At 34.6% G+C, this 144,179-nt stretch overlaps 12 protein-coding genes across 33 annotated transcripts in view; 6 read left to right on the top strand and 6 right to left on the bottom strand.

Moving 5' to 3' along the window:
- The first annotated feature begins 575 nt into the window (after positions 1 to 575).
- On the top strand, positions 576 to 24,907 carry LOC100259817 (protein FLOWERING LOCUS D). 13 transcript variants are annotated; one of them, XM_059742233.1, is made up of 9 exons: positions 576 to 2,493; positions 2,942 to 3,691; positions 3,792 to 3,834; positions 3,906 to 4,442; positions 4,935 to 4,991; positions 9,941 to 10,015; positions 10,079 to 10,280; positions 10,501 to 10,583; positions 24,068 to 24,907. In XM_059742233.1, exons 1-4 carry the CDS (start codon positions 657 to 659, stop codon positions 4,354 to 4,356), a joined length of 3,081 nt encoding a protein of 1,026 aa, XP_059598216.1. In that variant the 5' UTR covers positions 576 to 656; the 3' UTR covers positions 4,357 to 4,442; positions 4,935 to 4,991; positions 9,941 to 10,015; positions 10,079 to 10,280; positions 10,501 to 10,583; positions 24,068 to 24,907. The 13 variants fall into 13 exon arrangements, with proteins under 13 accessions (XP_059598216.1, XP_059598215.1, XP_010658356.1 ...); XM_059742232.1 differs by having other exon boundaries at positions 9,941 to 10,280; positions 23,035 to 24,907; XM_010660054.3 differs by having other exon boundaries at positions 9,941 to 10,280.
- Positions 18,441 to 19,199, bottom strand: LOC109123653 (uncharacterized mitochondrial protein AtMg00810-like). The gene has a single exon (XM_019224049.1). It carries the CDS (start codon positions 19,197 to 19,199, stop codon positions 18,441 to 18,443), a length of 759 nt encoding a protein of 252 aa, XP_019079594.1.
- Positions 24,908 to 25,584: 677 nt separating the features above from the next.
- On the bottom strand, positions 25,585 to 32,274 carry LOC100258145 (uncharacterized). 9 transcript variants are annotated; one of them, XM_059742238.1, is made up of 3 exons: positions 32,110 to 32,274; positions 27,953 to 28,193; positions 25,585 to 26,604 (listed from the first exon to the last, which is right to left on the bottom strand). In XM_059742238.1, the coding sequence occupies exon 3, from the start codon at positions 26,575 to 26,577 to the stop codon at positions 25,768 to 25,770; it is 810 nt and encodes a 269-aa protein (XP_059598221.1). In that variant the 5' UTR covers positions 26,578 to 26,604; positions 27,953 to 28,193; positions 32,110 to 32,274; the 3' UTR covers positions 25,585 to 25,767. The 9 variants fall into 9 exon arrangements, 7 of the variants coding, with proteins under 7 accessions (XP_059598221.1, XP_010658353.1, XP_010658352.1 ...); XM_010660051.3 differs by having other exon boundaries at positions 27,953 to 28,155; positions 32,110 to 32,228; XM_010660050.3 differs by having other exon boundaries at positions 27,932 to 28,155; positions 32,110 to 32,228.
- A 6,321-nt stretch (positions 32,275 to 38,595) lies between these two features.
- LOC100263280 (uncharacterized) lies at positions 38,596 to 51,765 on the top strand. The gene is made up of 8 exons (XM_002269186.4): positions 38,596 to 38,958; positions 47,292 to 47,365; positions 47,820 to 47,861; positions 48,518 to 48,559; positions 49,195 to 49,278; positions 50,893 to 50,980; positions 51,298 to 51,395; positions 51,484 to 51,765. Exons 1-8 carry the CDS (start codon positions 38,787 to 38,789, stop codon positions 51,502 to 51,504), a joined length of 621 nt encoding a protein of 206 aa, XP_002269222.1. The 5' UTR covers positions 38,596 to 38,786; the 3' UTR covers positions 51,505 to 51,765.
- Positions 51,766 to 57,218: 5,453 nt separating this feature from the next.
- LOC100263249 (uncharacterized) lies at positions 57,219 to 58,487 on the bottom strand. Its single transcript, XM_010660049.3, has 2 exons — positions 58,284 to 58,487; positions 57,219 to 58,154 (listed from the first exon to the last, which is right to left on the bottom strand). Exons 1-2 carry the CDS (start codon positions 58,479 to 58,481, stop codon positions 57,474 to 57,476), a joined length of 879 nt encoding a protein of 292 aa, XP_010658351.2. The 5' UTR covers positions 58,482 to 58,487; the 3' UTR covers positions 57,219 to 57,473.
- Positions 58,488 to 74,873: 16,386 nt separating this feature from the next.
- LOC100853548 (uncharacterized) lies at positions 74,874 to 76,297 on the top strand. Its single transcript, XM_059741526.1, has 3 exons — positions 74,874 to 75,497; positions 75,590 to 75,662; positions 76,215 to 76,297. The coding sequence occupies exons 1-3, from the start codon at positions 74,976 to 74,978 to the stop codon at positions 76,295 to 76,297; spliced, it is 678 nt and encodes a 225-aa protein (XP_059597509.1). The 5' UTR covers positions 74,874 to 74,975.
- Positions 76,298 to 81,021: 4,724 nt separating this feature from the next.
- LOC100246085 (SHUGOSHIN 2) lies at positions 81,022 to 83,806 on the bottom strand. The gene is made up of 10 exons (XM_002272786.5): positions 83,550 to 83,806; positions 83,019 to 83,191; positions 82,878 to 82,915; positions 82,620 to 82,728; positions 82,468 to 82,491; positions 82,314 to 82,382; positions 82,176 to 82,217; positions 81,971 to 82,070; positions 81,817 to 81,877; positions 81,022 to 81,672 (listed from the first exon to the last, which is right to left on the bottom strand). The coding sequence occupies exons 1-10, from the start codon at positions 83,584 to 83,586 to the stop codon at positions 81,372 to 81,374; spliced, it is 954 nt and encodes a 317-aa protein (XP_002272822.2). The 5' UTR covers positions 83,587 to 83,806; the 3' UTR covers positions 81,022 to 81,371.
- Positions 83,807 to 91,749: 7,943 nt separating this feature from the next.
- LOC100251231 (probable pectate lyase 13-like) lies at positions 91,750 to 93,663 on the top strand. Its single transcript, NM_001281070.1, is given in 4 exon segments — positions 91,750 to 91,877; positions 91,955 to 92,798; positions 92,890 to 93,095; positions 93,199 to 93,663. Coding segments are annotated over 4 exon segments (1,632 nt in total). The 5' UTR covers positions 91,750 to 91,755; the 3' UTR covers positions 93,659 to 93,663.
- An 8,819-nt stretch (positions 93,664 to 102,482) lies between these two features.
- On the top strand, positions 102,483 to 106,875 carry LOC100246124 (probable pectate lyase 12-like). The gene is given in 4 exon segments (NM_001281088.1): positions 102,483 to 102,623; positions 102,975 to 103,878; positions 104,350 to 104,555; positions 106,629 to 106,875. Coding segments are annotated over 4 exon segments (1,491 nt in total). The 5' UTR covers positions 102,483 to 102,486; the 3' UTR covers positions 106,873 to 106,875.
- A 671-nt stretch (positions 106,876 to 107,546) lies between these two features.
- LOC100241019 (serine/threonine protein phosphatase 2A 57 kDa regulatory subunit B' alpha isoform) lies at positions 107,547 to 120,601 on the bottom strand. Its single transcript, XM_002268690.5, has 3 exons — positions 120,300 to 120,601; positions 118,910 to 120,130; positions 107,547 to 108,148 (listed from the first exon to the last, which is right to left on the bottom strand). The coding sequence occupies exons 2-3, from the start codon at positions 120,089 to 120,091 to the stop codon at positions 107,822 to 107,824; spliced, it is 1,509 nt and encodes a 502-aa protein (XP_002268726.1). The 5' UTR covers positions 120,092 to 120,130; positions 120,300 to 120,601; the 3' UTR covers positions 107,547 to 107,821.
- Positions 120,602 to 122,024: 1,423 nt separating this feature from the next.
- On the top strand, positions 122,025 to 124,707 carry LOC100251266 (54S ribosomal protein L10, mitochondrial). The gene is made up of 4 exons (NM_001379271.1): positions 122,025 to 122,477; positions 123,212 to 123,295; positions 123,387 to 123,476; positions 124,240 to 124,707. Exons 1-4 carry the CDS (start codon positions 122,064 to 122,066, stop codon positions 124,501 to 124,503), a joined length of 852 nt encoding a protein of 283 aa, NP_001366200.1. The 5' UTR covers positions 122,025 to 122,063; the 3' UTR covers positions 124,504 to 124,707.
- A 5,751-nt stretch (positions 124,708 to 130,458) lies between these two features.
- The window catches only part of LOC100256388 (protein RNA-directed DNA methylation 3), a 27,359-nt gene continuing 13,638 nt past the window's right edge, over positions 130,459 to 144,179 (bottom strand). For both annotated transcript variants that reach the window (XM_010660046.3, XM_059742223.1), the window contains exons 6-18: positions 141,889 to 141,956; positions 141,475 to 141,810; positions 141,333 to 141,384; positions 141,043 to 141,198; positions 140,780 to 140,923; positions 140,583 to 140,685; positions 140,343 to 140,492; positions 140,206 to 140,260; positions 139,956 to 140,020; positions 139,566 to 139,635; positions 134,042 to 134,078; positions 133,835 to 133,895; positions 130,459 to 133,739 (exon numbers count right to left, since the gene is read on the bottom strand). In XM_010660046.3, the coding sequence (XP_010658348.1) occupies positions 130,723 to 133,739; positions 133,835 to 133,895; positions 134,042 to 134,078; positions 139,566 to 139,635; positions 139,956 to 140,020; positions 140,206 to 140,260; positions 140,343 to 140,492; positions 140,583 to 140,685; positions 140,780 to 140,923; positions 141,043 to 141,198; positions 141,333 to 141,384; positions 141,475 to 141,810; positions 141,889 to 141,956 (4,314 nt within the window). In that variant the 3' untranslated portion in view covers positions 130,459 to 130,722. The remainder of the gene's footprint in view (positions 133,740 to 133,834; positions 133,896 to 134,041; positions 134,079 to 139,565; positions 139,636 to 139,955; positions 140,021 to 140,205; positions 140,261 to 140,342; positions 140,493 to 140,582; positions 140,686 to 140,779; positions 140,924 to 141,042; positions 141,199 to 141,332; positions 141,385 to 141,474; positions 141,811 to 141,888; positions 141,957 to 144,179) is intronic.

Below are 144,179 nucleotides of genomic sequence, written 5' to 3' on the forward strand. Positions count from 1 at the left end.
GGGAGTTGTTATAAGGTTAAAAAGTACACATGGATGTTTGTTTGATTGACTACATTTCCGAGTAATGTCTAAAAACTCCCATTTTCAATATTTAACTGAAGGAACAAAGATAAAATTAAAAAAAAAAAAAATGGTGCAATGGATTGGTAAAATAAAAAATATAAAAAAAAAAATCTTGAAAAAAAAATAATGATATGAATGAACTTGTAATGGATTTTGGGCAATTGGCGTTGATTAAGTTGTGTTTGGTTCCTAAAAATTTAAGGAAAATGCAAAGAAAATAAAATAAAGAGAAAAAAAAATTTAAAATATAAATTTATAACTAGTGTTGATTATATTTAATTTGAAAATAATTTTTCTAAATATTCTTTTTTTCTTTCTGTTTTTTTAGGAATTAAACATGACTTAAAGGTAGAAGTATTTTATTTTATTTTATTATATCAAATTTGAGTTTAAATATAAAGTTTGTCCAAAAAAAAAAAACGATGAAGCCACGGTGGCATGCGCTTTGTGACTGTGCCAAGTCTTAACAGTGAGAAACACGCCACGTCGGAGCCAAGTATTTAGCCAGCACATATCAAACTGTCACAGCAACCAAACCGCAATTTTCCTTCTTCTTTTGCCTCGCCTCAGCGAAAGTAGAAGAACAGAGAAGTATGGACCCATCGAATCAAATCTCCGAATTCTCTTCATTCCCTCCTCTTCCTCTGGATCCCCTCCAATACACCATTTTTGTACCTCACTCAAACCCTAATCCTAATAACAACCCTCACCCTAGCTCCAACACCAATTCGAACCCAATTTCAAACCCTAACCCTAATCCTAATCCTGACCCTGTCCCTAACTCTAACCATAACCCTTATCCGGACCACTTTCTTTCGCTTTCCATCCCTAGGAAGAGAAGACGAGGGAGACCTCGCAGCGCCGCGACGTTTACTCCATCACAGAATCAGGTGTTTCAAATTCCTCACACTTCCAACGGTACAATTAACGGTAACAATTATCTTGCTGGTGCTTCTTCTTCTTCAACTTCTTTTTCCAAACTTAGTATAGAAAACCCTACTTCTTCAACCGCCGCTGTTCCTGATATATCTGATGAAATCATTGTTATCAACAAAGAAGCCACATCTGAGGCCTTGATTGCACTTTCGGCTGGTTTTCCGGCTGATTCCCTCACCGAGGAGGAAATTGATGCTGGGGTTCTTTCTATAATTGGTGGAATCGAGCAAGTTAATTATATTCTCATCCGAAACCACATTCTAGCGAAATGGCGGGAGAATGTGTCAAGTTGGGTTGCAAAAGAGATGTTTCTTGGTTCAGTACCATCACATTGTCACATTCTTCTGGACTCAGCTTATAATTTTTTGGTTACACATGGATATGTTAATTTCGGGGTTGCACATGCAATCAAAGAAAAAATTCCAACTGAACCCAGTAAGCAGAATGTGGTTGTGATAGGGGCAGGGCTTGCAGGATTGGCTGCAGCCCGACAATTAATGCGGTTTGGGTATAAGGTAACTGTTTTGGAGGGTAGGAAACGAGCAGGTGGAAGGGTTTATACAAAGAAAATGGAGGGAGGGAATAGGACTGCGGCTGCGGATTTGGGGGGTAGTGTGTTAACTGGTACACATGGAAACCCGCTTGGGATTGTGGCCCGGCAATTGGGCTATCACCTTCATAAGGTGAGAGACAAGTGCCCGCTTTATAGTGTGGATGGAAAACCTGTTGACCCGGACATGGATTTGAAGGTGGAAGCCGATTTTAATCGCCTTTTGGATAAGGCAAGCAAGTTAAGACAGCTAATGGGGGAGGTTTCAGTGGATGTCTCACTTGGGGCAGCACTGGAGACTTTTAGACAGGTGTGTGGGGATGCTGTAAATGCTGAGGAGATAAACCTGTTTAATTGGCATCTTGCAAATTTGGAATATGCAAATGCAGGTTTGCTTTCAAAGCTTTCACTTGCATTCTGGGACCAAGATGATCCATATGATATGGGAGGGGACCATTGCTTCTTGCCTGGGGGGAATGGGAGGCTAGTTCAGGTTTTGTCTGAGAATGTGCCCATCCTTTATGAAAAAACTGTGCACACGATAAGGTATGGTAGTGATGGAGTACAGGTGATTGCTGGGAACCAGGTATTTGAGGGTGACATGGCACTATGTACAGTTCCACTTGGGGTTCTGAAGAGTGGATCTATCAAATTTATTCCAGAGTTGCCTCAAAGAAAGCTTGATGGGATCAAGAGGCTGGGATTTGGTTTATTAAATAAGGTTGCAATGCTTTTTCCTCATGTGTTCTGGGGCACAGATCTTGACACATTTGGTCATCTGTCTGATGATCCAAGTCGCCGGGGAGAGTTTTTCCTGTTCTACAGCTATGCAACTGTTGCTGGTGGTCCTCTCTTGATTGCTTTAGTAGCAGGAGAAGCTGCACATAAGTTTGAGAGCATGCCACCTACTGATGCTGTGACTTGGGTTATTCAAATTCTCAGGGGTATCCATATTTACTTCCTTTCATGTCCTTGTTTTAAATCCGTATTGTCAAGTGATATCCATATGGGAGAGTTTTTAAGAATTTTTGAAATCTAACATGGTAATTGAAATGTCTCAGTAAACACACATTATGTTATTCTTTGCACATAAATACATTATTTACAAGTTCTTTTCCTCTAGTGTTTCTAGTTTTTCCATTATTGACAACTTATATGTTAACTTCATTGTAAGTCTGAGATAGTGGCACTTTATTTTACTTCTTTTGTGGATTGCCTTTTCACCTTCTTAAAATTTCCACGAGTCCTTTTCCTTTTTAATATCATGTTTTTTTTTTTTATTTAATGAATTCTATAGTCTGATTACTGCTAATACTAATAATTCCTAAATTTTGGAAATTTTCAATGAATTACATAACGATTCTTATGAGGCTTTCGGGTAAATTCACACAGGGATTTACGAACCACAAGGAATCAATGTTCCAGAGCCTATCCAAACCGTCTGTACTAGATGGGGTAGTGATCCTTTCAGCCTAGGTTCGTACTCAAATGTTGCTGTGGGGGCATCAGGAGATGACTATGACATCTTAGCGGAAAATGTGGGGGATGGAAGACTTTTCTTTGCAGGAGAGGCTACTACTAGGCGATACCCTGCAACTATGCATGGAGCCTTTCTTAGTGGGCTAAGAGAAGCTGCAAACATGGCTCACTATGCTAATGCTCGAGTCATACGGATAAAGATTGAAAGAAGCCCATCAAAGAATGCACATTCTTGTGCTTCCCTTCTGGCAGATTTATTCAGGGAGCCTGATTTAGAATTTGGGAGCTTTGCTGTTATTTTTGGGAAGAAAAATTCTGATCCCAAGTCAATGGTAATTTTAAGGGTGACATTTACTGGGCCACGAAAAGGTTCAAAACTGGACCAGAATCATTCAAATAAATTGCTTTTTCAGCAGCTTGAGTCACATTTTAATCATCAGCAGCAGCTTCATATTTACACTCTGTTGTCAAGACAACAAGCCCTTGAACTAAGAGAAGTGAGAGGAGGTGATGACATGAGGTTGAATTTCCTCTGTGAAAAGCTTGGAGTGAAACTAGTTGCAAGAAAAGGTTTGGGCCCTTCTGCCGATTCTGTTATTGCTTCAATAAAGGCAGAGAGGGGAAACCGCAAGCCAGCTTCAACATCTTTGGCTCTTAAATCAGGTGAGTGCTTGGAGCTTAGCTGAAGTTTTTACCTTTTTATTTCTGTTATGAGGTGGTTCTTGATGGAAATTGAGATAACATTCTTTTTGTTTTGGAAAAGGAATGAAGCCTAAAGCAGCCGGTTCGAAGCGAAAAGTTGTTAGGTATGAACTAAAGATTTCACTCTACTTCATCTGCTTTATCCATCTCATACATCTTTGTTAATTGATTCCAGGAAGGCTAAAGTTGTGAGCAATGTTGGTGGCTTGATGCCTCGCAATTCAAACATGCGTAATGGTAACAGCTCAATACCTCCTTCCAATTTGATTGTGCGCAATGGCAGTGGCTCAACGCCTCCTCCCAATTTAAACATGGGCAATGGCAGTGGCTTGGTGCCTCGTCCCAATTTAAATATGGGCAATGGCAGTGGCTTGGTGCCTTCTTCTAATTTAAACATGACCAGTGGCTTGTTGCCTCCTTCCAATTTAAGCATAGGCAATGGCAGTGGCTTCACTCCTGCCATTTTAAACATGGGCAACAATGGTAGTTCGGTTCCTCCTGATTTGAACATTGGCAATGGTGGTGGCTCAGAACTTCATCCCCATTTAGGCTTGGGAAATGGCAGTGGCGTTGTACCTCCTCCCAATATAAATGTGGCAGAGAGTAAGCTGATGGGACAAATGTAGGAGCACTTATCGAGGACCTTCTGACGCTTTTTGCTCATGTATGAACAGAGGAACGCATCATGCACCTTCTGACACTTTCTTCTCATGTATGAATGGAGGGTCTAAAATTTACTTTAATTGTTCTATTTATTTAGTTTTGTAAATTTGAATTTTACATATAATCAGATACTTCCATTTTGTTTTCTACTGCATTTGGGCTTGATGCTCTATGTTTCTTAAAGCATTTGAAATGAGTTTACCTTGTTGCATGTCTGGAGTATCAGTTCTAGTTCAATATTTCATAAAATCACCTGGTTTGTATTGCCAATCCAAGAAAAAGAAAATATGGTTTCAATTTTTTTCATTATCATTTATGCCCATGGTGATTATTCCATTTCTTTGGTGCTTCTGTTCTAGAGGAATACGGAATACTACTAGAGTGGATCCATTTGTTGAAATGTTTAAAGGATATATGGAAAACTAAATAGAGTTGATCCATTTTGTTGAACAGTTTAAACTTCCTTTTTTTTTTCTTTTCTCTTTTACTATGTGAAATCACCTATTTTGATTTAACATCAACTTTTTGTTCATTTCTTTAGGGCATTAATCTCTGGACATGGTGAAGTAATGAGCAGACAGCCTCTTTCAGTTGAGAGGTGAGACATGATAAATGTCCTTGATCCTGAAAATGGCTCCTTGGAGTTTTTATTTTTCTTGTTTTACCCTTCTTTCCAGTAAAATAATGCTGGTTGAGATAGTTATAGACTTGTTTTTGGTCAGTTTGATTTGTGGTTAAGGCATAGGAGGGTTCAGGTTCCTGTTAATCACCCAAGGAGTGAACTAGAGAGACTGTAATTTAGCATAGTTGCATATATGTGTGTAATCTATTTGTTGTAAAAGAAATTTTACTTGCAGTCTTCTTGTGATATAATTTCTTTTCTTAGCAGAAATCTCTTTTCTCTGGTCACCAGTTTTATTTATTTGGTAGTAAGAAGTGGGATAAATGTTGTGGCTAGGTAGTTGCATGCTTTTCTACTTCTAGGATAAGACACTTTTCTCCTTCCATATCCTCCCTCGTTCTTTTTGCCTTTTCCCTTTCTCCTACTTTTCTTCTGCTCATACTCAAATGAGAAATTGCTATCAGAGTAGAAATCATATGATCTATGAACCTAGCAAAACAGAATTTGCTGATGTCATCATTCTTACAGATGCTAACATTAGCAGTCCAGGCTCACAAGCATATTTGTCTCTTTATCCTCTATCCATCTTTGAAATCTTGTTTTGATTGGAGATACGGTTTTCACACACTTTTCTTGGTCTCTGCAGAATGTGGGACAATGAATTCTTTTCCTATTTGGGACCATATTTGGGATTTGTATCACTTTGGATTGGATCAGAGAGTTGACAATTGATATGTTAACTTTTCCGTGGAGTTTTTGTTGAAGAGTGTGTGTGTGTGTGTGTTTTGAGATTGACAAGAGCTCAAGGCTTAGGAATGGGTATGAACGGTTGAATTGAATTGCTGGATCCTATTTTTGTTGGAACAGCCACATTATTATTGCTATTTTCTAATAAAAGGCGGATGATTTGATGCTGTTGGAAATTATTTAGAGGCCCTTTATCATTCTGATTGTTTTTATGACTTGGTGGTCTCCTGGATAGTATCATTATTCTTTACTGGGTTTTGTCTTGTATTAAGTTAGCAATTCTTAGTAATTGTGTGTAAGGAAGAAATACATCTTGTTTGTCTCCAAAAATCAGAGCCCTACTTTGCATATTATTACCATGAAGTTGGATGGTGGTAACTACCTTGTACTTATATGAAGATGGGTTACATGACTGGAAAATCAAGGAGCCTGACACTAAAAACTTTTATATTTGCGATGCTTACAACTTGAATATCACTACTTGGTTGCTGCATACAATGTGACTCCTGATTTGTGATAAGTTTACTCGTTACTTTGGGATGTCTTAAGAGTTTGGATGTTGTATCTCAAGACTTTTCTAAGATGGATGGTATTAGACAGATTTTCAGTGAAAAATGATATTCATGAAGCCACTCAAATGATAGGCCTCATGCAGTCTGCATCAATATTTTGTGATAAAAGTGGGAAGAAGTTGACTATTATCTGAAACTGTAATGCATGGAAGGATCTGAAACAGTAACGCATGTTTAAGTTAGTTGACTATGTAAATAAGGAAGTTGTAATTTAGAGGCTTTGTAGGAGGATTTGTTGGAAGAATTTTAGGAGTTGGTCAATCAATTAGTTTTCATTTATTGTACAAGTGTGAAAGACGTATATGCACACAGACACACACACACACACACTAATTTTTCAATGAGAGAATAAGAAGATTCCTTATTTTCCATTAGTGTCTTTGATTGCGTGATTAGGTTTTATCACTTCTTGCTTCTCTTCCTTGTTGGAGTTCTTTTTCTTAAACTCCATTATTTGCTGGATGGGCCACCCAAATCTGAGTATAGATGGGGCTAAGTTGCTTTGTACACCTCCAAAGCACACAAAAGTCCCCTTCAGTGCAAATACATGTAAGGATATCCAAAAAGGAAGCTAATTAAAGCTTTTAGGTTTGGTTGCCTTAGGTTTTTGGCTTCCCCCTGCTTTCTATAGTGTGAGCTTCACCATGGTTAATGCTTCTTAGATCAGATTTTTCACTCACTCTAAGGTGTGATGGCTATATCCGCTTAATCAATATCAAGATATATTCTAGCTGGCTTACGTCTAGTCCTTGGAAGAATCTTCTTTAAAATAGGAACTGTTCCTCTCAAGCTTGTGGATGCTTGCCTTGCCCAAATAGATAATATTTTGCTAGGGAGGGCTATGATGTTAGGTCCTAAACTTGAGATTACCCAGCCAGTAGAAAAGGGGTGGGCTTATGTCACTTGGGGTTTCATTTGCTGCATATCATATCAAGCTCCTTATTGGCACTTTCATACATGGATTTTATTTTTAGTGCTCCAAATGTTACTCAATGTAGCCCCATAAGAGCGCTGTGGTAGGCTATATTGCATGGATCAAGTTTTTTGGCACTACAGGTTAGGTGTTTGATTGTCACATGGTGCTTGAGGATCCCTATTAGTTAATTGTCTCAATGACTTTGGAGATTAGACTATTCTCTTTTCGTGCTTTAATAGGCCTCTTACATTCCTTTGTTTATTTTAGTAGGCAAATAAAAAATATTTTAATAGAATAGAGCCTAACAAAGAGAGGTGCATCCAATGTACACTGATAGCATACAAAAGTCAAAAAGAAGACACAGAAGCTACTAAGCAAGATAACTAACAAAACGACCTATCTAGTCACAATATAGGCTATCTAAAAAAGTTCAACATTGCAGCAATCTCCATCCTCATTGCACCCCAAGATCACTCCAACAAGAATTTCAAAAAAGCCTCAAGTCTTTGATGTGTCATCTCTTTCTCATAGAATATAATTCAATTACGCTATTTCCAAATATACCAAAAGAAACATAAGAGAACCATGCATCAAACCTTTCTTTGCTTTTTCTCCATCCTTGTGACCTTTCACCCTAAGAGAAGGTTCTTCACTGTGTCTGGAAACACCCATATCTGCCAGAAGATTGCTAAAATAAGATTCCACAACTTTTTAGTCCTATTACAATGAACTAGAATATGACTAGTTCTTTCTTCACTGCCTTTGCATATGACTAGTTCTTTCTTCACTGCCTTTGCAAAGGCTACATTTATTTATCATCGTCCACTCTCTTCTCATGAGGATATTTATGGTTAGGATTTTCCCCCCAAACTGCTTCTCATATATATATATGTGTGTGTGTGTGTGTGTGTGTGTGTGTATAAACAGTTTCATAACAGGGCATGAGGCCTCCAAATTTCTTTAGCTGTGAACATCTCTCTACTTCCATCACATAAAGAACTATGGAAGGGCTTTTCACAGAATTTTCCTTTCCTATCTCCTTTCCATTGTAAACTGTCTATCCTTAGTCCTTGCACTCTCACCAAATAAATGAACTTGAAGAATTGAACCATTGCATTCATTTCCCAATTCTCGGTTCGGCTCGCCCTTTCTCATGGAACTTTAATTTCCGTCGTAATCTAACCAATTCTGAGATAGAAGATCTAGAACGCCTCATGCACTCTCTTGATTGTATGAATTTATCCACTTTCGCTTCAGACGCGAGATCTTGGTCCTTATTGTCTTCAGGATTGTTTATAGTCAAGTCTTTCTTTACAGCCTTGTCCCAAATGCCTGATTCATCTCCATTTTTCCCCACTAAGTTTGTATGGAAATCTCAAGTCCCTTTCAAATGGGGATTGTGGGAGGTGCTAGGTTTGAATCCAAATGGGGGCCCAAAAACAAAAACAAAAACAAAGTTAAAAAAAAAAGGAAAGAAAAGCAAAGAAGAGAAATATTTACCAGTGAAAAGAAAATTAAAGTATTTAAGCTAATGTAAAAATAGAATGACTAAAAATGGCGTTATTTTTAACATTTAATATTTTGACATAAATAAGAAATTAAGATGAGTACATTAATTGTGATAATGCTTAAACATTCATTCTCTTGTCTTGAAGACAAGGATCATCATGGGTTCTTCCCTCTTTGGTTAAAGAGACACTCATTGGGTGGCATGGGTCATTCTTGGGTAAAAACTGTAAAAAGTCTTGGCCCCCTTATGTATATTTTAGACTGTTTGAAAGGAAAGGAACTTGCAAGCTTTTGATAATGCAGAACTTTTGGTCCAAAGGATGAAAAACTCTTTTGTTTGTAATTTGTAGTCTTGGTCTACGTTGTCTGCAGATGTGAGCCCTATGTCTCTTTTTAGCTTTATTGATTGGCTAGTTCTAACACCCACCCCCCCCTTTGGTGGCCGTTGTATACTTCCAATATACTTTTGGACGTTTTTTGGTGTTTCTTTTTATATACTCATTTACCTATCAAAGAAATATATTTTGTTTTCTTGTCTTTAAATAGTTAAGATTAAGATTTGTAAACTAGCATACAAGTTGGTGCATGTATTTTGATGTTATATATTACACACTTGTTGTGGATATATTATGAAATATTTGTGCCAAAGTGACAAGATAGTCCCGACATTTGGAAAAATGACATCCATTTATTGAAAGTTGTAAATATAACCTCTATTTGACCTTTTTGCCCCTCAAACTTTTCAAAAAAAAAAAAGCCTAGCTGGGGAAAAATTGAGGGTATTTTTGTCCAAAAAAGTTACATTTCATGTTTTCAACGGGTTCTTCTGAATATATGATTGTTTTATCCCTTTTAATCAAATAATCCTAATTTTTTATTAATGTTTTGACTCCAAATGATGCATTATTTCATGAACCAACATTTCCTAAAGTATCATTTAAAATTTCCAAACTTTGATAATGATTTCTGTTGTTTCTTTCACAAAATGTGTGACATTGCTATCCTGTTGACAATTGATATTTCCTCATTTTCACAGGGTTGATCCATCTATTGATATCAATATTCTGATCCTTGTCATTAAGATATATATGAGATATTTATTATCTTTACCTAGAAAATTGACAAATATTATCATCCCACAACCAAAAGAAAATTAATTTGTTTCCTTTCTACATTTCAAGGGAAGTGAGGAAGTGACTGGTTCCCTTCTATGCCTCTGCTCACCATTAATGGGCATGTTTCTTTATTCACCTGAAGTACAATAAACACAGGAAAGTCAGGGAAGTGTACCTGTCACAGAAAGAAAATAAATTTGACAGGTACACTTCCTTAACTTTTCGGTGCTTGTCATTAATGGGCATAATTCTTTATTCACTTGAAGCACAAGAAGCTCTGGAAAGTCAGGGATGTGAGCTTGCTAAAAGGGGAGGTAGGGGGGAAAAGCGAATTGCCGGTGTGCTTGAAGGAATACTAATACCATCCCTTCACATTATCCTCACCAAGAGACTGCTCTGGAACTAGGTAATTCTATTCTTAACTCATCTCTTATTCTTCCTATCAAAAAAAAAAACTCATCTCTTATTCTTGTTGTTGATAATTCAAACTTTGCCATTGCTATATTTTTTTGTTTCTACTTAAATGCCACTTCTAATTTGGTATTTCACTTGTCTCTCTCTACTTCTTTTGCTTTTGCATCCTGGTTGAGTTGTGTCTTTTGTCTATTCCTCCGGACATACAAAAGCCATGTTGGAGGCTAATTGGAAGGCCACAATGCACAGGGAGATGATTGCCTTAAAGAAGAACGAAACTTGTTCCGAGGTCCAGGTAACATAGTTGATGCTCATCTTGCTACCAGGTCCTGCTTTGATGCTTTCTTTGAACCTTGATTTAATATCTTAGGGGCTTGGTTCTATCATGTTTCTATATCAAGACACAGTCCATTGCTTGGATGAGTTAATTTTGATTACAAATGATGATGGTGCCTGGGAATTTTGTCATGAATAAATCGTATGAAGAAACTATGTATTTGTGTGGCCTAAACCATTTTGTGTAGATCTCTTTGTATAGTGTAGGAGTCTAGTTATATTTTGATAAGTTTTTTGTAGTTCTGAGGAGAACACCTCATCCTTCTCGTGTACTTTTTATTTATAATGAATTCATCTTTATTTCTGATAAAAATAAAATAAAATCATATGAAGAAACATTTCAGAGTTGAAACCATAATATAGATTATACTATAGAAGTACAAATGTGTGCTTTGCTGTGGTATTGCTTAGGTGCCATTATATATATACATTATTTGCCTATCAAATAAACTATAGAAGTGCAAATGTGAAATCATGGTAGAAAATTTAACAGTTTCTGAAAATTTAGAAATGTGCAGACATCTATCTATCCATATGAGATATAAGAGAAAATGTTATAAGAAAATTAGAAGATCACAATTTTAAAAACCAAAACCAAGGTTCTGCTATGTAAATGCAGAAGAATGTCCTTTTTATACTAGAAATAAGTTGCAAAGTATATGAAGCTATGAACAAACTTGATAGAACCTTGGTTTCTGGCGTTTTTTTAATCTAATGGTTCTCTTTGTCTATCAAAAAAAAAATACTTGATAGAATTCAAACACAACACAACTATGTAAATTTTTGATAGGAAAATAAGAGCGAGGGTAAAGGTAGGTAGGAGTGGTGAATGAGAGGGATTGCTTATCAAGGAAAAGTGGTGGTGGTGGGGGCGGGGGGGGTGGAAAGCTATTAGAAATGGCTAGGAGGATTTATGGCCTAGGACAAGTATCTTCATCTGAAATGGTTTCAGTTTAAAATTTATGGTTCGTACATTGTGTGGAGTGGCTTTAAAAGATTGTTTTCCTTCTCTATTTAGAATTGCCTCTAACAAGAATGCAAGAGTCAAGGATCTTTGGATTGAGGAGACAGGGCAAAGTTTTTTTTTTTGATTAGTAAGACAGGGCAAAGTTATTGAAGTCCTTTTTGAGAGATCCTTCATTGATTGGAGATGGATATATTGGGTTGACTTTTGCCACTCATTCAAGTGAATGGTCATTGAGGTGGATGTAGAGGATAATTGTATGGAGTTTGTAGAATGGTATTTTTGTTGTTAAATCTGTATTACTCCTTATTTTTCTGCAAGTTGAAGAATAGGGTTTCACAGGAATAATATTCTTTCATTGAGATTATTCTTTTATAGAGTTTACAACATATACAAATCCTTCAAATTAGGAAACTAAATCACTGATTAAAAGGAAAGAATAACTCCTAACAATTACTTTCCTAAAAATACAAAGATTGACAACTAATAAATGGGAGAGAGAGAGAGAGAGGATGCGAGAGAGAGAGGGGGCGTGAGAGAGAGTGAAAGCGCGTGCGACGGCGACGACGAGGAGACCGGCGAGGCGAGTCGAAAGCGAAGCTTCACGGTTGAATCCAAGACATTCGAGCTTGCCCTGGATGGAAGGAAAGGAAGATATCAGATCCTCATCGTGGAGAAGAAGCGGGGGGTCTCGACATGGGTTCGATTAGGGCTGGAAAGCTTAGGGCTTTTCAAGGAGGGGTTAATCCATTGCATACGAGATGAAAGAGAAGGGAGATGGGAAAAGGAGTGGAGAGAAAGAGGCAGGCAATTCACTCTGTTTAGGGGTTTCAACAGAGCGGGTAGTTTTTTAAGGTTGGGGGTTGTGGATCTGGAATGAAAACACTTTTGCATCTTCTTGCCAAGAGGTAGGAGGGACAAAAGAGGATGGACGACTATGGTGGAGATGATTCGCCAAATGGAAAAGATGGCTGGTAGAAGAATGGAGTTGCAGGAAGCAAGGGCCGGCGGAAAGACTTCTCCGACGAAATCATACGTGAAAGCAGTCATGAGCACAAATCAGAAAGGCGCAACTGTAATCAAGATGAAGGTTTCGAGGGAGGAGATGGCTGGAAACTTACAGAAGTTGAAACACTGTCTCGTCGCGAGCTGGAAGCCCGACAAGAAGGAAGAAGAAGATCTGGAGAGGCTGGGAAGTCTTTGGGCGAGTTCTTGGGGCTTAAAAGGTAAACTGGGGCTGGCCAAGTTGGAACGAGGTAGGGCATTGCTGGAGTTTGAAGATATAAGAGAGGCTTACCGTGTGGTCTCATCGGGGAGCGGAGAGATGGGAGGAGTCCTCTTAGGGTTGGATTTTTGGAACCCAAAGATGGGTTGTTGGGTAGAGAAGGAGATGGTACAGGAAGCATGGGTTAAAATTTTCGGTCTGCCAATTTCGTTATGGAGCCCGACGATTCTGAAGAAAATAGGGGAGGAATGTGGGGGATTTGTTGATATTGATGAGCGGACAAGATCGATGGGGGAGATTCAATGGGCTAGGATACTGGTCAAGATGAGAGGCGACCGAGTATGCTGGAAATTGAGGTAGAGGAGGAGGTTTACACTTTGGCGCTGTGGTGGGAGATCAGGCCGGAGGTGAGACGGATTTCTTCTGTGGCGGAAATCAGAAGGAGAACCGAGTTCAGGGGTGACATGTCCTCACGCGTGGAGAAGCGAGTGGGGAAGGAAGTGATAGAAGCGGGAATCGTGGGACTGCACCTGACAGATGATGGGAGGTTGCTGCAGGAAAATGGGCTGGGCTTAGTGCCCGAGAACCAAATCCATGGTTCAATGCCCCGGGACTGGGTCTACGTGGATGGAAAAAAGGCTGGGTTGCCCTCATATGGCCCAACTATGGGCCGTAAAGAGCAGGAGAAGGATGGTGGGTTGGCTAAGATAGATGGGCCCTTGGGCTGAAAATTAAAAGATAAAATTAAGGAGGCTGGTGAGTCAGAGGCAGGCCCATCGTCTAGTAATTGGGCTGCTTATCTGGGCTGCCATTCTTTAGCCGTGATGGAAGATGTGGTAAGGGATGGCCCAATTGCTAAGAAGGCTGGTTTATTGAGCTGTTCTATCTCCAGAAAAAGATACACTCCAGTGGATCCCTTGAAGTGTTGGGTGCCAGAGGATATTAGAAGGGAACAGAGGGAGGATGGCTTCTCCATGACTGACCGAGCCCTTGAAGATGAAGCTAAGAGGTATGTCCTGCATTCTCATTCTAAAGAAAATCGGGTTATGGGGACATTTCTTTCTCCTTCTTCTAATTCTGATCGGGCTTTAGAGGGGGAGTCTTTCGATTGCCCAGGGGGAACAGAGGAGGAATTATGGGGGGACAAGTCAACTTGGCTAACAGTCTATGAGGGGAATGTTGAGAATGAGAATGGATCCGGGAAGTTGGGAGAGACCAACAAAAACAGAGACAAGGTTAGGGGCAAGGAGGGGAAGGCTGGTGCATCAGGATCTCAAGACACTGAAAACGAGAAGGAGGAAATATGGGAGGAATGTAACTTAGCAAAATTTAGCCAATTTCTGGGTTTCCCTACGGAGGGGCTAGAAAGGGAGATATTGAATTTTCTGACTAAAATCAGAAAGAGGAGGGAAAAGATTCACAGCAAAGAACTCTTGGAGAAGTCCAAATTTGAAAGGGAACTAAAGAGGTTGGAATGCTTTGTCAATTATGAGGGGGGGATAAGCAGAAAGATCCCTCACAGGGCAAAGGGAATCAATTGATAGTTGCCCAATGAAGCTGAAGATTATAAGTTGGAATGTGAGGGGAGCTAATGACAGCTCTAAGAGGAAAATTATTAAGAACTATATAAGGAACCAGAGGGTGGATCTATTATGTATTCAGGAAACCAAGATTCAGGAGATGTCGGAGGGTATTGTGAGAAGCCTGGGCACGGGGAGATTTATAGATTGGAGAGCCCTAAATGCGGAGGGGGCTGCGGGTGGCATTTTGATATGCTGGGATAAGAGGGTCTTGGATATTTTGGATTGGGAGGAGGGTCGCTTCACGTTGTCTTGCAGATTCAAGACTATAGAAAATGGGGCTACTTGGGCTTTTACGGGAGTGTATGGTCCTTTTACTAAAGTGGAAAGGGAGGGAATGTGGGAGGAATTTGGGGCTATAAGAGGCCTTTGGGATGACCCCTGGTGTCTTGGTGGGGATTTCAATATCACTCTGTTTCAACAAGAAAGGAGCAGCCAAAGAAGAATCAGTTCAGCTATGAGGAGATTTGCAGAGATTGTGGATGATTTAGAGTTGGTGGACCTGCCTCTTCAGGGGGGAGAGTTCACTTGGAATGGGGGGCTTAACAATCAGACGTGGGCAAGACTAGACAGATTTTTAGTTTCCCCTAGTTGGTTAGATCTGTTTAGTGGAGTTACTCAGGTCAGGTTGTCTCGTCCAATTTCTGATCATTTCCCAATCGTGTTAGAGGGGGGTGGAATTAGAAGAGACCCAACCCCGTTTAGATTCGAAAATATGTGGCTGAAGGTTGAGGGGTTTCAAGACATGGTGAGAACATGGTGGTAGGGGATTGATGTTAGGGGCAGTGCTAGCTACAAATTGGCTTTTAAAATGAAGGAAATTAAAAAGAAACTGAAAGTTTGGAACAAAGAGGTTTTTGGGAGGCTGGAAACCAATAAAGCTTCAGCCTTAGAACAAGTAGACTTTTGGGATCGGGTGGAAAGTGAGAGAAATTTGACTGTGGAGGAGGCTGATTTAAAAAAGGATGCTAAAGATTCCTTTAAGAAATGGGTCCTGTTGGAGGAAGCCCATTGGAGACAGCACTCAAGGGAGATTTGGTTAAGGGAGGGGGATAGAAACACGGGGTTCTTCCATAGAATGGCAAGTGCTCACCGGAGAAACAACGTTATGGGCAGAATTAAGGTTAATGGGGAGTGGCTGGTAGAGGAGCAGGAGGTGAGAGAAGGAGTTGTGAATTCGTTTCAGCAGATGCTCTCTGAAGATATGGTTTGGCAGACGGATATTGGTAATATTCAGGTGGGTCGTATCAGCCAGCAAGAAGCAGAAAGTCTGGAAATCCCTTTTGTAGAGATTGAGATTCACTTGGCGCTGATGGAGATGAATGGGGATAAAGCCCCTGACCCGGATGGTTTTACTGTAGCCTTCTGGCAAAACACTTGGGATTTTACCAAAGAGGAGATCATGGAGATGTTTAAAGAATTTCATGAGCATAACTCCTTTGTTAGGAGCCTCAACAATACTTTTCTGGTGTTGATACCTAAGAACGGGGCGGAGGATCTGGGAGACTTTAGACCTATCAGTCTGTTGGGGGGTCTCTATAAACATTTGGCTAAAGTCTTAGCTAATAGGCTCAAAAAAGTGATCGGTAAGGTGGTCTCCATTGCTCAAAATGCCTTTGTTATGGGAAGACAAATTCTGGATGCGTCTTTAATAGCTAATGAGGTGATAGATTCGTGGCAAAAGAGAAAAGAAAAGGGCCTTATTTGCAAATTGGATATAGAAAAAGCTTATGACAGCATCAACTGGAACTTCTTAATGAAGGTCCTTCAAAAAATGGGCTTTGGGACCAAGTGGGTGGGATGGATGTGGAGCTGTGTGTCTTCTGCTAAATTCTCTATTCTTGTTAATGGAGTGTCAGCTGGTTTTTTCCCTAACACTAGAGGGCTTCGTCAAGGGGATCATCTTTCCCCTTACCTCTTTGTGATGGGAATGGAGATTCTGGACGTTCTTATCAGGAGAGCGGTGGAGGGAGGATATCTTATAGGGTGCAACATTCGGGGTGGTAGTAGAACCTCATTGAATATCTCCCACCTATTTTTTGCTGATGATACAATTGTGTTTTGTGAGGCGAATAAAGAACAAGTTTCTCATCTAAGCTGGATTCTCTTTTGGTTTGAAGCGGCTTCGGGTCTTCGTATTAATCTAGCCAAAAGCGAAATCATTCCAGTTGGAGAAGTGGAGGAGATTCTTGAGATAGCAGCTGAGCTAGGGTGCAAGGTGGGGTCTCTGCCCTCCCAGTATTTGGGTCTCCCTTTAGGAGTCCCCAATAGGGCTTCTTCTATGTGGGATGGAGTGGAAGAGAAGGTCAGGAGGAGACTCGCGCTTTGGAAAAGACAGTACATCTCTAAAGGGGGGAGGATCACTCTTATTAAGAGTACCTTGGCTAGTATGCCAATCTACCAAATGTCTATCTTCCGTATGCCCAAGTCCGTTGCTAAACGAGTGGAGAAAACCCAAAGAGACTTCCTAAGGGGGGGTGGAAACTTGGAGGGAAAAGTTCACCTAGTTAAATGGGATGTGGTTTGTATAGAAAAATTCAATGGAGGGCTAGGATTAAGGAGAATAGCCACTCTGAATAGAGCCTTACTGGGCAAGTGGATTTGGAGGTTTGCATGTGAAAAGGATAACCTTTGGAAACAAGTGATTTCTACGAAATATGGGCAAGAGGATTATGGTTGGAGGGTTAAGAAGGCTAGTGGGGCGGCTGGTGTAGGGGTCTGGAAGGAGATTATGAAAGAATCTGAATGGTGCTGGGAAAACTTGGCTTTTCTAGTTGGGAAGGGGTCCAAAATTAAATTTTGGAAAGATAGTTGGTGCACTGACACTCCGTTGTCCCAATGTTTCAACCACCTTTTTGTTCTTGCCGTGCATAGAGACGCCACGATTAAGGAGATGTGGGACCAACATTCGGGCCAAGGAGATTGGAATCTTGTTTTTGTGAGGGACTTCAATGACTGGGAAATGGATATGGTTGGTGATTTGCTCCATACTTTGAGGGGTCATAGGCCTTCCATGGAGGATGATTCAGTTATATGGAGGCAAGGAAGAAATGGTCTTTTCAGGGTTAAAGAAGCTTACAGGCTGTTGGACAAGCCTAATGCCACTGAGTTTCCCGCAAGGGGAATATGGGTGGATAGGGTGCCAACTAAAGTCTGCTTCTTTGCTTGGGAGGCTACATGGGGGAAGGTGCTCACTCTGGATAGGCTCCAGATAAGAGGGGTGCAACTCCCAAATTGTTGTTTTTTGTGTGGTTGTGAAGAAGAGAATGTAAATCATATTCTTTTACACTGTATAGTGACTAGAGCCCTATGGGATATTATTTTTGGGTTGATAGATATTAAATGGGTCCTCCCAGAAACTGTAAAGGAGACTTTAATCTCCTGGAGGGGTTCATTTGTAGGGAAGAAAAGGAAAAAGATTTGGAAATCCATTCCGTTGTGTATTTTTTGGACGGTTTGGAAGGAGAGGAATAGGTTAGCTTTTAGGGGGGGGGTGTGGTGAATATTCAGAGGTTAAAGAGTTCTTTTGTTTGTAATTTATGGAATTGGGCCAAAGTGTATTTAGGTGAGGAGTCTTTCTCCCTTATAGGTTTCCTGGAGTGGATAGCTTCCACTTGAGGGGAGGTAGTTTCTTTTTGGTCCTTCGTCTCTTTTTGAGGCTGTAGCCTTCTTGTATACTCCCTGTATGCTTTGTGGCGTTTAGCCTTTTCTAATGCATATCTTGTTTACTTATAAAATAAAAAAAAAAAAAATTACAGCTTTACAAGGTTATTTCTTTCCATATCAGTTTTGGTTTTCCAACACTCCCCCTCAAGCTGGCTTAAAGATATCTTCCATAGCCAGCTTGCCAACTAGAAAATTGAATAGCCTCTTGTGTAGTCCTTTGGTGAAGACATCGGCCACTTGTTCCTCAGTAGGAATATAGGTCATACAGACCAATCCGTTGTCTATCTTCTCTTTAATGAAATGCTTGTCCACTTCCACATGTTTGGTGCGGTCATGGAGAACCGGATTGTGAGCTACTGAAATTGCTACCTTGTTGTCAAATTACAACTTCATAGGAGATGAACCTGTCATCTTTAACTCTTCCAGTAATCTTCTTATCCACATAATCTCACAAATACCATGAGCTACAACTCTAAACTCTGCCTCAGCACTACTTCTAGCAACCACGTTCTGTTTTTTACTTCGCCACGTAACCAAGTTGCCACCTACAAATGAACAGCACCCAGAGATGGACCTTCGATCCACTATACTTCCAGCCCAGTCTGCATCGGTGTAGGTTTCAATTTGTAGGTGTCCTCGTGACTTGAACAAAAGACCTCTACTTGGTGTCCCTTTTAGATACCTTAGAATCCTGTAAACAGCTTCAAAATGCTCTGGTCCAGGCGCATGCATAAACTGACTAACCATACTCACTGAGAATGCTATGTCAGGGTGTGTATGGGATAGGTAAATCAATCTCCCAACAAGTCTCTGATAACGATCCCGGTCCTTCACATTCTTGGCTTTTGTAGGTTGCAGTTTTACATTCAGCTCTATAGGTGTTTCAGCAGGCTTACATCCTAACATACCTGTCTCATCAAGAAGATCAAGAACATACTTCCGTTGATTACCTTCTTTGGACCTAACAAACTCCATCCCAAGAAAGTATTTTAATGCCCCCAGGTCCTTAGTCTCAAATTCCTCAGCAAGTTTCCCTTTCAGCTTCTCTAGTTCATTGCAATCATCCCCAGTTAACACAATATCGTCAACATACACAATTAAGATGGCTACTTTACCTTCATTTGAATGTTTGTAGAACATCGTGTGATCAACTTGACTTTGAGTATATCCATAATGCTTTATTACTTTGTCAAAGTGCTCAAACCAAGCTCTAGGCGACTGCTTAAGTCCGTATAAGGACTTCTTCAATTTGCACACTTTCCCAACTCCAAAACTTTCTTCAAAACCTGGTGGAGGACTCATGAACACTTCCTCCTCTGGGTTTCCATTAAGAAAGCCATTTTTAACATCCAATTGGTGTAAGGGCCAATTGGAATTTACTACAAGGGACAACAAAACTCTAATCAAGTTTATTTTAGCTACAGGGGCGAAAGTCTCTTGGTAGTCTATCCCATAGGTTTGAGTAAAACCCTTTGCCACAAGTCTGGCTTTGTATCTCTCAATACTTCCATCTGTTTTACTCTTTATTGTAAACACCCATTTGCACCCTACAACCTTTTTTTCCCTTGGTAAATCTACAACCTCCCAAGTGCCATTCTTTTTTAAGGCATTCATTTCCTCAAACACTACTAATTTCCAACTCGGTTCATCTAGTGCTTCTTGAATATTTCTAGGTACCACAAGTTTTGAAATATTTGTAGTGAATGCTCTATAGTTGTCAAAAAGGTTACTATAGGAGATATATTTGGCAATGGGATGTTTAGTGCAGGCTCGGGTTCCCTTTCTAAGAGCAATAGGGAGATCAAGGTCAAGGTCCTGTGCAGGAACAATTGGGGCTAATCCTAAACCGGGTTCGAGTGCAGATATTTCTGGCCTTGGACCAAAGTGTGATGGTAAACTTAGATCAGTATCAGAATAAGAAGAAGCATGTATATGAGTAGGAATGGAAGGAGGGTTACCTGAGACATTTAGAAAGCCATTGCTCAGGGCTTTCGATTGACCATGTGCTGGGATGATCGGTTGGACTTTACTTCTTCCAGGGACTTTTTTCCTTGAATAAACCACAGGCTCAAGATTGTTTCTATTTTTTTTCATTTGTAGTATTTCTTCTTCTGATAGACCAATTTCAGATTTGGATTCAGTAGGCTTAGTTTCCTTATTTTTTTTTTCAAGAGAGATATCAAGAATTACACTAGGCAAAGGTTCAACAATTTCCTAAAAATTTGGTTCCACTAATTTCTCCCCTTGAAGTAATTTTTTGGTAAAATATGGGACATTTTCCATAAAGGAAACATCCATAGTTGTGAAAAAAACGTTTTGTAAGGGGATTAAAACATTTGTAACCCTTTTTATTAGGAGTATATCCTACAAAAACACATTTTTCTGCTCTTGGGTCTAACTTAGATCTTGACCTTTTTGGAATGTGTACATATGTAGTGCAACCAAATATTTTCAAGGGTAATTCAGAATTAATTCGAGATTCTGGAAATACCTTTTTCAAGCACTCCAAAGGAGTGGTATATTGCAAAATTTTTGTAGGTATCCTGTTGATTAGATATGAAGCAGTTAGTATGGCATACCCCCATAAGTATTTTGGAATATTCATGTAAAACATCATAGCCCGTGCTACTTCTAACAAGTGTTTATTTTTACGTTTAGCTATTCCATTCTGTTCAGGGGTATTAGAACACGAGGATTGATATAAAATTCATTTTTCGTTTGAAAAGGTTTCCAAAACTTTATTAAAGTACTCGGTCCCATTATCAGATCTCAAAATACTGATTTTTGTTTGAAATTGGTTTTCAATCATTCTGTAAAATTCTTTAAAAATCCTTTCGACTTCAGATTTTTCCCTCATTAAATATACCCAACAAAGACGTGTATGGTCGTCTATAAAGGTCACAAACCATTTTTTTCCTGAAATTGTGGTTATTTTTTAAGGTCCCCAAACATCACTGTGAAAAAAATAAAATGGTTTTGATGCATAGTAGGGTTTTGGAATGTAAGTTTTTCGTTGGCTCTTTGCCAATAAACAACTTTCACATTGAAATGATAAAGGATCAACCTTTTGAAATAACATTGGAAATAAATATTTTAAATAAGAGAAACTAGGATGGCCTAATCTGCAATGCCAAACCATTATTTGATCACGAACAGAAAGAGAACTAATACTACTTAGTCCTTGAGCAATTTTATTACTAGGTAAATTATCCTCGAAATAATAGAGACCATTGATCATCCTAGCACTGCCAATCGTCTTCCCCGAGCTCTGGTCCTGAAAAATACAATGGGATTCATAGAAGATAACACAACAATTAGAATCTCTAGATAATTTGCTAACAGACAAGAGATTACAAGTAAGTTTAGGAACATGGAGAACAGATTTAAGATCTATTCCCTTAGAGATTTTTATTAGACCTTTTCCTGCAATAGGTGAGAAATTACCATCAGCTATCCGAACCTTTTTATCTCCAGGGCACGGTGAATAGGATTCAAACATGTTTGAGGAATTGGTCATGTGGTCGGATGCTCCAGAATTGATTATCCATGGAGTAGATTTAAAACGACAAGATAGAGCATATAATTCATTACTTGTGTGTGCCAAAGAAACACTAGAAGTACCGGATGTCAAGTTGGACTTCAACAGTGCAAGAAGATGCTCCCCTTGTCGTATCTCACCAAGTTTGAGGGTTAATTCAAAGATCCGTGATTGATTCCCTAAATCAGAATACATCTGATTTACATTCTCCCAAAGCTCTTGTGTTGTTGGATAGCACATGTAATTAGAGCTAATGTCTTCTTCCATAGAATTCGCAAGCCATGTCATCACCATGGAATTCTCAGCATCCCATATAGCATAGTTCGGATCATCCACTGTAGGAGCCTTCTTTTCACCCGTCAGGTAGCCCATCTTTCCACGTCCTCGGATGTACATCCGAACTGATTGAGACCATCTCAGAAAGTTGTCACCATTCAAGCGAATTGTGGTGATTTGGACAGAGTGAGATTCCGAGGTGGTAGGACTAATTTTTGAAGAATCAGTGATGATGGGATTGTTCAGAGAAGGTTGAGGAACAGTAGTGGACTCATTTGAAATATCCGACATGGTTTCAGATAACAAGGATTGAAAGAGAGGAAGAAGGAGGATTTCGGCAAGCAAATTGCTAACTCTGATACCAAGTTGAAGAATAGGGTTTCACGGGAATAATATTCTTTCATTGAGATTATTCTTTTATAGAGTTTACAACATATACAAATCCTTCAAATTAGGAAACTAAATCACTAATTAAAAGGAAATAATAACTCCTAACAATTACTTTCTTAAAAATACAAAGATTGACAACTAATAAATAATTTACAGCTTTGCAAAGTTATTTCTTTCCATATCAGTTTCGGTTTTCCAACACTGCAAGATCCATGTGTTTCCTGTTAGAGAGGTGTGGCGCTCAGGGGTTCCCTTTAAGGTGTGTTTTCCTGTTTAGACAAGCTCGTCTTCGTTTGCATCTCTTGCTTTTCTTGTTTGGGTTTAAATGGGTGTTCTAGTGGTTAGCTAAAGAGCTATTATTAGGGCAGTATGGTAGTGGTATCGGCAAGCAGCTTAGGACGGTTTGGAAATTAACGTCTCTTTGCTTGTTCAGTCTATCCAGAGGGAGCGTAATGGAAGATAGTTGAAAAAAGAGTGCTCTAACCAGTTGCTTAAAAGTGGTTTTTCTCAATTTTTTATTTGAATGATTTAGGCTGTTTTTTTGGAAGTACAGATATCTTGCTTTTGGGTTTCATTGAAGGGATTGGTTAGGAGTTAGGGGGTGTAGGCTTTTGTATTCTCTTTTGTTCTTTTGATAAACATTATCTTTTTATTTGGAAAAGATGGAAAAAAACTCAAATCTTCATGATATTCCAATCAACCCAATGTCAGAAACAAACTAATCAAATATAAAAAGAATAAAAACAATCTCACAATGGATTTTTTATGTAGACCTTACAAAGAAATTTATATGAAATGTGATGGGGAAAAGAAAACCAGATTGGATTGAAGAAAAAGTGGCCAAGATCAAAGAATGACAATGAATGAAGATAAGCACAAGGGGAGAGTTGAGGAAGGGAGCTGAAGGTGGTGCAAGGCAGCTGCTAGGGGAGGGAAAAAGGAGGAAATGAGAAAATGAGGGGAAACATGATTGGGATCGATGAATTCCTAGGTTTTCCAATTAATGTTTAGATGATCCAATTTTGTATTAGTTGATTAACAAATTGGCTTTTTTTGTTTCATCCCAACAAAAGAATATGATGCAAATATGTAAATTTTAACCATTTATATATATGTATACACACACACACACACATAACCATAAGGTATTGCCATAATTTTAAGGCATTATTTACCAAGTTATCCATATTTTGGGACTTCGTTCATTTCTTGATCTCATTGTCTCACTAATTGGTTATTCAATATAGATTCTATATATATAGGAAACAAAGCAATTTTGTAGTAGCTTTTAAAGACGGAACCAAAGAACAAAAATCATTTAACTACAAATATCAATATATCAAATATGATAACATTGTAATTCATTGACATATTAAAAAATAAGTTATCAAGATGGCCTTTGGATGTATTTCTCATTTATCCAAAAACCATAAATTTACCTTCTGTTTTTAAAAACTCTTCAAAATTTCAAAAACTTGTGGAAGTGAAATTTTTTTATTTAAATTTAAAAATATTTTCAAGTACACAAAAGATGTAGAATTTCTATATTCTATATAAGACTTTTTTTGTTTTAAAAACAAAATCAAAAAAATATATCCAAACATGCTCTAAACATTATTTCTATATTTTTTGTATTCCTAAAAGGAAAACTAAGTCTTCCTTTTCAACTTCGAAGGGTTAACCTTCAAATTCTGTGAGAAAGTTGAGAAAGTGCCGATGTCAACCATGTGGGACCCATACATGGCATTCATGGTTTTTGGGAGATCACTCAAATTTATGATAAGTTTGTTTGTGACACTTGCAGAAGCAAAAATTTATGTCAGCTGATGGTCGGTCTGACAGTTTGAAGTGATGATCCTACTCGTGTGAGGGGCCAACATGTCTTAGGATTCCCACAGCCACCTATAAGATGTTCAAATAAATCAGAGCTTCTCAAGGCCGCATTCTGTATCATACCTCAGTTGGAGACTCTGAGCCACCTACAAGCCACCAAGCTGAGCACGGAGGAATCTGAGGCCTGATTATCTGGATCCAAGTTACTCTCAATTATTAGAATGAGAGTGTGTGGTCTGATCTTTCCTAGGTCCACCCCTCATCTCAGCCAATATGGAGAACCAACAAATTTCAATGGATTTGTAGGCATGCAGGATTTAACAGTTATATTTGTCTCAACCAATACAGAGAATTGACAAATTTCCTTGGATTTATTTAACTGTATGATTGAACTGTTAGTTCATCACAGAACATTAATGAGAAGACCATCTTTCATCTCAATCCAGCAAAGCTGCTGCATCAATTGTGGAGCATTGCTGCTTATGGGCATCTTTATTTAGCTATTAGGATCTGTGCTTCACTTTGAAGAGTGTTCAGTCCTTTGAGTATGACACAACTTGCACCTCCTGTCTGAAGATTAGATGGATGATTGGAAGCATATGTTTAAAATTGGGCAAATAATTGAAGAGGGGCTAATGTTTAATGGTATTTCTCTTCAGTTAAGCCTAGTATTTATTTACTTTTGGATGGTAATTGTACTATATGTATATTTTCTATTAATAAAAGTTTTTCTCCCTTCAAAGATGAAAATTGTTATTCCTTTATTTGATTTGTAAGCATATTCATTTGCCTCTGCCAAGATCGAAAGTTGTTGAGGTGTAGGCCATATAATTCATGGTGACAGTGAATTGGTTGGGGAGGAGGGGGGTGGTAGACATTCTCCTTTTCACCAAGTGGCAAAATCGCTTAGTTTAGTTTCTGCAACTTTATGATTTGGTTTGAAAGGCTAAAAGTAGCTCAACAATGATTTGATTTTAAATCTTATTGAAGGACATACTTTATGTGTCTGCCTCCTAGATCAGGCTCTGCATGAGAAAATAAACAGGTAAAAAGTTGGAAACAAAAGGAGGAGAATGGATTTCAGGTTGTAGCTTAAGGCAGTGAGCAGAAAGAACTCAGCTATGCATGCAGAATGCTGCTTGTTACAGCTGAACATGAATGGCAGGGTGCCCGTCTCCACTCTCCAGTATGTTATCTCTACTCTCGCTATTAGCATACTTTACCAAAAGCCTCTTTGGAAAACCTTCAAGTGCAGAATGCATTTGGTAAATAGCTCCTCAAATCTCATCACCAAAAGAATGCATTGGGAGATTGATGAGGAAAAAGGAAAAGAAGCATCAATACACCACAAACCACTTCACATTAACTGGTTTTGCTTCTTTGAGATGAATGGCATTGGCATTCCCATTATCCGTTAATATAATCCCAACCCAAAAACACAATTCTTGAGCATGGTTGAGAGATATTGCTTTAAACTGCAGGCTAGCATTCAAGTGAAAACATTTTTATTTTTATTTTTTTCAAGAACAATCAATTTTCCTTAGCCGTTAGCACCACAAATCATCATCTGCAGATAATTATATAATAAACAACATGATTTACAAGCTAAGACTTCTTCAATATCCAAGTCCACTCAAGCTAAAGCTCATTTGTATCATTTCTCGACGGCAGTTATTTGCCATTTGCTTCCCCGAAATTATCTGGATTGTCAACTCCTTCCAACCATTCTTCTAGTTTTGCTGCCCTGTCAGCCCTGAAAACATCATAGTTTTCGGAAGCTGATAATAAATTATGACTTGGCGAGTTCCCATCAAGAGGTGCTGGTTCTCCTGGTAGGTCATCTGCTGTGTGACTTGAGACAGGCAATTCATCAACTTCAGTATCTGGTATAGTTGAACCAGTGCTGGCAGCTACAACTAATGGGGGAACACTGGGAAAGGAATCTTGTTTCTTACCCCTGGTTTGCCCCAATTCTTTTGGATCAAGTTGTGGCCATTTAAAATTGCTGGCCTTCTGTTTTGCTGATTTTATAACAGTTGAAAAATAACCATCGCTCCTTTCACCCTCCTGCTGGGCAAAAACTGAACTACGGCCCCATGTGGCTGGACCCCAAGAACTAGTCCTTCCTGCCTGAAAATTTGAGTAAGGGCTTCGGATTAGCCCTCTTCTTGGTTGTTTCGTTGACATGATAGCTAGAGATTTCTTGATGTCTCTTATCATCTCATCTGCAATCGGTAAGCCACACTCTTTCATTGAATTCACCATGATAATAGAATCCTCCAAATCTTCAGTGTGCAAAGCTGTTTCATGAGACTTTTCCACAACATTGTTCTTGAGATTGATGAGGTTGGGCACTGCATTCTGTGTGTGCTGCTGAACATAGAAAAGTCCTACTGAGGGTTCGTTTGCCAAATACTTTATCATCTCTGCCAAGCCTTCAGTTATCTCCACAAAGCCATCAGCAGTGGAGAACCCATGCATCTTGTTGAGGTGGATGGCAGTTCATCACTGTTTCCATAAAAAATGATGAGAAAGATCAGCATATTTTGGGGGAAAGAGGCAGGAATAACTCAATTTTTATTTCTATAGTATACTAGTAAGTATAACAGTAATAACACAACAAGAACAGCAACAACAACACAGGAAACAATTCTCACTGCACAATCTTCTCCTCCCAATTCATATGCTCTGCATGCATTACCACAAAGTATATGTACCTTCATCTATATTGGTTAACAACGTGGAGTAGGAATCATGGTCTGACTAATTATGAAGTTCAGATACAAAAGAATTAGTACTTTTTTTTGGAAGGGTGCAACCAGAAAAGTTTAAAGACATTAAAATATGAGCACCTCTTACTTTGTAGGGATCAAATGCCATGTCTCTGGGATTTGGTAAGGACTCATTCCTCCACATGGTCATCCATTCTCTAGTTTGTGATAATTGTTAATCACTAGTTTACTATTTAATGTGTTCTACCCTTTCATCACACCACCTTCAATTTAGTGTCTCAGTCACAAATGAAAATTTCCAGGAGCATTACAAGTTGTTGGTGGTGGATTAACACTGGTCACTCAAGCATCAAGATCACAACTATGGAGCTTTACTTGTTCATGCAAACTGTATTACTTAAAAATTGATATTTTTTTAATCACTTCCACTGCTTCATTGGACTCTTTTAAGGATTTGACACTTTTGAATCAGTTTTAATAACAGGCCAAATACTGAAATTTTGCAAGAAGACAAAAGCTCATTATTGTGAGATATTGATGGTTAGAAATGGTTCCAAGTTGTAATATATATCATATAAGATGCTTACAAGATCTATGGTGCTTACATTCACTTCCTGTACAATATAAATTGTTAAATTGGTCATGTTATGAAAATTGATGTTTCACATACTCTTAACCAAATGGCTAGAAATATGCAGAAAATAGGTCTAATAATAGATGTTATCTGCTGATTGCATATTTTGAAGTAACAATACTAGTGTAGGGGCACTGGAAACTAAAGAAGTACTACTAAGCCAGAACTGCAATTTTAATAGATCTAGGATGTAAAGATTGTTGAGTTCAACAGAATTAGGAAACAAAAACCAAATATTAAAATCGGCAGACTATACGGTAAAAGTAACGGTATTCATTATCATGGTCCAAAATTATGAAGAAGATGAAAAAGGATTGCAGTTGACACAAATAGCTGGGATGTGACTTCAATGGGTTGAATTGACTTCATAGACATCAGTGTTGTACAGCCTGTTAACATTTATCATATATACCAACAGAAGCTGATCTGAAACTTTGATTTCATTAAAATATAGAACATTTCAATTGACCTGGTTTAGTAGTTATGCAACCTTCATAGTATTTCATTGTGATATTCAACTAGGCAGGCAGTTGCTCATGCTGACCACAGCCAGTTGGTAGATCTTTTTTAAGTGCAATTCTTTGCTAATTACATCAAGATTGGTTAGCTCTAAAGACCAGCAGAGCCCCATCAGACCATTCTTGCAAATCAGGATCACATATATGCTAAAAAAAGAAGAAGATGATGCTTGGTCTGCAAAAGTTATATGGGAGATACGGTAAGTCATTGAGCTGTGAACAACAGTGAAAACAGGTTAGTCCACCCAAACAGTCCCCTATCCCAACCCAAATACAAGAAAGAAACAAAATAGAGAGAAAGAAAAGAAGACAGAAGAGAAGTGAACCTGGTGGGTACTGGATTGCTGGGGCATTTCACAGTTGAGCTGGGTTTATCACCAACAAGTTTACCAAATTATCCATTTCATGGATGCAAAGGACTCATGGATTGATCACTAATTAGTTTAACAACTTATCCTTTTCATGGATGCAAAGTTAGGCTCATAAGGCTCATATAAAGAATTCCTTCTGGCTCATAAGGCTGAGAGAGAGGGAGAGAGTGAGTCATAAGGCTCATATCAAGAATTCTCTTTGGTGCATAAGGCTCATATAAAAAATATTTGAGACTCATGCCAAGATTTCTCTTTGGCTCGTAAGACTCTAGAGAGAGAGAGAGAGAGAGCCTTACGTGTTTTATACATCCTCATAACCTAAGTGGTGAAGCAGAAGGGAATTGGATTTCAATTAGAAGTGAATAAGTAGTTTCATTCACAAATCCTCACCTCCCTCTAATTTGTTTTGAAATTCTGTGGTATTATTACCAATTTCCAATGTATTTTCTCTATTTCATAATTGTGTTGCACAGGGGAAGGACTTATTAGTGTTATTTACTTATTAATTTACCCAAATAAAGAACAGAATCTCTTAAGAGAGGGCAACCAAGAAAGGAGTTGAGGTTGCAAGAATATTAATGAATCGACTATTCTGAGTAAGAACCTCCTTACTTATTATATATATATATATATATATATATATATATTTTTGATAAGTAAACAAGATATGCATTAAAAAGAGACTAAAAGCCACAAAACATACAGAGAGTATACAAGGCAGCTAAGGCCTTAAAAAAGAGCAACAAGACCAGAAAAGATTCACCTCCCCTTAAGTGGATGCTACCCACTCCAAAAAGCCTATAAGGGAGAGAGACTCCTCCCTTAAATACAATCTGGCCCAGCTCCATAAGTTACAAACAAAAAAATTCTTTAATTTCTGGATATTCAACACCCCCCACCCCACCCCCTAAAAGCTAGTCTATTCCTCTCCTTCCAAACCGTCCAAAAAATACACAACGGTATGAATTTCCAAACCTTTTTCCTTTTCTTCCCCACAAAGGGGCCCTTCCAGGTAGTTAAGACCTCCTTTACAGTTTCTGGAAAGAGCCATTTAACATCTACTAACCCAAGAATAATATCCCACAAAGCTCTAGCCACTATACAGTGTATAAGAATATGATTTACATTTTCTTTTTCACAACCACACAAAAAACAACAATTAGGAAGTTGCACCCCTCTTATTTGGAGCCTATCCAGAGTGAGCACCTTCCCCCACGTTGCCTCCCAAGCGAAAAAAACAACTTTGGTTGGCACCCTATCCACCCAGATGCACCTTGAAGGAAATACTGTGTCATTAGGATTGGCCAACAACCTATAAGCTTCCTTGACCCTGAACTGATCATTTCTTCTTCGCCTCCACATAACTGAATCTTCCTCCAAAGAAGGCCTATGACCCCTCAAGATATAAATCAAATCCCCAACCATATCCAACTCCCAATCATTAAAGTCTCTCAAAAAGTTTAGATTCCAGCCTCCTTGACCAAAATTTTGATCCCACATCTCCTCAATCGTTGCATCCCTATGCGCAGCCATAAAAAAGAGGTGAGTGAAGCAATGGGACAGCGGTGTATCAGTGCACCAAATATCTTTCCAAAATCTGATTTTGGTGCACTTCCCAGCTAGAAACACTAGATTATCCCAGCACCAATCAGATTCTTTCAAAATCTCATTCCAAACCCCTACTCCAACCGCCCCATTAGCCTTCTTTGACCTCCAACCACGATCCTCTTGCCCATACTTCGTTGTGATCACTTGCTTCCAAAGATTATTTTTTTCGCAAGCAAACCTCCAAATCCACTTACCAAGCAAGGATCTGTTCAGCATGACTATTTTCCTTAAGCCTAGCCCACCCTTGTTCTTGTCTGTGCCAACCACATCCCATTTAACTAGATGAATTTTCCCCTCCAAGTTTCCTCCCACCCATAGAAAGTCTCTTTGAACTTTCTCTATTCTTTTAGCAACAGTCTTGGGCATTCGGAAAATAGACATTTGGTATATTGGCATGCTAGCCAAGGTGCTTTTTATGAGAGTGATCCTCCCCCCTTTGGAAATGTACTGCCTTTTTCAAAGCGCAAGTCTCCTCCTTACTCTCTCTTCCACCCCATCCCACATAGAAGGAGCCCTATTAGGAGCCCCTAGTGGGAGTCCCAAATATTGAGAGGGCAAGGATCCCACCCTGCAACCTAACTCAACTGCCAACTCTTGAATCTCCTCCACTTCTCCAACTGGGATGATTTCGCTTTTGGTTAAATTAATTCTTAGGCCTGAAGCCGCTTCAAACCAAAGAAGAATCCAACTTATTATATTCTTTAGAATAATACACTCGAAAATTTAATATTTCTAGAAAAAAAAAAAAAGAAACAAACAAATATTCTTTTCACCATTGCGCTGCATGTTTGGCCTTGTTTGTTAAATAATAGACCAATGTCTTCTGTCAGACTCAATGCTCTTTACTGTCTCTCTCTGGCTCTCTTAGAACCTTCATCTAGTCTTGAACCAAACTCCTCCTCAATACTTCAGTACACACACATGCACACATAAGGATACTATCATCTATCTTATAATTGCTACCATAGTGGTCAATAACAGTCCAAGCTCCTGTTGTTATAATTTTTTTTTTTTGATAGGTATGACATAACAACTGTTAATAATGTTTCTCTAGACCTTGCTGATAACTCAGATTCTTTGTTTTTCATTAACAAAAAACTAATGCCATCTCTTGTACCCAGTCCAAACACTAGGGAAGCCTGAATCCTAACAAGATTTATCCTTTTCTATAATGAATAAACAAACTAAGCCTCTTCCATTAAACCAATGTTTTTTCCTTTTTCTTTTTTTGATCAGAAACAAGAGATGTATCTTCTATCAAACCACTGTTGGTTGGCATAAATCAATTAAATGGCTGTAAATATTAATTCCACATGGATATCTTATTATGTGAAAGTACTAATCCCAATACCACCCAAGGTTCTTCTTATAAAGCTACAAGGGTTTCTTCATCCTTCAAAACAAGTAACCTCATACTGCCCCTGAACTAATTAATACTGCATCTGAACTGATCAAACATTCACCATGATTCTTTACCAAGTGTTTTCAAGTAACATCATACTGCCTCTGATCCTAATCAAACATTCACCATGATGCTTTACCAAATATTTTCAATTCCAAATCCCGGCACATACACAACTAGTCCATCAACCATTGCCATCTCTACATCTTTGAACACAAATTAATTTCATCCAACTTGAACCTGGTCTATGATGGCTATGTTTCTAGTGTCAAACCAACAAGATAAGGTGTATACAAAAATGAATCTTGAGGCTTGAGCTATTACCACCAGCAATCCAGAGACTCCCTTGTGGCCTCAAACGAAACATCTATACATATACATATGATCCTATTGCAAGCAACAGAAAAATGGTGGAAACAGCTACCAACCAATTTTGTCAGCAAGATTTTTTCTTCAATATCGGTACTAAAAACCCAAATTTTAGCTTCTCAAAGCAGGTTCTTGGAAAAAAATGATCACTTCTTCCCCCCAGAAATTTACTCGGAAAATTTTTCAACTACAAATTTTCACAAGAAACAAAAGCAACATAAATCAATACCCACTTACAAAAGTAAAACACCCAATTCTCGAAATATTATCTTCAACTGATTTCTTCCATTTACGGCATCAAAGAGCACACAAGGAATTAAGGGAAAAACTTAAGAAGAAGAAGAAGAACAACAAAAAAAAGTAAGGGAAAATTACTCACAGGAAACCCTAGAAGAGCTGGTGTTCGCGAAGAAACATCTTCATAACTTTATCATTCCAGGCACACTTTTCTAGGTTGCCAAACAGAGTCTAAAGATGATTCTTTTTGGTAACTCGAACAGAAGACAAATACTAACAATTCAGTGGTCCCTACTTTCGACACGTAAGCATGAGAGTACATTGGGACCCACACTCTTGTTGTGGATTTTTATCATATTTAATTGAATTATGTTAAAAAGGAACTGTAGCCGTTCGATTTCATTTCACGATCAAAAACGAACAGAAAATTTTATTGAATCATTAAATGAAAGAGGGAAAAATGTCTTTTTATTACCCTTACATTTTTTGCTTTTAAATAGGATAATAATGATAGAATATATTTGGTTGCTGCAAAATTTAAGGGAAAATAACAAAGAAAAAAAATTGAGAGGAAAAGTAAAATGAAAGAAAAAGAAAAGAAAAATGAAAAATAAATTTAAATTCAATAAATTATTTTTATATATTTTTTTCAAATTCATTTTACTTATTTTTTTCTATTATATCAAGATTAAATAATTTAAAAATATATAAATTTTAAATTATATTTGATTTTTTTTTATATTTTTTTTAGAGTGAAATCAAATATGAAAAAAAAATCATTTTTCTTAATATTTTTTTTTTTACTTTTGTATTTATCTAGCCTATGAAGTTTTATTTTATAAAATATTAAAATGGGGAGAATGACCATTTTAATATATTTATGTTATATTTATAATAATATATTTATTATTATTATTATAATAATAATATTGATAATAATACATGTAAATAATATAATAATTAAATATAAATTATTATTTTATTAATTATTATTTTAAAAATATTATAAATAACTTATCCAAAATAATAATAATAATAATAATAAATAATATAAGAATTTTACAAATTATTGTTTCATTCCAATAATTAAAAATATAAAGTTATTGTATTATTTATTATATAAATTTCATAAATGTTGAAATGTTTAATTTTGCAATATAACTATTAACAATATATTACAATAAAAATATTTGTTTTTATATTTTTATTAAATAAATTTCATAAATTCATTACTAGTTTTACAAATATAACTATTAAAAAAATATTATAATTAAAATTTATTTTATAACTATTAAAAAGTTAAGGCATGGCATATTTCTAATATATTTATGTTATAAGTTCAATACATAAATATTATACCTACAGTTTGTAATAAATTAAGGCATGTTGTCATGTATTGTATTTTTAATTTGTTTATTTTTTAAGTACAATATATAAATATAGGAGTTTAAGCGTTACCAATTCTTCTAAAAACAATTGTTGTCGAGAAAGACGTATTCTTCAACCTTATAGTGCATTCACCTAAACGCCTACAACATTCGAACACAAAGAGAGTTGAGAGCGTCTGAAGTACTACAATAAATTTTGTACTAATATTTTACGACAAATCTAATAGCATCATAAACATTATTTTATTCTAGTATATTACTAAGATCAATGCATTTTCATCATACCTATAACTTGGATATAATATTAATTTATTAAGAATATTAATAATATAAAACTAATATCATCGATGATATTAATGATGTGTTAATAATAATAATAATAATAATAATAATTTAATTAGTCTTAATGTAACATATAAAGCACAAAAAGATAAAAAAATAATTTTTAATAAAATTTACAAGTCTTAAGAATTAAAAAATTGAAATTATCTTCTAGGGTTTCTTTGTAGTAGTATTAATAATAAAAATAATAGATAATGTTAATAAGAATGATATTAATAATAATATGAATAACTTAAAATACTCATATCATAAATAAAAAAATATTAAGAGTAATATTAATATTTAATAATAATAATAATAATGCCTAAAAACGTAGAAAGAGAGAGAGAGAGAGAAAAAAGCAAAGTTAGGTGGTAATAAGAGAAAAGGACAAAAAAAGAAAAAGAAAAAAAAAATAGAATTGGAATTTTGAAAGGGTCAATTTTGTTTATTATTACTTGAGGACTTGGCAAGAATTTGTAAACATGGTAACCTTGAAGGAAATTATCATTCTTGGCTCACCATTTTTGATAATTTTCCCTTTAAATAATAATAATAATAATAATAATAATTCTAGGTTTTAATATTTACATGATGTTCAACCATTCAAGTTCAAGACTTCATGGATTGAGTTTATATATATTGTCATGCCCCCAAGTGTAACACCCCAAAATAAATTTTAGGGGCAAAATTGTAAATTAAAAATTAACTAATTAATTAAACTCATTAAAGGTAAAAGAGTCCTTTTACAATTAAAAATTATAGGTATAAATTAGATTTTCCTCTTATATTCTTTATTTAAAAAACTCTATTAATAAAAAATCAAAGAATTGGAGAACGTAGGACTAAAGGTTTGGAGGTTTAGAATTTGAAGTTCAGATTTTTCCAAGTGAGAAGTAAATTCGTCAAACTAAATATTTCAAGTTTTTGACCGCTTCTTCAAGGTAAGGGAAATTAATGTAGATTTTTATAAAAGAAAATAATTTTTTTTTTATATTGTATTTTGAAATGTGTAAAAATATTATTTTTATCTTTTCGCATTGATCAAATATGTGTTTTGTATGGAAAGTATATTTGAGAATATTCTTTGTTTATGAAAAATGAAAATTTTTGAAGATATGATATTTTGTTTTGCAAGTTTAAATTAATAAAATAAAGTGTTTGACTCTGAATTATACGGCTCTAGTTAACAAGTTATAATAGTTGACTTTATGGTCCTAGTCAACGGGTTATAATTGTTGACATTTGGCTTTATTTACCTTAACTATAACAAGTTTGAAAACTAGCCACTCATTTGTGAAATCCCACCTAATTGGGCACCATTTGTTATTTGATAATCAGAGTAAAGATATTTTAAATGCATTCGATTTGGTTTTGATGAGAAATTGTTTTGAAATGAATATGAAAAAGTTTTGTTGAAAATTTTGAATGTATTAGTATTTTGAACTCAAAAGTTTTTATGAAAATAAGTATATGTTATATCTCCTATTTGCAAGCATGATTGAAAATGTTCGATCTATGAAACTGCGTTGATGTTCCTTATTGAGCTTTAAGCTCATGCCCCTTCGTTTATAATTTTTCAGGTACCCTTAGTTCGAGCGAGAAGTGATGGCTAGGTTAGAGAATTTTTCTTTGTTAGGATTTTGGTTCAAACTTTATTTGGAATATTGTTTAGATGTTAAAATTTAATTTCCATTTAAATTATTTGAATTTGGAGTTATTTGGACAATAATATTCTAGTTGATGTGTTTTTTTTTTTTTTTTTAAGTTGATACTTGGAGATTTTAGAATTTTGTCATACTACTTTGAACATGAATTTAGTAATTGGTAAATTTTTAGTTACAATATGAATGTTTGTGTTGTTTCCACTTTGAGCCTTTAGGCTTGAGGTGTAAAATGACCATCATGCCCTTGGAGTGAGTTTTGGGGTGTGACACTAAGGGCATGAAGTTTTTTCACACCTCAAGCCCAATGACTCAAAGTGAAAACGACACAAATATTCATATTGTAATTAGAAATTTACCAATTACCAAATTTCTGTTCAAAGTAGTAAGACAAAATTCTAAAATCTTCAAGTATTAAACTTTTTTAAAAAAAAACTAATACATTAATCAAAGTGTTATTGTCCAAATAACTCCAAACTCAAAATAATTCAAACGATAATTAAGTTTTAATATCTAAACAATGTCCAAAATAAAGAGAATTTAAACAAATATCCTAATAAAACCAAATTTCCCTCATAACGGTCACTCCTCGCCCAAACTAAGGTTACCTAAAAGATTATTAACAAAGAGGGATGAACTCAAAGCCCAATAAGAAATATTAATACAGTTTCATGAGTCAAATATTTTCAATCATGCTTGCAAATAGGAGATGTAACATATACTTATTTTCATAAAAACTTTTGAGTTCAAAATGCTAATACATTCAAATTTTTTAACAAAATTTTCTCATATCCATTTCAAAACAATTTCTCATCAAAACAAAATCGAATACATTCAAAATATTTTTACTATGGTTATCATATGAAAAATGTTACCCAATTAAGTGGGACTTTACAATTGAGTAACTAGTTTTAAATTTGTTCCATTTAAATTGAATAAAACCAAATGTCAACAATTATAACCCATTGACATAAGGTCAACTATTATAACTCGTTGACTAAGACCATAATGTCAACTATTATAAACCGTTAACTAGGGTCATATAATTTAAAGTCAAATACTTTATTTCATTAATTCAAATTTACAAAACAAAACATCATATCTCCTCAATTTTTCATTTTTCATAAACAAAGAAAATGCTTAAATATATTTTCCATACAAAACATATATTTGATCCATGTATAAAGATAAAAATAATATTTTTACACATTACAAAATACAATATAAAAATAAAATTATTTTATTTTATAAAAATCTACATTAATTTCCCTTGCCTCAAAAAAGCACTCAAAATCTTGAAGAATAATCTCGGAAGAGTCTACTCTTCTCTTAGCATAATATCATATGCAACATTTATTTTTTATTATTTATTTAAAGATATAAATTTGATAATACTAAAAATATTTTATTTAGTATTAGAGATCCTAATTAATTTCCCTTGTTAATATTATCACCATCTAATATTATTTTCAACTTATTAAACAATAATACATTAATTTAGTAAGTTTTCAAATTATTGTAAAATTCATTTTTTTTCCTACTCTTACTCTTACTATTTATTTATTTTATATACTTAAATTAAAATAAAACCCATATAACAAACTATTATTATTATTCCCATAATCACTTAACGAGACGTCCACCCACACCACATTATATAAATATATATTATTATTATTATTATTACCTTTAAAGACCCTGAAACACCACCACTCAAAGTGATCAACTACATATATATATATATATATATTATTATTATTATTATTACTTTTAAATACCTATAACACCACTACTCAAACCCATCAACTACACCCATTATTATTATTATAATAATAACACTACATATATTATATTATTATTACTTTTAAAGACCCTATAACACTACTATTCAAAACCATCAGCTACACCCATTATTATTATTATTATAATAATAACACTTTTTTTTTTTCCTTCTTCTTTTGTTTCTTCCTTCCTGTCCGTCCACTCTCATCCTTATTTTTTTCTCCTTTTAATCCCCATGCTACACACACGTATACATTATTATTTTTATTTTTATTTTTATTATTATTATTTTTTCTTCACTGTTCCAAAAAATCACGTGATTCTTACTTTATTTATTTATTTCTAAATCTACTCATTTGAGTAATCAAAATATATCAATCTCCGTTAATAAATCAAACTATATTTATAAATTTTTAATATTTTTGATCTATAAATTAATTAAATGAACTCTAATTAAAATTGGTATATTAAAAAAAAATCTAAATATTACAAAATAATTAATGAATATAAAATATTAATTTAAGGACTAAAATCTTACTTTTAATCTTTAGACCTTAAACCTCCAAATTTTCAGTCCTATACTCTCTAATTTTTTTGATCTTTATATAAAAGAGTTTTTTTTTTAATAGAAAAAATAGGAAAAATCTAATTTATACCTGAGTTTTAAATACGAAAAGAACTTTTTACCCTTATTAAATTAGTTTAATTAATAAATAATTTATAAATTACGATTCTACCCCTAAATTGGGTTTGAGCATTACATATATATAATTTCTTTTGCATTTTTCATAATTTCTCACTTTAAAATTATTTTTAATTATTCTTAATTGTTTTCCAAATTTTCTTATGGTAAGTTTGTTAAAATTTCTGAAAAGAATAAATCCTAAGGTTATGTTTGGTTCCCATAAATTTTGAAGGAAAATGTAAGGGAAATAAAATACAAAGGAAAAGTAAAAGGAAATAAAAAGTGAAGGAAAATAAAAAAATAGATTAAAAGTTGATAAACTATTTTTTTATTACTTCAAACTCATTTTATTTATTTTAACTCATCAATATAAATATTAAATAATTTAAAAATAAATAAGTTTTTTTTTTAGTTTTAATTATATTTGATTTTCTTTGATATTTTTCATAGGACAATCAAACATGAAAAAATCATTTTTTTTGGTGTTTTTTTTTCTTTCCTTGGTATTTTCCGGAACCCAAACATAACCTAAAGGATATATATATATTTTTAGGGTTTGTTACAAGCATGAAAAAAGTTAAGAAAAAAAGAAGAAGATGAATGAATGTTGTAGGTATATTAGAAATTTGTTGATGGATATATTAATAAGATTGATATTTTTAAGTGGATGTGTAAATAGAGTGAATGTAAAGATAAATTTGATGAATATAAATATAATTTCCTGGAGGATTATTCTCTTTTATTTTTTTATTTCCTCCTAATTTTATTATCTATTTTCTTTACAGTACATTTTCCTTTTTCTTTCCTCAAAATTTTTCCATCTAATTTTTTTTCCCACGCAATTTCCTTCAAATTTTTCCTAACCAAGGTGTAAATTAGTGGATGGGGCCTCACAGTAGCCGATCCCATCCCAATTCTAAGAATTTGGATTTGATAGCAGAAAGATTGAATTGTGGAGGATAAAGCAGAGAGGACAGTCATGCTGATGGCTTCGGCTCTCGTGCCACTTCAAAGCTTGTGCTTTGCCTCCTCTTCAAAGCATTTTCCGTTGAAGATATCTGTAGTTTCACAAATTTCAACATCTTCTTATTCTTCAGCAAAGAATGCTCATCCCTTGAAGCTCCAGCACCCACCAAGAGCATCTTCCGAAGGTGTGCTTTCCCTCATCACTTTCTTCATCTTTTCTATTTCGGTCTTGCATGGATTTTTTGGATAGTGGGTTGCTGTTGGATTGACTATTTAGCTCTTGGCGATGTTGAATTCTGCATTTATGGGCTGTTTCCCAGTTTGGGTTTTGGTTGAATATGATATTGAGTTTTTGTTGCTTGCTTGTTTCATTACGGAATATAATAATTCTGGAAGTTCCTATCTGGAGTGGAATAGGCCAAAAGGGCCTCTACATCGTAGCAATAATGATAGGTAAAATTCATGTTTGATTTTCATTTATTTATTTTTCAATATGCGCTAATGTGAATAACACTAGCAGCAAAATCACAATAGGGACTTCCATTGAAGGATAATGGTTTAGGGTTTTGAAGGCAGGTTGAGAGGCAGAGAGGGGCCTTGATTTTGAAAACAGAAATTAGATTTAAAAGAAGAAATACAGAATTATATTGGAGGTTTGGAGCCCTGGGAGACCCTGTATGATTGCTTTGATATTTAGAGATAGAATGGAATTGCTTGGCCTTTTTGCTGCTTCAAGGTTCTGAATGATAGGTGTTGATTGTTGCAGCAATTAATCTTTAGATAGCCATGTGTACTGAGGAAGTCAGCCGACCTTATTTCCTCTGATTGGTTCAACTGCATGTTGGTTGATGGCTTCTGAAGACTGTTGCATACGGCCAGAGGGTTTGATTCTTTGGGATGTTCATGGATTGCATTTGACAAATCATAAAACTATAATCAATGGAATCAATGATAAGCTCAAGCTGTCATTAATGGCATACTTACCCAGTGTTGGTCAAAACTCTAAACATCTGAGTTTGTGGCATCCATTTCCTGCATTCACCTCATGCTTCCGTGTATGCTAGGTACAATAGCTTAGATCACATACCTCTCAATTAATGGGTATCCTCCAAGCATATACAAAGATCAAACTTAGGATGCTATCTTAATGCAACTGTCTACCTGTGACAAGCAAGCCAGCTATGATAAATTTCTTGAATTAGGCTCCAATGGTTGAATAATTAATTGTTAGGTGACAACACCATTGAATTAACAATTCTCCTAAACGCCTAAGCATATAGGATTTGAGCTCACAATGTATGTTATGCACTTCAACACCTTCCCTCACATGCAGCCTCCTTTGGGCTTACATGTGGGTTTAACAAATTGGGAAAATAAAGTAGTCTTTTTTAAACTTAATAAATTAAGGAAATAAACATGTGGTGAGGTTCAAACATATGACCTTCTTGTCAAATAAGGCTTTGATACCATATTGAACTACCAATTTTCCTAAAAGTTTAAACTTGTAGGATTTGGGCTTACAATGTATATCATGCAATCTAACAACTACATGAGCAATGCTTAGAAGCATATGCAGAAAAACTCTCTCTTTACTACGAAAAGAATGGTAAAGAATTTCTGGGTAAGAGTAAGCTAGAACCAAATCCTAGGATGAAACTTCCCTTATGCAAGTGGAGTTAGAAACTATGCTCTTCATCATTGGATGTGACATTTTTAGAACCATGTTTTTATCTCATGCAAGCTTCATCATGCAAAGGATCTGTAATTTATTAATTTAGTATTGTAACTATTGTTTCTTTTATTTTATCAAAAACAAAAAATTTATTAAAATGAATTAGCAAGTACACTAACTGATGATATATTTGTTCAAAGGATACCAAACTGATAAAAGAGTAGAAGAACAAGTCAAAATACTACAAAATATAAAGGAGATGAGTTGTACAATTGAGGGACAAAAAGGAATATTTACAATACCTAATGTAACGACCCGCATCCAACTGTGTAGATATTGTTTGCTCTCAACCCAAAAGGGTTCTCACGGCTTTAAAACGCGTCTACATAGTTAAGAGAAGTCCATACTTATAGCGTTAAGTACTTTCTCCCCTATCCGATGTGGGATATCACAAATATCCTCCTATACAGACACAACGTCCTTATTGTGTTCTATGGGATTATAGGGTCAAACAAACAAACATCCCTCATGGGGCCAAACAAACCCCCACACTAGAGTTGGGGATTGACTCTGATATTATTTGTAATGACCCACACCCAATTGTGTAGATATTGTCTGCTTTGGACCCAAAGGGACTCTCACAATTTTAAACCGAATCTACTTAGTTAAGAGGAACTCATACTTATATAGTGTCAGGAACTTTCTCCCTCATTCGATGTGGGATATCACACCTAAAATCATCTACACAACTTAGGGAGGCAAAAACAAACCCTTTATAGAAGTAGTTGTTTGGAACTTTGCTTTCTTAAAAATTTGCATTCTGGTTGGCTAAGAGAGCAACCCAAGAACGCATCCCAACTCTTGAGCGATATCAACAATTTGACGAAACCACCCTTCATACTTTCAAAAACCCCTATCCTTATTGGCCATCCATGAGATGACAATAGCGGAATTGCCTTCATCCCAAAGATTAGAGACCCAAGGTCTTGGCTTGCAATAAATTGTCCAAAAGTGCTATCATCTCTGGTCCAATGGCAAAATCTTCTGCAGTAAGTTTCAAAAAATGTTCTCAGGGTGTTATCGGTATGACCTCTAAGCACTCTTCTAATCCCTAGCTGTCCTAGGTTAGCCACAAGCAACTATCAAAGTTTAACTTCTACAAAAGCTATAGGAGACTATCATCACTCAAGATGTATATTCCTAGCTGTCTTCTTGAACTGCAAGTTCCCATCTAGCAACCCACAACTGAAATGTCTATCCTTAAAGACATGAATGATGGAAACCTAAAGGGTAGCAAATAAGTGTGTCAATCCCAAACAGCCTCCAATGTCCTCCATCTTTTCTAGAAAATCTTGATGTTACTTCCTTGCTAGATAATCTATATCAAAGTGAGGCTAGCCACACACCAAATACCCTGCCTTTGAGATGAGCTCCAAAGTCCCTAACCCTAAAAGATTTGGCCATCATATCCATTACACTTTTAGGGGAAATCCAAACCATTCCATCACTCAATTACCAATACTTTTCAATAACCCATGTCATAGCTTTGGCACCATTGGCCAATGTAGAAAAGGGTGATCCATGGATTTGCTAGTCATCAAACACATACCTCAACTATCTAGATTGAGGTTTATGTAAAGCCTCCTTAATTGTAGCATATTGTTAGCATCAACATTCTAATTAGTCAGAAGCCACACAAAGATATAGTTCACTATTCCATTCTATTAGTGTCTAGAGACTTATGTCAAGAATAATCATATGCAAAAAAGAATTATTGCTCCATTTGAAGGAATTCTTTCTTTTTAACAAATGAAAGAAGATTTTGATTAGCCATAAGCTGCTTAAATATTATAGTTTATTATTCCATGCTATTAGTGTCTATAGACTTATGGCTAAGAGAATAATCATCTATAAATATAAAAATATTGCTTCATTAAAAGGAATTTTTCCCTTTTAACAAATAAAGGGAGACTTTACCTAAATTTCACACAATGAAGACATGAAGCATGGACATCAAGGTTTCCTCACCATGGAAGTTCTGCATTTCACTAGTTGTGCCCAAGTGTGACAAGGTAGATGATTTAGTTGTATTGTCTAAGGCATACTATCATTACAATTCTTTGTTTGGCCTTATTTGAAAGATTCCTTTTTTTCACAGGGTTTTCCCATTCGTTTTTGAAAAGTTTTCCAGTTAGAGCTCCGTATTTGTTTTGTTTTCCAATTATTTTGCCTTGAGCATGTTGTGTGCTATCGCTAAAATCTATGATACATAGATATGTTAATTTCAACAAAAATTCCAATGTCAACATAATATGACATGGGTGCAAGTGTGAGATCCATTTTGGATACGCTTATATTGTCTAAGGCATACTATCATTACAATTCTTTGTTTGGCCTTATTTGAAAGATTCCCTTTTTTCACAGGGTTTTCCCATTCGTTTTTGAAAAGTTTTCTAGTTATAGCTTCGTATTTGTTTTGTTTTCCAATTATTTTGCCTTGAGCATGTTGTGTGCTATAACTAAAATCTATGATACATAGATATGTTAATTTCAACAAAAATTCCAATGTCAACATAATATGACATGGGTGCAAGTGTGAGATCCATGTTGGATAGGCTTATATTGCATTGAATATAACTATTTGGCTCATTACTACTTTGTCACTTTCTTTAATTTGTTTTAAATTATACTTAAATTAATTTCTAACTTGTGTAATTGAAGAAGTGCTTCTCTTTCTTAATTTTTTAAAATTATAATAAATAAAATTTAATGATAAATATAATAAGTAATAGCTTAAAAAATCTTAAGATAAATATGTAAGTTAGTATCTTAAAAAATCTAAAGATAAATTATAATAATTAATATAAAAAATCAAAATTTGCATATGAATTTGTTTTAGAAGATTTTTATAATGAAATCAATATGAATTTTTAAAATTCTAGACTAAAAAATTTACTAATAATGTGTTATAATATTTTTTTTAAGGATTTTTATTGCATTCTATTAAAATAAAAGACCTATAATAAATAGTTTTTCATGTACAATTAGCAATAACATCAAAGTAAAATAATACTTAACATCTTATTAAAATAAAAAAGGAATAAAATATATTTTCTAACTACAATAACTATGTAGTATCATAGATAACTTGTACTTATCTTACTATGTTTATGTTTAACATTAATTTATTTTTCATTAATCTCATATTTAAGTAGCGACATCCATAGTTGAAATCTTTTTCAATTGAATCCACGTGCCTTATGATTTTGGGATGCAAAAGATCCAACACCTAGACGTACACTTGACATCCATATGTAAAACCATGTAACATAGGTTAAAATAATGTAGGCATGAGTATTATTTTAGGAAAATCCTAGGGCATGCATAATTGAATTTCTTGGAGAACCCATTTTTTTTTATCTTTTTATCTCTTTGACTAATTTGATGGTTTATTTTCCTTCCAAAAAAAAAAAAAAAAACCATCCTAAGAAAGGCACTTTGTGGGAATTAGGGAAAAAGCAAAACAAAATAGCATATTGCCATTTTGATGGTGCTTACTTGGAAGTTTGTGTTTTGGGAAGCAGGCTTGGTGAAGGGATGAACAAACAAAACTAGACTCTCATGATGTCATGTTAATGTTGTACCTTTTGGTGTTCATGGTTTTTTGAGATCCCACATCATCTTGGGAGAAAAATTCCGGATATTATATATGTAGTAGGTTCCTCCTCTTAACTATGTAGGTGCATTTTAAAACTATGCGATCTTCAACCTAATGCGAAAAATATTTACATGGGAAGGAGTAGTTCGACACAATGGAACATGATGAGGACATTGTGTTTACATAGGGGGAGGGTGGTGGCTATGAGATCCTACATTGACTAGGGAGACAAGTTTTTGACACTATATATGCAATAACCTCTCTTATAGGTTTATTTAAGATTATATTGACAACACCATCATCCTGGGCAATGCTTTATGAATGTAGAAAGATGACTTCTTGATGTGAATAAAGAGTTTAAAATATAGGGAACAAGGGAATTATAGGCATTCATTAGTAGTTTATAGACTAAAAACATGTGTAGAAACACCTTTATTTTTACTTGCACTTGTTCATTGGGGGAGAAACCTTCACCATTCCACATAATACAACATGTTCCTACATGTTGTATGAATTCTTGTATAAGATATTGAATTAGCCACATAAGTAGTTATTGTTTTATATAACTTTTATCTTATTATTCTAAGCTTTTTTTTTTTTTTCTTTTTTTTAAAATTTTTTTATTTGAAGTATTACATATGTAGAAGTTTCATTGAAAACATGTTAATGCAAGAAGAAAAATATAAAACAATCCACACAAAAAGGTACATAAGGTTTTAACGTGATATGATTGACCATGCCCACACCCACAAATGCGGGGGAATTATTCTACTGTACTATAGAGAATATTATCGAGGATAGAAACTAGATATAATTATTAGGTTTCAAAATATCTCATATTTCCCTACTCCTTGTACCTACACCTTGAATCATAGACTTCTTCACTCCACCAAATGTCTCTTATTCTTCCTCACATTTTTATTTGCCATATATAGTTTTTACAAGCCTATCTTCATCTCATAACTTTTTCCTTCATGAATTAGAATATTTATAGAGATGTTTCTAATAGTTTTCCTTATTTCGTAAGGAAATCTAATATTACAATGACATATCAATATAAGAAATATTCTAAACAATATTTTTTAGAAAATGGAAAATTAGGAATTTAATACACTTCTCAACAATCTCTACCTTGATCAAAGTCCATTAAGTCAATCTTCCATCTCTTTATGATACAAGAAACTTTTCTAAACCAAATCCTTACTTCACACCATCGCTTCCTTACGTGCCATACTTTTTCATGTGCCACGATTCCCTTTGTGTACCATGGTCTTGTCATGCGATACGATTCCCTCATGTGCTATGAATTCAAGCCGTTTAGACACTTTAGAGTTTCCACCTTCTAAGGTGAAATAAATATATAGGAGAAGCTACACTTATTATGGATGGCGAAAACATGCTTCTTGTATCACATTCAGATGAGGGAATAATTAATTCTACCTTGAACTAAAAATCCTTTTGTAATTCTCTTATATGCTTAATTCTCTTTAACTTCTCTAAAAATCTTTAACCAAGTTTTTAATACGTTATGCATACAGAAGCTTCAATTCAAACATGTTAATGCAAGATACAAAAACAAAACAATCTACAGAAAAGGTACATGAGGTTTTAACGTTGTTTAACCAACCATGTCTATATCCATGAATGATAGATAATCATTCTACTATACCATAGAGAATACCACAAAGCACAAAAACTAAATAAAACTATTGGCCTCAAAACATATTATGTTTTCCCATTCCTTGTATTTACATCATGAACCATAAACCCTCTTACTTTTTTTTTTTTTTGATAGGTAAATAAGAACTTGTATTAGAAATGCCTAGAAGCGGCGAAAATAGTACACATGAAGTATACTAACATCGCCCAAGAAACTAGGCAAAAAGAAAGACAAAAAACCTTTTCCCTAACTAAACAAACAATCACTCTATAAAATCAATCATAGACAAAGTATGATCTTCTAAATACATCTTAACCCAATTCACATAAGTATACAAAAAAAGAATGTTTTAAAGCTTGGTTGGACTGTTCGATATCATTGAACACTTTTTCATTTCTTTCTTTCCATAAATTTCACATTAAGCATAAAGGGGCAGCCTTCCATGCCTTTTCCCTTTTCTTGCCCACAAAAGCGCCATTCCAACTAAGCAAATTCCTTTTAATCGAGGAATGCAAGACCCATTGCACACCAAAAAGAGAGAAGATCAAACTCCATAACATTGTAGCCTTCTTGCAAAACAAGATTAGATGGTCACTAGTTTCCTCTTTCTCTTTACACAAGTAGCACCTATTCGGCATATTTCATCCCCTCCTTTTGAGCTGATCGATGGTCGAAATTTTGTTCCAAGATGCTTCCTAAGCAAAAAAACTCACCCTCATCGGAGCCCAAGACCTCTAAATAATACTCCAAGGAAAAGGATCACTAGAGGCTCTCATGAAGGAGCAGTAGAGGGATCTAATAGAAACAATGTCATTCCTACTTTTTTTCCAGCTCAAAACATCCTCCACATCTCTTCTCACGACCAAAGGTTGCAGTTTCGGGAACAAGCCCTCGACCTCTTCCATCTCCCAATCGTTCAAATGTCTTGAAAAGCGAGGACTCCAACTACCCAACTCCCCGCCCTCCTCCCAAGCATCTAACACCTACTCATCCTTGTTAACCGCCAACAAGAATAAATTAGGGAAAACTTCTCTCAATGTTTGGTCCTCACACCACAAGTCATTTCAAAACTTGACCTTTCTCCCATTCCCTACAATAAAGCGGGATCTACAACGAATACCTTCCCATTCTTTTCTAATGGCTTTCACACCCCCACACCGTAGCCTCCCCTCACTCCTCTCGAATACACTCCCTTGCTTTACCAAGTGTCTCCTATTCTTCTTTATCTATATCTACCATGTATAATATTTACAAACTTATCTTCATCTTATAACTTTTCTCCCTTTTGACAGAATATTTATAGAAATATTTCTAATATTTTTCTTTATTCCATAAGGAAATCTAATTTTGCAATGGCATATCAACAAAGGGAGGGAAGGGTATTGGTAATGTATTTTTATTATGTTTTAGACAATAGAGATTTAGAGAGGGTGGTTGCTTAGTTATTCTCTTCCTCAATATTCCTATTCTTTAATCATCTCTATGTTGTTTTGTCCATTTATATATTTTTTCTTATGTCATATTACAGGAATTCCTACGGAGTTAATTGAAGATTCAAAGTTTGTTCCTTTGAATTCTGACGATCCTATATATGGTCCACCTGTAAGTTTTGGTTAGTTCCTTGCCAATTGTGACATGTGTTTTCTCTATTCAATGGTTCCTCCTCTTTAGCTATGCAACTGCTTATGGTTTCTGTTGGTTGTAATGAATACATATTTCTCCTACAATCATCAGATGTATCAATACTTCAAAATAAACTTATTCAACTAAAAAACAAAACCCACATTTGTTTTGAGCCTTTTTTTATTTTTATATTTTAACATTTTGAAGCATCAGCCTATTTCAAGTTTCATCAATATAATATTTCCTTAATTTGATGAGAATTTAAAATTACAAATTGGATTCAATTTAGACCTGAACTGGAACTGATACTTGAATCAGATCTCATCTTTTCTTTGAATTGGGAGTAAAGACATAATCTGTTGTTAATAGACAACATCATCTTTATGAATTCAAATGACGTTCAAGATTCAATTTTTTTTTTCTTCATATGTAGGCCTTGTTGCTCTTGGGCTTTGAAGTGGAGGAGGAAGTGAAGGTAATTCCTAATTTTCCTTTCATACCATTATTTTGGATTACATCCTTAATTTGATCAGTAGCAAATAACCCTCTTCAGGCAGCACAAATATTTTGCATTTTCTTGTGAGTTATCTCTTCCCTTCTTTCGGAGCAGATATTTGTACAGGTTACTGCTCTACTTTGTTCAAGGGTTTTATAACAAAGAGTGCCCAACATATAATCTATTTTTTCTGTGTTGACCAAGTTCATGAGAATCTTAAGTCCAACATATAGTGATGTCATGTGGTAAGCTCTGGAAGCTTTTATGATTTTCCATTTATAGATATCAGTCAGCTTATATACTGAAGCGTCACCTAATTGCTGTGCCTTAGTTGCATATGTCATTTGGATATGTGTAGTTCTTTCGATCAAATTGTTTTCACTATTTGTCATACGTTGTCTTAAGTTCATTACTGCAACAGGAAAGAATGTTTTGTAAAATAGGTGTTCTGTGCTTGAGGATCTGTTTTAAGAAAAGTGGTAAGGGTAAAGATATAGTGCTTTTGTTGCGAATACTGAGATGTGCATCTATTCAGTAATTTTTAAAAGGAGATGATTTTTCTTCTTTAGGAATTACTTCAATAATGTTCCCTAGAGCACACGCATTTATTACCCTGAGCTGTCTTCTTAGTGCAGATACGGCAGCTTTTGAAAGAGTTGGATGGTGAATTCCTTCAGGTAACTATTTACTATTAGCCCTTTATGTGTCTTATGAGTTGACAAAAGAGGCCCAGAAGGAAAGTGGAAACTTATACAGAGATGTCCTTTTTTAAGTATAAAATGTTATTTTAACAAGTTTACCCCTTATGCAATTTTCAGAAAATGCATAGTAATAAATCTGAAAAAATTTTGATTTCCGAAATGCAATTCTTAAAAAGTGTAATACTTCTTGATTAGTATTTTCAATTATTGGGGTTTACTGTTGTGTCCATTTGTGCATGTGCTTGTCAGTATTTTCTTCTCTTTTGGATTTTGCATGGAGTGTGTTAAGCAGTTTTTAAGCTAAGAAGTTTAGGTATAGATCAATTCTTCAAAGTACTGTCTGGAAATTGATCAGAAGTTGTTTTGGCCCATTATGTTAGGTGATTTCTAACTTTCAAATAATCATAAACGGAAAGGATTTTTTGATTCTCCCTTCCATCATCTTGTTATTTGCTGGCATTGTTGCTGTAGGTGATCAAAAGGGTTTACCTTACCATGATTAATCCATATTGTAATATATGAGGATGATTATATATAATTATAACAAAGGTCTCTGCTTCGTTTTACCATATTACCTTTTTCTAATTTTAATCCAAATATTCATTATGTAGGTTATTTATTGCACTGAAGACATGATAACTCGTTCGCTTTGGGAAGCAATGAACACAGAACAGTCAAATTTGGAAGCACTGAAGGTTGAGTATTTTAACATCCTGGTTCTTTTTTCTTTCTTGCTAGTTGTCTTTATCATTGTGTTTGTCCACAATCTGCCTATGAATTAGAGATCATTTGTATGCCTGACTTCATCCAAATATTATAGTGAAAAGAAACCAATTGGTGAAAGAAAAGATCTTCTAATCAGTTTTGAAGAACTTATGAACAAATAAAGGGTGTTCATAGTTTTCAGGGGGTCCATTTATTTACAGCTGTTATCAACAAAATGAAAACAAGAAAATGGGAAACAAAATCATTCATATGTTGCTGCAGCTGAAGCATGAACCTCCACATTCTTTTAGGATACCATGAATTGTAAGTGTAAAAATAACCAAATAGCGATACAACTGATGTATTTTACAGTTTGAAGAGAAGACAATAAATTCTGAAAAACCTCGTCTTGATATATGAAACTACCTAGAAAGGGTGAATAGGTAGTCCAAGTGATCATACCCAAAATTAAATTTGTATTTCATTTATTCAATTAATATTTGATATGAATAATGTTCATCAATCCCATTCTCAAAAATTTCAATTGCACAAATAGACATAGGATTTAGCATGGAAATACCGCCTAAAAATCTCTAGGTGTAAAAAACCAAGGTTGGTCTATTGATGGTAAATGATCTACTAATTATGAGAAAAAGGTATACAAACCTAACCAAATGCTCCTACTTCCTAGGGTCTTATATAGTTAGTACCTATACTCTTCTTTTATGTCCCTGACACAACACTCCTTGTGCTCCTTAATGAATCCCTCAAACCCCTTATTGAGGTTTGAAGTGTTGCGAATCCTTGGCCCTTTTGATGGTTGAAAGATTTTTTTCAAGAATGGTCTTGAAAGGTTTGAGAGATGGAGTTTAGGGCTCTAAGAATGACTGTTCTTTTGTTTGCACATTTTTCATCAAAACATACCTTTTTACACTTGAAAAATCCTAGGACTTAATTGTGGAGAGTTTTGCTTTTGTAAACTTACCAAAAAAGAATTTTAGAAATAAAAAGAGAATCAAATTGTGGAAATGGAAGCCCGAATGTTTGAACATCCCAAAGAGGGCATTTGAATGCAGCATGGGATGTTTGAACTTCCTTAGGGATAGATTGAACGCCTAGAGGGATGTTTGAATGCCCTAGGGTATGTTTGAATGTTCTTCCCTATTTTTTCAAGCTCCCCAATTTTCATTTTTCAATCTTTTACCCATAATATGCATCCTTATTTCATGTATTAGCTATTATATTAGCTCTAACATTCCTAAATGCATGCATACCTCAAAAAACATCAACTCTAAAATAGTCTGAAGCTAACTCTGAAGTAGTCCGAAGTTGAATTGACATCAATAAGACCCAAGAAAGTATGTTGCATCCTAATCAATAAAAATATAACAAAATTGTCAACTAATCCTAATACATCAACAAATTCCTTTGTATCCAGATGCAGAAGGAAGAATTATGACCCTAGACTGAAGAATTGCTCTCATAAGATGTCACTAGCTCAATTATGACCCTTCACATATATTCTAGTGAAACCATACTCATTCTTTTTTTCTTTCTCTTTTTCTCTTTTTGATAGGATAATAAATGTATATTCTGTTCTGCAGATTGCAAAAGCACTGCCACGAATTTGCTTCTTATCTGGTCTTAGCGGGGAGGAGATGATGATGTTCATTGATGCCTTTCCAGAAACTGGTATTATGAATATTGAGTTACCGATTTTCCCAAAAGCTTAAACTATTCGGTTTTAGGCCTACAATGTATATCATGCTTAACACCCTCCCCCATGTACCCAACAAATAAGCAGATAGATATAAAGATGAGAGCTTTCATATCGCGTTTGAGTTACGAATTTACTTAAAAGCAAGTGATAAGGATTTAGGCCTACATTTATATCATGTTCTTTGTCTTGATGAATCGAATTTTCATTTAAGATACTTATGCTGCTGGAATATGCATTTTCAAATGCATTATGCAACAGATTTGATACTATTCATCTGGGTTGGATGCAGGATTAGAAGCAGCTGTATTTGCAGCTCTTGTTCCCAACAGTGCTGATAAACCCCTCCAAGAGTTGATAGAAGAGATTATGGGAGATCATGAAATGCTGGTAGGCTGATATTTCCTCACTGTATTTCATATGATTTTCTGCAAAGGAGTTTAATTTTTTTGCTGATAAACCTTCAACTTCCATGCAGTCTGGGAAACAAATGGATTAGACACTGGGAGCTGCAGACTAGAAGATTTTCTTTGACGATTGAAGAATCTAATTTCAGCCCATGCAATGGTTTGTAGTTTTTATTTGGGGTTGTGTCTCAAAGATAATCCTGATTTCATTTCAAACAATCTTTCTTTACCTGTCTGTGTGGGGAAATGGGTAGAGAAGTCTGATTTTCAATACATTTCTTCAACAACTAAAATTTAATCATATATAAATATGTGATCAAATAATTCAAGGCTTTCTTTTTATTGGGTAAAAATCGACAACCCTTTTAAAAATTTAATTTTCTTTGATAGAATTTCAAGTATGTCTAAAATCCCATAAAATTTATTTAAATATTAGAGAATTTTATTAACACTTTATTTTTTAAAGTAACTTGCTACAAAACCCTACATAGATTTAAAAGTTTCCATAATAGTTACACACTCTATTTGAATTTACAAATGCTACCTTGGCTCAAAATCTTTATCACATCTTGCCTACTTATGATTTGTTTGTCAACCCATCTAGTTTTTCTAGATCTTAGGAAAAGGGGGGGAAAAATAAATATGACTACCTCTTGTTGGATCAACCCCACACTCTCATCAAGTGGTGTCAACCTATCTAGGGACAACAAATTCTTTTTCAAAAATAATATGTTACAAATGTCACCATGTGATCACCCAATCAACCAAGGTTTTGCCCATCTAACCATCCACTAGGGACACAAAATTCTTTCTCAAATATAACATGTTACAAGTGCCACCATATGATCACTCATTAAACCATGGTTTTGGCTATTAAACATGGTTTGCTCTTCTTAATTAATCAAATTAAGCAAACTTCCTATGTTAGTATGCTTATTTATTATTTCATTCATTCATGACTAAGTTATGATTAAATGAATAGTAGAATGTTGCTTATGGTATAATGACCAACTATCTTCAAACCCTCCTTATGTAAGTGACAAATGTTTCCTATGAACTCAATTTTGCCATCATTCATAGTTTGTATTTTCATGCAAGTGAAGGACACATGATGCATTGGATTAATATATCAACTTTCGTTATCGGTCTCTGTGTTTCTTCTTACATATTACTAGATAGGGTTAATTTCATTCACATTTTTTGAGGTTTCAGTTAAATATATGTAGTTACCGTTAATTTGAAATTTTATTAAATATCTTACTTTTCCTTTTATTTTATTGTTTTCACTCACCTCGTCTTTAATTTAAAATAAGAAGTATTTGATAAAATTTTAAACTTAGGATAAGTGTATTTATCTCAAACTTTAAGGTAATGTTTGGTTGGTCGGATATAGTACGAGACAAAATAAGAGAAGAGATATTACATCTTATTCTCATGCTTGATTGATAAAATCACTTATCGTATTCATATTCATATGAGATATGTTAATTCCATACTAAGATATGAGATATGCATATCCCATGTATCATAATTTTTTTTTTTTATCATTTTTTTTATATACTCATTTTGTAAAATAATTTTTTTTTATTATTATAAATCAAATTTAACCTTATTAGATGACCTTGGCCAAAGCTTAATGAAAAAATCCACAATAATGTCCGTGTACGGCAATCCAATTGCTTGCAAACACCTCTCTAGCTGGCTGTTTTGGACTTCTTCACAACCCCAGAAAGGAGATACAAACAAAATACAGAAATACAGAAGCCTGTGTTGGCGTTTTTTAGGCTGACCGGACAGCAGGAAGGAACCAGGAAATTATAACTTCTGAAGCTGATTCATTTTTCTCTGTTTTCTTCCGTTTGGACCAGCAGACTGCCTACTTTGTGCCCTTTTTCCGCTTTTGATGGAACTGGCGCTGTCAGCTGGGCTTTCGCCATTCCACACTGCCTTTGTGTTACACATTGGTCGTTAAATTCCACTTGGATATTTATGAAGCAAGGTTGACTATCTCAGCATTGGAAGTGGACAAGAGAAATAAATAAAAAATAAAAAAAAATAAAAAAGGGAAATTTCTTGATAGAGAATATTTGATTAAAAGGATGATTAAAATATAAATTCTAAAAATTACCTTCCTTTCTCGAGAACATAAAATATAATTTTTTTCTAGATAAAAATACCATTTAAAGATTTTTTAATCCCTATCTCACATCAAATTTTGTATAAAAATTAGGATTAATTTTGCTAAATATAAGTATTATTTCATATCTTCCAATAAAATATTTCAAAATTAAAATATAATTTGAAATAAAAAAACTAGAGGAATAACCTTTCAATCAATGGTTATGAAAAAAAAAAAAACTTTAAAATAGTTTTATTATTGTCCGTGGTTGACACGGATCATCAGACATGGTAGGCTATTGTTTCCTATAGAAAGATCATCGTTCTTGACCTTACTACACCTGGGGAAGAAATTTAGTCTTAAAAGGACAACGATTACACGCTTCAGACAATTTTAATAAGTCTTCTTTTTCATATTTTAATCACGATCACCTTCATTGTTGTGATTTTGATATCAACAGCTGCATTCTAAGTAGAGTGATCTTCTAGAAGATCAAAGACTTGTATTGGTTGAGGATAAAGCAAAAGCTTGGCTTCCATGTTTCTCTGGTTGGATGTTTGGTTCATAAGTCAGATATTGTATGCCAAGTGAATATAAAATCCGGATGGAGATCAATTAGTTAACTGAGTCAAGTGACAATCCATAGACCTTAATATTAGCAGTACTTGTCCAGTTCACGCCTTTGATTTTTTCCTTTACTTATCTTTCAGGATTCACCCAATGAAAACATCTCCTAAAGTCCATTGACTTATGATTCTGGAAAGGTCTGGATCAAGCGACGACGACCTGTACGACTTCCACAACCTTTCCGCGTGAAGTGAAGCCTTTTACAATTGTAAAGCTCTCGGTGCCTAACTTTCAAAGCTGTCTGAAAGTTTAACTCCCACCAACGGTGAACCCACTTGTGGGGGAGGTGTCAGGTTCAAACCCATTATTACTCATCACTCATAACATTGAAATGGTTGGTATGGTCGATGTGGGATATCCATGACTCATTGTTTTAGTCAAATTTTAATCATCATTCTCCTTTACTTATCCTACATGCACATCAACCACTACACTCTATCACTTAAGTTGGCATCTTGCATTTTCATATTTTATTTGAGTTGATACGGAAAGGGTGTTGTTCTCCAACCCACCCACAAGCTTATTATTATTATTATTATTATTATTATTTTCTTTTGGAAAATGCTATGGTAGTGGTATATACAAATGAAGGAACCCAAATTGATGCGATAAGATTTAGGTCTTCCCACTACAAAATAAGATTCAAGTTTAAGATTACAATCCGATGAGATCAAGGTATAAATAATAAAACTGAAAAATGTATACATCACATCATCTAATCGAAGATGTCTTTTTTATAGATAGCGAAAAAATATATAGCCAAATCCTTTCCTTTTCGAGGAATGATATTTCAAAAGGAAAATTATCATAATTTATGATATTTGGAGTCATTCATGACAACATCCCATTATATTAAAGTTATGTTCATCATGGTTTATCCATATTCAATAAATGAGTGTGCTTAAAGCTTGACTTCAAAATCTAACTAACCTATACTATACCTATAAGAACATAGCTAGGCAAAAAAACAGGGTGGGGGGGGACCTAAGCATATCTTACATCTCCCAATTGTACACTTACCTTGTTATTTCAATGAAGTAATTATTAGTCTATTTAAGGTGGATTTGTGGGCTTTCTAGTGCAAGAAAATTTTCCTCTGCTCTACAAAATTTCCAAAATCCCACTTATAGGTGATTCTTGAACTACCATTTGGTTGGTATGCACTTTTTCTATATTCTTATTTCATGTAATACATAATCCAAAACACTACGACACAACATCCTATAAAAGCGTTTATGAAAAACAAACTATTAGTAAACGAACCATAACTTAAACATATTTATATTAATGTCATTGTTCAAATACAGAGAGTCTGATTTTTATAAACCCTTTTAATAGTGGTACTTACGATTATCAAATATTAGAAAATGTAAGCTTGGTTTGGCAGTGGGAATCATCTAAAGAGCAGTTGATAGTAAGTTAAAGTAGACAAGAAAGAGAAGAAATATAAAGAGAGCAATTTTTATTTAAATTTTGGCATATTTATGCAAATTGTAAGGGGAGAAAATGTATATAAATTTAGTTGTTAATATTTGAAGTTATTTAGCTATTATATTTATATATGCCAATTTACCTACATCATGTTTTGTGCTCCAAATAATTGTTTTGAAGGTCTAATAACTCTAGTTTTTGCCCTCAATTCAGAATTATTAAATCAGAAAAATACTATCTAAAAAGCAAGGTACAGAAGATGAGAGAAAGAAAGTGAATATGTTTTTTGGCTACTTGTGCCCAGCTTAAAATGATTACCCCTACACCTCCAACTTGAAAGAAACCTCTGACTGCTCCATTATTCAAGAGGGAATGAGGGAATCAGAACTACTGATGCAGATTCATTCTTCTTCTTTTGTTTTTATTTTTTTATGCTTTTCTTCTGGTTTTTTCAGCGTACCAAGTCAAGCAGATTGATTACATTGTCCCTTTTCCCCACTTTGGCAAGAGGGACAGTGTCAGGTAGATGTTCTCAATCTGCAAGCCAAAGTTCTAGATATGATTCACCTAGCTTTCTAACCAGACCTGGTGCCACTGGACTCTGGCCTATTAGCCATCAAGGCTAGGGAACAGGCTCAAATGAGCAGGCAAAAAGGAGTGAAGCCCAGGCTGTTCATTAGTTGGACTGCTCATTTTCCAATTCTTGGCAGTTTCATTAGTTGTTTTCGCCCTACCCCTCAAAGAAAAAGATAGATTTATCTGTCATTAGGTGCAATTGAACTTGGTCTGCACTCTGTTTTTCCCCTTTCAATACTCTTTATTGAATCCCATAACCCAAGTGGCCAAACCCCTTGTGACTGTTTCTGTCATGGATATGGGTTCAAAATTGAGTTCATCATCACACGAAATTGGAAAAAAATTAACAGGGTCAAGTCATTGTAGGGCACGCTATGCATATGCCTTATAGCTGGGAGTTCATCTGCTTGGCAAGGTAACCACAATCAAGTCATGCTATGGCCTATTCAGGAGTCCAAATTCAACAGCAGACCCTGCACGAGCCGGGGGACATGGTGGATCTTCTCCCCATCAGCATGTGTACTGCTTGGAAATGGCTTCGCCGAAAGCAACATCCATAAGTTTTTCCAGGTTCCTAGTTCTCCATTGACTAGAATGTGGAGTTATCAAGCAATGACTCCAACCTTTACATCCCCATCAGCATGTGCAGTGAACCACAATTGTTGAGTTGGTGCCAACTTTTCAAAGCTAGCTGGGCTAAGGGATAGAGGGAGAGTCAGTCAAGGGGTGAACCCTTTTGCGGGTTGTGTTAGTATATGGGGTTTTCTGTACAGAACCTAGTTTTCCATGATGTCTGGTTCAAATCCATTATAATTCATGATAGTGAAATGGCCAACACTCACCATGGATGGTAGGTACACCTCATGTGGGAGGATCTAATAATTACTTCTTCTGGTCTTACTAAGCATCATTACTCTAGTTGTATCATATCTGGGGCATAGGCAATAAGGTAAAGATAACAAGAAGTAGCAACCTTAGACTACTATTTTCAGATTATGGCATGGCTCCCTCATGTACCAACACACATACATACATATTGGAATTTCATACTAATTTGGAGAACTAAAATTCCATTTCAAGAAAATTAGAGTGGTTACAGTTCAAAAAAGAAGTTAAAGCTAAAGCTAAAGTTCTTAGAATAGGGTCAACCTCTCTGCTAGAGAAGTTAGGATCTTACATTTCTGAGGAAAATTATAGTACAAATTAATGCATGACAATCATCCATTTCAATTTCCCTTTTTCATGTCTAACAGTATGAAAAGGATGGACACGCTTGAGAACGATGGGGTGAGGAAACTGGGAGTAGGGTCAATGGTGAACAACCCTTTGATACTTTTTGTTGGGGGAAGACTCGGAGTCTTCATATGGCGCCTGACCTCTCTTCTTGCAGAAGCTAGCATTCACATTGACACATGAGTCTGGGTGTAGGAGGGGAGGGGTAGGAGGAGAAGGGATGGCCACTGGTGGAATCTCAATGGAATCAAGTTGGGGTGGGGGGTGTTGCCACTGAGGGAGAGGCCCGGCCAGGAGTAGTGTCTGGAGGAGAGGCCCTGCTTCCAACACTGCCTGCAAGAGCTTCCCCTTCTCAGGCAGTGGCTTCTCAGCCAGCAACTTGAGGTTTGCTTGGGGTTGAGAAATTGGTTCCTTGCGAGGAGACAAACTGATGTATTCATCAGAATTGGAAGGCGAAAAACCATTGTAGGAGTCACCCCCTCTTTGCTCATCATCACTGCTGCAAGTTCCTGCAGAAAGTGGAGGTGCAGCAGCAGCAGCAGCCTCTTGCTGGTTCTGGAGCATGATCAGCTTCTCCAACATTAGCTTTTGGCACCTGGCTTGGGCTTCATCTCTCTCCTTGATGGTCCTGCTCAGGAGATCATTGATACGAATCACTTCATACTCTCTTCTTCTAATCTCCTCCTGAGCTGATAAAACTGTTGTCTCTAGCTCCAAAGTTGTGCAGAGGAGGGTATGCTTTAGCTCCTCAATGTCCTGCCCATCAAAGATAAAAACAAACACCCATTACTCCAAAATCAAAACACACAACACAGGAAAGAGGAAAAGACCCCAATTCAGCTTTAACAAGAGAGAATAAGCTCCAACTCGATAGCAGTTTCTCACCTCTTCTTGCTGGCAGTAAACCCAGCTAGGAGTGCTGCATTGATCCTCCATGGCAATTGTGTGAATCCTACCACAAGAGAGGGAAGAAGACACAGAGAAAAAGGGGGAGAGGCCTGTATAAGAGGTAGTTTCAATTCTTATAATAAATTGAACTAGTTTGATGTCAAAAATTCCTTGTCGTTTTACTTCATGGGACATGGGGGGTTGGACAAAGGCACAAAAGGCCAAAGGGTATACAAAAGCCAAGAAACCCAAAGTGCTTGATGTCTATATGCTCTTAGATTCTATGCATGCAATGACAAAACTTTCAGATGTATGGATGGGAATGTGAAATGGGTCAAAAGCCCTAAACCCTAAACCCCTTTCATAACTTCATAATAGTCTTCCCATCACAAATTCACACCTGCATGCTAGTGTAAAACCAAGTAATAAAAAATTAAATAAAGACTAAAAAGATGGATTATAATGCATATTTCCTCCATTCTTTTCCAACATTGCCTAATTTACTAACATCTAATATCATTTCAGTCCTTATATATAAAGGCCATATTGACTTGTAAGATTTTTGGGCCAAGTGAAGAAACACAAATTAACCCTCCAACTAAAAATTCTGTTTTTATTATTTTTTTTAATGAAAAATTAATGCCAAGCTTAAAATTCAATGATTGAAATTGATTTTTGAACACTTCAACATGATACTCGCTCTTAAGAAACCATGAACTCTCTATTATTGCAATAAATAAATATAAACATTTATACAGTAAAACTGAAATACTTTTTTGAGAAAATTATGAGATACTGATTTGATATCTATCAAACTAGCGATTTTGATTATTAAAAATATATGATGAAATTTAAGTAATCGGATATACACATAAATAAAATGAAAATACGAAAGAATGAGATCAAGATAAACCAATAGAATAAAACTGTATATATGACATATTATGATTGGTCTTGTTTTCAATAGTTGCAAATTCAATACCTACTTTTTGCTTCTAGGAAACCCTAAGGGAACCGAATTATATCCCATCAATATATTGAAATAGGGTCCACAATAACCCAATTGTGGACACAAAATGAACCTTATAATACAAACAAATTCACCTTCCATTTGACCATTTCAACTCTTAACTCGTAAGTTATTCTCCCTCTTGTCAACAATTTCTCATGCCTTGCGTGTGGATCCCACTTTTTATTCTTCTAATTTCACATTTTTATTTAATTAATCATTCTTTTTAAAATGGGAAAAATATGAAAGTTAATGAGATACTTTAATTTTATTTATTTATTATTTAAGCATGCAATGCCGTATCCGATTTCTAAAGCTCTTTCATCCGCATGCCCTACCATGCATACGTTGTCATCATATTTTGAATATCACTAGAATTCTTCTATCATATGATTGATGTGTTAAAAAAATGTTGTAAACAAAAATTTTGGTTAAATATTATGATGTTTCTTTGCCTTTTATACTCAAAATTTAGCATTTGCCTCTCAAAATGATTATTTTTACTTATAAAGATAAGAAAAAAAAATTACAGATCTATTTGAGAGCTGCTTTTGAAAACAATTTTCTATTTTTCAAAACAGAAAATATAGAAAACACTTTTGATAACCAAAAACTTTTTTTTTATATTCTTAAGAACTAAAAACTTGATGCTTTCACTTGTTTTTTTAGAGTTATTTTAAAAAATAATTATATAAATATGTAGAATCATTAAAAATAAAACAGTAGATATAAAAATTATTTTTAAAACATATTTAAAAAATATATTAAAAACATTTTAGGTTTTTAAATATGTTTTTGTTTTAAAAAATGAAAGAACAGTTTTCAAAAACTATTTTTTAGAATTGTTTTAAAAAAAAGTTAACAAACAGGCTCTACAATTCTCTCATATTTTGAATTTTAACTTCTTTTAGTGACTATTATCCACTTCTTTCTTTCTTTCTTTTCCCACAATTCGCATAAAAAAAGTATGAACCAATATTGTGTAAGCAAATTCGAAAGGAAATTATTAAATTTTGAATACAAAAGAAGAAAGTGACAAAAAAGGAAACCTAAAGCTAAGGACAAAGTGTATTTAATTCATAAAAAAAGAAAAAAAAAGGTGATACAATGAATATGAATTTTAGTATACTATATATGACATGATATAATAATAGTAATGCTTTAGAATCTATTGATTGAAAAATGTGATGTGTCTAATAGCTTTGATGTTTGATTTTAGTGGGGTTTTTTTTTTCAAAGTTTGATAAATTGTGATTGCAAATATAGAAATAAAGCAGAGATGATGTAGTGTTGGTTTTGTGACGGTAGAAAAAGTAATTGAGTCCCTTTTTCAACTGTAAAAAGAGGGACCGAAAGAATCATTTTAACGTACCTTTCACCAACATACTCTTAGAATTTTTAAAGTCCAAGTATATGAAACATTGTAGTCCTTAACTGCAGCATAATTCCCGTTGGTCCCCTCACCTAATCTCTAAGACCCTCCTACCTTCGCGTCTTTGGCCTTTTTGATCAAAGTCTCATAAAATATATATTTCGACGTGTCCGATTACGATACCGGTTTAGTAGGTGCGAAAAAAACATGTACAATTAGCTCATATCATGTATATATTTAGGTTTAATTGTTCTACATTAAGTTTAATTTTATTGTTTTGTAATTTGATCACATGATTTGTACTTGATTGACTCTTATGTACACTCTGGTCTTATCATTTGAGACTTTATATAACGGTTTAGATTTTATCATATACTTTCAATGGTCATGATTGAGAATGTTATAAATATATTTTCGGTGCCTTGAAATTTTACTTTATGGATTCATCCATCCTTTATGTTCAATTGAGCAAACATTAAAAAAAAAAAAAAAATACCCGACATTCAGAAAAGTTTTGTACATTTGCATTTTCAAACTTATTTGAAAACGTGTTCATTCTACTTTTTTTTTCTTCATATAAGCCAAAAATAAGCATTTACATTGATTATATATCCCTGGTTTGGCGGTACAATTAGACTTTTACGAACTTTTGAGATTTAAAAATTTTGATATGATAAAGTTTTTGAAAGTATAATAAGAGTAACTTTAAATTGAACTTTATGATAAAATTTATTCCAAAGTTTTCTCAAAATATGAAACAATATTACCCGAATTGAAGGTGGTTGTTGATTGAAGCAAAGAGGGTAGTTTGAGTACTCAATTGCATCTTTTTTATCATATCATTTGTGTTTTTGTGCATGCTCCCCACTAAAATCTCAAAAAGGAGCTCACCCCTTTTCTTTACATGTATATATTTTTAATGATTATTTTACCCTAACCAAAGTTGATGTCCAATCGACTTCTCAATGATATCTAAAACCATGATATCAACTGCCTTTTTATTTTTATTTTTATTTTTTTGAAAAAAAATATACATATATTTACATATAATTTGAGCGATTTTTTTAAGGATTGTGATTATGAGTATTATTATTTTTATTATTATTATTAATATAATTATAAGGTGGCTCCACGCGGTTTCCAATTGTGGGAGAAAAAAGGTAGTGGGGCTTGTCCCCTTTCTTTTTTCTCTTTGCATGTGAGATGGTGATTGATGCTAGCCCCACCTCTTTCTTTTCTTTTGCCCTTTTCTTCCTTTTCCTTTTGGAAAAGTAGTGATTGGGTCACCGGGGATGCATGGACCATTCAACCACGGCCAAATAGAGTTTTGGGGTCTAAATTTTAAATAAATTATACCCACAAAAATATATTTATATAGATAGATAGAGGTCAATAGGCTATGTCCAAATCCAGCCCAACCCGAGTGAGAAAATTCAGGCCCAAATTTGAGGCCAAGCCCTGCACATGATTTCCATCCTAATGATTCATAATCATGTTAGGCTTCAAAAAGACATTCAGGGGAAAGTGGGTTCACTTTTAGTACATAAAATTTTCTTAATTCCACATACACATGATTCATGTCCAATGACATTCACAAACTAAATTTGGTTGTTATGTAGGGTTCGACATAGATCATAACAACCTATGTTAGATTAAGGTTTGATCAATTTCGATTTTGATGATAACAAAATAAAGGTTAAAGATATTAATAATTTTTTCTGTCTAAGTGCATGGGTTTAAAAAAAATCACATCATTCCATATGCTAAAACTTAAGTATTTCTCTCATCTCCAAGAAGTAAGAGAAAGTGTAATTAAAGAAGATGATCCATAATAAGAAGATTTCCTTAGAACAATTAAGAAGAAGATATAATCAAGATTAATCAAATTTATTTTTAAGATATTTCATTATAAGATTGTGGGTGCACTAAGTTAGGATTGCATGGATATTTTCATTAAAACACCTAACACTCTAAATTTCATTCAATTGAAATCAAACGGTCTTAAATCCATTCAAAAGTTGGATGAAGTATTTTATATATATATATATATGAAAATCACAAAAAATTTATGTATTTCATACATAAAAGGTATGGAATCAAAGAGTTTCAAGTGTAAATGTTATTTTTTTATAAAATGAGTTCAATTGGAGGCTAAGGGACCTTGGGTAGTCGACCCATAATGCCTTGGTAGGTGCATCCAAGTTTTCCAAAGTGGTAGTGAGTTATAGAGACATTTCTAATTCAACTAGGAGATCAACCAATTGAATTGTAAGTTTCCCATGTGGTCAATTGTGAGCACATTAATTATATAATTGCTAACTAGGTGGTTGATTGAGCAATCGATCGAATCGACAACTAGCTGCCTTTGACAATTAGTTTGCTCCTAAATTATATATAAATGCCTCTCAAACTTTATTTATGATCTTCTAATGACCCATCATTAATTATCATTCATTAGGATAGTGATTTTTACTACACTTTGATTTACTAGGAAATAATCTCATGCTCCAATGGAAATAATCAAACTTACTAAACATATTACCTTGATCTAATCGAAGTGACTTCAATAGGATATCCGATCTTGCCTTAAATTCAATGAATGTATGCAAGGCATCAGATCTCCTATGTACATATTCAAACCCAGAGTAATCATCACTAAAAGTGATGAAATACCCATACCCTTCCCAAGCCTGGACACTAAAAGTTCCATACATGTTAGTATGCACTAACTCCAAACATTCCTTGGCTTTAGTCATCTTAGTAATTTTACCATCTATACAAGATTCGTAGACTAAAAGATCTTCTGGAATCAAAGAGCCTAAACTTTACCAGTCTTTGGATCCTATTTAGATTAATATGACCTAGGTCTAAAAAACAAATGTTTAATTAGTACTAGGTTTAATCCTGAGATCTGACTGTTTTCATCACTTGGCAAAGTAATAATGGAATACATATAAAAGAAGATGATATTATCTCCCACTCACTTGCATAACTATCTTTGCATTTGAAGCTAAGGTAAGTATAATCTCATTATTTAATCTTCTCACTTGTTGAATATCCTATAAGGACTTACAAACAATGAACTTGGAATCTATCCACCATAAATGATGAAATCCACCACTAAATATTCAACAATGAGAAAATGAGGTATACTTTTTTTTTTCCTTTAGGTAAACTAGGCACTGCTTTTCTAGTGTCCTAAAAGGTCACAAAGGAATCTCTCACCCTTGAGTTTGCTCTCTTATTCCTTCTTTTGAACTTTCCTTATTTGGTATTGTTTTTCTTCTTCTTGAGAGAATAACCTGAAGAACCTTTGACTTCCATATGAACACCCTATAATCTTTGAGAATCCCTTTAGTCATCCAGAAAGAAAATGGCAAGATCTCTAAGATCATATGAATATTGGTGTTCATAACAGTCCTAAGAATAGCTTGTCAAAGCTAACCTACCCTTATCACCAAATAACCATTGTAAACTAGAAAGAGAATATCAAAGTATCTGGTAATATACATGTGTTATTATTGCAACACATTATCCAAAGATCCAAGTATTAAACACTTGATCTTTTAATCTGTCTAATGCCACTTTGATATACCACTCTTTTCTTTTACTAAGTTAGTTCATAAGGAATAACTAGCTCTACGTAAACTAGTTTCCATGCAATTAGTTACTATATCTAGAATCAAATTAGTCCAATTGATTAATTGGGCTTAGCCTATTGTGAGAAAGAGAGTGACAATAGAACTAATATGATATCTATAAAAATAATATAACAAAAAATATGACATAATTGAACATTCATGACATCTGATAATTAATTTAGCAAAAATGTAGTGCTCTTAAGCTACATATCCTTTTGTAAGATATCCTAGTATCATAAGAATCAAGCCTACATGAGGCATGTCATGACCTTATTACTAGTTAGAGACTTTCTCACATTGATCTCCCTACCTTAACTATAAAGTTATCAAAGTCAAAATCAACATATTTTTTATTTGGCCCATGGACTATCCAAGTAGGACCGCGTGGGGTGATTCTACCATTTCATATCCAATGTCAAATGAATAACCATTGTCCTTGAACTATCAATGTCACCAAGTAAAAAACCCCATCGTGGGGTTGGTCGCTCTCACTACAAACATATCTAGTCTCGTCCATATGGAAAGTCCATATCTCATGATTTTTAGGGCTAACCTACCATGGGGGTGGTGATGAACCCAAATCAAGATGGGCTCGACAATGGAGGTTGTGGGCTCACCTAAGACCCTTTCTCACTTAGTCTTTTGAGATAAATAAGAGCATTTTAAAACCATTAGTAATTTCCTTGATGAATAAATTATTTACTTTGAAAATTTCCAAAAATATTTATTTCCTAAGTAGAAACCTAGTGTAATAGGAGAATACCAACATGGAAATTTTACAATTCCATTGAGAGTAATTTTCAAAAAGAATTTTGATAAAATATTCACTCTCAAAATTTTAAAATCTATTTTCATAAAATTTTCATTCTATACACAATTCCAATTAATAAATATTTTATCTAGCAAATGTTTCAAAGAAATTTATTTCCATCAAATTACTAAGCCTTTTGGTAATAACCTTTTAATGATAAATTATCTCTAATGAAAATTTTCAAAATATTTATTTTCCAAATTGGAAACTCTTGTGTAATAAGGAAATGACTAATTTATGAGATTTTGAATAATTTTGAAAGCAGATGATCCAAGAAAGGAACTTTGCTTCTCATATTCAAAAATCCTCATAAGATTTACTTTCCTTATTTCTTACACTTTTCCAACTTAATAAATATTTCCATGGAAATTCTATAATAATTTATTCCATTAAATACTACAAAAAATAGAACCTTTTAGTAATTCCTTAATAGATAAAATATCCTCTATAAAAAAACTCTAAAAATATTTATTTCCAAAAATGAATTAAACAAACAATTTTGGAAAGTATTTTGAAAATATTTCATATCTCTATTAAATTACTAAAACTTTCCAAAGTTATTTTGGTAAACCTTCTTATCATAAATTCTCTATCATGAGATTTTTCAAATCCATTATTTACTTTTAAATTGGGACTCATATGCTAAAAGAATTGCTTCTTTATTCCTTATCATTGATCCAAACATAATGGTTTCCTTATTTTTCTTTAGGGGAGAGAGTCTGGAGAACCAACTATAGGTATAATTTTCTTCTCTCATCGAGAAAGAACATGAAAACCTCATAAAATTTAATAAATAGATAGTTCTAAAGAAATAACAACCTTCTTAGTAACAACCAGTTTAAAAAGATAATCTTGGAAAATATTTTCTCATGAAAATTTACTAAGAATACTGTGGACCCGCATTTCTCACGTGCGTCTCCACTCGATCGGCGAGACTCGCTTTTTATTTTGGAAAAGTGATTTAAGAAAAGTCGGAGTCGCCACTTATTTTTATTTTTATTTTAAAGAGAAAATAAAACAAGAAAGAAAAACCCTAAAAAATGACTCCATAATTTTTGGAAAAAGGCATGTCTTTGAAAAACTCGAGTCTATGTACGGGGATCAGGTTACCTATCAGGAAGGTACCTTTAAAAGGTAGCACCCTTCTAAGCCCTATAGAGGTCTCTACTAACTAAGTTGAGGGAAATGTAGCAATTAATCGATTAATTATAGATACCTAAGTAAGCTAGATGGTTCCAAAAAATAGCATGCCAAATAAGATCAAATCATAATAAAGGAAGGTTAGGATGCGTACCTAGACCGCTTCTCAAGCGCTTGCTTGCAACTACCCTCTTTCACGGTTGTGTCACTTTTTCTTCTCAGTCTAGTTGTGTCTGCTTCTTCGATCTAGCTCGTGTGTTCCTTCACCACAAAGAGTCCCCAAATCAGCTTATGCGTTCTTTAGAAGTTCCACCCGGAAACGTGATCTCCATGTTTACAATTTTCTTCTGAATCTCGTTCAAAAAATCAACCAAAATTCTTCCAGAACTCTCTTTTTTCTCTCCCTAAGACCTCCCCCATCTATCTTCAGGCTCTCCTCTAAAAAAAAAATCCCTCTCCTCTCTCCTCAATTGTTTTTCTCATATTCCCAAAAAAAAAACCTAAATCCCCTTCATCACGCCTCTCCTCCCTTTTTTGCATGTGAGTTGACTTTTCTTTCCTTCTCTGAATTCCCCCTACTCTATTTCTTGCAAAATACAGTCTGTCTATTCAATATGCCACCTCAATTCTTCCTAAAATATATCATCTCTTTTCCTTTTCTGTTTAAAATATGCTTTGACCCAAAACACTACTGAATCCTTCTTCCATCATCACGTGATTCTTTTTCCAAAAGACAAATTACATTACCTTCTTTGTTGATCATCATTTCTTTTTTCATACATAAGCTGAATCTTCCCTATAACATGGCTCCATTCATTTTTTCCATATGTCTACTCTTGGAACCAATATGGTAGCTACCCACTCCAAGCTTCACATCATAGGCACTTTCTTATCTTTCTATTGGTGGACTTCCTACAAAATTTCAAAGTTAATAAAGTAATAGTAATAATAATAATAATAATAATAATAATAATAATAATAATAATAATAATAATAATAATAATAATAATAATAATAATAATAATAATAATAATGAAAACTTTTAAACAAAATTATTAAATTAAACTAAATAAGTAAAGACAAGTATTAGGGAAAAGTGATAAAATAATAGGAAAATAAAATAAATGAAGAAATATACAAAATAATAAATAAAATAAAATAAACAAAAATATGAGGGTAAAAAAAAATTCAAGCAATGTAATTTCACAAAAACGAGTCTTGCAAGTCATACAAGCCGTGCAACCATGCAAACCATGCCCATGTAAAAAATGATCTAAATGGGCCTAAGGTGCCTAAATGGGCCTAGAATGCCTAAATTGGCCTAAGGTGCCTAAGTGGGCCTAAGGTGCCTAAGGTGCCTAAATGGGCCTAAGGTGACTAAAAGGGCCTATGGTGCCTAAATTGACTTAAGGTGCCTAAGTGGGCCTAAAGTGCCTAAATCGTCCTAGGGTGCCTAAGTGGGCTTAGGGTGGTGCTTAAGTAGGTCTAAGGTGCCAAGGGTGTATCTAAGTGAACCTAAAGTGCCTAAGTGGGCTTAGGGTGACGCCAAATGGGCTAGGTGCGTCTAATGGGCTTAGGGTGTATTAAGTGGGCCTAGGGTGCCTAAATGGGCCTAAAGTGATCTAAGTGGGCCTAGGGTAACTAAGTGGGCTTAAAGTGTCTAAATGGGCCTAAAGTAATGCCTAATGGGCCAAGTGTACCTAAATGGGCCTAGGGTTACCTAAATGGGCCTAGGGTGGCTAAATGGGCCTAAAGTGATCTAAGTGGGCCTAAGGTAACTAAGTGGGCCTAAAGTGTCTAAATGGGTCTAAAGTGATGCCTAATGGGCCAAGTGTACCTAAATGGCCCTAGGGATACCTAAATGGGCCTAGGGTGCCTAAGTGGGCCTAGAGTGCCTAAAAGCTATCCTAAAAAAAAAAAACAAGAAAAACCTAAGTCTAAGTTAGGGCTGCCAAGGGTCACAATAAGGGGTCAGATAATCCCTCAACCAAAGTCTCCGAGGTGGCTTAGAAAAGATAGGTTACACGAGTATTAATGGGCCACCAGGGAATTGCTATAAACGACATGTGCGAGGAAGACAAAATAGAGGGTCTACAAATACCCAAAAAAAAAAAATTCTTCGGGTTCTAATCTTTATTTTGGTAACCATTCTTAACAATAAATTATCTATTATGAATTTCCAAAATTAACTTTCTTTCTTTAAATCGAAATCCTGTGCCAAATAGAAAAACTACTATTTTATAGAGATTTGGAAAAACAAAAGTTTTTCCTTAAAAGAAAGATTTTATTCTTAGAGATCTCAAAGATTTGAGAAGATTTTAAATAAAATTAAAACCTCTAAGGATATTGGCACCGACTCAATATCCTTTCAAGATTGAGAGTCTATACAGTATAATAACTTGGTGAATCGTGACAATTGATAATCTTGCATCATGATTCATCATAGGTCTTGTCCAGTGTACATCATATACACTAGTGCACTCACCATGTGAAACCCATCCCGACGGCCAAGACAAGTCATCCCTCCAATTAGGAGGTGATGCACTATAATCTTTATTGGATTGCCCAAATCCATGAATTGATTGTGGACAACTTATCTACTTACAAGGAACCCATGACTTGTATATTTTGTGCAACTCCTAATGCACCCAATTCAAATACAATGTAAGAGACATGGATTGAATGTTCAAATCAATGTCAATATACCAAAGAGATAGTAAGGAGATGGTTAAGTCTAATTTCGTTACATCATGTCTTACTTTTTAGGGCTTAATCCCAACAGTATGATTGTTGTTAATTGTGTCTAATCTCCTCGTTTGCCACTGGTTTAGCTTTGGAGGGACTTACATTCACAATTCATCCACCAGTTTACTATTCAATGGTTACCTAAGTGTACCTAAATTCTTTGTATCTTTGATTAATACATTGTTTGCTCTATTGTTACTCAAAATCTTTGGTATCCTCGCCAAAATTTGTGGATATAAACTGTTTTCTTTTTTATGTACTATTTAGCTAAATATCTAGTGAGAGTTTTTAGGATTTAGGGTTTAAGTTTTTTAGGGGGTTTAGGGTTTGTAGGAGGTCTAGGGTTTAGGATTTAAGGTTTAGGGTTTGACATTTAGGGTTTAAGGTTTAGGTTTACAATTTAGGGTTTAGGGTTTGGGATTTAGAATTTGGGGTTTAGGGTTTAAAGTTTGAGGTTTAAGGTTTTGGGTTAAGGTTTCAATTTGGGATTTAGGGTTTAGGGTTTGGGGTTTAGGTTTTAGGGTTTAGGGCTTATGGTTTGGGGTTTAGGGTTTAGGGTTTGGGGTTTAAGTTTTAGGGTTTAGGATTTAGGGTTTAGGGTGTTAGATTTAAGGTTTGGGGTTTAGAGTTTAAGGTTTAGTGTTTAGGGTTTGGGGTTTGGGGTTTGGGGTTTAGGGTTTAGGGTGTGTTTGGTTGGTGGGATAAGATATGATAGGATATGTGTATCCTATGATATACATAAGAGACATAGGTTGAATGCTTAAATCAATGACAATATACCAAAGGAATAGCAAGGGGATAGTTAAGTCTAACTTTGTAACATCATGTCTTGCTTTTGGGGGCTCAATCTCAATAGTATGATTGTTGTTAATTGTGTCTAACCTCCTCGTTTGCCACTGGTCTAGCTTTGGAGGACTTATATTCACAATTCATCCACTAGTTTACTATTCAGTGCTTACCTAAGTGTACCTAAATTCTTTGTATCTTTGATTAATACAATGTTTGTTCTATTGTTACTCAAAATCTTTGGTGATATTCCATTAATGTACTAAAGTATCATTGCTAAAATTTGTAGAGATAAACTTTTTCCCTCTTGATGTAGCGTTTAGCTAAATATCTAGTGAGGGTTTTTAGGATTTAGGGTTGAGGTTTTTAGGGGGTTTTGGGTTTAGGATTTAGAATCAAGTTTAGAGTTTAGGGTTTAGGGTTTTGAGCTTAGGGATTGGAGTTAGGGTTTAGGGTTTGGGGTTTAGGGTTTCAGGGTTTAGGTTTAGGGTTTGGAGTTAGGGTTTAGGGTTTGGGGTTTAGGGTTTAGGATTTGGAGTTTAGGGTTTGGGGTTTGGGGTTTAGGGTTTAGGGTTTAAGGTTTGGTGTTTAAGGTTTTAGAGTTTGGGGTTTAGGGTTTGGAGTTAAGGTTTAAGGTTTAGGGTTTAGGGTTTGAGGTTTAGGGTTTTAGGTTTAGGGTTTAGTGTTTGAAGGTTTGGGGTTTAGGGTTTGGAGTTTAGGGGTTTGAGGGTTTAGAGTTTGGAGTTTAGGGTTTTAAGGTGTGTTTGGTTTGTGGGATTGAGCCCCAAAAAGCAAGACATGATGTAACAAAGTTAAACTTAACTATCCTCTTACTATCCCCTTGGTATATTGACATTGATTTGAGTATTCAGCCCATATCTCTAACATTGTACATGACTTGGGTGCATTAGGAGTTGCACATAAGATACAAGTCAAGGGTTCCCTGTAAGTAGATAAGTTGTCCACAATTGGTTCATGGATTTGGGTAATCCAGTTGAGACTATAGTGCACCACCTCTTAATTGAAGGGATGACTTGTCTTGACCATCAGGATGAGTTTCTTATGGTGAGTGTAATAATGTATGTGATGCACACTAGATAGGACCTATGGTAAATCATGATGTAAGACTATCAATTACCATGATTCACCAAGTTACTATATTGCATGGACTCTCAACCTTGAGAGGATATTAAGTATGTGCCAAAATCAACAAGAGGCTTTGACTTATGGGTGAGACCTTAAAGTGGTCATATATCTCTATGGATTGGGTCACTGTTGATGCAGGTTGATGACAACAAGTATTCTCAATATAGGCACCATGATATCTCATGGGATTGAGCCAGAGTGTCCTCTTAGGTGATCCAAATGACATGTGATCATAAAATCTATGGCTAAAGTAATTCCTTTAGTGGAATTTGACATATGCTTCTTGAAGTTAAAGTATGTTAGTTGATTAAATAATAAGTGAGATATGTAACTCAAGGATTTGAAAGGTAATCTTGATAGGTGATAACACTACCTTGTTATATTACAAACACCAATTCATAGGGAGTCTACATGCAATGAATAATAGGTCATGGATCTAAGCATTTGATGTCTCGTTGTAATTTGCATAGGGTATTGAAGTGCAGTTGACTCTCTGTAGTAGGATGTTGAGTCAATTTCAAAATTTGATTATGAAGGAGCCAGTATTCTTATGGGTCCTAATGGTCTCCACTCTAACCTCATATTCCTTGATGACACAGTTTATGAGGATTAGATGAGTTTTTAGTTCACTTTTGTGCATAAGAGCATTTTGATAATTACACAAGGTTGCATAGGGATAAGTGAGTGGCTTCTTTGGACTAAACTAATTGATTAATTAGGACCTTGTATGGTTAATTAATCAATTAGCAACTTTTTTGGGCTAGATTAAGTGATTCAAGCCCATGGTAGGCTTAAGTCACTTAAGCCTAGTAGTAAGCCTATAAATACCTCTTTAGGGGTTAAGGTTTCATTGTCTTGTCATTCTCCCCTTTAGTCTAGAAAGAGAACCTTAGGGCCTGTTTGTTTAGTGTTTTCAAGAATTGTTTTCTGTTCTTGAAAACAAAAAACACCAAAAACTTGTTTGGTTGAGAGAGTCATTTTTGTTTTTATTGTTCCCCGTGTTCTCAAAATGGCACTGTTTAGAGAACAACAAAATGTTGTTTTCCCCGTTTTTTTACTGTTTATAGAACAAAATTAAACAACAAAAAAACCATTTGTTCTCCGTGTTTTTTTTTTCTTCCCGTTCTCATCTCTTTTCCAGCACAGTCGCGTCGCTTCTTTTCCAGCACAATCGCGACATCTCCAGTAGCAAGAAACGAAGGTAATTTCCACATATGTTGAAGTTATTTTTTATAGATCTAGTAAAATAGGCTTTTTTTGGCAATATTTGTTGAGAGAAATGTTAGATCTGGGTAAAGAGATATCAGTTATGTTATTCGAATGAGATTTGAGTTTTTTTTTTTTTTTTATCACCTACTGTTAGTTTCTTTTTTTCCTATTTATATTTTCTTGTTTGGATGCTGAGAAAAGTGGGGAATGAGAATGAAAATAGAATGAGATCTGAGCTTTTTTTTTATCACCTGTTGTTAGTTTTTTTTTTTTTTTTTTTTTTCCGTTTATATTTTCCTGTTTGGATACTGAGAAAAGTGGGGAACGAGAATGAAAATAGAAAAAAAAATTCCTGATTTTTTCCCGTTTTGATTTTTCTTGAGTTGTTCTGTTAAAAAAAAACAAAAACCTTACTTAAAGACATGGAAATCAAATGGGGAAATCCAAGCTTGAAGGGTAAAATACCTCGAGGAAAATGGAAAAAATGAAGAGAATCAGAAGAAGATGAGGTGTTGAATCACCAAGAACCCTTTCTCTCTGTAGATCTGCTCTTCCTCTCTCTCATCCAGACTCCAAAGCTTAGGTAAAATACCTCAAGGAAAATGGAAAAAATGAAGAGAATCAGAAGAAGATGAGGTGTTGAATCACCAAGAACCCTTTCTCTCTGTAGATCTGCTCTTCCTCTCTCTCATCCAGACTCCAAAGCCCGGTTAACCTCTACTCTTTGCTTCTTCCCTTCTTCCCACCTCCCGATTTCATGAAAGCAAAAATAATTAAAAAATTATAATAAAGTAAAAAATAAAAATAAAAAATAAAATCAAAATTATTAAATTATTTTCTATATACTACTTCAAACTTATTTTAATTTTTTCATATGATTATATAATTTAAAATACATAAATTTTAATTAATTTTAATGGTATATTTTTGTAATAAATCAAACATTAAAAAATTAATTTTTTAACATTATTGAAATCAAACGGTCAAAGGGGAATATCCATCAGCATATTTTGAGGGCTAGGTCAGTCTTGAACTCGGACTTTGCACTGATTAGCTCTTGAATGTTACTCATCTATTTTCTTGGGGTGGTGGAGAATAAGTGGAAAGAGATGTGACCATCTCCTTACTTGCATTTATTTTGATGTCTTATTTATTTTATTTAGATTAGTTATAAATATTAAATTAATTCTTTTTAAATTTTTTTATCTCATCTTAATAGAATATACTATAATTTTTAATAAAATTAAATATTAAATCAATAAAAATAATAATAAAAATGATTTTATCATGTTTGATTTATTTTAAAAAAATATAAAAAAATATTTTAATTTTAAAATTAATCAAATATAAAATTAATCAAACTTACTTTTCTTTCATTTTTTCCCCAATTTTTGTTTCAAATTTTATAAAAACTAAAGAAAAAAGTCTTTAAAATCTAATTAATATCAAATCTATTTTTATTTTTATTTATTTTTCTTTCATATTTTTATACACTACACTATACGTCAACAATCTTAATTCTCATTTAAACATAGCCTTAAGTTCTATTGGTGGTTTTAAAAGCTGTCTCCTCATAGAATTCTTATTTGTGATGGGATTGTACAGATGACAATTGAGATAACAGATGTTGAGGATGCAGGAACATGGAGAGGTAATATAGAGAAAATCTTTATTGACATCATAGTAAATGAAGTTAATAAAGGTAACATGGATAGTGGTACATTTAGTACCAACACATGGATAAGGATCTTACTTGAGGTCAATAGTCAAGGGAAAAGAAATTTCAACTTGAAGCAGCTTAAACAAAAGTTTAATAGACTACGTGCAATGCACCGTGAGTTCTCTGATCTTTTAAAGCATACTGGATTTGGTTGGGATGCTAAAACTAACACAGTGCATACTCTAGAGGAAACCTGGCAAAATTACATTCGGGTAAAAATAACTTTTAAACTAATTACTTTTTAATTTAAATATTTGGTAAACACTAAGAGTGAATTTTCTTTTCCTTCTATTAGGCACACCCAAATGCAAAAAGATTCCGCTCAAAGGGATGCCCAAACTACAACTTGCTGGGATTGATCTTTAATCCATCAATAGCAACCGGTGCCCTCCACTACTTTTCCACCCAAGATCCACCAAACACTGATGATGAAGATGAGATGGATGACAATTTGGAACATGGTGGAGTGCATGTGGATGTAGATACTGAGATCCCTGATGATCCTCCACAACTAGAAATGGCAGGAGAAGTGACCATCCATTCTGGAAAGCGTGTAACTGATTCTCTATTAGAGCGTAGAGGTAAGAAAGAATCCAGATTAAGTCAAATGGGAAATGCTTTGAAAGCTTGGGTTGAGGCATCAAAGGCTAGAACAGAAACATCTTGAGCTAGAACTGAGGCATTATTGGCTAGAGTGGACAGATATAAGAGTGGAACTAGTAGTGAAGCTACTAGTGGAGGTACCACTAATTTTAGCATAATAAGGTGCATGGCAGCCTTACAAACCATTGAATTGTTAGATAATGACAAATATTTAAAAGCTGTTGAGAAATTCACAATGCCAGAGTGGAAAGAGATATTTATGAATATGCCTGATGAGAGGAAAATGGCATGGCTTGATAGACTTTAAATGTGAATGTTTGGATGCATAACTATTATGATGACATTGTAATATGTACTATTTATCTTTTGGTTAGAATCTTTTCCCATGCTCTTTAGTTTGTCATTGTATGGATGTTATTTATGGTTATGAAACTTATATTATAACTACTTTAATATTCATTTCGTGCTATTTTATATTGTGAGTTCATTTGTTTTATGTAGTAACCAATGGATGATAATAGCACAAGCAGTGGTTCACTATATGAGTCAACTTCATCTTCTGAAGAGGGTGATGATTTAGATGAAATTTTTATTGCTCACATTATGAATGAGTATGAGGAAATATTTTTATGCAAGACACCTCAAAGGACATCAATGTTAAGTGGTGCACAATTTGTAAGAGATATGATAGAAGGTCATCCTCAGACATGCTATGAACTATTTTGGATGGATAAAGAAACATTTATGAACCTTTGTGATCATCTTAAGAGACATGAAAACTTACAGGATACACGATTTGTCACAGTTGAAGAGGCAGTGGCTATGTTCTTACTAATCGTAGGACATAATGTGAGAATGAGGGTTGTAGTAGACCGTTTTCAACACTCCACAGAGACTATCGCTCGACACTTTAAAGAAGTTAGACGTGCATTATGTCGACTTGGCAAAATTCTCATATGTCCTAACAATATGACCAATGAGGTGTCTTCATATGTTGCTAGTAATCCTAAATATTTTCCATGGTTTAAGGTAAGAGTTTATAAAAAAATATTTATAAATGTGAATTTCATGACGATTATTTAATTTATTTCCTTAATAATAATAAATGTTTGTTGTTGTAGGACTGTATTGGTGCAATTGATGGCACTCATATTAGTGCATGGGTCCCAGCTGATAGACAAACCAGTTTTAAAGGTAGAAAAACAGTTATAACACAAAATGTTATGTGTGCATGTAATTTTGACATGATGTTTACATTTGTTTATGCTGGTTGGGAAGGAACAACAAACGATGCACGTGTCTTTTTAGATGCATTGACTAGACCAAAATTCAATTTTCCTTGGTCAAGTGAAGGAAAATATTATGTAGTTGATTCTGGTTATCCTTGTATATCTGGATTTTTGCCACCATATCGAGGTGAGCGATATCATTTACAAGAATATTGGGGTAGACGTAATCAACCTATCAGGTATAAAGAACTTTTTAATTATAGACATTCATCTCTTCGGAATATTATTGAAAGATGTTTTGGTGTTTTAAAGACCCGATTTCCAATATTAAGGATGATGCCTTGTTATAAGCCAAGTAGGCAACCATCAATTGTTGTTGCATGTTGTACCCTTCATAATTGGATTCGTCTATCAACTCGGAATGATCAATTGTTTAGAGAATATGAGGTAGAAAACCTTTCAATCGAAGGTGAAAAAGAGAGCACAAGTAGCAGAAACCATTCAATTGATTTATCAGATGAGAGTGCAGCAGCTATGGTAGCTTGTAGAGATCAAATTGCTGAAGTGATGTGGGCAAATTATATTAATGTCAATCCATGACTTATCTTATTTTTAATTTTAATATTTGTCAACACTTTAGTGTTTTGTTAGAATTTATATATATTTGTTAACTTAACTAGTTCTCATTAGTGTTATGTGATGTTTGTTTTAATTTCTAATGATTAAATATTGCTTATAAATTTAATTTATAATTGTAAAAGTAGGATGGACAAAAGACCCATGTGAAATACATATATCATATTTTATTTTATTTTTAATAATTTATCAACTTATATAAAAAATTTAAAATTAAATAATTTTTTTAATTTAAATGAAATGTGTATTTAAAAATATTTATAAATTTATAATATAAAGTTACTTGAAGAAAATATTTTGTTAATTGGAAAAGAAAAAAAAAATCTTTCAAACATGTTTTTTTATTAACTAAGCCAAACATGTTTTTTTTTTTGTTTTTGAGAACAAAAACTGTTTTTCAAATTTCAGTTCCCAAACACAATTTTTTTTCTAAAAACACCAAAAATTGTTCTTAAAATCTGTTCTCAAAAATTGTTTTCCAGAACAGTTTTAAAAAACAGCAACCAAACAGGCCCTTAGTCTCCACCCTTGAGATCTCCACCATCTTAGTGCTTAAACACAAATAAGAGTCATCGGGCGGAAGATCATGGTGTTTATGAGATCTATTAGGACTTTGGGGTTATCTACATCGATTGGAATTGATCTGAAAACATTTAGATTAAAGGTATGTGGCTTTATTCTCTAGATCTATGTTTTCTATGATATTCTCATTATTTTTGAAAACCTGTTTATTCACTGCGTTAGATTTAGAAAGTCTATGATAGATTTCCATGCACCCTACACAATCCAAGGCATGGGAATGGAGTAATTTGGGGTTCCCAACAACTGGTATCAGAACCCTAGGGTAGGTTCTAACATGTTAGATTTGTTCTAGGGTGTGTTAACTCTATTTTGCGTGGTTGTTTTATTCATCTCATGGCCTAAATGGATAAATGAATGTAATTATAGTGGTTATAATTTTCTTTTTGATTGTTATAATTAATTTTGGGTTATTATTATATTTGGATTTGTTGACAATATTTGATTATTGTTCTCTAGATTGGGTTGTACACCCTATAAGGGGTATAGGATTTTTATTTGATTGTAAAAATTTTTACTTTTTCAATAGATGAGTTGTAAGCCCCATTAAAGAAGCATAGGATTTTTTATTGTTGTAAAAATTTTAGTTTTTTGCATCCATCTATAGTGACCCAAGAGAAAAGATGGAATCTTAAAAGTTCTTTTTGAGATTCAATTATGGTTAAAGAAAAAAAAAATCTTGGAAGTTCTTTGTTTAAGATCCATGGCAGCACACTGATGTTGACTTGAACTCAAAATCGGGACTACCTCCTAGTAGTTTCTTGGGGCAAGCCACATATGAATTTGAAGCTTAGGAAGTCACGAATCCAATGGTTCAAGCAAATTGCAATTCGAAGTTAAAATAAGGGAGATATGATCGAATGAAGCAAAGCTATGCAAAGTGCATGGCAGCAGAGTGTTGTCAACTTTGAGCCAAAATTGCGGCCACTTCTAGTAGGTTTCTTAGGGAAAATCACATTGAAGCTCAGGAAGTCAGGAATCCAATGCTTCAAACATAATGCAATTGGGAGTTGAAATGAAGGAGATATGGCTTATTGAAGCAATGCTACGCAAATAGCATGTTGTTACAGGATTGTTATGAGCCCAATTCTTTTTTGTTGTTTGGGCTAAATTTTGGGCCTCTTAATGGGCTCAAATTTTATGGCAATTGAGCCATTTGGGTTTTCTATTTTCACTAACCCATTTTTTGGTTGTAGGGTTATTTTTTGTAATTTGGATTTTATCCAAATATGCAATAGGATCCCTAAAGGTCATGGGAAAAGTATTTATTTATTTATTCCTTTGTTTTTTATTATATACTTTTGATTGATTATATATGTGGCCTCAAAATATTTTGGTATTCTTAATTAAAAATAATTTTTCATGTTTTTTTTTTAAATCGGAAAACTTATTTAAATTGGAATGTGCATGGTTAAGAAATTTTATCTTAAAGAAAAAATAAGTTGGAGAAAGGATTAAGAGTTTTCTTACCTTTTTAAAAATTATTTCTTAGATATTTTAATTTTATTTAAAATCTTCTCAAATCTTTGAGATCTCTAAGAATAAAATCATTAATTTATAATTAAGAATGGTTACCAAAATAAGTATTAGAACAAAAAAAAAAAAGTTTTTTTGGTATTCTTAGTATATTTTCATGAGAAGATATTTTCCAAGATTATCTTTTTAAACTAATTGTTGCCAAGAAGATTATTATTTCTTTAGAACTATCTATTTTTTAAAAACTATCTATTTTTTGAACTTTAGGAGGTTTTCCTGTTCTTTTTCGGTGAGATAAGGAAAATTATACCTATAGTTGGTCCTCCAAGCTCTTCCCCGCAGAGAATGAGGAAATTGTTTTGTGATAGTTCAATGATAAGGAATAAGAGAACAATTCTTTTAACATAGGAGTCTCGGTTTAAAAAGCAATATTTAACCCTATAAAGCATTAAAGTTCTATTTAAAATTAAGTAAAAAAAAAACCAAATACCACCTTAATGTGTTAGATTTGTTAATAAATCTAATAATTTTTTTAAATAATTTTAAAACTCAAATACTAAATCAACTAATGCTAGAAATTTATGGAATAAAATTGGTTTAAAATGATTATGATTTTCTCTTTTATAAAGAACCATATTTTTCCGAACATTCTCATTAAACAAATATACTACTTCAAATTAAGTACTAAAAGACTTAATGCGTTCAAAAAAAAAAATTTAATAGGTAAATAAAAGATTGTATTAGAAAAACCTAGAAGAGACAAAATGAGTACACACGAAGTATACAAGCAACACCCAAGAACTTAGGATAAAAGAATGATTCTAAGACAAAGAATGATTCTCTAAATACACCTTACCCCAATTCACAAAAGTGTACAAAAAAAGAAGTTTTAAAGCTTGATTGGATCGTTCAGTGTCATTGAACACTCTTTCATTTCTTTCCTTCCATAAGGTTCACATTAAACAAAAGGGGGCAACCCTCCAAGCCTTTTCTTTTCTCTTATTCACAAAAGCACTATGTCAACCTATCAAATTCCTTTTGATTGAGGAATGTAGGACCCATTGCACATCAAAAAGAGAGAAAAGCAAGCTTCATAGCAATATAGCCTTCTTACAAAAAAGGATCAAGTGGTCATTGGTTTCCTCGTCCACTTTACACAAGTAACACCTATTTGGCATATTTCAACCCCTTCTTTTGAGCTGATCAATGGTCAAGATTCTGTTCCAAGACGCTTCCCAAGCAAAAAGCTTACCCTCATGGAGCCCAAGATCTCCAAATAATACTCAAGGAAAAGGGTCACTAGAGGCTTTTGTGAGGAAGCGGTAAAGAAATCTAACAAAAAATGATCCGTTCTCGCTATTCTTCCAACTCAAAACATCCTCTACATCTATATTCAAAACCAAATGATGGAGTTTCCGAAGCAAGCCCTTCACCTCTTCCATTTCCCAATCGTTAAAGTGTCTTGAAAACAAAGGATTCCAACTACCCACCTATCCACCCTCCTCCCAAACATCAAACACCCATTGATCCTTATTGATCGCCAATCGGAACAAATTAGGGAAAACATCTTTACAATTTTAAAAAATAATTTAGAACTTAAAACCCAACCCAATCACCATTACTTAAATATGTAGATATAATAAAAAAAATCTAACTAATTTATATTTAAAAAATTAACCATACTTGTTTTTAAATTCATTTTAAATAAAATATTATTAGCCATAATTACTTTTAGTTATAAAAAAAAAATCAAATATATCTTTACAAAGATGTTAATAACCATATTCTATAATATGTTTAAAATAGTATCATTTTTTAATACAAACAATTTATTTTTTTTGTTTTAATTAAATATGTAGAACCTTTTTTATTTTTAATCAGATTTGAATTAAATTTCATTAATATTTTATATTTATTGAATTTACAAATTTTTAAGAAAATTCAAGTAAAAATTTTATTTTTAAAAACAACTAAAATTCATTTATCCAAAAGAATTTTTGGTTTTGTTTTGTTTTTTTTTTTTTTTTTGAGAAATGTTTTTAAAAACAACTTCCCAAACACCCTTGTTTTTTAAAAAACATAAAATAAAAAATAAAAATAAATGAAGAGTTTTTTTTTTTTTTTTTTTGTTCTTTTAACTTAAAAACAAGTTTTTAAGAGACATGATCCTATGATTCTTAGTTGAATAAGGTTCTCAAGTTCACAATAATCATGGTATGATGCTCAAGCAAGTGCTTGAAAGTTGAAAATGCAGTGTCAAAAATTCGTTAAAATGAAAAAGCCTTCTTGAAACAAACACACCTAAAGCTTAAAGGATGGAGTGGATGGGAGATGTTTTGAATTCAATTTCAAAATGGTGTTTGTGAGTGGGAGATGTTTTGAATTCAATTTCAAAAAGGTGTTTGTGAGGGATGTCTCTTGGTTCTGCCAGGATTTAATAGGCAAATGAAGAAATTATATTAATAGAACCAAAGCACACACGTTGTATACAACAGACGCCAAAAGGCAAAAATAGAAAAGGTAGGGCAACAAAGACAAAAGTCTCTTCATGACAACCCTAGCCAATCTATAAACTCTATCATAGATAAGGCAACCACCCCCCATCAGGATATACAATTTCACCCACATCAGAAGGTTACAAAGAAAACTAAGATTTAATGCTACAACCAGTTTTAATGTGTTTACGAGAGAGCATGCTTTGCCAGGAAATCTAGTCTGTTTCAATACATTTCAATGAAATACAACTATGTCAACCTACGCATTTTCGTAAGCATCATCCGCAGATGATAGAGAAAGAATATATGATATGAAAGTTACAGTTAGGTTAGAAGCATGCATCCCAGGAATGTCAGTTGAACAAAAATACATGAAAGCAACAATATCACAGGGCACAAGAAACAGTGGATGCAAGAAAAGAAAAATTAGTCTTCTCCATTCTCTTCCGCTACTCTTTTCAACAATATTCTCAGGGGGAAGAATTGACTCACTCTGATCTCCGCATCTTTACATTAATTGGAATTTCCTTGTAGGACTGAACCTTCTCAGCTGCTCGACGTAAGGGCCTTCCAATAGATGATCTTCGAAATTCTGGAGTTGCAACTTCAAGGGCACCATCTCCATTGGCTTTTTTTCCAGATGAACCCAAGGAAGTTGGACAATTATCATGCATTGGATCATCATGCAGCTGGGAGGCAGGAAATTTGGCATCATCTATCTCAAACAAGTCTTCAGTGGGTTCAGATTTCACAGATATAAACCTAGTAGATTGCCGTCTTGACTGCAGCCTGTTTTGTAAACACAAAAAACACACGAGTTTGTTTTTGTTTTTATTCTTTTCCTTTTCTTTTTCTTTTTTTCAATCTTGGTGAAAGAAAAGGGAAAAGAAGGAGAAAGCATTTGTCAACATTAACTAGCATGCACAAACCTACTTTTTGTTTTCAGCTTTATCTTTTTCTTGGACTTGTTTGCTAGAAGACGGGCTAACGATAGCTGCAAGCAATCAATGAAGTATAGAGATCACTCTTAAGTCAGAAAGAAATTCATTCAGGAATTCTCAATGGGCTACCAGATTTCAGTACTTACACTGGTTTTTTGATTGCCGCCTCTTTGTAGTACAAGGTTTATCATCACTTTTATCTTCTTGTAAGGATTCCCCTGCCTCCTCACACTTGATTGTTCCCACCTTATAGTAGGAAAAAGAGAAATGTACAAATAACATATGATGCTGAGATCAAAAAACAAATTTTGAAATGTATAGGGTAACCACTAATGCAATTTTCTTAAATACCTGATTGCCAGTTTTTTTATATGTTTTCTTCTTCGCCTTCTCCTGGGAAAAACAACCATTAAATAAAAGTCAATGGTGCAATTTATTATACTACTGATCTTATTCACACACGTGTATAGCAATAATGGCTACACCGACCTCCAATTCTGAATTTCTCACTTGAAGTATGCCGTTTTTGCAGCCAAGCTCGTGATGTAGTACTCTTAACTGAAAAATGCATAAAAAATGAACTGTAATAGGAATCAAATAGGACGGCCATTTCTAATCCAATGGGTTGTCTAGTAAAGCTTACCCTATCTTTGCCTGAATTAAGTTCCTGCACAATTATTGAAATATGAATCAGTACCATCACTTACCAAGAACCAATATCTGTCATAAGCAAACTAATATACACTCAAAACAAAATGAACACCAGGGTTTTGAAAATGGGTTGGGGACACAGACCGCCAACATCTGGCTGTTTGCTTGTGCAAGCTGCAAGTTCTGTTGCTGAAGTTTCTGCAAACAGATTCGCAGTTTCTGCAACTCAATTCCAGTCACTTCAATGATTTTACTGATAACTGAATTAAGAAAATCCAGCCAAAAAAATTCCAAAGAAATTGAATAACAAAGTCAATGTAAACAATAAAAAACCATGACACTTTCATTCCAACATGAAGAACACAATTTCCAAAAAAATTGAATAACAAAGGTAAAGGATACTTTCGGTCTGCAAGAAGCTTTGCCAATGCCATATTTTCCTGGATCACAATTTCCAAAGAACCAAATAAGGTAAAGTAGCCACTTCACATGAAGAACACAATAACCCCAGAAGCAAAATAGTTGAAAGCAATGTAGCAATACCTGGTGAAGATGCTCGATATACTCTTTAGTAGTAGGGGGAATGGTCAGCGGTTTTTCAACTTGGGTTGTGGGTTTAGATTTTTTCTCTTGAAAGTTGCTAATGTCAGCGAGCCTTTTCCTTGGTGTGTTCCCAAAAGATCCTTTCACCATTTTTTCTCTTTTTGCTTTATTATCTGATATCCACAACAATTTTCTCTTCATTCAGCAAACCCTATGCCTAAAAACCCTTAACAATCCATTTGGCTAAAGAGCAATTTAGAAAAGAAGATAGGAATTATAGGAGCTGGAATCTAGATTTTCAGGACATGAGAAAACAATAAAATCTCTAACTCATCAAACCCTACCAACAAAACTTTCTTAGCAATTCAAAAAAAAAAAGGAAAAAAAAAATGAAGGATTAAGACTGTAAGGCAACAGGGATTAGCACATGGCAAGCCTAGAACAACCTAAAAATATAAAGATTACAAAGAAGCAAGAAAACCCTAGAAAAATTCATCAAGAAATGGAGAAAAATCTAGTAAAATGTAGTACCTTCAACTCCCGGATCGAGAACCAATAAACCCTCCATGGTGAAGACAGATTAAACAACTCTCAAGGGCCCCAATCCGCCAATTCTCTCTCTCCCTCTCTCGCTCTCGCTCGCTGAAACTCTGATGCCAAGTTTCAACTTCCAACTTAGTGTCCATCAAAGGTAGAGAACAGTAATGGGAGTTGTTTGAGGGTAAAAGAGTAAAATCATATGGAAAGACCTTAGCTTCGGAAACCCAACGTCTTCCCGAGCCTATTTTGAATCTATGCATTGACAAGGAATTTGGCTCCCTTTACCCAAACCTGAAGGCAAGTGACAGGTGGCATGAGATCGTAGGACAATTAAGATCAGGGAACTTTGGTACATTTCATACACTTACAATTTTCAAAAAGTGCACTATATAAAATCTAAGTCTGAAATAAAAATGCAAAAAATAAAATCATGTATAAATAATAAAATTAAAATAAAAAATAATAAATTTAAGGAATAAAGTGATGTGATAGATTTAGGTTAAAAAAAATCAAAATTAATTGTGTATATGAATTAATATAATTAATCCCATTTTTCGTTATGTACCAATAAAGGACTAATATTTCATTTAGAAAGTCACCTTTGATTTACATTAAAAACACTATAAGTATTTTTTTTTCATAATAGAAGTGGTTTTTCAAAATTTTAAAAGTATTTTTAGAATTTCGTCAAATAAATTTTTTTTTAATGATAAGAGCACTTCCTAAAATTATTATCATAATGAGCGTAAGTAAAGCATTTTGTTATTTATTCCTTAGAAAGTTTCTATTCACGTATTATTTCTATAAATAATCATAACAACTTGAATTTAGGTTAATATTATAAATAATCAATCTTTTGAAAATCAGATAGTGTGTTTGGTAATGATTATAGGAAATGTTTTTATTCTTTTTAATACTTGAAAAATAAAAATTTTCAAATGTTATAAAATTTAAAAACACTTTATAAAATCATTACCAAACGTATTCTTAGAGTGTATTTGACAGTAATTGTAAAAAATATTTATAATTTTTATAATACTTGAAAATTTTTATCTATCAAGTATTAAAGATATTAGAAATACTTTTTAAAATCATTACTAAACATACTCTAAGAGTCTGTTTGAGCATGATTCTAAAAGGTGTTTTTAACTAAAAAAATATTTTTGAAAAAACATTAGATGTATGAAAAAATTTAGGAAACATTTTTTAAAATTTAAAAAATCACTTATAGCATTGAAAAATCACTTAGAACTCAGTTGATAGTGATTATATGAAGCATTTTTAATATTTCTAATACTTAGAAAAATTTTATCATTCAACTGTTAGAAATGTTAAAAACTCTTCCTAGAATTACTCTTAAACAGACTCTAAATCCACTTATGTGTTGATCTTTTTCCAATTCCGTTAAAATTGGTTTCAACTTTCTAATAATATTTTTAAAATTTTATATATTTAATAACATAGTTTTATTTTAGAATAAAACTAATTATATTATTAGAAAAAAGTAAAAACTGAGAATAGAAAACATTTATGCATAGCATTGGCATACATTTTAAGATATTTTGAGCCCATATATCTACAGAGTCTGATGGGCTTTAAATTCTGGGCCTTATAGGGTCCATTTTGGGCCTACGCCCAAAATATTGGGCTAATTATTTCAATACGCACTGCATAAAGATTTTGAACATCATGAAAAACAATTTGATTTCCAAAAAATAAAATTAATGAGTACTTTAGTTTTTATGATATTTAGTTGCTAAAGTTTTTTTATTTTTATTTTGAAACTGGAAGATAATATTTTAATTTTTTGAAAAAGTAACTTATTTTAGAAAACATTCGGAAAATAACTTTATTTAAAAAAATCGAGAACAATTCTCATTTTTAATACCAAACAAGCACTAAAATTTTGATAAAATTTAATAATTAATTTTAAGGTTTAATACACTTTACCCCCTCAACCTATCACCTATTTTGCATATTGCCTTTTCAAGTTTAAAATCCAACAAAATTCCTTTAAACTTTTTAAAAATCAGCATTATGCATTTTTTGTTGGACGATGTTAACTTGATTGAACGAAAATGTCATATGCTTTGTACGTGACTTAATAAGTGAGGAAAGATTTGTTTGAATCACCGAAACAAAGCTTTCTCCCTCTTCATTCCTCTTCATTCTTCCTTTGAAACCCTAAATCCTTAAACACCTAAAAATTCAAAACCCTAAAATCCTAAAACTCAAGCTTTGTGAAAAAAAAATGTTGGGAGATTAATAGATCTTATTGTTTATTGTTACGAGGGTAAAGTGTATTAAACCTTTAATTTTATTAGTTGTATATGAAATTCGACACCTTTTTTCTTGTTGCCAATACTAAGCAATTTTTGCAAAAAAATTCTTAAGGAGGTAAAAACATTTTCCCTCCAAATTCAAGCCTAATTAACACATCCTAATAGTTACAAATTCTAGTTCCTAAAAAATATCAAGAAAAGAAAAAAAATATTAAAAAATAAATTTCTTACCGTTTGACTATAAAAAAAAATAAATATAACTAAAATTAATTAAAAGTTTTTATATATTTAAATTATTTAATTTATATATATATATATATATATATATATATATATATATATATAAAAGAGTTAAATAAGTTCAAAATCACATAAAAAATAATTTATTAATTTTAAATTTTTTTGCCTTGTTTTTCTCTCTATTACCAAACAAAACCTTAAAGTGGTTTCCATTTGTCTTTTTCTTCTTTCTTGTCACTAGAAAAAGGAAGAAAGATGAAAGTGTAAGTTGCTAAAAGCATATTATAACAATAATAATTAAAAAAAAAGGGATGCGTAATAAAAACCACTGAATTTACTATATAATACAAACGTAATGTTCAAAGTATGTCTTCAATTTGGATAACATTATTAAACATACTATCCTCTCATGTCTCGCCTTCAAACTCAGAAGTCAAGAGTCGGTCCATTCAAATACCCGGAAATTGCATCATTGAAAAAAAGTAAACAAAAACAAAAAGAAAGAAAGATTCCATCCATTATAAAAAATAAAAAATAAAAAATAAATAAAAGAAAGTAAGGGACCCATGATAGACAGATTGATAAATCTGTTAGATACGTATGGGAGTGGTTAATTGACCATTGATGCCCACAACAAATAAGATGGAATAAATCCAAAATAAAAGTTTTCTTCCCCTCGTTGGCCAAGAACCTTTCCACTTCAAACATGGGCCTTCCACTTCCTTCCACTTCCATTTCCACTTCAATACTTTTGATTTTCTTACATTTAAGATTCAAGGTGGGAAAAAGCAGATTTTATTTTATTTTTTTAATTTTGGGTTCTCCATTTCAACAAAAACTTTGGAGCCATGCAAAGCATATAAACAAACTTTAAACAATCTAACGCGACTTTTTGGGTGCGGAGGCAATGTATCCGGGCTTTGCTTCCTGCCCTCATACACCTTATCCGATATCTTTGCGGCCCCCCGTGTTTACACCATGCGGTTGAGGTTTGTGGAAGCAAATATCAATCGAATGGTATCGCTTTCGTATTGGATCGGAATCAATCTAATAACGGGACTTGGAGGTGTTAAGCTTCTTATCATCCCGATATCGAGCTATTTTTCGGCAGGACCGTAGAGTTTTAACCACCAAGATATGGATGAATTGATGTGTGTATTATTACTTTGTATATTACTTATGTTTTACAAGTTTTAATCTTGAATATATTTGTTTTGTACTCGATGTTTAGAAGTACTTTGATTTTATGTATGCTTTCATCGTGGAATATGACTCGGTGCCTTTTGGACATACTTCTTATTTTCTATTTTTAAAATAAAAAAGTAGTAATAATTGTTGTATAAGAGATTAGAATTTTCAAAGATTTATATTAGAAAAGTAATGATTAAAAATTATTTAAAAAATTTAACATTTAAAAAAATTATTGTTTCAAGTTTTACAATATCTAGAAGTAATTTTTAAAAACATAAAGTAATTTTCTATTTTTTTTATAAGATATTATACGTTTATATAGAAATTTTTGATTTTGAAAATAGAAAATAAGAAATATATTCGAACAGACATTTAGGCTGTGTTTTTTTTTTTTTACTTAATTTTAAACAAAAACTTGAAATTAAATAATCTTTAATAGTGTTAAGAATTAAGTTATTTTTTTTTTTAATATGAGACAATTATATGCAAATTTATAATAAACAAAATAAACACAATTGCATATAATTTAAAAAAATTAGGGAAGAGAAAGTGCAAACACGAGAGTTTATAGTGGTTCGGCACTTCCTTGCCTACGTCCACTCTCCTCAACCTCCTAATCGAATGAGGGTTCCACTATCTTGAAGCTTCAACCAAGCTTCCAATCTCTTTACAATTGGATTATAGTTCCAATTCACCCTCTTGGATTTTTGGCTCCAAGCACCCTTTACACTTCTTCAAGAGATATCCCTCTTTTGAACAACCTCTCTAGTGATACCCCTCACTTGAGAAAATTTCTCACAAAGATATACAAATAATGATATCTCAAAATCCTAGTAATAGAACTTTAGGTTCAAAGATACAAGAAAAACTAGGATTGAATGGTGTACTAAAGATATGCAAGTTATGAAACAATGGTGCACTCAAAAACACTCTTCCAAGGCTCAAATATAATCAAGATTGATTTGGGAAGGTTTAGCTTATGAAACAATGAAGTTTGGAGACTTTTTATAGAAGAAAAAAGTCATACTAGCCGTTGGGGGTTCGACCGGTCGAGCTAGGGGTCGACCGGTTGACTAGCCGTTAGGAAAAGTGACCGTTGGGCCTCAACCGGACCTCAACCGGTCCTCGACTGGACCTCAACCTTGATCGGGAAGAGAAGGCCACTGGGAGAGAGAGAAAATTTTTTGTCTCGCTCAACCGATCCTCGACCGGACGAGCACAACCGGTTGATTGGTTGAACCGGTTGAGCCATTCTTTTGGCTCAACACTCAACCTTTTTCAACTTAAAACCTTTTAACATAAGTTTGAAAATCATTTAACACAAGGTTTTAGTTGAAAACATGAAATCATCCAATTCTTAAGATATTTAAAACAATATTACTCTTGGATGATTTTGGTGCATAAATAAAGAATGAAATGCATGAAAGTCTTAATGCACCAACAACCTTACAAAGAGATCTTAAGAAGCTGTGGTCTTGAAAAACTCTTCTCTTTGAGGTGGTCTTCTTCTTCATGATTTCTCCTTGGTTTGATTTGTCTTTGGATTGTCACTTTGGAAGTTGTCTTGCCTAATCACACTTGAAATATGATCATTAGTTCTAAACCTTATTTTGTTATCATCAAAATCAAGATTAATCAAACCTTGGTTTCACAAGAAATAAAGAAAAATCAATATATTTCTTTTAACATTGAGAAAAATGCCAAATATTTTAATTTTTTTCTACTCAATAAAAAATTTAAAACATAAATAATAAGTCAACAAAAAGTAAAATAAAAATAAAAATAATTTAAAATCTAAAAGTAAGTTGTTTTTAGTAAATAATTAAAAAAACAAATACCACCTTAAACTTTTTTTTTTGTAACTATTTTGTTTTTTTTTTTTGTTCTTACAAATAGAAAATAAGGTATTTTCATAAAAACATTTTTGACTTATTTTTAATTATTTTTGTTTGCTTTTGAAAAATTGTTTTTGAAAATTGTTTTAAAAAATAATTATATAACCATAAAGAAAAAATAAAAATAAAGTACCACATATAAAATTTATTTTTAAAAACATACTTGAAATTTGAAAAAAAAAAAAAAGTTAAAACCCTTTTAGATTCCCAAATAAAATTTTCTTTTACAAAATATCGTATATCAATTTGTAAATTGTTTTCAGAAATGTTTTATAAAAAAAAATACTTTCCACTTTCCAAATAAAGTCTTACATTTCATTATACACTTGAAATGATCGAGATTGTAAGTTTAACAATCGAAACAACGCTGCATCGTTTGCCATTGGGTATGGGCTTGAAAAATGGAGCATATATGAAGAGATCTATATATGGGCTTGGCATAGTGGGGCTAAATGGTGGGGTATGGACAAGCCATTGGGGTTTAGAAATAATGTCGGAGGGTTAGTTTGATATTGATGGCACACCGGACACAAGGATCCAAAGCGGATTGGATGAAAACGACAGAGTAGGGAAGATTAGATGATGAATTTTTCAGTTCAAGCAAGCTATATATTCCTCTTTGTATCATTCCTTGAATAATATTGCCTTTTGCCAAGCTCTTATACTTACCAAGACTGGTTTATCTTCTAGTAAATTCAATTTTAATTGTGCCAAAACAAACTCAATTACGGTAGAAATTGATTGACCTTTTGATAAAGTATGGTTTAAAAATTAATGTAAGTTTATCTTCTAGTAAATTCAATTTTAATTGTGCCAAAACAAACTCAATTATTGTAGAAATTGATTGAGCTTTTGATAAAGTATGGTTTAAAATTTACTTTAAGTTTTCAATTGTGACAACAATTCTGAAAAATAGTTTTCGAGAATCATTTTTTAAAAATTGTTTTAAAATATTTTGTAAAACAGAAGTCTCTTTAAGAAGTTGAAATGATATTAATTTATTTTATATGTTTTTAAATATGGTTTAAAAATAATTTGGGACAATTGTGTTTTGGATCTAGTTGGACACAAAAATATGATATTAATCTTTAAGAAGTTTCTTTCTTTCTTTCTTTCTTTTCTTTTCTTTTTCTTTTTTTTTTTCTTTCTTTTCCTTTTTTTTTCTTTTTTTTTTAAAAGAGCTTTTTATGTAAAATTATTTTCTAAAAATAATGTAAAAAAAGACTAAAAAATCAACATGTTGAGACTATTAAACTTGTAGACATATCACCATGTAAAATAAAATTGTGTTGAAAAGTGATTTTATAAAATATTTTAAATATTTTTAACACTCAAATGATAAAAATTTTGAGATGTTAAAAAATGATAAAAATATTGAAGTGTTAGAAAAGTAAAAAAAACGCTTCCTAAAATCACCACCAAAGAGGCAACCTCTTTGGTAGTGAATTTGGAAAGTGTTTTTACCACTTCTAATATTTGAAAGATAAAAACTTTCAAGTGCTAGAAATATTAGAAGTACTTCTTAAAATCACTATTAAGTAGGCTTTTAAGAATGTATTTAATAGTGATTTTAGTATAATCACTATCAAACGCACTTTATAAGAAGTGTTTATAATATTTTTAATACTTGAAGTATGAAATTTTTTAAGTATTACAAAGGTTAAAAACACTTTCTAAAATCACCATCAAATACAATTTAAGAGCTCATTTGACAGTGATTTTAAGAAGTGCTTCTAATATTTTTATTATTTGAAAATTTTTATCATTCAAGTATTAGAATGATTAAAAATATTTTTTTGAATCATTATCAAACATACTCTAAAAGTGTATTTGACAGTAGTTCTAGAAAGTGTTTTTACCATTTTTAGTATTTAAAAAATTTATTTTTTAAGTATTAAAAAATGAAAAATATTTATTAAAATTATTGTGAAATACATTCTAAGAGTGCCTGATTTTAAAAAATATTTATAATATTTTAAATATTTTAATAATAATAAATTTTAAATATTAAAAATATTAAACGTTTTCTAAAATTATTAACAAACGTACTCTAATTATATAATAAAAACGATATTAAGTAGCCGGAGTCACTCAAGGCACGAAAGCTTACGCAAATATTTTGGAGCTTTATACAGATGAAAGTCGTTAAAAATATGGAATTTTGTCAAAGCATAGATTCTGAAAGCTCTTCTTCATATTTGGAAAATACTTTATACTTCAAATCACTACTCCTTGGGATTTGTTCCTAAATGGGTCTTTTAATCTAAAGGGGCCTGTGAACGGTTGTGTGTTTGTTCTCTTTGATCCTAACAATGGTTTAAACCCCTTTTGTCAGCTCAGACAGAAGTAACCTCTTTTTCAGAAGAAGTTGGTCCCTAGGATTGCCCTGGAATGATTTTTCGACAAGTAAAGAATATATGAAGATATCACTTTATCCATCTTCTTTTTGTTGAGATAACATTAACATATCCATTTCATGTTACAGTGTTGCAATCTTCTTCTTATATAAACACATCAAGTTTTTTTCTCAAAGTTTACAGCTTTCCGTATGCGTTTTCACTGGACGCTGGGATTTATTTGCTGGGGAAGATGCTTCGTAACACCCACATTGTCTTTATATGCCTTCTGGGCTGCCTCTGCCCCGTTATAACAGCCACTGATCTCCCCCATCAACACCCCAATCCTGAAGCTGTGGTTCTACAAGTTCAAAGGTAAAGTGTAGCTTAATCTTTGACAGTTGACAGTATACCCCATTTTGTTTGTCCATTGTTTATGTTGATTGTTGCAGGAGACTGAATGCGTCTCTTGCAAGGAGGGGCTTACTGGGTGTCCATGAAAATGACCAGGTTTCATGTCTCACCGGCAACCCCATCGATGACTGTTGGAGGTGCGACCCCAATTGGGAGGCTGATCGCCAACATCTGGCCGAATGTGGGATTGGGTTCGGTCAGCAAGCAGTTGGTGGCAAAGGTGGTCAAGTCTATGTGGTCACTGACCACTCCGACTCAGGGAATCCGGGTTCGCTCCGATACGCTGTCACCAAACCCGAGCCACTTTGGATTATTTTCTCCAGTGATATGCTGATAAAACTCAAGAGAGAGCTTATAGTAAACAGCTACAAGACTATCGATGGACGAGGCGCAAATGTTCAAATCACGGGCGGTGGCTGCATTGGCCTCAAATACGTTACAAATGTTATCATACACAACATTCAGCTTCATCATTGTGTCCCCTCGGAATCGGACGGTGATGGGATATCCATCATGGGGTCAAGGTACATCTGGATAGACCACTGCTCCCTCTCCTATTGCAAGGATGGCCTGATCGATGCCACATTGGGTTCCACCGCCATCACCCTATCAAACAACTACTTCTCGCATCATGACAAAGTGATGCTCCTGGGTCGAAGCGACGGCGACGAGATGGATGATGGGATGCAAGTGACGGTGGCCTTCAATCGCTTCGGTGAGGCGCTGGAGCAGAGGATGCCAAGGTGCCGGCGGGGGTACTTCCACGTGGTGAATAACGATTACACGCAATGGGGGATTTATGCCATTGGCGGCAGCGCAAGCCCTACTATTAATAGCCAAGGCAACCGTTACACAGCACCACCGTCCACAAATGCCAAGGAGGTAGACTCAAGTCACCTGGTTCATCACTTTGTTTTTTTCTACTAATCCTAGTCGATCATTTTCATTTATAAAATGTGGATATGTATACAAGGTGACGAGGCGTATGGATGCAAAAGATGGAGATTGGGCACGTTGGAATTGGAGAACAGAGGGAGACATAATGGTCAACGGCGCATACTTTGTGCCCTCTGGCGATGGTTTGGGTGCTCAGTTTGCTATGGCTTCTAGCGTGGAGCCCAAATCTGCAGGCTTCATTGATCAACTCACCATGAATGCCGGTGCCCTTCCTCCCACCAGGTATGTCAATGTCAGCCTCTTCCAAGCTTCTCACCTTCTTAAATTTAATTCGTTTCTTCAAAATGTGTGAAATAATTGTTTTATTTATTTTTTGGATAAGCAGTGTAGTTGGAAGCATACCAAATGGTCAAGTACCCAATAGCATACCGAATAGTCAAGTACCCAATGGCGTACCAAATGATCCAGTACCCAATGTTGGCGGAACTAACGGGGATAATGGTGGTCTAGGGTCCTACAGTGGTGGTGCTGGGGCTAATTCCGGTTATGCTGGTGGTGGTGCTGCTTCTGGGTCCAATTATGGTGATGGTGGTGGTGCTGCTGCTGCTGGGGCTAATCCCGGTTATGCTGGTGGTGGTGCTGCTTCTGGGTCCAATTATGGTGATGGTGGTGGTGCTGCTGCTTCTGGGTCCAATTATGGTGATTGGAATTTCTTTGGAATGACACATGGGAGCGGTGCACCGCGGCTGCCACCTCCATCAACCACCTCCGTTCTTTCAGCTCCTTTTGTTACTTTATTCCTGTACTTTATTATCAACTATGGTTGTTGTATATTACCATTGTAACCTAGACATTAAAAGGATGGATCTGATTTAAAAGATTAGAATTGTGAATTTGAATTGTAAATATAACGACTTGCACCTAATTATGAAAATATTATCCGCTTTAAATCCAAAAAGAACTTCATCACTTTAAAACATGTCTACAAGATTAAAAGGAGTTCATATTTATATAATATCAAGAACTTTTCCCCCAAACCCCTGTACTGGGATTGTGATCGACTTTAATACCATTTGTAACGATCTGCATCCAGCCATAAAATATTATTCGCTTTAAACCCAAAAAAGACTCTCACGACTTTAAAATGCATCAATAAGATTAAAAGGAGTCTATACTTATATAACGTCAAAAAATTTTTCCCTATCTTATGCGAGATGTCATAATAAATCAATTATGTTCCTCTTTTTTAACAAAAAATTATTTATATAAAACCAAATCTCGGTTTTACTAAAATTTGATTTTCCTTCATCATCGCACAATGATTTATCTTCATTCTCGTCCTATTTTTACTTTTATTCCTATGTACTAAAGGATCCATTATTAAAATTAGAAAAATTAAAGTTTCTTATAAAGACATGAAACACGTATTATAAAATGTTTAATTAAAAACTTTCCGTCAAACAAGCATCGTTTGAGAACATGCTTTATCTTTGATTTAAAAAATAAGTAGTGGAAATGGAAAGAAAATGAGGTAGAAAAGCAACATTTTGACAACAAAGAAAAATCGATTTGCATGTGAAATCAAACGCAACTTGAACATGCAAATAGGCAAAAAGGGAATAATCCGAGTATGAAAAATCAAAGCCACCGAGGATGAAGAAGAAACCAACCATGTGGATGAACCTTTAAAATTAAAAGCAATCTTTTTTATTACCCAAAAGTCAAAGATTTCTCCCAAATCTCATCTTAAATTCAAATTTTAAGCCTAACTTTTGATTGTATTGCTTTGTATATTTATTGAGGAGGGAGGCCAACCAATAAAAGAGGAAAATGACGTAGATTATGGGTATATCTTCTAAGTTCTATCAGACTTTTACATATAGGATTGATGGCAACTTGTCTGGTTACAAATAAGAGCTCTCATCACTCTAGTCACCAAACTCCATTATGGAAAAGGGAAAAAGGAAAAATATGATAAGAAAAGAAAACCCTTTTCATTAGGCAAATGGCACCTCCCTATGTTTCTTAAAAGTTATGATTTGGTACCTTTAAACCACACCCATAAGTCATAACCCATCTAACGTCTAACTCCCCTCTTTCTTTTTTTCCATCATTTTTTTGTGTCTCTAGGCAATGCATCTCACCTTTGCTTCACATTTGCCACTTTTATTGACGTCTCGAGTCCTTATCCTAAACTTCATCTACCTATTAAAGAATAATTCTTGATTTTGTATGAAATTAATCATTTTGAAGAAAATTTAAATATGATATACAAATTTATGTCTAAATTTTAGTATAGAAGTAAGAATATAGATTATCTCCTACACTCGGCCTCTCTTTGTCTTGTTTGTATCATAATAATTATCACTTCAAAGCCGATTGGATAAGATCGGGTAGCAGAAGAGACCTAGGACTTTGATTGGGCTCAATATGCATATTATACTCTCTAGCATCCTCGCTCGCATGTGGTTTCATACTTACACGTGAAAAGATACCATAGAACTACAAGTTAGAGAAAAAAAATATCAAATGAAAAACAAATATGTAAATTGCGGAAATATGATTCGATCTGCTGACAAATCAAACTCTGATATCATATTAAATTATCAATTTTTAAAAAAACTTAAAACTTACAAAATTTGGATTCAATATACATATCATATTGCTTCACAAATATAATATATTAATAAATAAATAAAATTTTATTTATACATAAAAAATTAAATTATTTTTTATTTTGTTATATTGCTATCTAGTGAAACAAAGGCTAATAATTTCTTTCTTTTTGTGGGAGCGCATGGGTGGGAAGTGGGGTATGAACCAAGCATATGATGGTTGTTTGAATGTTAAGATATCCCCAAAATCGCGATCTTTTGCCCAAAAATCAAGGCCTGAAAGAAAAAATATGGGACATCATTCCATGCTTTTTCAACCCTATGAATCAATGTTGAACTCAGTGTCCTATTATAAAACAAAACACATCATTACCCACTATGTATTACTTCTTTTACGTTACAATTATTTATGCGTCAGCTTGCCTTTATGCCTTATTTTTATCTTACTACCTCATTTTTCACATTTAAAGAATTATTATTATTTCTTTTTTGCTTTTAGAGGATATGATAAAAAAAAATTGTTAAAAATTAATTAAATGGTCATATGATAAAAAATTATTAAGAATAAATTAAAAGGTCATATTTTATGTTTACCTTAAAATTCTAGAAAATAACGATACCATTTGGATGAGTTATAAGCCTAAATGCAAATGAGAGAATTATCCAAAAGGGTGAGTTAGAAAAAATAATGATTATGAAGACTCACTCTTTTAAAAAACAATTTTACCCTTTAATATGTTTTTTATATTATTTATAAATAAATTGAAATTGTCAATAATGTGGGGCCCATATATGATGATAAGTACAAGTTGATAAATGATGTGGGACCCATACATGATGATAAGTACATGTTGATAGGCAATCAACGGTATATTTTTCAACTTGAAAAAATTGTTATCACTTTTGAACAATTAACTATTTAAAAATTTGTTATTTTTTTTTAAATTGAGATTTTTTTTAAAATCTTGTAAAAAAAATAATTTTTAATATCTCATAAATAAAAATCATATCCTAAAGTTATTATATCGTTTTATATATAAAACATGCAATTAAAAACTTTGTTATCATAATATAATAAATAATTATTTTTTACAAGCACTCATCAATTGAATAATATATAAATATTCAATTGACTAACACACACCTATTAAATGGAATAACTCACAATTATTCATTGGGTGATATAGCACGTGAAAAAATTAAATAAAAATAAATTAAATTATGTTATAATATATTGTAATGATATTATATTTATATTGTAAGTATAATGCATTTATGTCGTACCTATATTTCATTATAAAAGTAATAATTTTAAAAATGTTTATTCATACCCTATAAACACATCGTATTAATATATTAACAACATTTATTTAGTATTTTGAAATTATTTAATAATTTATATATATATAAACTACGTGAATTCAAATTAGTATTTTATTTGATTTCAGAAATTATTTATGATATAGGTATGTTGTGAAATATGGTATGATCATACAAAATTACCATTTTTATAAAAAAATTCATAAATTTCTTAATTAGGTTTTGTTGTAATGTATTGTAATGTAAGTGTATTTATATTGTAATTATAACATATTTTTGTTGTGCTTGTATTATATAATAAAAGTAATAATCTTAAGGATCACCTTTTATACCTTATTAATATTCAACATATCAAATATATTAACATCATCCACTCGATACATTGAGAAAAAAAATTTATATGAAAATTAAAAAAAAAACACTATGCAAAGGAAAAAAAATCATATAAATTTTTTAAAATTATTTTATTATAAAAATAAAAAATGATTAAACATTTTCTATCATTTTTTTATTATTTTTAGAGAATCTGAATGAAAAATTAAATATTTTATCTTCCTTAAATTTAATACAAAAACATAATTTATCAATTTAAAATTATAATATATATATATATATATATATATATATATATATGAAAAAATCATCATTTTTATTATATAATTATAAAACTTATTTTTTTCTTCATAAAATTAAAAATTAGAATAAAAATAAAAAAGGTAAAAAAACAATAAATGATATTTTGAAAATATTTTTAAAAAGTATTTTTGTTTTAAATAGTAAATTTAAATAAAAAATTATATATAATTGTAAGGGTTAAACCCAAAATTTTGATTTAAAATTTAAATATCAATAATTACAATAAATGTGGGACCCATGTACCATAAATATATTGACAAATAAAGTGAAGTGCTTTAAATGCTTTGAATTTTAAAAGTTTTAGTTAAAGGACAGTTTTGGTATATTAAGCTTACTAAAGTCCTCCCCAATAATTATTGAAAGATACCACCTTTTCTAATAATTGTTTTACCCAGCCTACCCTTTTGGGTAATTCTCCCAATGCAAATTAACATAAAAGGGAGGGATAACGGATCGAGGATGATCATAGGTAGATTGGAAATGAGTCATTCCCATCCCAATCCCGTTCCAATTATTTAAATTCAATTTTTTCCAAAGTTTTTTAAAAAAAAGGTAGAATCAACTAGACAAATACTTGAACCTAATTTAAGATTTTTTTAAAAAAAATAAAAAAGTCAAATATCTTTCTAATCCGTTTATATTCATTCCAAACTTTATCTTATTGAAGATAAGACATATATTTATACAAAACATGTTCCACCATTTTTATGAAACAAAAAAATCAAGAAAATGACATTGTATAGAAAATGAACCCAAGCCTCTTAAATTGAATCTTTTGTCAAGCCATCGGTTTGGAAAAGAAAAAAATAATACCAACAATAAATTCAAAGACGCCAGCATTAGAAAGAATGTGTATCACAGAAGTCTTGGCGATATCTCCATAGTCAAGAAAAGCACTTATCCTTTGGACTAGAGCTTTAATTGCAGTCATCTGCCTAACCACAATTCTTCAATGCTCTGTTTCTATCAATTTGCCCTTTAGGAGGTGAGAAGCATTTCTCTGCATTTCTCCTAAAATGAAGCATCAATCATTTTTTTTTATTACCCTTTTCTTCTCCTCTCTGTCTAAATATTATTCCATAGTATTTTTTTTATATAAATTTAATATATATAATAAAAATATGGATAGGGAAAAAAAAAATATTATCATTATCAACACTTTGCAATAATGGAACAAAGCATCAATAATAGCTTCATAAGCTGCAAAAAAAATTCCTCTGACCCCATATGCAATCGAATAGCCCTTCACTTGAAAATAATAGAAAAAGACTGGACATTAGTTGCATCATTGTTACCAACCAATCAATTTACTCTTATTTATAATTTGCAATGCTTTAGACTACGTTGATATGTAAATCATAATAACATGAAAAATAAAATTTTAATTTCCATAATATTTTTATTTTTATTTTTATTTTTATTTTTATTACCGTTTTAAAGAATAATTCAAATATTCATTCTTATTCTCTATTCCAGTGTTCAAAATATGACTTCGGATTAAACCCGATGTTCCATATCATAGCATTGCCTAACCATCCACATTACAAGAAGGTTAAGGGACATAATTATGAGCTTAAGACCACATTACCATGCAGTATTACTTTAATTTTCAACTCCATGAAGTCAAGTGCCTCTGGGCTCTGAGGAGGATGATACGAAATCATCATATGCAAGTCCAAGCAGCACATGACCAAAATAAAACAGGAAGTAGGTGGATGGATCCTGCCCACCAGGCAAATTTCGGTTGACAAAAGTAGTTTAATTAGCTTGGTCCCATTTCATTGATTAGTGTTTGATTTTTTTATTTTTTATTTTAATTTCTTTTTTGGTTTTAAGGCACATTTCAAAGACTAATAATAATCACAACTACTCCATGTGCTAGGTAATACAAAAATGTGTAAACTATAAAAACGGGTGAAAGTGGATTGTCCCACACTAGCACTTCTGCATAATAACTCTACCAAAGGTGGTCATACTACAGGAATAACTTCAGGTACATCTGTTACAATTTTGACTGCCCAATAACCAATTTGGTCCCGAGGTAAAGAATAACCAGTAACACCAAAAGATGGGGTCAATATAGCCAGAATCACACCTGTAACCCAAGTCAATTCGTGAAGTTTTTTAAATCCACCGGTGAGATATACACGAAATACGTGAAGGATCATCATTAGGACCATCATACTTGCCGACCATTGATGAACTGATCAGATTAACCAACCGAAGTTCTCTTAAGTCACTATGTATTGAATAGAAGCAAAAGCCTCAATAAACGTCGGATGATAGTAAAAAGTCATAGCAAACCTCGTAGCTACTTGTACTAAAAAAATAAGTAAGCGTAATTCCGAGAAAGTATAAGGTTTCTTGAATTGAATATTTTGTTAGAAATATATTATGGTTGATTCCAAGAAAGTATTAAGGAAACAAAAATGTTATCAGCTATGCATTTTTTTTTTGTATTTGATTTTATTATAGAAAATAAGAAAGAAAAATAAAATATAATTCAAATTAGTTAAATTTTTTATGTATTTTTAAATTATTTAAATTTTACATATAAGAATTAAAATGAATGAAATGAATTTAAAATAGCATATACAAATAATTTATTAATTTAAAATTTATTTCCAATTTTATTGTTTTCAATGAATTATTCAAAGCTCAATATATTGCAATCTTATACTATGTTTGATTAATAAAAATATTAAGAAAAGGAAAAAAGTGTCAATAAAAATGATTTTTTTATGTTTACTTTTATGATGAAAAATATAAAATAAATAAATAAATAAATAAAATTAAAGTTGGTTAGAAGTTTATATATTTTTAAATTATTTAATTTTTATATAAATAAAATATATTTAATATAATGTACAAAAAATAATTTATTAAATTTAAATTTATTTTTTTAATTTTCATTTGAATTTCTCTTTTACTTTTTTTTCTTCTTGTACTTTCCCATTTTAGGAAAGGAAACAAACATATCCTGAGGACTACATAGGGTCCCAACTAGCAACTTTGGGTTTATTTCTTTGACTGAATTGTATAGGATCCACAACCTTTGCCACTCACATAGCTTTGTTTTTAGAGTACTTTTGTTTCATTTTTTATACTAAAGGGAAGATATATTTCTAAATAATTTTTCTTCCCAAATTATAGAAAAGTACATGTAGGCAAATTTTCAGTGACTTGAAAATAAAATAAAATATAGTTTTAACTTTACAATTATTTTACTTTTCTTGCTTAAAAAAACAAAATCTTTGAAATATGTGAAAAACCTTTTGTGCAATAAGATCATATCATGAGATGAATAAGTGTTTTTAAAGATTATAATATACGAGTTGAATAAATTTAGCCAAATTAAAACTTAAAGATATTAAGGATAATCAAAGTATTCAAAGATCAATGAAGGACACAATAATTTTTAAGTAGAAAATCTTCATGCTAACTACGGAAATAAATAAATAAAAATTATAAGGTTTAAAATCGCTAATCCACTATCCACCATTTAAAATCAAAGTATACAAATTTATGTGACCGTTCTACCATAAATATTTATTCTTTAACACTTTTATTTTGATTCATGTTCGCATAGTACCTTCATATTCCTCCCAACCTTTGAGGGAATATAAATCAACACCTTTAGATTCCTCTTAGCCTCCAAGGGGATGCAGATTCTTCTAATAATTCATAATTCAATCCAATTCTTTCTTAAGAAATTAGGAATGATGTGGTAAATTTGTTAGTTCTCTTAAAGTGTTTAACATAAAAAAATATTTAGATAGAGTATATATAGGACTAAGAGCAGTTGAATTTTTTTTTAAATTAAAATATTAATTTATCAAAAATTGATTAAGAAAATAATTTTTTTTAAAAATAAAATATCAATTTTCTAAAAATTAATTAAGAATTTTTAAAAAATAAAAATAAAATCTCAAAGTTACCAAAAATTAATTAAGACGTTTTAGTTATATTTTAAAATTTCCTATTTAACCCTATCTTATTAAAATAAAATAACAATTTTTTTCAAATTTACCTATGATAATATTCAAATCTTCAATGGAAAAAATAACTCACTGTCTTGAAATGGTCAAATGAAAAAAACAAAATTGTCAACAAACACAATACAGTAGCTCAAAGCATTCTCAATAAAGCTAATGTTTCATACATCTTTGATCTTCCCAATGTTTCTTTGGAAGAAATCCAAAATTTTCCAAATAAACTAATGCCTCTTTGAATTATTTTTTGAGAAGCTCAAAACTAAATTTTAAACTTAGTAAGAGTTTTTGTAAGTTTTGGATTGGTTTTTTAAAAAAAATTAAGATTAAAAATTTTAAAATAATAATTAAAAGATTATTACTTTTTTTTTACAAGTAATATTTTATTTTATATTTAATGAAAATTTTATAATATAAATTATTTGTTTGAAAATGATAATCTTGACTTTGATTGCAGCTTTTGATTATTTTTTTCCATGTACATAATATATCAAAATAGAAGCATCCCAAAAAAAAAAAAAAACTGGTAATTAAGAAAAATCCTCCCAAAGGCATTTCAAAATATTACATCCATGAGATGGAAGAGTCTTGAACAGAAGGAAAATTTAACAGCAGCAAAACGAGAGTTGGGGGAGAATGTTCACCATTTTGGATAAGCCACCTTCTCACTCTCTCGCTCCTTTGGCTTGCGTCTCCCAGAATGTTTAGGAAGCAAGATAGGAATGTGAATTACTGAGGGAAACTGCAAGCTTAGGGAGAGAGAAGCCTCCCTCTCTCTCCTCCTACCTCGCTAACCTCCATGGGTGTCCATCATCGCACCTTAGGGCCCTCTTTTGTTCCTTTCTTCTTATTCTTCTTCGACAAATAAATTAAACCCACAAAACGCTGCGATTGCTTACATGGGTTTTGTATTTTTTTTTTATATTTGTTTTAAATTGATTTCACTATTTTAAAATTATTTTTCTCTAAGAACTTCACGTTCTCCCAAAAATTGTAGCCTCCTGAGGTGCATTTCTACGGCGGAACGTCTCTTTCTGAGTCCTTTGCACAGCAGGAGGAAACGGGAGCAACAGTAATCATATACCCATCGCCATTGTTGTTGTGCCAAGGATGCTTCCTAATACCTGCATTCTGCTATTATGCCTCCTCTGCTCTCTCTCCCCTCTTATCAGAGCCACTCTCAACCTCAATCTCACTCTCCCCCATCAGCACCCCAACCCTGAAGTTGTTGTTGACGAAGTTCAAAGGTAGTATTCGTAAGAAATCCCACCTGGGTTTTGCACATTGCAGGGTTTTACATTCTGGGTTTTGATCCAGGAGAAGGGAAATGTTTCTTTGGCGTTTGGCTTATTCTAGGTTTTGATGCTCTGTTTTCCCCTGTTTTTCCCCAAAATCTGAAGACCATCTGGGTTTGGCTCATTTTTACCATTTTAGTTGCGGGGAAAACAGGGGAAGAAAACACTCAAGTTCAATTTTCGTAGTCTCTCATTGAATGGTGTTGCTTTCTAGTACGATTTGAGTCCCGTTTCCATTTATTTTCCAACACTTTCTTACCAACCAAACGGGCCATTTATTAACTTATGTTTTTTTCCTTGCAGGAGACTCAATGTATCCATATCGAGAAGACAAGTGCTCTCTGTACAGGAAAACGATGGGTCGTCGTGTCTCACCGGTAACCCCGTTGACGACTGCTGGCGGTGCGACCCCAACTGGCAAAACAACCGGCAGCGCCTCGCCGACTGCGGCATTGGGTTCGGCCTAGACGCTATGGGCGGCAAGGGCGGTCAGTTCTATGTGGTCACCGACTCCTCCGACGAGGACCCCATCAACCCCGCTCCGGGCACTCTCCGGCACGCTGTGATCCAGACTCAACCCCTGTGGATTACCTTCTCCACCAACATGCTCATCAAACTCAAGTACGAGCTCATCGTCAACAGCTTCAAGACCATAGACGGGCGCGGAGCCAATGTGCACATCACCGGCAGGGGCTGCATGACCCTGCAGTACGTGAGCAACGTCATCATCCACGGCGTCCACGTTCACCACTGTGTGCCCTCTGGGAACGCCGACATCCGATCATCCCCCACACACGTGGGATGGCGTGGGAAATCGGACGGCGACGGAATCTCCATATTTGGGTCGAGGAAGATCTGGATCGACCATTGCTCGCTGTCATACTGTAGGGATGGATTGATTGATGCAATAATGGGTTCGACCGGGATCACCATATCGAACAACTACTTCTCCCATCATGACGAGGTGATGCTTTTAGGGCACGACGACAAGTACTCGCCGGACTCCGGGATGCAGGTGACAATAGCCTTCAACCACTTCGGTGAGGGGCTGGTGCAGCGTATGCCTCGCTGCCGGCGTGGCTACATCCACGTGGTCAACAACGACTTCACCCAGTGGGAGATGTATGCCATTGGCGGCAGCGCCAACCCCACCATCAACAGCCAGGGTAATCGCTATACTGCGCCTGGGGACATCAACGCCAAGGAGGTAAAAAAAAAAATAACAATTATAACTAATAATTTTTATATCCCGGAAAAGGGGTAATTATTCTTTAATGATAGCAGGAAAGTATCGTGACCCCTGTGTTTTGACTGTGTTCCAACGTAACATTATCTATCCCACACGACAATTCGGCGCTTGACGTCCACTCGCTCCGGCGCCCTACTTAAGAATCCTCACTGCACCACCCCTGTTCTGTTCTTTAGGAATTGGTCTGCTATCTGGCGTGTGGGTAACACGCGCCAGTAGTGGTTATTAATTGATCGGTACTGGCGATTTGATAAATAAATGAGGAGGCAGTGCGGACTGAGGAGGGTGGCGCGGGTGCATGTATGATAGCGGTGGAAATAGTTGTCTTGAGTGAGAGAGGGAGCGTTGGATCTTGTTGATGATACTTTTTGCTTATAATAATAATTTTATTAATTTATTAATTTAATGATGATGTGGGTGGGGGAACAGGTGACAAAGCGCGTGGAGACAGACGAGGAGGATTGGGCAGAATGGAACTGGAGGACAGAAGGGGACGTAATGGTAAATGGAGCTTTCTTTGTGCCATCAGGGGTAGGGCTGAGCACTCAGTACGCCAAGGCTTCCAGTGTGGAGCCCAAGTCCGCCGCTCTCATTCAGCAGCTCACCATGAACGCCGGCGCCCTCAGTGGCTCCAGGTACCCACCCTACTTCCCCCCCTTAACCCCCCTCTTCTCTATCTCTCTCTTTTCTTCTCTATTTTATAACCGAATTACCTGTCACTTTAATTGTCTCTCCAAGTTCTAAATTTTACCTCCTGTGGTTCTCAACGGTCTAGTTTCAAGGGTGTTTGTTGTCTTTTCCATCCCTGCTGGCCGTACTTCCTTAGCAGCTTTCATGTCTGGATTTGTCAGGCAAGTGGGTGGGGGTTTGCGGTTGGAATCATTATGTTATGTCCACTCTTATTTTCAACCTGGGCGCACCTCATAGAAATATTACTCCTATTCGATTTTTAGGTTTTTTACTTCCATGGGAACACGTGACCATGCGTGTTTTGGGAATCCAACTGATCAAACAGCAGAGTTACAGTAGAGTCGTCTTAGTCCCCCTGCTCTGTCCTGTTGTTCCCATGTAAAAAAATTAAATGCCAGTCTTTTCATATTCTTGGGAGTACACTCGCGCCCACCCCAGTGGCTTCTGTTCCTAATGACCCACTCTCTCTCCCCTTTAAAAGAAGGGACCTTAATGCCCTACAGGGGCTATAAACCCTCGAAAAGAGTAAATCTAAAGGTCCCTTTTTTTTCATGTTCCCAAAGCACCCATTTTGGGTGGAAAATCACTAAGATGTTCAAAAAGGGGTGAGGTTGAATTTGGACTAGGACTGGGATGGCCATGCCATAAACTGTGAAAATAGAGAGAGAGAGAGAACAGGGCATGCATGCATGTGTATAAACAGAGAAAAAGTGGGTGAAGAGCGAGGTGGGTAGGATTGGCCTTTTGCTTTGAATATTATAGGGCAAAAGCCCAGGTCAGAATTTGGGTGGTTAGTAGGGGAGTATGACTCATTAGATTCTTTACAATTTGCTTTCCAGCCAATTGATGTGGGATCCACTTATTCTATGCAACTGCATTGGACCCCCCCCCACCCCCACGTCTGAAATTAACTGGACTCTACACAACTTGGGTTCAAGGTCCTGTACTCAACCTACTGATTGCTTTAAAAATGGGTGAGGAGAGTACTTGTTTGTGGACTTTTTGCCCCTCGAGTCCTGGACTTTGTTCATTGCCCTTTAAAACCCTTCCCTATTTCCATACTCTTGTGTCTAGGTGGTATTATTGTTCAAAACAGTGTTATTCTTCATACTCTGTTTCAAGACTTGGTTATTTGTCACTAGGTTAGTGTTCCCCCCTACCCAGAAGATATGAACATGATATTTGTTACCTTACGGAAAAATCCCAGTAACCTTTACTAAAATGAATTGAACCACTTTACTTCAAAATGCTTTTGTGTAGTATGAGCGTTGAAGGAGGCCGGGGGGTGGGGGGGTTATATGGGGGAACATAAGACATCTGACACGAATATTCTAAGCCTGTCAACTCTCCTACTAACAAAGATTTGATGTTTTCATATTGATGCTTTCGACTCATCACATTCAAAACCCCCTTTTCCTGTGGGGGGTTATATGGAGGAACATAAGACATCTGACAAGAATATTCTAAGCCTTTCAACTCTCCTACTAACAAAGATTTGATAATGCTTTTCTCTTGTTTTCCTATTGATGCTTTCGACTCATCGCATTCAAAACCCCCTTTTCCTGTGGTTGTTTTGAATCAATGCAAGTGCCTCCAGAGGAGCAATTTGTTAAATGAGAAATTCTTTTGCAACATTCAGATTCTTTTTGCACATATACTTGTCAACTTTTCACAAGTTTTCCCACTGGGTTCCTCTTCAAATTTCGATCACCCCAACTTCTCTTTAACTCTCTGTTTTTCATAATCCTATACCCTTTATTTTAAGTGTGGGATTCAATTGAGAATGAAGTATACTCATATGATGGCATGCATAGAGCTTCCTTGTATGAAAATCAGGGACATTCAAAAAAGTATTAACATCTTCAAAAGCAGACTTGTGTACTGAATCACATGAGAGACCCCCATCAATTTATTGTCATTTTATTCAGAAAAAAATGTCCACAAAAGGGCAAGAGAATCTGTTGTACACTTGTTATTTTTACTGTGAAGCCCACCAGATGTCATCATTTGTCATACAGGGATGACTCCATGGGCGTATCGTATCCGGGGTTCAGCAGTGGGGGGACCAGCAGCAGCATAAGCAACAATGGTGGTCACGGGTCCAGCGATGATCCTGATTACTTTGGGATGATATTCGGGAGTGGGAGCGGGAGCGGCGCACCACCGCCACCCTCAGTTACAATCCCTATGTTTTTTTCTCTTTTAATTATCTTAATTTTGTACGTTACCATCAACCATGGTGGTGTATTATTATTTCTCTAATGGAAGCTTAAAGAAAAGCAAATGATTTTAAAGGAACAGAAAAAAGAAAAAAAAAAAAAAACCTAATATGATGAATGGCATGTGGGAAGGAAATGGGCGGCATTAACAAGCTTATTTTTATTGTGGGTCTTTTCACACTGAATCTGGTTTTTGTGGGAAGGAAAGATGGGGGATAAGGGGTTTAATTATGGGTGGGCATTCACCTCAAATGTCAAATTCAGATCACTTTTTCTTCCATTTTTATTTGTTTTTTCTTTTATGCAATAATGGGGTAACAAGTAACAACATGGGGTGTTTGGATGTCGGCGGGAATGGACAAACCGGCAACAGCAACACATGGGCATAAATAAATAGATGGAGGCTCGTTCGCGAATCACAATACATGATGCACATGACCACTTACCGCGTTATTTGACTTTCTTCCCTCGGGTGGGATATGACTCTTATTTACAAATACAATACAAGACTCCAAGCAAACTAAACATGAATTTGCCTTGAATTTGAATCTGAATTTCATGCTCTCAACACTTGGGATGGATTGTTTTTAACTTTTTATCAAGCACTCTATACACTGAAATCAAATAGCATTATGCCGCAATTCCATCTCCCATCCACCCAAAAGTAGAAAGGAATATAGATTGGATAAAAAAGTTAAAGCACTTCTCCACCAAAGAGAAAAAAACAAAATAAATTGATGCCTTTTCCCTTGTGGGAGAAGTGAAATAATAGAAAAAGAATATTCATAAACATTCATAATCTGCCCAGACACGTCCGCACACAAACTTTGTTACATTTTTTTTTTCCCCTTCTAACTTACATCACTCACTGCTTTTTCATGCATCTTCAATGGCCGGAACAAGCAGATATAAAAGAATACCCACCAAAATGAAAAAAAAAAAAAGTTAAAAAAAAAGGGCTTTTTTTTTTCTTTTTCCTTGTCCTAATTAAATCAGTTAACCATGACCATATCCTCTCCCCCAGTCTCTGCAGCAACAGCTTCCAGTCTCTTCCATGTCAACTGCCGCTGCTCTTCCAATTCTTGGGCCCTGGCTTCTTTTTCTAAATACTGCCTGTGACACTCTTCAAACAGTTCAGCATCCATCTCAAGGAACATCCTTCGCACATTAGCAGTCATCCCATGGACCGCCTGGTTCCAGTGACCCCTTATGTTCTTCTCCAAAGACTCAAATATGATTGGGAAAATCACATCCCTGTTCTGGGCAATCAAGCTCACGATGTGGTCATTGTTCCATAAGAAGAAGGTTCGTTCAGCCACCTGTCACGCAGCTTTGGATTAGAAACATTGAAATCACACTCCACAGTAAACAATAATAACTTCTTTCTAGTTATCTATATTCAATTTAAAAAGATTGAAATGAATTCAATAATTATCTGAACAGACGACATCATATAACAGAATTCAAATTCAAAGAAAATCATTGATAGGAACCAAGACAATTGCAAAAACTTGTAGAATAGTTCCCAACAACAAAAGCCCCAACTACTTAGCTTGGCAAAGACTATAAATGGATTGACTTTGAGTAAGCAAGGCATGCATATTCACAAGAGCATGATTATAGTCTCTCCCTTTCATCCTAATATTAGATAGTGTGGCAATCTGCAAAACAATGACTGTGGCCAGGTTATAGAACAAGTGAAGGGGTGTAACCATTTCCAGCAGTGAACTAAGCTTCAATGGCCTGTCCAAATGAGAGTCCAAGGTTTGGCAAAGACTAAGACGGGCCCAGAACTCCTAAGTTCAACAAAAGCTCTATTAGCTGAAGAACAGATGAAAGTCTCAGACTCATCAAGTATTAGAAGAAAAAACTCAAGCCCACACTACAGAGATTCAAATGGAAGGAAAGGAAAAATAAACTAAGAAATGACAAAAACTAGCAATGAAGTGGATAAAATGGTCATGAGCAAACATGTGCTCTTCCAGTTTCGTGCAGGAACTTTGGTAGTATCCAGTGGAATAAATTGTTAGGTTATTTAGTTAAGTTGAAAATTTAACTCCTTTCATTTTGGTTTGTGACATTACATGTTTTCATGTGATCTACACTGCCCTAGAAGACTCAGGATCACTGAAGAGTACAGTTTTGGACAATCCAATAAGGTTTATCCAATATAAATATTCCTCTTGGCAGAGTTCTTCACTCCTCTACATGTCCTAAGCATATAACGTCACTATTCTTTGCACTTAACCAACACTAACAAAAGAAAGATTACTCTTTGTTGAGTTCCGTGGTAGCAGATCACATCCCTTAAAGTCGTTAAGAAGTCCACTAAGGAGCACAAAGGTACTGTGTCGCAGAGGAGCTAGTACAAATGCTCACGGAACTTGGAAAGTGGCGGCCTAGTACAAATGGTCTAGATTTTGATAGGTTAGGAGCTGAAGATGCTGCAAGGCTGGAGGAGCTATTCTCAGTGGAAGAGGTTTTGTTTGCCTTGCTAGAGATGAGTGGGGACAAAGTGCCTGGCTTGGATGGGTTCTCTTTGACATTTTGGCAATTCAATTAGGAGTTTGTGAAGGAAGAGGCTATGGGATTTTCAAGAGAATTCCATGAGTAGGGCAGATTTGTAAGGAGCTTGAATGCTACATTTTTTGTTTTAATTCCAACTTAGAGACTTTAGGCCTATTAGTTTGGTGGGTGGCATGTATAAGTTGTTGGCCAAAGTGCTAGCTAATAGGTTAAAGAAGGTGGTGTCCATATGTCCTAAAATGCTTTTGTTGAGGAGAGATAGATTCATGATGCAGCATTGATTACTAATGAGACTATAAATTCTTTGCTGAAAAGGAATGAACATAGTGTGCTTTGCAAGCTTGACATAGAGAAGATGTATGATCACATAAATTGGAACTACTTGCTTCTTGTAATACAAAAATGGGTTTCAAGGAGAAGTGGGCTGGTTGGATAAGGCGGTGCATCTCTACTACAAGGTTTTCTGTTCTTGTCAATTGCACCCTATCAAGCTTTTTTCACAGCTCTAGGGGATTGAGGCAAAGGGACCCTCTCTCACCCTATTTATTTGTGATTTTGGTATGGAGGCTCTCAGTAATCTCATCAAGAGAGCTATGGGTGGGGTTTTTTTGTCAAGATGTAGGGTGAAAGGGAAGAGAGGAGGTGAAGGGGTCCAAATCTCATATTTGTTGTTTGCTAATGATATTCTTGTTTTCTGCGATGCTTTGCATGATTAGATGACTTACTTAAGTTGGTTGCTAATGTGGTTTGGATAAAAGTGAGATTTTATCGATGGGAAGGGTTGAGAACTTATAGATGTTTTGGCTCTTGAGCTAGGTTGGTTGTCAGGTGGGAGCTTTTCCTTCCTCTTACTTGGGGCTTGCTTTAGGCGCTCTGTGGAAAGAGAGGTTTCGCAAGAGATTAGTCATGTGGAGAAGTCATTTTATCTCTAAAGGAGGGAGAATCACCCTTATTCGGAGCACTTTATCCATTATGCCTATTTACCTTATGTTCTTATTGCGCATGCCAAGGGCGATCAAATTGAGATTAAGGCAGATTTAGAGGGATTTCCTTTGGGGCAGGGGATCCCTTGAGCAAAAGCTTCACTTAGTTAAGTGGACGATTGTTTGTTCAGATAGGAGGAAGAGTGGATTGGGTGTTAGATGTCTTTCTTCGCTCAGTAAGGCCCTTCCATGTAAATGTTTTGGTGCTTTGTGAACAAAATGGGGACTCTTTGGAAGCAAATCATTAGTGGGAAGTATGGGGTAAAAGAAGGGGGATGGAACACTCGTGCAGTCAGAGAGGGGTATGGTGTGGGCTTATGGAAAGCAATTAGGAAGGAAGGAAATTTCCTAATTAATAGGATTGTGTTCTCAATGGGTATAGAAGGGTGAGGTTTTGAAAGGATAAGTGGTGTGGAGACGATACTTTGTGTGTTTCTTTCCACTCTTTCTATGCCTAAGTGGTTTCAAAAGAGCTGTGAGTGGTGGATGTTTAGGATTCGACAATTGAGGACAGTGGTTGGAATCCTCGTATCTCTAGACCTTTCAATGATCAAGAGGTGGATTTGGTGGAGCGGTTTCTTTTGAGAATCCAAGAGAAGAGGGTGTCTATAGACTTGGAAGATAGGGTGCTTTGAACATAGACTAAAAACAGGAAGTTTAGGGTGCTTTGGACAAAAAGCAAGAAGTTTTCTGTCAAGTCCCTTTATATTGCATTGGAGTCAGGAGGTGCAGCCCTTTTTCCAAGGAGCATCATTTGGAGCCCCCATGTACCTCCCAAGGTGGGTTTTTTCCGCTTAGGAAGCGTCGTGGGGTAAAGCCTTAACTTTGGATTAAGTGAAGAGGAGGGAGTGGTCATTAACAAACAAATGTTTCATTTGCTTCATCAAAGAAGAATCCATAGACCACATTCTAATTCACCGCATGTAGGCTAAGGTTTTGTGGTAGTTACTTTTTGCTCTCTTTACTAGGGTCCTACCCTTGAGGTTAGAGAAAATCTTCTTGGATGACATGGCTCTTGTATGGGCAAGAAGCACAAAAAGGCATGAAAGACAACCCCTTTATGTCTCTTCTAGACAATTTGGAAGGAAAGAAATAAAATTGCTTTTGATAATGAGGAGTTATCGACTCAAAGGCTGAAAAACTCTTTTGCTTATAGTTTCTAATCTTGGACTAAGTTGTTTATAGATGATGGACTTTTACTTTTAATCAACTTTTTTTTTATTGGATGGGCTCTAGGTGAGGGCGGATGAGGTTTTTTGCAACCCCTCTTTTCTTTTGGTTATGCTTGTAGGCATCTACTATATACTTCTTGTATGTTTTGGGTCATCCTTTGGGCGCCCTTTTCTTTTTATATATACTATCCTAATTTTACCTGTAAAAAAAAAGGTGTAGGTTCTAGTCGTGTAGGTCTCAGGGAAAGTAACATCTATTAGGTAAATTTGTATATTTGATCATTCATATTTAGTGGATTTTGCTTTATAATATATCAAACTCGTGGTTTTTATATCCACAGTCTCTACGAGGTTTTGTGGGTGGTTTTCCAGGTAAATCCCATGTCCCTATGTGCAATTGGAAGTCCTTGGATTTGTTAATTGAGAATATTCTAACCAATGAACTTACAAAAAAATTAAGAAGGTTGAATTTTTTGGGCGAATAACAAAGGACTACCTATGCATACCCTCCACCCTTCGCACCTCTAGGTAGTTCTATGACACAAAATCTCAAACTTTCATAAAGAATAAGCAAAAATAAGCCAAAAAGGAAAAACAAATTTGCTACAAGAGAAGGGATAAAAAGGACAATGGTCATTTGTCATTATAAAATCTATCCATCAATAGGAAAAATTCATGTTGACTATAATGGGAAAAATAAAAAATAAAAATTGACTAAAAGCTGAGGGAAAAAAAATCTGTGCATATGCCATCAAGTGGTCTTATAAAATCAATCAAACTCAATGAAATGAAATTTGCCATGTTGAGGATTAACATGAGTATTAGAACAAAAGAGCAATTTGCATTGACTGCATGGAACAACAATCAATCTGAGTTTTTAAGAAATGGAACTTGCACTCAAAACGACAAAGTAAATGACCAAAAGAGGAAAGATGAGAGTCTGAGGATGGTAATCTGGGATCATCAAGAGTTGAGCATAGACAACTGCGGTAAGAAGTTCATGCAGTTCAATCAAGGTAGCATTGATAATCACTAACCCACAAGGATTGGTAGACTAGAAAATTCCATTAATATAGCACGAGACACAATTGGCAACTCAAAGTCACTCCTAACATAAATTTCAAACTACATTATAATTTAGTTCTCGATTAAGAGAATCATTCTCTTAAGGTGGGATTGCTCTGCTAAACTTCCTAACATATATATATATATATATATATATATATATATATGTATATATATATATAATCTTTTGATAACATATCAGTCTTCATAGAGATGAAAGAGGAAAAAGAGGTTCCTACAGGCAGTGCAACTGGTATTGATTATGATTTGCAATAATTATCAGAATATTATGATACATAAAAATGTAGAAAGGATAAATTAAAGCACCCATAGAAAAGGAAAAAAGAAATAGAGCAGAAAGGTTCCCATTGTCATGCAAGAATACAACTGAACCATCACCCTAAATTTGAGAGTACAAGACTGATCAAAGATTAAGCAAAGCTTGAAAACATATCTTTGACAACCCCTCAACACCAAATCCATCAGTTAAAGGACACAGATGACAATATAATAGAAAGAAATAAAGATATTTGTAAATATAAGATACAAGAGATTCCATACATCAAACCCAAACCAAACAATTCCCAGCCCCCCACCACCAAACAAAATGAAAAAAGGAAAAAAGAAAAAAGAAACAAACAAAAAGATGCCCACCACACAATCCCACAAACTTCAACACCATAATTTTATCAGAAACTATTCATAAAAATACCAATCCCCTCCACCATATTTGTTTGCTGTTATAGAGATCAAAATATTGTTGTCTTCCCTAGAAGATCAGGTATAATGTCATACTCATGTTACTTGATGAGCAAAAGGATAATTTGTGGAACTTTTTCTCCTCCTTTCTTTGTTGGATATGAAGGATATATCAAAAGAGCGCCAGAGAGGGCACACCCATGTGCATGGGAGCATACTTGGACTTCCGCTAAGTGCAGCAACCCAAGGAGGGATAATTTGTGGAACACTTGATGCTATCATAGTTATCATTTCATGTCTCTTCCAGATTTTTTCCCCATATCATGTAGTATATAGTGAATCATAACCCTTTTCATCGTTACAAATCGAAGAAAACTTCATTTGAGATAGCTTTTTGCTTGACTTTAGCAAAAAGCAGAAGCTAAAGTCATGAGACAGTTAAACATTTGATTGAACATGGTATTACAAAAGTTTCATACCATTAAACATGGTATTATATAAGTTTCATTAAACAAGAAACATTTCTCTAACTAAGATAAAAAGGGTTTCCACAAGAAGCCACACCATTCTTACTTCCATGTTAACTCTTTTTAAAGCCAGGAGCACTATTATTGGATTATGATAAACATATGCATTAAAGTTATAAACCCTGAGGGGTAGCTCAGTTGGTCCGGCCTTGGGTTTGCTCCCCAATGATCACCAATTCGAGTCCCCTCAGGGCCACTGGAGGTTTACCCGGTCGTTAACTTCAGAGCCCCGTGGGATTAGTCGAGGTGTGCGTAAGCTGGTCCGGACATCCACGGTTATCAAAAAAGAAAAAATATGCATTAAAGTTATATTTTATTATATTGAACTTTTCAAAACTCTAGTATTCAATGTCTTCATATGGAATGGCATATAACTCTTTAAATCCTACCATTTTTCATGAAATTGCTTATATATTACTCTATACTTCATCTTCTAATATATATGTACATGTATGCATATTTTTTTAATTTATTTCTCATCATATAAAAAAGCTTAGGATACACGATACATTTATGAATTTAACAACTATGGCCAAATAGGTTACACGAAACAAATACACATACATTGAGCAAGAAATACAACATAAAAGATGTATAACCAATTTCATGAAAGAAAACAATACTCAAAGGAGCAAAAACTTGCACAATTGTTGTATATATGTAAACTTAAAGGTAAACTTTAACAAAATTGCACTAAATTCATTATAAAATCCATAAAATAAACTTTCTAAAACTTCAAACTATACTTCAAATTTCAATTAGTCTACCATTAACTACTAATATAATTGAAGTTACGACTAGTCCCTAATCAACATAGCAAAAAGAAATCATTGAACTTCTCAAAACTCTAGTATTCAATGTCTTTCATATGGTACAACATGATTTAACTTTTTAGATCTTACTATCTTTCATGAAATTGGTTATATATTACTCTCTACTTATGCCTCTAATATAGATGTACATGTGTGCATATTCTTTTATTTATTTTTCACTATATAAAACACTTATGCTACACAATATGAAAACGATACACAATACAAAAAAATAGAAAAATGATATAAGAAATGTTTTACAAGTTAAACGATTGTGGCTGGAATAGGTTACACAAAACGATGTACATACATTGAGCAATAAATAAAAGTAAAGAGCACATAACCAATTTTGTGAAAGAAAAAGGCTCAAAGAAGCATAAACATGCACAATCACCAAATATACATAAAGGAAAAGACTTGAATCCTTAAGCACACAAATGGTCTTAACTTCTAAATTCCATAAAGGAAAACTACTTTTTAGGGAACAAAAGAAAGCAAAATAGAGTTTCCTGAAGGTCTTTTTTATTTATAAGTTAATTTCATTCACCTTCCTTGATGTTTTGGCTAAATACACTTGATTGGTATTCCCTTATCCTTTTTATTTGTTATTTTAACTCAACTCTCCTTTTGCTTAAAATAAGGGAGGTATTTGATGAAATTTCAAACCAATGGAGATCAAGCATATTTAACTAAAACCTCAAGGGAGGTTAATGAAATTAACCCTTAATTTTTTAATACACAAAGTTCTTTGATGGTCTATTTTAACCTTAGGGGGGAAAAAAGATTCACTAGCTTTTTCCTTCGAAACAAGGGAAAAAACAGTCAAGTGAAATCAAGACCACCATGTCTTGTTTGTATCATATATCATATGCACAATGAATTTATTTTTAAAATATAATTCGGATGTGATACACATTGGTGAAACATATAATTTATACATATATAAGGAGAGGGAGTTTGTTTTTTCTTTTCCCTTTCCTTGATTAGCCTGTAGGAATATTCTATGTACATTGTGTGTACTTCAATGTACCTCCTCTTAGGTGCTTCTAATATATTTTCTTATTAGCCTATCAAAAAACAACCAAGGAGAAAAATTGTCTAGGTCACACAACACCATGTCTTGCTTCAAACTCGACTCAAGTTTTCAAAAAGTACCCAAACATGCAACATCCCAAATTTCCTCTTTCCCATACTTGATCAATAAGGGGTAGGATGAGGCAAGTTACCTAAAAAACCCACCCCTTTGCCATTCACAATTTTTAACCTTTTGCCTTGGTATTAGATAGTATGTATGTACATTTTGGACTTGAATTATAACTTATATTTTAAATGTTCCCTAAGTCTAATTTTTGCTTACCAATAGTGGACCATGGGCCTTATGTGATGTTCCCTCAACATATTAAATATTTTTGGATGTTTACTATGGAATACCATTTTTTATGATCTTTGTAATCTCATAAAGGTCCTAATTTGGAAAACATTCTTTAAATGAGCACAATTCTCCAATCCTTAGATTCTCACATGGATCAACCCAATACATACACACACACACCCTAACATTTCTTAGCTTTTGGGTCGTGGAACCATGAGTACAATCCAACTGTGAAGGATTAATTAGAAAGTTTGGAATCTAACGCATGAAACACATACACTTTTTTTTTATTTTATAAGCAAGCACAGAATTCAATAAAAAGAGGCAAACTAGCCACAAAGTATACAGGGGGTGTACAAGGCTACTAAGGCCTCCCAAGCAAAAAAAGACCAAAAAAACCCTCCACCCCTTATCTGGAGGCTAACCACTCCAGAAAGCTTATTAGGGAATGCGGCTCTTCTCCAATATACAATTTAGCCCAACCCCATATGCTACAAACAAAAGAATATTTAAGTCTTTGAATTGCTAACTCCCCCCCCCCCCCCCCCCCTAAAAGCTAGTTTATTCTTTTCCTTCCAAACCGTCCAAAAAATAAATAACGGAATGAAATTCCAAAGTTTTTTCCATTTTTTCCCCACAAAGGAACCCCTCCAACTAAATAAAACCTCCTTTACAGTTTCTGAAAACATCCACTGAACCCCAAACAATCCCAAAACTAAGTCCCACAACACTCTGGCCATTGTACAATGTAAGAGAATATGATTTACATTTTCCTCTTCACAACCACACAAAAAACAACGATTGGGGAGCTGCCACCCTCTCTTCTGGAGTCTATCAAGAGTCATAATCTTCCCCCAAGCGGCTTCCCACGCAAAGAACACAATTTTAATTGGAACTCTCTCCACCCAAATTTTATTGTTTGGAAAAACGACCGTCAAAGGGCTATCCAGCAAGCTGTATGCTTCCTTTACTCTAAACTGCCATTCCTTCCTTCCTTCCTTCCAAAAAACCGAGTCTTTCTCCAAAGTTATCCTATGACCCCTCAAATCATGAAGCAAGTTGCCTATCATATCCAATTCCCAATCGTTAAAATCCCTAATAAACCTCAAATTCCATCCTCCTACGCCAAAATTTTGATCCCACATTTCTTCTATTGTCGCATTCCTATGAGCTACCAAAGTGAAAAGGTGCGGGAATCTTTGGGACAGCATTGTATCCCCACACCAAAGATCAGTCCAGAACCTGATTTTATTGCCTTTCCCCACTTTAAACACCAATTTTTCCCAGCACCATCCAGCTTCCTTCAAAATCTCCTTCCAAACCCCCACTCCAAACGCACCCACAACCTTTTTTGTCCTCCATCCAAAATCCTCTTACCCATACTTCGCCATAAGCACTTGCTTCCAAATAATCACAAGCAAATCTTCAAATCCATTTGCCAAGCAAGGCTTTGTTCAAGAGGGTTAGCTTCCTTATTCCAAGCCCCCCTTTCTCCTTATCCCCACAAACCATCTCCCATTTGACAAGGTGAGCTTTCCTCTCTAGATTTCTCCCTCCCCACAAAAAATCTCTTTGCAGTTTTTCTAGCCTCCTTGCCACAGATTTGGGCATACGGAAAAGGGACATTTGATAAACACATACACATTCAAAACAAAACATAAAGGAATATTCAATTTTATGAAAGTTGCTAAAGCTCAAAGAAAGAAAAGCATGCATACATCACTTCCTACATAGGTAAACATCGGATGCTAGAGAAAAGCCTAAACTCTAAAATACACAAATAACATTGCATCCTAAATGCCATAGAGAATATTTTGTTTAGAAGAAGTAGAAGAGAGCAAATAAAGTTATTTTATTTATTTATTTTTAATAGGAAAACAGAAAATATGTATAAAGCACTTAATAGAAGGGCACACAAAAGCATGCCCAACAAAAACAAAGTAATTTTAATGCTTCATTTTAACCTCCAGTTACATTTTAAATACTTTTTTTTTCCTTTGTTTTTTTTACAGCAAAAAAGAAAGAAAAAGACTCAAATGCGCATGAAAATATATATCACATGTACCACATCCTATGAACATCCTATTTCATAATAAGATCAAGATGCAATTCATGTTAGTGGAATGTGTTGACACAAAATGTCTCATATCATACAGTTGTGCCATTTATTGGACAATATCTCATGCACAATTTTAAAATGTGGGGCAAGATTGAAGTCCCTTTGTTATCCCACGTGGCTTATACAGAAGGGAATAGGTATCATAAAACTTAAGTTATATTTAAATCATAAGTGAAGTGCAGGATTAGGTGGCATTTGTTCTTCTATTTGGAATTTGAATAGACCTAAACTTTAACTTAATGCATTCATTTGGATCATATCTTTTTTTTAATTGATATTTGAAAGTTGCTAACTATTACGTATATTTTTACATGCTAAAAAAAAAATCAGAAAATTGGTAACTATAGATGCCTTAGCCCTTGCAAACAAATAATAACTATGTTTTGACAAAAAATAGTAATCTAACATATTTCCAAGTATCCAAAGATACTGAAATTTATCATTAGAAAATGACAAAATCAATTAAATACCTTAAAGAACACATCTGTAATTTGGTCTTGCATGAACACTTGCAAAAAGTCTAAAGAAAGTAAAAAATAAAAAATAAATAAAATTCACTTCTTTCATTCAAACATGATTTCTTTTTTTAATAACAACTTTAAAAATAGTCAATAGTAAAAAGTCTGAAATCTCAAAAAAGTTACCTTTCAGACTGAGTTTCAAAAAAATAAGCAAGGTCTTGGTTTTAATAAAACTGATCAAACATATTTCATGAGTAAGAGCACCACAACATCAAGTTTACGCATAATATAGGAAAAAATAACACTATTATTGATATTAGAGGAGATGAGAATTATTTGTGAACCTGGAACTGAGGGCTATTGAGGCAGCGTCCTATCTGTCTGAAGAGAGGAACCATGCAGCGTTGGAACTCTGCAGATTGTGTTCCCTCCAAAACTTCTTCTAATTCTCCAAGAAAGAGAATCTCCTTTTGACAGTTGATGACAGGCCAATACTTCAATAAACCCCTAATTACAATATCGGCCAGCTTGTAGTCTTTCTCAATAAACTGAGTAATGCAATAGGACAACTGCTGGTGGTACATGGAAATTGACTTTGGCTTATGCAGTGGTATAAGTGCTCGAACAAGGAACAATTTATGTTCCTCTTTCATTGGCAATGCAAACCCATTGATTATACTCCCAAGAATCTCCAACAACTCACCAATCCCACTATGCCTCTGTGTCTCAAATATAAACCGATAAAAAATATTATTAATTGCCTTTCTTATAAAGGGGCGATGAACCATAAACTTTCCATATATTCGATGGAGTATAGTTTTCAAATACTCCCGTTCTCTGTGATCCTCTGAGGCAAACAAATCAAGTAGTTTCAAACCAAATGTATGATCAATATACCGCTTTGCAACCTTAGTGTCAGTCTCAGATGACACAACATACCTCAAAAGTAATTCATACACAATTTGCAAGTGAGGCCATGAGGGGTCCAAAGATGTTTCATCCTCTTCAAGTTCCAAATTCTCTGAGCCAGTATTTTCATGAGAAGCAGGGGGTAAACACCGGAAAATATTTACTGAAATCATCCCAATTAACTCCTCTTGCATGATTTCAGACAGTTTACCCGTTCCCGATTGCACAAAATCAACAAGCTCAACAAGGATTTGTCGCTTGATTTCCTTCTCACGAAGAGAATTCATTGGGTCCGAAAAATCAAACAAAAAGCAACAGATTTGAATTTTCCTTGAAAACATGTTGGGGCGCTCCGAAACGGGAATATCTCTCAACAAGGGTAAGGGTTCAATCACAGCAGAGGAGGGTGGAGCAACTGCTACAGCCACCGCCTGTTGCACCGAATTGGCGACAGACGAAGAAACCATGGTTCGTGAGGCGTGGTTGACAACAACATTCGATGTAGGAATTGATCCGGTATTTCGATTCCCGGGTGTTCCATACCCATACAAAGCATCTTCGTTAGCCTCTGCTTTGGATACTTTTCGATTACCCCGCTTTATGATTTTGTTAAACATCTCAAACCCCAGCCCAAAACCCTAACCCTAGATTCCGGCCTACACAGAACCGTTAAAAGAAAGCAACCAACCGGTCAAAACCCTTAATTTTTTTTTTTAAGTACGAATAATTGAAAGAAAAAAAAAAAGCAATAGAATTTGAAAATTTTCTCAGCAGACAAACAGGAAAAAGAAATTAAATTATTAAAAAAAAAAAAAAGAAGAGTACCTTCTTCGGATCGAATCTGTAAGGAATCAGAACGCGGATAAATTGAAAATTGGAAACCATCAGTGAAGGGAAACGAGTTGGATGTGAATTTTGTCGGAAAAAGGCAGAAAATTTGAGGGCGATATGTATCCGTATAAGAAGATTACGTGTAATTAACTTCAAACCGAGGCCCCAAATTGGGGAATTTTGTTAGATGCCCCAAAACGTGTTCTGGGACACCTATGTGAGCGGGCTTCATTCCTGAACGACGTCGTTCGATCAACCACTCTTCCCCTCCTTTTTAAGCCTAAAGTTAACGACTGCACCCTTCCATCAAGGAAGATTAGGTCTTTTATTAATTGACTAAGAGGATTAAATAATGCTCGTATTTATGAATTTAACATCTTCCATTATTTTTACTTGAAAATTAATCAATTTTTACCATAAACACCCTTAATTATTTGAAGTATTTACACAGATTTTAAAAAAAATTATTATTTTTATAAATAAAAAAAAGAAGGGTATTTTTGTCAAATAAAAGAACTATCATCATTCCAAACAATTTTTAAAGTACCTATAAATAAGTGTGGGTCAATGCACCACTTAATTAATCAAGCAAGTGAAAGCTTTCGAGAAATTAATTTTTGTTACGTGTATTTGTTGTTGCATTAAATAAAATTTCTTAAAAGAATAAAACAATAAAATAAAAATAAAAATGTGTAAATATTGCAAATAATATTTTATTGTGCCTTTTTTGTTGTCTTCATTTGATAAAATATTTCATTATATCTGGGAAGATGTCACTTACTCTTTACAAAATAATAATATATAATATTCATTTATTTTAATTTTATTCATTTATATTAATTTTTTTTAGTAATAATAGTATGACTCAATTAATCTCAACAACCTTCCTTTTTTTTTTTTTCTTCTTGAATTTTTATTAGTTTTTTCATAATAATTTAATTTTAAGATACTAATTTTAGCTTTTTATTTAAAAAATCAATAATTCCAACAAACTGAAATTAGCATTTTTTTTTTTTTAAATCTAACAACCTTGACTTATTTTATAATATTTGTTATTTTATAATTTAGTACTTGTAAAAATAATTAATTTATAATCTTAATTTATTATTATTTATAAATGATTTTATTTTGGAAATATTATCAAACACAAAATTGATAAAAAAAAAAGTTGATTATTTTTTCAATTCATAAAATCAACGCAATTAATTTATATATATATATATATATATGATAGTATAATTATAAATTTGTAATATAAAATTATGTATTTTTAAAATCTATATTTTTTTATCTTTGGATAATAAAACTACTATTTTAAAAATATATAAATGTATGAAATCATATTACAATCACGTAAAATTAAATTTTATGTGATAAAATTAAAAATAATTATTTAATTAAAATAATAATTGAAAACTCAAATTTAAAAATCTAATTTTTTTAACTTTAATTTGACAAAAATATTATTATGTTTTTTCTTATAAAATAAATTATTTAAAAAAAAATATTTAAAACAATTAAAAATTATTTATGCTTCAAATAAAAATATTGAAGGGATTAAATTCACAAATAGATAAATTATTTAGTCCTTTTAACCTATTGATTCAATTAAAAATGCTCTCTTAAATGATTACTTTAAATTTATTTATTTATTTTCTGTTTAAGCAGTAGCCATAGACTCAGAGCAAAGTGAACCCTTTTGAATCCCACCCCAAAACCCTAGGATTTCTGAGCGATCAAAACCCTAGAAGACGGAATATGTTAAGAAGAAGACTCCCTTCACTCCTCTCAACTTCACTCTTCAATGCTTCTCCAATCGTCTCCTCCAAATGCGTCGGTACCAAATTCCCATTGTCATCACCATTTCTTCCATTACACTCCCTACAATGCGCTAATCCAAGCCCTACCCTTAAGGGGATTTGGGCTGTTGATCGTGTTAGAGCCTATAGCCTTCTAAGCTTGAACGATCTTCGGGATAACAAGGGGGCCAGGAAGCAGAAGAAAAGGAAGGGTCGTGGGATTGGGTCGGGTTTGGGCAAGACGGCAGGGAGGGGTCACAAGGGTCAGAAGGCCAGAGGGACAATGAAATTTGGGTTCGAAGGTGGTCAAACGCCGTTGCGTCGTCGCATGCCCAAACGGGGGTTTAAGAATCCCTTTAGCCTCACATTTCAGGTGTGCCTTCCCTTTTTTTAATTGTTTTTTTTTATTTATGTATCGCTGTTTGGTTGGTGAGAAAATATGTCAAAAGGACAAGAAGATGGGCAACTGATAATTTGGGTCTTGTAGTTTTTGTTAGCGTGCGGAAATGGAAAAGCTGGGTTTTGCTAAACCAAACTGTTTGGGTACGTTTAGTCACTTCTGGGAATTTTTTTTTTAAGACAGGAGCTTGCCCTTCTGGTTGCTGAGTATGGGCACTTCATATCACCGTATTGCAATGACTAGGTTTGATGGATTTGATAGTCTATTTTATCTGGTCGTGAACACTAAAAGATCAATTTTGAAAATCTGACCTCTCTTGAATCCCATCCCCCCCCCCCCCCCCCCCCCCCCCCCCCCCCCCCCCCCCCCTTTTTTCCCCACAGTGACTGAACAGAGCATTGCAGAAATGATCTACCGTTTGTTAGGAATATGGGTTTATAGTTCAATTTATAAACATTTAAAGGATCTTGGTGAAATTGGGAATTTTATGGTACGGATTCCCGGATTTGATAAGGGATTTGTCTGGAAGGAATTCTCCTTCCTTCTCATTAAAAAGATTCATCTTGTGGTTTCTCACAAAAAAAGAAAAAAAAAAAAGGATATTTGTGGGTGGAATTTATCACTACTCTGGTAGTGGCTCTTATTATCATATTTTCATATTCACTTCTCACCAGATGATTAAATCGCTCTTCTATTCTTTATGGCAGCCTGTTGGATTGGGAAAGATAGCAAAACTTATAAATGCGGGAAAAATAGACTCTTCTGAGTTGATTACCATGAAGACTCTCAAGGTATGTTAACCTTTTATTCCCTAATCCCCTACCATCAGTGCTTCACTTTGTCAACTTTGTTTGCGAGTCCTGTTGTTTTCTATCTCTGTAGGATGCAGGTGCAATAGGGAAGCAAATTAAAGATGGGGTAAGATTGATGGGGCGTGGTGCTGATGAGATAAAGTGGCCAATTCATTTTGAGGTAATTTTCATTCCAAAGCTTCCTGCCATGTTCACATCAATTTATCTACTTTATTCCTGAACCGTCATTTTTTCTGTGCCTTCTTTTTTTACCTGATTTTTCATTTTTGTTTTGGAATTAAATTCTTTGCTTCTTGGTGGTTGAAAACTATGGATGCTTATGACACCAATCTACTGGTGGGCATATGAATGTTCTTCAATACTGATTGTTTATTAAAGAATCAGGATAGCCAGCTGAGGCATGCTTTTCACCTTATGTTGAAATTAAATTTATTGCTCTGGAATTACCTAGGCGCTTCAATGCTGACTCTGGAATCATAGCATAGCTGCACCATCTGTGTCATTTATGATTCAATTATTCCTTAGTCCCACACATTGGATTAATGTGATATGATAATGCTTTACAATTGTGTTATGATGGTTTGTTTCCTAATTTCTCTAATTATGTTTTATTTTCTTTTTGCATAAACTGGGAGAGGTCAATTTAACCAAAGCATGACAAGAAATATTCCATTGACACTTGAACTGTCCAAAAGAGGCCATGACTTTTCTGTGAAGTTCAGTACTGGATGAAAATTATTATGTTTTAGAATTCCCCACTAGGTTATTGAGTTTATCATAGGATTCCTTCTACATGATTGTTCCATTAAAGAAATAATTATAAGCCATTAAACTCCATCTCCCCCATCTTCAATAGAGTTTAAAGCGCATATGCTCCTTACTTTTTGGATGCTACACAAAACTGGACTAAATCAACTTTACAGGTCTCAAGGGTGACAGTCAGGGCGAAGGAAGCAGTTGAAGCAGCAGGTGGTTCGGTCAGGAGAGTTTACTACAACAAGTTGGGTTTTCAGGCATTGCTCAAGCCTGAGTGGTTTGAAAAGAAGGGCAGGTTGCTGCCAAAAGCTGCTAGACCTCCCCCAAAACAGAGAGATAAAGTTGATAGCATTGGGCGCCTTCCTGCCCCTACCAAACCTATTCCGTTTTTGCCTGAAGAAAAGGAGGCAGCATTCACTCCATCTGTCTGATAACTCAAGAGACCAGTTTTGATGGTTTCATTTTTGAGTTTGTAGAATAATGATGAATTACTATTTAAGCAAATTTTGTTTCTTATAACATTGAATTTGTTTTGCATTAGTATGAATGCGTTTAGAAACAAATGGACTCTTGCATAAGGCCAATTCTTTTGAGGGGGCCTCAACTGGAATCAAGAAACTCTCTACTTAGGTAAATTATTTTTTGAAATGTGCATGCATTTCTTTCTATAATTTTACTATTGAGATGGATCTCCATACTTTGGTACTTTAGGAACCAAAATTTGTGGCACCTTTTACAATTTTTCTTCAGGACAGCACAATAGGTTGCCTAAGTTGCCACAGGAGCACTTGGATGACCAATGGGATTAACCAAATTGCCATAGAAGATAGTGCCATGAGCCCCCTCCTATATCAGTTGCCTTTAGCATAGTTCAATGAGAAGTTGCCATCTGCAAGAACTCTGACATTGAAGCTCTGGACAAGCTGCTGGAGTCTGAAAATTAAACTCCAGAACCGACTCCAAATTTGACAAGGTAAAACCACTTCTGCTATCAGTTCTTTATGGGCTGGCAAGTTTTTTTGGATATTTTTCTACAATTCAAAGGTAAATAGATGCTGGCAGCTTGTTCAAGAGAACCAGGCTAAGATTGTGAGATTTCATCACTTTGGGAGACTTTTTGCAGATTATTGATGCGAATGAGGTATAACTTCTCTCACCTTGTAATATGATTTTATTATAATTTCTTCAGACATTTCAACCGTTGGAGTCACATATTAAATGATTTTTTTGGATTGGAACACATGGAAATTACTCATTTAAAGTGATATACACGACTGAAAATCCCCAAGAAACCCAAACCTGCATTTAGTGAATTAAGATATTTATTTGGAATGTCCTTATTTGTTGTTCAAACTTCAGCTTTTACACACCTTTGATAGTGTTTTTTTAACTAAATTTTAACATTTGGTGATACAAAAATGGAGGGTAAAGCAATTAACATGATTTGCTTAGTTAAACATGCTGCCAAGCAGCCAAGTAGATGGATACAAAAATGTATGAGTTGTGCATTGTTGTATATTTTGTATGTGTTATTGTCTCATAGTTGTTTGCATATTTATTTTGCTTTCCCTTATATTTTCTATTTTGATTATCCTTTGTATTTCAGAAGGATTTCTCATCCTTAGCTTGTATCTAAAATTTTGTATCAATGAATAGTTAGTTGTCTGATAAAAAATGGCTGTTAATATGATCAGTTTCATTGCAAGGGGATTCATTTTGTTGAATGGAGAGCTGACAATTGAGGCCTTCTTCAAGATAGCATCCAAATATTCCAATATTGTTTGAGGTATTTACTACACTCATACACTCACATGTTCACCAGAATCTCTCTTACTCTCAGCACAGCCACCACGCAACAATGTCAGGAATCTTAGACACAGAGTAGAGAGAGAATGGCCGTCAGATGTACGGATTTTGGGGTGAGAAGTTGGGTTTTCACTGTCAGATGCTTCTCAGGTGCCTCTTCCACAGCCACTGGTAACACTCAAAGTTTCTCTTCTCCCTTCTCCTTTTGTTTCCTTGTAAATGGTGGAATTTTCCTTTTGAGTGATTCAACAACTCTGTTTGCCTCCTGAGGAAACTGGAGGAAACAAATTTCATTTTAATATTCATTTTTTGTTATTTTGTTTCTGTACAACTTGATAACTTCAGTATATAAATTCAAACATAATAGTATTAACCAAGACTTGACTTAGGAACATAAATCAATAGGTTTTAATATATTGTTTAGTGTTTAACCAATTGAAGACTTCGCCCAATAAGTTGAAAGTTTTCTGGTTAACAATTCTTGTAGAAAACGAATCACTCTGAGAGTTTGAGATTTATGTGTATAGGAAAAAAGTTGTGTGATTCCAGCATGTTGGGGTGATGGATATTTCTAAACATGCATTATTTAGTGAACAATACAAAAACATATATTCAGGTCCGTCTGGCTATTACTACCACAAAATTTATCATGTAGTGGAGTGCAATTTTCTGGCATGTATATAGAAATAGAACAGGTATCTGCTGGTGCTAGTTGAACAGTCCAGATTGGGGCCAGCTAGATTTTATGTTGTGTAGACTACCAATGAAGTAGTAGGTTTCTGGATCTTAAGTTATATGCTTTTATGGTTGTTTAATAGAATTACTAAAAGAGTAAGGAAATGCTGCAAAAATGACAGGTCCCACATCCTTTTCATGACCTCTACAACTAACAACCCTTCACTTTTTGGCCATTTGTAGTCTCATAACTGCACAATCCATCATTTGGGACTACTAAAATACCGCTCCAATTTTCAACAAACAACTACATTTTTACTCTTCTCACATAGTCTCTAATCTACAGGACTTCCATACCTGTACAGTAGTACTACATCTCCTAGTAAAAACATTGAACAAGCCTAGGGTACACTGTATTGAATGAGCTTACCAAAAATAACCATCCCATCTTAGAGAACAACTCAACAAAATTAAAATACTTTAAATCCATAAAATCAATATTTCTACCCAGAACACTAGGCCTAGAGGAGGATAGTTGTGAAAATCGGGCTTGCTACTCTACTGATGCCGATAAAGGACCATACCTATCTTTTCTCCTGGTTTCCTGAGAAGTCTCTTCAGCTACTCTCTTCCCTTTTCCTTTGTCACCAAAATTCTTCTTTGGGGTCATTTGGTGCAGATATGAGGTTTGGAAGTGGTTTATGGGGCCTTTAGGCTTTACAAGAAGAAAAGTGGATTGGAAGAAAAATGGAGGGTTTTAGAATTTGGATGGTGAAGCAAAGTAGGCTTCAGGTATTTGAGGGATAAGAAGTGGAGGGAAGGAGAAATATAGCGAAAAATGTGGTCAATCACTAGGGTCCACTAGTCGATCAGTTCAGTTATAAGTTATAACCAGTCAACTGGTCAACTAGCTCTCTATCTAAGCTGAAATGTGCTCTCGGGGGATCTTAATTTTGGTTTATGTACCATTTGTATGCAAGTTTTTTTGGCTAAAAAATGTGGCATGACGAGTATCAGGCACAAATTTACTAAAATTAAGTAATCAATTGGCTTCCATATGAATGTTAGCTAAGATAAGGTGCACGTCGAATTCAAGAAAAAAGTGGGTGGAATCAAGTGATATCTTTAAATTTGAATTAGTTGTGATTCCTTTTCAATTTTGACAAATCTATCTTCATTTAGTGGTTTTGTGAAAATATCCACTAATTGATCACTAGTGTTAGCAAATTCTAGTGTGATATTATCTTTTTGTGCATGGTCTCTAAGGAAGTAATATCTAATCTCAATGGGGTTGGTCTTCGAGCATTGAATCAGATTTTTAGAAATGCTTATGACATTGGTGTTACCACATTTTATAGCACATAATCATAGGAGAAATTGAAATAATTCCAAGTTTTCTTCATCCATAAAATCTGAGAACAACACAAATTGAGGACTTTATATGCGACTTCCAGCATATGTAGTGCAACAAAATTCTGTCTTTGCCTAAGGTAGTGAGTGACCTAGAGTGATAGGTTCTACTAATGTTTTCTTTACTCAATTTAACAATTAACAAAATATGCATTTGAATAGCTCGAATCAGAATGTGTGCAATTAAGATACCATAAGGCTAGATCGATTGTACCCTTTACATATCAAAGAATTCTTTTAATGACACACTAAGATAGATTTGTCAAGACATGATTGAAATTTAACACATAAACATACATTAAATATAATATCTAGCCTCTCGGTAGTAAGGTAAATTAATGATTCTATCATGTTCCTATATGAAGTTCGGTCAATGGATTTTTATCCTTCTTGTCCTTAAGCTTGGTGGATGAACTCATTAGAGAGTCATTGTTTTTTCATTTTCTATCTTGAAGCTTTTGAAATGGTCTTTAATGAACTTGGTTCAATTTATGAAGATCCTTTACTTTGACTACTTGATTTGAAGTCCAAGAAAACAATCAAGCTCTTTTATCATGGTCATCTCGAAGTTATTATGTACCTAAAATTTTTGACAGAGAGATATAGTTGCATAAAATATAATGTCATTAACATATATTTGTGTTAGCAGCATATTTTCACCTTTGATTTTAATAAAGCATATAGCATCCGAAAGTTTGGATTTTGGTTTATAAAACTATATAAAAAAGGGAAAAGGGGTAGGCGAATAGGTCATCCTCTTGATATAGTCCAAAAATTTGATTTTAAATACTTTTACTAGTTCTTTAATCAATGTCAACATTCAATTATTGAAGTAAAGAGCAATTGCATAATTAACAAGTGACGGATGTGGAAAACTATGTACAGTCTCCTAGAAACCCTATGGATGTAAAATCATCAATCGTAAAACAAATTCGCTAAATTTGAAAGAATGAGTACATGGTTTTACTTAGACCGGTCACAACTTTCTCCGATGGGTCTTACATTGGCTAGTACCTATACTCAGTCTTCATGTCTATGATGCACATAGACAGTATTCGTATGCTTCTTAATGAACTCAACAACTTGAGAGGATATATCTTGATTTGTTGATCGAAGTATTAGTTTTAAGAGTGTCAACAACTTAAGGGGATATGATCAAATCTTGATCAAAGTATTAGTTTTAAGAGCGTTTGGAATATGTAGAGAATAATGATAATCAGATCTAAGGTTTACTCAAAATCATAGAACGATAGTAGGAGAATAGATCAGTTGTGATTAGAGCTCGTTAGGGTGGCCCAAGGTAAATACCTTGATTTACCTAGTGCTGGTTGTTGCAGCCGTGGTTAGCACCTCAAAGATTGGGTCTCCATGGAGAGTCCAAGGCCAAACAAATGAGAAATGGATAGAGAAGTAAATGATTTTAAAATAACTGATTTTCTGCTATTGATGGTCTTATGACTAGCCCAAATTATCCATGCTCCTATAGATAAAAGGAGGCCAACATAATCCAAAAAAAAAAAAAAAAAGGAAGAATAAAGTAGCTGTAGAGCTAGGTGTGATGTTGATGATTATACTGAACAATTTTCCTAAAATTAAAGAGACTAAAGCTGAAAAATATGTATCTTGCAACTACTTTGGTGCTGTCACCTAACATTACTTGCCACACGGACCACCATTTTTTCCCATAATCAAATTGTCTCTTTCAGATTCCTAAATATTTGATGCAGCCCTTATTATGGCCTATTTTGAATTTAGTTCAAATTCAAACTATTAACGGCGGGTTTTGCTTGATAAATGAAGTTTAACCATAGCTTTTAATCGAGTAACCACCAACCTCCAACCATTATGCATCTTATTGGGCCAGGTTTCCATGTCTTCTTCAACACCCGTTTTTCCCATACAAATTTCCGGAGCTCACTTCGAGTCTTTTCTGGGTAATATCTCCTCGTTTAACTGCACTTAACATTTTCTAATTAAAATAGAACAAGAGAGCCTAATCATCTTTTTGCCAAACTTCACTTCTCACATGTATCCATGCACCCTAACACACTCTCTATCTTCATATTTTGTTTACCTAACAATGTGGCAAAATATGTTTTTCGATTCAAACACAACTGCTTCAAACTTGGTCCCCTATACTGGTCCATAATTTGTTATTCGAGGCTGAAGGCTACAAGAGTAATAAATCCACCACAAAGAAGCCCTCCAGGCTCCAGCCGCTAATGCAATTTCAATTTGATTCATGCTAGTCACCGGAGGTCGATGCAATTCTTACCAGCAACAAATTCAAGGCTCCAAGTGGACACCTTGAAGCATTTAACTAAACAAGTTAATCATAATCTTCATGCTTGATAATGCAACTTGTTCGATATTTGGCAATTGTGAAATTTCACCCACAGCTTCAATGGCATTGATGCTCGGCAGTTGTCAACTCATCTGCTAAGGGAGTTGGTATTAGCTACCAGCAAATTGTACCTTGTACTGGAACACGCATATGGACACAAGTCATAAAATTGCATAAAAACTTCTGTGCATCTATTGTCTGGGAACCATAATGCCCCTTGTTAAGAGATCCGCCCACAAGGCTAATCCTCCCATGCACTGCAACGGGGCTACTAGTTCAAACCAAAACCATGGTAAGAGATTGTGGTTCAAAACCTTTCCTTGCTGCCCAAAACAAAACCCAAAAGAGGAAAAAAGAAAAAAGGTACGTTATCTACATAGCCCCAAACCTCCCGAACACCAAATTTTAAGAGTGATCACCACCCTCCTTTGCTACTTCCGTCTTTCTCCTTGCTCCAAGAATTTGCTGCAGCTTTACCCCATGAATCAGTCGCTTCCCTAAAATTGCTGGTTCCTTCTTTTGAATTTTTTGTTTGATTCCATGCAGATGATTGAGCTCCATCAGGGGCCTTCGATTGATTCCAAGTTTCAGCCCCATCTCTTGTCATGCTCCCACTTCCTGTACTTGTTTCTCTATTCCAACCTGATCCCTGTTTATCCCAGGCATCAGCTTGGGCACCAGCTATTGACTGGTTCCCTGCAGACCACTGGCCTTTACCAGAAGCATTTGATTGTTTCCAATCATTTCCTTGATCATTACTCACCACTGCAACACTTGTCTGAGCTGACCCTTTGTTCCAACCAGAACTCTGGCTGTTTAAATTGCTGGCTTCAACACTACTTCCACCATAATCTTTAGCAGGGCTAGCTCCCTTGTTCCAAGATCCAGCTTGAGAGCCTGTACCACTACTTTCTACGACCCCTTTTGATTGGTTCCAACCCCCATATTGATTGCTAGTTCCGCCAGTCCCAGAATTCCAATTCCTTGGCCCCTTATCACCACCTCCTTGGCCCCAACTGACAGCACCATCATGACCTTTCCACCCTTCCCCATTATTGTTTGACCCTTTGTTCCATTCAAAGGATTTATTATTCTCACCAGAATTGTTTCTGTTGTTCCAGCCACCACTTTGATCCCTCCTTCCACGGCCCCTACCTCCAAAACCACCCCTGTCTGAATCACCTCCACCTCCAAAACCACCCCTGTCAGAACGACCTCTACCTCCAAAGCCACCTCTGTCTGAACGGCCTCTACCTCTAAAGCCTCCTCTGTCTGAACCCCCTCTTCCTCCAAAGCCTCCTCTGTCTGAACCCCCTCTTCCTCCAAAGCCTCCTCTGTCTGAACCACCTCTACCTCCAAAGCCTCCTCTTTCTGAACCACCTCTACCTCCAAAGCCTCCTCTCCCTGAATTACCTCTACCTCCCCTCCAATTCCCACCTCTCTCCCTATTATCAGAAGTATCATTTTCATATTCATTTCCACCTCCTGGGTTCCAATTGCTCTTTCTTCCCCAGTCGGAATCCTGGTTTCCCCCTGCGTCACTACTTATCCCATTTTTCCAACCACTACTCTGCCCCCATCTACTTGCAGAGCTGGCATCTGAAGTTTTTCTACTGTTCCAACCATCTCCTTGATCTTTACCATCACCATCTTTTTCATTATCAATGGATTTATGATTCCAACCAGAGGATTTATCTTGTGGAGGTTTAGGAGTACCCCAATGATCTTGGCCCTGAAAACCAGAGGGGTTTCCATCCAAATTACTCTCATTAGTTTTCCATGGTGTTTTTTGATGTTCACCAGGAGCTTTTCTTTTATTCCAACCACCGTCATGATCTCCAGTCCCACCAGTTTCTTCATTTGCATTGAATTTATTATTCCAACCAGATGACATACCCTTGTTGGAAGCATTTGGATTACTCCAATCACTGGATTTGCTATGTTTTTCCCCACTTTCACTAGTCTCTTTACCACCACCCCATTTTTTGCTCCAACTGGATCCATTATCCTCATGAGATGCATTTTCTCTTTTCCAACCACCATCTTTTCTACCTTCATCAAAAGTCTTGCCTTGACCCCAGCCACTAGCTCGATCATGGCTCCAACTAGATTGATTACCTGAAGAAGCCCCATCACCAGTCCAAGTGTTTTCTTGACTCTCCTTATTCCAACCAGAAGATTGCCCACGACCAAATGATCTTCCTATTCCAAATTGATCCCTACCTCCTCGGCGGCCTCCTCTTCCCCATCTCCCACCTGACCCATTACCCCTATCAAATTCTCTGTCCCCGCTAAAACCATTTGGTTTACCCCAGCTGCCATTTTGATCACTCCCTCCTTTGAAATCTTCGTTAGTTCCATCAGCTTGTTGATTCCAAGCAGATCCTCTGGTCACATCAAAGGTCTTTGGTTTGTTCCAACTGCCTTTCTGATCCTGGCTGCTAAATCCACCTTTTCTCCATCCAGATTCATCTTCACCTACACCTTCTTGCTGGGCCCAGCCTCCAGTCTGATTTTCTGGCCTAGCTGCTGAACTTTTCCAGTCCACTTTACTTGCACTTGAACCACTGCCTTTTTCTTGGGACTCCAAAGCTTTGCCCCAAGTGGATCCATCACCTCCACCAGTGTCTTCCCTTTTGTCCCCAGATTTCTGTTGATTCCACCCAGGACCACCATTGTTCCAACGGTCCTCACCAATACTGGGGCTTTTACTCTTCTCCCAACAGCTTGCTTCACCAACATTTTTTCCTTTGCCCCAAGCATCTAGTTGATCATTCCCAGTAGTTGCATCATTCCAACCATTTGATGGCGTCCCAGCAACATTCTTTCCTTTACCCCAATTGTCTCCAGCATCTTTCAGAGAGCCTGCCTGATTACTATCAGATACTTTTGATTTCTCCCAGCTATCAGATGCGCTGCTGCCAAAGCCAGTTGTAACAGCAGACCTGTTCCAACAGTTTTCACTTTTTCCCCAGCCACCAACCTGATCACCATCAGCAACAATTTTATTATCCCAGTTACCTCCAGCACCTTTTGAAGAGCCTGCCTGACCACTGCTGGATAGTTTTGCTTTCCCCCAGTTATCAGTTGCACTGCTGCCAAAGTTGGTTGTGGCTGCAGACTTGTCCAAACAGTTTTCACCTTTTCCCCAGCTTCCACCCTGATCACTATCAGCAACAGTTTTATCACCCCAGTTGTTTCCAGCACCTTTTGAAGAGCCTGCCTGATCAACATTGGATAGTTTTGCTTTCTCCCAGCCATCAGCCACACTGCTGCCTAAGGCAGTAGTAGCAGACTTGTTCCAACTGTTTTCACTTTTTCCCCAGCCTCCAACTTGATCACTATCAGCAACAGTTTTACTAGTAGTTGCTGCACCCCAAGATGATTTTTGATTTGGGGTTGATTTGATCTCCCAGGAAGCGTCACCCATGTCTTCACATCATAACAGAAGAAGAATCAGTCTCAGATTTGTAATGAATCAACCATTAAACATGTTGCCTAGTTGACAACTTGGTACTCTTACTTACCTTTTTTGGAATCATTATCCACAGAACCAAAAGGATTTGCAGAATTGGATTCTGGCTGAAGCTACAACCATAAAAATGGTTCATGAACTTACAAAGTTTGTCATCCATAGAGAGAGAGAGAGAGAGAGAGAGGGAGAGAGAGAGAGAGAGAGAGAACAAAAAAAAAAAGGCAAAATGAGCACAACAATATTTAGAGCAAGAACTGACCGAAAAGTTTGAGGCAGGGAAACTTGGCCAAGAGCTCCTGCATGAAAGCGCTCACTGTTAGTTGCATGTTATACAGACTAACATCAGCATATGAATGATTAACAGCCAAAAGGTACACTGTTAGTTGCATGTTAGATCTGATAATTTTATGACAACACATGAATAAGATACCAGGGCACTCAAGACTTCCATGCCATAAATTTATTTCCATCCAAAAAGACATAAAACTCCATCTCACAACCAAACCTATCAACAAGTAGAATGCAAATGTGGTCCATAAAAATGATATTAACAGAGAAACACAATGACCCTCCTCCATGCTCAATAGAAGAGGAAGACTCATTAATAGTTCCCTCTTATTTTAAATATTTGCTCACCCCATATAATAAGAAGTTGTCATCAGGGAATACAGCATGGAGGTGCTACTGGTGTGCTTTAAATCCCAATTTCACCATTTGAAAATTTCTTTTATTTCCCTTGCCATAAAAGCTTCACCCTTAGGAAATACAGCATGTATGTTTTAAATCCCAATTTCACCATCAAAATCTTTACCTAATAAATTTTAAAACATCCCTTTGTTGACAAATTTTCTCAGAAGCATTAATAAAAATGTGTTTTAAACAAGACAGAGGTTGGGTCATTGACTTTGATTAACAAAACAAAAACTTAGGTGTCATTTGGATACACTTTTTATTTTTCAATTCTAAAAATAAAAATTTGTAGCAACTCCTATATAAAATTTAGGAATTCTAGAGGACTATGATCTGAAAAGTATGGACTTAATGTTCTTAAAAATTGCTTCCAAAATTTTTAAAATTTGAGGTATTAAAAGGTTTTAATACCCTAATTTTTTAAACAGCTTTTAAAAATCATTAAGATAAACCTACAAAAGTTCCTATGCGTTAAGAATTACAATAATTTTCTGTTTTCCAACATAAAGAATAAAAAATGTATCCAAACGAGACCTTCATGATTCATTATGCAAGTTATGTATTTCCAAATTTAACATGAACTGTTCAGCATGCAGTCAAATCTCTAAGATGATTCATCCTCAAATAAATATAACTAACTTCACCGGCCCACCCTATTCACAAGACGATATAATTTGACATCCACACAAGGCATAAGCATCAGCTCTAAATCGCATACAAACAGAAGAAGGTGGGCAGCAGGCCGGTAACTTTGACTAATTGGGCATAATGCGCCAAGGATTAAAATATTAGATGGAGCAAAAAATTATCATAACTCAGCAGTTCCAAAAACCAGACTGCACAACTAGAAGTTGACAACCATTCTAGGACATGAAATGTGTGGTGAGGACAAACTTCAAGTGACATTATTACAGAGTCATGTGGCAACGTGAATTTGATGCCACATGCTCCCAGATGTCACTTGAGCACAGTTGGGGTTAATCCATCTCAGTTCCCAGTATGGGTACTATCCTAAGCATCACCTTGATATAGTATTACAGTCGCCCACTAGTTGGCAATGTCGCCACAGGACTTACACAACCATTAGCAATATGCCCTATATAAGGGCCAAGTACCCACTGTTAAACAGATTCAGGATTGAAACCCAGCTTTCAAGAATCTCCAATCCCAGGGCTCACAGTCAATTCTCCAATCTTAGCCTTCGTCTCAAACCTATCCACTCAACACTTTCCATCCAAGGCATCTCATCAACTGCTTGGCTGACTACCTAGGTAAGGAAACACCTCCTTTTCCCAAACACCCAGTATATCAAATTAACTAATAAAGGATTGAACATTACTTAACTGAAAACCAATACTAAATTGAAAGCAAACACAGTATACACAGAGTTCATGGCAAAAATGGCCCTTTTGGTAAAAAAAATATATACAATTTAGACACCATGAAAGAATATTATTCAATCTTGCCTTTCTTGTCCAGTTAGAGAGGAGCTTTCAAAATTGCAAATTTGACACTCAATCCACAAAAACTGAGTTCAGATTTAGGAGTTGCATCTTGATTATGCAGGCTCTTTGTTACTCTTTACTTGAATTCCCTCATAATGACACCTTTAAAACTTAGTGCTCATCTAAATTTTTATTCCACCACAAATAATATTAAAATTCAACATTCATTTAATTTTAGGATAAAAATTAAAATTCAGTGATAATTTTTTATTTTTTTTTGATAGGCAAACTGAATCATTTTATAAAAAGATCATCAAAAAACAACATTCCAAAGTACACAAGATGTATACAAAGAAACACCTTAAGGCAACACAAAAACAAAGAGGGATACCAACAACCCCTTAGCCAGAACCCAATCACTCCACAAAGTCTACAAAAGAAAGAGGACTAGGAACTATGTACAACTTGTACCACGCCCAAAGATTACAAATGAAGGAGAATTTGAACCCTTGATCGACTACCTCTCATTGTCAAATGCCCTACTATTTCTTTAATTCCAAACAGTCCAAAAAAGGCATAGAAGAGCAACCCACCATGCCTTTTTCCTTTTCTTACCCACAAAAAAACCATGTCCTCCTAGCAAAGCCTATCTAACTGAGGGGAGCACCCAAGACACACCAAAAAGGGAGAACAAAAGATGCCATAAAACTTGTGTTCTATTACAATGAAGGAGAATGTAAAGGCTACTCACCAAGCTTATGGACCTAAAGTCCTTAATGTCTTCAGCCTCCCTTTCTTAGGAATCAACACCAGAAAAGCAGCTTTCAAACTCTTAATGAATCTTCCATGCTCATGAAAACCCCTAAAAAAACCCATCACCTCTCCCTTCAAAAAGTCCCAAGTGACTTGCCAAAAAGCCATAGAGAAGCCATCAGGGCTTGGAGCCTTATCCCCACTAAGAGCTGAGAGGGCATTTAACACCTCCTCCTCAGAGAATGATGCTTCCAGCATAGTTGCATCATCCCCTCCTAAAGCCTTAATGGAAAGCCCATCACAGCGGGGTCTCCACTCCCTTGTTTCAAACAAAAGGGAGTGAAAAGCCAAGCCACCCCATCTTTAATCTCACTCTCCTCTGATACCGAAGTCCCATTTAATTTAATCTTCACTAGGGCATTCCTTCTCCTGTGAACACTAGCCATTTTGTGGAAAAAAATTGATATTCCTATCCCCCTCCTTCAACCAAGACTCCGTTGATTTTTGCCTCCGGGAAGTTTCTTCCATCAGAACCCACTTCTTATACTCCTCAGCCTGCAGCCTAACATTCTGCTCCTCCAAAGACAAAGCCCTTGTCCCTTCCTCAGCATCCCAAAAATCCACTTGATTCAAGGCGAATTTCTTGTGAACAGTAACATTGGCAAAGACCTCTTTGTTCCACCTTTTTAGACTTTAGAGCTTTCAGTTTTTCAGTCAAAATGAAACTAAAGGAACCTCTAATACTAAAACCCTCCCACCAAGTTTTTAACAAATCTTTAAAACCCTCTTCCTTCAACCACATATTCTCTAATCTGAAAGGGGACGACCCTCTCCTCAAACCACCACTGTCCAACACAACTGGAAAATGGCCAAAAACAGGTCTAGGTAATAGACACTGTACAGCCCTGTTGAAATGGCATTCCCAACCCTCGGAGACTAAGAATCTATCCAATCCTTACTATGACTGATTATTTATACTCCTCCAAGTGAAAAGGCCCCCCTGCAGTGGCAGGTCCCAAAGCTCCAAATCCTCAATAACCTCTGAGGACCTTTTCATAGCTGAGGACAACCTTGAGGCCTTGCTCCGCTCTCTTGGAAATCTGACCGAATTAAAGTCTCCGCCTAGACACCAAGTGTTTTACCACAACCTCTTACCGCCCCTAATTCCTCCCAGAAAACCTCTCTGGCTCTTCTGTCTAAAGGGCCATACACCCCTGTAAGGACCCAACAGAAACCATCCTCACAGTTTTTAAACAAACAGGAAATCGAAAATGCTCCAATCTCCATTCCACTCAATTCTAACACCCTACTGTCCCAAAAAACCAAAATTCCTCCTACTGACCCCCACGAATTCAGAGCACCCCACTCCAAGGATCTGCCTACCCCCAACTAACGAACCAAATTATTAGACATTACTTGAATCTTGGTTTCCTGGATGCAAACCAAATCTGCCCTTTGAGACTTAACCACTGACTTGATGACTCTTCTTTTATTGCTATCATCAGCCCCTCTTACATTCCAACAGAGAATCTTCAACTTCATTTACCACCAGAAACATGGTCCCAGCTTTCCTTTCCGTTACCTCTTCTGCCTCCTTTACCATTAAAATTTACTGAGCACTCCAACCTTCAAAATTCTCTTTCAAACCTTGAAAATCCAATCTTTTTCCCCTTAGAACCAACCTCCTGGGCCTTCAGACCCTTTCTCTTCAACATCTTTTTGAGGAGGGCTAAAATTTCCTCCTTGAAGCCCTTCGTCAGCATGCCCAGAAAACTGCTGAACTGAACAAGGCAACTTGAGGACCAGTCCTCATCAGGCCTCCCCTCATCCTCTAAAGACCTTGCGTTGAGAAGACTAACCCCTTGATTCACATCTCCATCCACCACCAGCACCCTCTCCACCCCATAGGAACACCCCACGATACTGCCATCAACCAACATCATACTCAGTGGGTTTTGATTGCCTTCCCCTTTCACTCCCTCATAGTCCATGGACCCGTCAAAAACAAATTCAGTGATAAAATAATTAAATGTATTTTAATTTAAAGAACAAATTTTTATAAAATATATTTAACCCTCTGTAGGAGAGGATTTCAAACATTAAAAGCATTTTTTAAAGGTCAATCATAATGCGTAAGTTTTAAGAGTACTTGGATAGAGCTTTTAACCATGGGTCTCACACTTAATAAGATGGTTTTTCTTCATGTTGGAGGAGTATCAAGACCCATGTTTTTTTCTCAAAGGTAATGCAAGAGGCAAATTTTTATTTAATTAAAATTTTAAAAATGACATAATTACTCTTATCATTAATGAAAACATTTTTAAAATATAGTTCCCAAATATAAAATTTAATTACCCAGTGTCAGTAATTATTTCAACTTATATTGTTAACCATAGAAGTTAAACAATACTCCTAACAAGACTACCACTATGTCAAACAAGGCTCTAATAGTTGGTGACCAATTCGAAACGTTTAGTTTATCAAATCAAAGTTATACTAAAAATGTCAACATTTCATCTAAATAAAAACTTAAAATAAACATTTTAAAGCTTTGATAAATTAAATTTTAAAGAATCACTATTTATTTAAAATTAAATAAGAAACAGCATCATTGCTATGATGCTTGTAGTTACAGTTTCATTATTATACCACTTGAGTGTTAAAAGAAGGCTTCACGGGTTTCTTTTTACTTATTAAAAAAATAAATAAATAAAAATGCCCCTCTTTGGCAACCATGTGGAAAAAAGAGCAAGATTGAACATTCTTTTCTCAAGCTGCCCAGATTCTCTCCCCCCTTCTATATAATATTACACATATTTTACCAAAAGGGTCATTTTGTTTTGAACTTGCATACCAAGGTGCAGGAGTAAATAATTGACATCAATGAAAATTTACCTTTCAGCAGATGTCTCTCCAGTATTCCACCTATCACTTTCAGCTGATGTGCCAGCACCATCAACCCAATCTTCAGAAAAAATATTAAAAAAAGGGACAAAAATTGTCACAAGATAAGATAGTACAATGATTTCCAGAAACAAAGCATAGGCATAACTAAAGAAGCCTTAATAAAGATAGACCAAGTTAAGACAAAATCTATTGACCAGAACTTCAATGTTGAAGTTACAGCTGCATATATGCAATATACACCTTAAGGAGTTATGGGCAATAAAAGCTAGGGAAAAAAGTTGAAAACTCGTATCATCTATCCCTGAGAACAAATATTACAAATTAAAATTGAAGAACAAAATGATATTGTTCATACTATGAAACGGAATAGAACCATACCTCTGGCACTGTCTTGAGTTCCAAGCAGACCAAAGGATTTTAGGGAACTGGACTCTGGATTGTCACTTTCGAAAGAGAAAATCAGCATATTAGAATAATTTCCAGAAACAGTTCCAACTAAAAAAAAAAGAGAGAGAGAAAAGAGAGAAATATAATAAAAACTGATTTAGATAGATAAACAGTTCCAACTAAAAAAAAAAGAGAGAAGAGAGAAATATAATAAAAACTGATTTAGATAGATAAAAAGCACCTTATAGAAACGGAAAAACCCTTCCCACGAACCTCAGAAAGATGCTCACATTTAACTGCAGAACAAAATGAGAGAATTTTATAGCATTATTTGAAAAAACACTAAACAAAACAATAATGTATGAGATTATATCAAACCTGTAAGAACTTTATGCTGAGAATCAAGCTTCACTGTAACATCAGAATATCGTATGGCTAAGACACGGCAGAGGTATCCTTTCAGTGGACCAACTCGGATTCTCAATGTCTGACCAACAGAGAACATTCCATCTTTATCCCCTCGGTTGACTGCAATTAAAATCATAAATTAGTAGAGAAATAGATGGATAGAGAGAGAGAGAGAGAGAGAGAGAGAGAGAGAGAGAGGACTGAACATACAGTCACGGTTATTTTCCCTTGCTTGCCATGGTTTCTTAGGTGATAGAGGGGACTGAGGAGATGAAGTAAAATCTTCAAAACCTGAGGGACCTGATTCACCACCCTGAATCGGAGAGAAATACCAAAAGAAAACAAAATCAGAAACCTGCAGGCAGAGAGAGAGGGAGACCTGCTACTGCTAGATTATGAGTCACAACCTTTTCGTTACAAGCATCACCATATAGCTTAATTTTCTCACACATCTGAGATTTAGAGCAGAAATAACCATTATTTTCCGTTTCATTTTCATCATATAAAAAGATGACCCCTCTGTAAATTTTCTTAACAAGTCCTTGCCTACCCTGCAAAGTAAGACAAACAATCATAAAAAAAGAAAATTCAAGCCATTAAATGCTTATACATTAAAATAAACTACATAAAAACAGATGACTTCAGGCGGTTATCTTAGATAGTGTCAAACCTTTAATGGACCTTCCAAAACCTTGAGAGTATCGTTGATAGATATGGTTTTCATGTGCTGATCTAAAGCAGTAAATTTATTCTCAAAGAGCGGATTCTTTAACTCGTGCAATACAACAGTCTGTACCACTGGTCCTTCTGGACCATCTTTTAGAATCTAGAACAAATAATAAACCACAACAAGTAAGTACAAAAGAAGAAAGAGGATGAATATAAGCTAAATTTTTTTTTTTTTATAAGTAAACGCAGAATATATTAACAGGAGGCAAAAATATAAGCTAAATTATATACCTTGTAATTATCATCTTTCTCCATGCCTATGACAATTCCAAAATCCTTCCGGCTGCGATGGTGTCAAACATGAATTAAAAGCACATTAATATAAAGAGTTGTTACAGAATCACAAATGCTGCTTTATCTGTATCATACTTACCCAAAACAAACAAGATCATGCAGCTCAAAGCTATTCACCATACTAGAACCAGATGAACCCTCTCCTTTCTCACCCCCTTTGTCACTTTTTGTGGTGCGTTTTTGCTTTCGTTCACCATAGAGCTGTGAAAGCCACTCCAAATCAACAGATTCCTCATTACTAGAAGGCGTAAACTTGTGAAGCTCCTCTTCAGAAGGTGTCACACCCCAGCAGCTTAACGAATCTATGGACACTTTTTTGTACAAATATCCATCCTTGAGCATTTGACCATCAAGAATCTCAAAAAGCTTGCCAGTATCACGGTCACGTCTGTATTGAATCAGAGGCCGAAACTCCCTTCACAAATGGAAGACAAACTATCAGAAAATGTGACATCCAAAAACAAGCTTTAAAAGATGAGATTATGCATATTACTCAAGTTCACTAGAGCTTATCAATCTTGGTGCTGGGTTATTTCTCTTCTTGGCAGAAACTCCCCCACCCTGTAGTTGTATTTGCAACATGTATCATTTCATGATGTATATATATAGATATATACATATATTTATATTAAAAAGATAAAGAGAAAAAAAAAATAACTGAGGCAGATAATTTCATGAATTTAAAGAACCAAAAAGTTTCTAGTCAGAAAAGATTTTCAGAACAAAATAATTTTAATACATGCTGGTCTCATCCCACATCCACAGCTTCTTTATAATCAAGAACCACACTAACCAGTAACTTTGTATAGATACTTGCATTCTAGTATAGAAATACCAATCAATGATGCCTGTGTTCGGACCAAACTCCTACTAATAAAGGCACATAACTGAACTTGCCTGATCATTTATACCTATGCAAGCTTCTTTATGATTAAGCACCAACACAACCAGTAATTTTGTATGGATACTTGGATATGAACTTTGATATAGCAGTCAGTGATGCCTGTGTTTGGACCAAACTCCTACCACTAGATGTGCATGGAACAAAAGGGTGAGCTCTTCGATTCTTTCTAGATAAAAACACATAGAACAATTTTTAACATCTAGCTTTTTATTGACTCTTATTCATTAAGAAATTAGAACCTTTCAAAAAACACAAGTTTAAGACATCTAATTGCATAAAGCTACCCTTGCAAGTAAACTTGTGTAAAAAGACAAGGATAGCACATTCAGAGGGGTAGAGGGGAGAGAGATTTTTATGTTTTCTATATGAGAATTAATATAACAATTACCATTTGTATTCATAGTAGTTAACTTAAAACGTATCATATAATGTTTTTCTATTTTTTGTATCGTATTGTATATCATAAGTTTTTGATATAACAAAAAATTAAATAAAAAAATATATACATGCATGCAGATATGCACTGGAAGCATTAAGTATAAAATAATATATAACCAATTTCATGAAAAATAGTAGGATTTAAAGATTTTAAACCATATCATACCATATGAAAACATTGAATGCTAGAATTTTAAAAAGTTCAATTGACAACATATGAGTTGAATGTATAGGTTATTAAAAAAATTCACAGAATAAACTTTTTAAAATTTTTAGATATAATTTTTAGTTCCAAATTTTACTAGGCATTTGCACATCTATGTGTTGTTGATATATGTCTTTATGTGTCATCTTCAAAGTTTCAATTCTTTTATATTTGTAATCTTTTCTAAACATACATCCAGAATACATATACTTTTTCAATATGATACATCATAGACCAATCACTACTTCCATACAATTTTCACTTTCATCTATGACAAAGTCCAAACCTTGAATAAAAAATAATAAAAACGAGTTTAACATATTTAATAACATAAAGCTACCCATGAAAATAAACTTGTGTGTGTATATATATATTGGATAGGCAAAGAGAATATATTACCAGCACCAAAAAAGAGGGTGCACAAAGGTACAAAGACAAAGCCAGCAGATAAGTGTGCATGTGTGTGTATGTGTGAGAGAAAGAAGAGGGAGGAGGTAAACTTTCCTAAACAGACATCCAGAATACTCATAATGGTTATACCCTTCTTTAGGTCATTTTAGAATGTTTAGAGTAGGCAAAACAGTAAATCATGACATCCAATTTTGTATTATTTAGTTCCTGTGACCATAGAGTGAGGAGGCTTGTGGTTCTAAGTGAAGCTGTCAAATGACAAGATAAAGGAGGAGCAGATAGGATTAGTAAGGTAGAACAGGTGTTTAAAAAAAAAATATCACCCTAATATAGATAAAGCTAAGTTGAGTGGTTCAATTTATCTGTTTGTTGTCAACCATATATGAAGTCACTAGTATAGACTGATCAACCAAGTGGTTAAACCAAAAATAAAAATCATTTTAAAGTAAATCTATAACATTAGCTTTTGCTTCCATTGCTTCACAATTCAAGCTTCAGCATGCTCTTTTTTCCTTTTTAATAAATAATATTTTTACTTCCTCTCTCTATCCTCCCTTTTTTTAGGTCCCTGGTAGGACTCAAACATGGAAACTCCCACATCCCACCCCAACCCTTTGTCACTTGAGCCAATCCTCAAGGCCACAAACAATCCAGACTACTGTGTTGCAACACTAGAAATGTCAGTTAGGCTAGGACCTTGGATAACAGTTTACCATATGTTATATACCATTGTTTGTATAAAGAGGGATCCAAGCATAGCATTGGTTATGGTTTTCAACTAATCAAGATATTTATACAAAGAGATGTATAAAGTTTCTTGTCGTAG

The sequence above is a fragment of the Vitis vinifera genome, chromosome 13 (genome assembly GCF_030704535.1).
Source record: "Vitis vinifera cultivar Pinot Noir 40024 chromosome 13, ASM3070453v1".
NCBI classification, from domain to species: Eukaryota; Viridiplantae; Streptophyta; class Magnoliopsida; order Vitales; family Vitaceae; genus Vitis; species Vitis vinifera.

Coding starts and splice junctions, on each gene's coding strand:
- LOC100259817 (XM_059742232.1), top strand. CDS start 657: ATGGACCCATCGAATCAAATCTCCGAATTCTCTTCATTCCCTCCTCTT. Junction 3,692..3,791: donor ATCTTTGGCTCTTAAATCAG/GTGAGTGCTTGG, acceptor GTTTTGGAAAAG/GAATGAAGCCTAAAGCAGCC. Junction 3,835..3,905: donor TCGAAGCGAAAAGTTGTTAG/GTATGAACTAAA, acceptor AATTGATTCCAG/GAAGGCTAAAGTTGTGAGCA.
- LOC109123653 (XM_019224049.1), bottom strand. CDS start 19,199: ATGTTCTACAAACATTCAAATGAAGGTAAAGTAGCCATCTTAATTGTG.
- LOC100258145 (XM_059742238.1), bottom strand. CDS start 26,577: ATGCATGGGTTCTCCACTGCTGATGGCTTTGTGGAGATAACTGAAGGC.
- LOC100263280 (XM_002269186.4), top strand. CDS start 38,787: ATGCTGATGGCTTCGGCTCTCGTGCCACTTCAAAGCTTGTGCTTTGCC. Junction 47,862..48,517: donor AAGTGGAGGAGGAAGTGAAG/GTAATTCCTAAT, acceptor TTCTTAGTGCAG/ATACGGCAGCTTTTGAAAGA. Junction 49,279..50,892: donor CAAATTTGGAAGCACTGAAG/GTTGAGTATTTT, acceptor TCTGTTCTGCAG/ATTGCAAAAGCACTGCCACG.
- LOC100263249 (XM_010660049.3), bottom strand. CDS start 58,481: ATGTCCCATGAAGTAAAACGACAAGGAATTTTTGACATCAAACTAGTT. Junction 58,155..58,283: donor TTTACTGCCAGCAAGAAGAG/GTGAGAAACTGC, acceptor TTTGATGGGCAG/GACATTGAGGAGCTAAAGCA.
- LOC100853548 (XM_059741526.1), top strand. CDS start 74,976: ATGGATGATAATAGCACAAGCAGTGGTTCACTATATGAGTCAACTTCA. Junction 75,498..75,589: donor AATATTTTCCATGGTTTAAG/GTAAGAGTTTAT, acceptor TTGTTGTTGTAG/GACTGTATTGGTGCAATTGA. Junction 75,663..76,214: donor TAGACAAACCAGTTTTAAAG/GTAGAAAAACAG, acceptor TTGATTTATCAG/ATGAGAGTGCAGCAGCTATG.
- LOC100246085 (XM_002272786.5), bottom strand. CDS start 83,586: ATGGAGGGTTTATTGGTTCTCGATCCGGGAGTTGAAG. Junction 82,218..82,313: donor TGAGAAATTCAGAATTGGAG/GTCGGTGTAGCC, acceptor TGTTTTTCCCAG/GAGAAGGCGAAGAAGAAAAC. Junction 81,673..81,816: donor GATAAAGCTGAAAACAAAAA/GTAGGTTTGTGC, acceptor TTTACAAAACAG/GCTGCAGTCAAGACGGCAAT.
- LOC100241019 (XM_002268690.5), bottom strand. CDS start 120,091: ATGTTTAACAAAATCATAAAGCGGGGTAATCGAAAAGTATCCAAAGCA. Junction 108,149..118,909: donor TCAATAGCCCTCAGTTCCAG/GTTCACAAATAA, acceptor GCTGCGTGACAG/GTGGCTGAACGAACCTTCTT.
- LOC100251266 (NM_001379271.1), top strand. CDS start 122,064: ATGTTAAGAAGAAGACTCCCTTCACTCCTCTCAACTTCACTCTTCAAT. Junction 123,296..123,386: donor TTACCATGAAGACTCTCAAG/GTATGTTAACCT, acceptor CTATCTCTGTAG/GATGCAGGTGCAATAGGGAA. Junction 123,477..124,239: donor AGTGGCCAATTCATTTTGAG/GTAATTTTCATT, acceptor TCAACTTTACAG/GTCTCAAGGGTGACAGTCAG.